We start from the raw sequence: 131988 nt of genomic DNA on the forward strand, positions 1-131988 counted from the left end.
CCCGTAGTAGCTAGTAAACGAAAATGCTTGCTTGAATGTTGACTTGTACACTAAACAAATATGGATACCTCATTAGCAAATGGAATTCTGACATCTGATGAAGCTTTGAAAATAAAATATAAGTGTAATGCACAATAACACGTTAACTTTGAACATTGATATTGTTAGTACTTTTTTTACATTGTTTAAATATTGTTATAGCCTATGTCAGGGTCTTGTCTTTTACGTATTTCGATTTTTGATAGCAAAACTCAATTTTCATATGTATCTTTTCAACATACTGCATTTCTACATCTTTCTACGTTTTTTTTTTTTTTCTAGGGTCTGAGGAAATTACTATTCAGTTCATAAACCTGGAAATCAAGTTTCATGAACTGCTCACTGGGAAACTGTTCATAATCGCAAAACTAAAATTTCCAAACAATAACAGCTGATAATTCGTGATGAAACTGCATTAGGACACTGTCTTCTTAATTTAGTGCTATATCGCAATCTCATGGTTTTTAGAAAAATAGTCAATCAAGAAAGCCATTATTCCAGCATACATGTCCAAAGCTCGCTAGTGTGTAGTTTACAAGTCAGTTAGTTGCTAGTCACTAGCATTTAGTATAAACTTGAGCTTTGGGACACGGTCTTAGACTAGGCTAAACTCAAACTTACAACTCGTGGACTACATATCGCAATCCCAGTAAAATACTGTCGTATGTCGAAAATCACATGTTACATCCGTAAATTTACAACGCTGATTTACTAGTTGGAAGTATGAAATTATAATAAGGAAATAGTAAATTATCAAAGATTTTTGTACCTACTTATTAAAATATTTTTACAGCAGTATTTTACAGGAAGTAAGGAATAACAATTTTCCAGTTACGACACTATTTTACTGGGAGTGCGATATCATAAAATGTACCTATCTATTTCAGTGTGTAATACGTGTAGCAGAAAAATCCATATATCTCTTTCCATTATATATTTCACTAAATTAATTGTTGGGGATGTATAATTTCAGTAGAGCTATAGCTAACAACTAAAATCAGTTGTATCACGGTTGATAACTGGACCAAACAAATAATTCCAGCATAGTTCAGCTGTGATACATACTCGAACTAGGAAGACTATTATTCGAGTCAGTAGTACAGTTTTTACAAGTAAATTTGGTATGGCATATACTAAAGCACTCCGCATTTTGCTCTATCTGTAATAGGAATTTATATTTGCTTTATGTTAATATCTCTTTATAATCTTTCTTCACGTTATAAAGTTTCATGATAAAGTTATTTGTATGGAAATTCTCACCTATCATTAAAACTCTACAAAGGATAAATAACTGATTAGAAGCAACAGTAACATTTGTGTAATATATATGTGACGTTCAAAACAACAAGATATCAAACATTTTCTTTCGAAAGAAAATTTCACTTCGTACGGTGTATTCTGCATTTGCTTTAAACATAGCATTGTACTATAAAAATAACAACAGAGAAATATACGGCACTGGTAAGTGCAGATAGTTCATTACAAGGTACAATATATTAATATATAGGATAGTAATATATATTAAAATAAATAATTTGGATAGTCATGACCAATGTGTCTAACTACAATAATGTAATAATTTCTGTATTTTTTTTCACATCTCATGTATTTAAACGTACATCTCTAATGGTCCCATTGCACAGTTTATTTTCACCTGAGGGTTGTGGGCAAAATTCACATACAGATATCTATTTTTTCCAAGCAGTTCAAATAAAATTACTTAAGAAATTGAAAATGTATCCTATACTGTCTCTACAAATGTGTACGCATTCAGTAAGTTAATACAAAATGTTACTGTATGTGTGAGTTTTGGGGGGGGGGGAGATATAATATAACAGACAGGAATATAGTTTGTAAATGTAAATACAAAACAGTAATGTCATACTATTATAACTCTTATGGCAAAATATGTCCAAATTTTTACAGTTCTATTGAAGAGAATGTTTCATTCTTCACTTTTAGAAGTGAGATACCTAACGAAAGCAATTACTTCTGTTTTACAATAAAGTAGAAAAAAATCTTGTCATTGCGAATGGGCATTAAACGTCCCATAAATCAAGCATTCCTAAAAGAAAGAACCTACAATGAAAGTTTTTCCTAAATTGTTACACCTATTCGTTTCATTTTAAAACTTCATATGGACACAAACTACGTGTATACAGTAACTGAGTAGTTCGAAACTAAATTTTCATATAGGGTATATATTTACAAAAAAAAAAAATTCCAAAGCATGGAAAATCTAAATGTGTTGTTACTCAAATAATAATAATTTCAGATACTACACATATCCTAGCCAACATTAAGAAACGCATATGTGCATGCGGTGTAATGTAAATGTACGATACTTATTTCACTTATCCATTATGGGAACCAGTAATATCGATAATGTTTACAAAAGTTCTAATATTAAGTTTTCATGTCGGAAACAGACTACAAAATTACAGCAACTGCTGTTATTCTCTATTAAAAGAAAGTATTCTGATAGGCCCCTAAATAAATGTCAAGTAGTTGTTTAGTATCCGGTATTTAAAAAAAAATAGGAAAACAGTCACAAAAACGTGCATGGAATATTCGATTCTGAGTTATAGTTAATGTTATTACATGATTTCACTTATAGTAGGTGAATGAAATTCTTGAAATTATACATCTGTCTTATCCATGAATTCATTAGGTAAGCGCTCTTATGAAGACAGAAATATTTCATAAAAAAGAAACATATATTAGTAAGATATTTCACACTTACATAAACCAAATTATTCTTCTTTAAACTTGAAGGAACTTTAGTTCACTTCCCAAAAACCACATATCCCATCACACACAAGCACGAACAGCACCAATCCTTGGCACACTGACTATTTCCAAGAAATCAAGTTCGGGATAATACAGTCAACGTCACACGGTCAAGATGTACAGTTTCCGCTGTGTGAAGAATTCAGAGTGAATGAAAGTGTAAAATATCACAGAACATTCACAACACATTTGTTATTACGACTATCTCTTAACAAAAAGAAAACATCGCGTCAAAAACGGAACACATAAAAAAACAAACCCATACCCCATCGCTTCATAAGTAGTTCACAATTTATTACCCACCAGGTGGCATCACTGCACATGAAACAAAACCATACCTCATTGCGACAAATAAATTCGCGGTAAACTCAATATGCTTTAAGCTTCAGTGAGGCAAATTCCTTATGTTCATGTATATATAAAATAAATAAAAATCAACACATATGCTACAAATGATCCCATAAATATCTTCCAGAGCTGGCTTTGTTGACTGACGAAATAAAGTGGTGTTTCTCAACAACATAGGTTTTCTTATTTTTCCCAATTTCAGAATCGGATGTTATCCCGGTTCGAAACCAAGGTAATTAAAATGCTGAGCCCATCTTTTCTTTGGCCGTTAACTTTCCATGTTCCTGTGCTTGCCATGATAAACGATCGGGTAACATCATGTGGATATGATTATTTGATAGGCCTAATATCATTGCTTCTGATATGCACCAACATAGTTTAAACAATGAATCCCTAGGGAATCAACTCCCTCGTGGGAAGGTTCGTAATATAAAAGCAAAGTAACTCTTTCTTTTACAGAATAAAATGTTTACTATTTAAATAATCTAAGTGAAATGCTGCCACTACTTATTAGATAACCTAAAAAAAGTCTTATAATTTATCATGTCTCTCTTCACGAACTTCAAAATCTTAGCATTACGAATGCTGTAGTCCCTCTATTTTTTTCTGTCACTACTTTAATATCAAATATAAAGTACCGGCAAGTTCACTATAATAATAATAATAATAATAATAATAATAATAATAATAATAATAAATAAAATTATACCAAGTCACCTTCGAATGAAAATTATTTAAACAAATATTTGGCTGTAAATTGCCATTTAGAATGGGTAGTAGTAATAGTAGTAGTAGTAGTAGTAGTAGTCCTTATTTGCCAATAATTTGATATTATTATTATTATTATTATTATTATTATTATTATTATTATTATTATTACTTACTTACTTACTTACTTACTTACAAATGGCTTTTAAGGAACCCGAAGGTTCATTGCCGCCCTCACATAAGCCCGCCATCGGTCCCTATCCTGTGCAAGATTAATCCAGTCTCTGTCATCACACCCCACCTCCCTCAAATCCATTTTAATATTATCCTCCCATCTACGCCTCGGCCTCCCTATTATTATTATTATTATTATTATTATTATTATTATTATTATTATTATTATTATTATCACTGCTATTGCTGCTGCTGTTGATGAAGATCAGTGCTGTTGCTAGGGTAAAATGGAAAGTACGCGTCTCACAGACAATTGACTTTCAGGCAGATACAGTGGAAATGGAAAAAATATCATTCGAACCACTTTCATACACGTATCTTTTCTTCATAGAATTTTATTTAGTACAAGAATCCTAGTCCAATTATTATTCTCAAGTCTCATGAATATAGAAACGGAAAACTGTTAATCCAAGGTCCACCAACCATATAACGTCACGGGACGAGGGGAATTTGATCTGTAACTAAATAATTCTCAGAATTTGATTGCGAAAAGAAATTACCAGTATCGAGAATCGACGTTTAAACAGAATCCCATCAAGTAAATAGTTGAACAATGATGTCATAAGGACACTCAAGTTGGTAGAAAACATTGCAGCACTATCTAGTAACAAGCAAAGGAATTACATTTTCTTCTCCAACTTCGTGCCATATAACTGCTCTTTCGCGCTTGCGTGGTTAAATCTTATTCCACAATTTGAAGGCACAGAATTGTGCTCCCATGTGGTCTAGTGGCTAGGATACCTGGCTTTCACCCAGGAGGCCCGGGTTCGATTCCCGGCATGGGAATTTTTTTTTATTATTATTCTCCATTGCCTACTTCAAAACTGAATCACTTAATTTAATAATTATCTCTAAATTTCAGGCGTCATTTATATTTATGTGCAATACAGTATACTTACACAACCTGTCATATTAAAAAAAAAGTATATATTTAGGAATATTGTTCTCTAGTCTTTAGAATAAGAAAACAACAAAATAATTGTTGGAAATTTTAATTTTCTTCACATGACCAGCAAAATAAAAGAAGTATTTCACATAATTTTTTTTATCCAATTTCATTATTTCTTTCAGTTATGGCAATAATTAATATTTGAATGTACAACAAACTTCTAACCGAGTCTACCATCCCAATCAAATTTTGAGGTGTCATCTTGAAATTCGCTTGGAGGGACTGAGTAAAACCACGAACATCCTCGGGATGATCACCTCGTAGCTCGAGATCCAAGCTTCAGAATAGTACGAGACCATCAGTTCAGTATTTTGGTATGAAATGTAAAATGTAGTTCGATCAAAATCTGAAAATCCCTAACTTATGATATGGATTAGGGATTGAGGATGTCCACTGCTGTGGAGTAACGCTTAGCACGTCTGACCGTGAAACGAGCTGGCCCAGTTTGAAATCCTGGTTGGGACGAGTTACCTGGTTGGGGTTTTTTCCAGGGTTTTCCCTCAATCAATTGAAGCAGAATTGCTGGGTACCGGGAACTTTCGGTATTGGACATCGAACATTTCGCAATCATTAATTTACACATCATCATAATCATCATCATCATAATAGCCCAGGTTAAGTTCATGGTGCGGCATGCTGTACTTGTACAAGAGTGCAGCCGTTTGGCTACCCAATCATTCACAGAATAAGAGTGGTAAGCACAGTAAACCTCAAGTACATTGTAAGCAGTGGCGGTTCGTGAACTTGTGGATTGGGAGAGCTGCAGTAGATTTTGGTACATACAAATTTCACTTCTTGATACATATTACTAATAAGTATAGGACAAAAATAAATGCACTACTTATCGAAAAACCAAAACTTTCTGACTTAGTTGGGAGATGTCTGTGGCATCATTTGCTAATCGCTAAAAAAACTAATACCATCGATTTCAGTCTGAATTTCTGATCGGCAGACACTCTAACTTGCATTCTACCAGTTCATTCTGAATTGTCTTAGAATTACCTTTAAACAGTGGCATGTTCCAAATGATTTTTGAGAGGCTCGTTTAGATTACTCACGGACTGTAGCAACCCACGAAATACACCAGGGTCCTTCGAATCATTTTTTCATCATGTCCCCTAAGGAGAAGTTCATATTGGCCACAAAATTTAATACAATCAATATTTTTTAAAATAATGTCACGATTTTTTCTCACTTCTTGATTATGTTTGAGAATTTTTGTTCTGTTCGTTTCACTTAATTGTGCAGCAATATTAGTTTTGCCTAACATAGCCAATGAAACAACGTTTTTCAGGTGAGATTGCGAAGATTGGTGCTTTTTAATTTTTAGGGGCAAATGTCCTAAATCTGTCACACCACTCCTAATCTATGCAGTATAACCTCCGAAGAGGAGGAAACCACAAATGCTCAGCGTAAATTTCATTATATGCACTATTTCGGCTGGATGAAGCTTGAGTAAGATTTAAGTCAGGTACGAACAACCCTTTAACTGCAATTCATTACATCAATTTTCTCCGCAAGGGAAAGTTGAGAAAAATAAAATTAATATTCTGTAATTCACACACACTCATGCTTGCACATTTGCATTGGTTAAGTTACGGTACTAAAACGTCACACCAAAGCACCACTCAGATATACTGATGGTTAACAATTTTCTAAAACTGGAAAAGAAGTCTCTTTCGTATTTTACGTGCTATATGAAAAGGATTCTACTCATGCAATCATTTTGAGTTAAGGCAAATATTAGGTTCTGCTGTAGGCTGGATATATACGTAATAATAAGGCAAAAGAGAACATTAATTTCGTTATATTAACACGATAAGATTCTACAACAATAAGTATGTGAAGAGAAAATAAAAATTTTGTCATTAAGTTTCAAGGGAATAGAGAATCCATTTGACGTAGCATTACAATAGCAGTGTGGAAGGGGAGGAAAGATCTTGGCTCTGCAAGCCACTGCAGCGAAATATGGGTTTTAAACAGCGGCAGTTTCTCTCTGCTTCCCTTCACCTCTCTACCCCCTGACCATGCAAGACACACTTTCTATGATCTGTCCCACCCTGCAGATCCCAGGACGACTTTGAATGCAGTGTCAATTCCAGTACAGTCGACGCGCAAAAAGATAATGCATAACTTATTCCCGGCCAGATGAAATATAAAGCAATTTACCAATAAAAGCTGTAACAATTCTTCTACAAATTAAAATAAATATTATTTTTATTTTCCTGTCAAAGCAGGGAGTGCTGCAGCTCCGCAGCTCTTATGGACGAGCCGCCCCTGATTGTAAGCCTTCAGATCTCTACTCAGTACAAGAGAGAGAGAGGGATTCAATATGGGGCAAGACCACGCGACCTTAGGCTAATGATATTGACCCCTTTCAATGTAGGCGAGAAATGGCTGGCATTTATTTTTTTTGGAGCCCTTTATCAGGAACCAGTGGCGTAGTCAAGAATTTAAGAAGGGAGGAGCAAGTTTCTGAAACCTTACTTGGCAAATTTGCCCATAACTTACAAGCAACAAAACAATATTATTATTGTTTAATACTACGAAATTTAAAATCAATTTATACTCCCAAAAACTTGAAATAAAGCAAAACCCATTCTCCATAATTGCAGAATGAATCAACAGATGCCGACACTAAATAAATTATATACTTAATCTAGTTACTGTGTTGAGAATGGTAGCTTCATAATTTATTTGGAAATCAATGGTCAATTTAAAATAAATTCTCAGGAGAAATATAAACGATTTGTTATTCTAAATATTGGTAATTTTCGGTAGAAAGTCAAACAATATTTTTCTTTCAGTGTCGCACTCGCAGTACCACTGGTGGATTGTTTTCATCCTCTAAATGTAATATAATTTTAAAATATATCATGAAAAATGATGAAATTTCAGTCCGGTGAGGCCCCCTTCTTCCCTATATCGCCACTGTCAGGAACACAAAGTTCTATTCCATTAAGTGCCATAAAAGTTTATGACACGGGAAACTTTCAGATATTAAAATGAAAACTAAATGGTAAATTACCTAGTTGACTAGATTTGACTTCATGTCAGTCATCTTCAGAACTTGTGAGGTCCTTGCTTCTTCTGGTTTCTTCAGTTGTTTTCTTGGGGGTGCGTTTGTGTTTGGTAGTGTGGAGTCAAATAGGATGTTTTCTGAAATTTAGTTGTATATTGAAGTTGTGTTGTGGGTGTGTTTTAGTGTGTCTCCATATTTCTTACTGCTCTATTGTATTTCATCTCTGATTTTTCGATTCGATATGTACAATTTCCATATCTGTTTCTATGTTCCTGTAGCCGTGGTCGGTGTTTGTAATGTGTTCTACATATGTGGAGATATTTTGTGATTTGGTTATTGCTGTGATGTGTTCTTTATTTCTTGTTTGAAACGATCTCTCAGTTTGATGTAGAAGTTGTTACAAGTATGGCATGTTAATTTGTATACTCCTGTTGTTTCCCTTATTTGTGTGTTGAGATGTTTCTGTAGAGTGTTTTGTGTTCTGTATGCCATAATGTAAATTAATTTCCTGAATGAAGATGCGATTTTGTGTTATTTCTTTTTTCTTATGTTTAAGTCTTGAAGATATTCGTCACTCAAAGCTCGATCTCAATTTTCATTTTTGAGAATGTTTGCTCACATCTACATGCCGATGAAAACATGAGATTATATGCAAAGCTTGGATTTTCATAACTGGATATTTTTAATCTATTAATTTATAGAATATTGTCAGACTTTGGGACTTAAGACTCCTTTCACTACTACATCGGTCTGCAATTCTAAAAGCACTTGTTTTTTTTTTTAGTAGGTTATTTTACGACGCTTCATCAACATCTTAGGTTATTTAGCGTCTGAATGAGATGAAGGTGATAATGCCAGTGAAATGATTCCGGGGTCCAACACCGAAAGTTACCCAGCATTTGCTCATATTGGGTTGAGGGAAAACCCCGGAAAAACTAAACCAGGTAACTTGCCCAGACCGGGAATTGAACCCGGGCCACCTGGTTTTGCGGCTAGATGTGCTAACCGTTACTCCACAGGTGTGGACAAGCACTTGTTCTGGTGTACTTCAACACCACAGGCAAATGAGACGAAAAGAAAGTAATTTCAGAATCAATTTTTACAAAATCTAAGATATTTTAAAATAAATGTTTCTGCAATGTCCTCAATAACTTCCATAATAGAATGACTTCTGAAAAATATTTCATAGTATTGATCTGTAGATCATTAACTGTAGGAAATTGTCCCCAATTTTGCACAGAAAATTTTCTCTCAAATAACTTCAACTTAAACTGAAATAATTTGAATGAACTGTATGCATAATTCATTAGTTTACCTTTGCCTTGTAATACGAAGTTCAAATCATTAAAATGTTTCATTAAATCAACAAAAAATGCTAAGCAATATAACCAATCAAGGTCACTTAACAATTAGCACAGCCAAACTTTTTCTTTAAGAAATTTGTGAATTTTTCTTACAGAGAAAAAAAGTTGACAATGTGTGGCTCAGCCATCTTACTTCTCATGGCAAATTACAGCACCACATTCACTAATATGAACTGATCTTCCCTCACGGAACTGGCCCAGGTTTCATACCATTGCCTCATATATATATATATATACATACATATATATAAAGGCAAGAATTGACTGTTAAGTATCAAGTCAAAACTTGAAAGTAATGAAAGTGGGCTATTCAAAAAATCTTTCGACATTTGCACAAAGGAATTCAGACCACAGAAACCTCTGAAATGAATATGGAACCAGCACCAACATCTCAGAACGAGAGAATTTTTGGCCAACATCATAAAACTTGTGGAAGACAGAATAGGATAGGTAGGTGGAGAGAAATTAAAAGAAAATTTCTTCTTCATTATCTTGATTCTTTATATCAGTCTTTTATTTTTCATATATATTATATACTTAGTTTCATAATATTACACTAATGAACTCTGCAGATGAATTATGTAATCTAGATAAAAATCCATTAACACAATTTTTACCACATTTCAGTTAAATCTGATTAAACCTTGAAACGGACAGTTTTAACTGGTCAATTGAATGGGAAAATAATTTAACCAGTGTTTTGTACAGGTACAGAAATCATCATCAATTACCTTTTGTTATTTACATTATATACATTTTTATATACAAATGAAACAAAATCATTTCTTCTATAAAACTGAGCATGGCAGGAAGGTATATACTGTGAGTCAGAGGCTACGATATGTAATGAAAATATGACTAAAAATACTAAATAAAGAGAACGAACCAGAAATAAAAAAGGGAATCTAAACAAAGGTCACCATGATTGTTATAAGGACATGTCTGCCTGGTGTTCTTTTATGTGCCTTTTCCTCATAGAGAAAATTGTGAGAAATCATTTACGTTTAGCATGTAACTGCTAAGCAATGTAAAAAGGATGAAAAATGACTCTAACAAGATGAATAATTATTGAACAAGTAGCTGAAGGTAAGAATATATTATTCAAACAAAATATTAAACATCACATAAGGACATACATATATTTCACATTTTAATGCACAAGGGGCACTAATGGTATTCCTGGAATGCATCAAAAATAAAATTAAGGAAGAACATCAATGGAATGCATACAAAATATACAGAAGGGAATGATATTATTCAACAAATCACATTGGGAAAGACTAGATCCAAAGTACGTAGTGAAAATGTATTCTTAGCATTTTCTTGCTATATTTATAATAATTGATTCAATCCATTTTCTCCTGTTCTCAGCTCACAACTAGTGAAAATATGAGCAAAATAGTATTACCTATACATGATTGGGTTACAAAAAGCTTCTTGAAACCTGCTTCTATAAATTTAATCACTATTGCAAATATGAAAGCTGCCAATGGAATAGATATTTATAAAATAATGTACCTTGTGCATAATCAACTATATACAGCAGCCTCTTGCTACAAAGGCATTTACAATATTAAAGTTATCAGTAAATTTAGAAACTATAAATTAGTATTTCAACGTATTTTAAAACTTTCACAACCACTTGACTATTAGAATCATTTCTTTTGTTCAGAATACAATTGTACAGGTACATAAGCACTTCACTGTTTACGAAACACAGTGTGGCACAGTTACTTATTTTTCAGACTGCCTCTTATTCCACTGGAGCCTATCAAAGATAAGTGTTGCCAGTAGTGCTACATAGTACCTCGATAATACTAATCATGTGCAGAATTGTGCATTCACTATACAATTGCCAGTGGAAATCTCTAGAAATAAGACTACGTATTGTTATAAGGTGACTGTGTATTGGTATGTACTGACAGTGACATGTGAAATATATAATGGGCAGACCAAGACTGATCAATGTAGCAAAAACAAACAACTACTAACGAGCAAATTGGTGTCCTAAGCAGTGTAGGGAAAAGGACATATCGTAAAGATTTTATCACTTACTCCTGTTTCTTACTCATTAGTCAAACAATGGATGACAACAACAAATCACCTCTCTTAAGACACAATGGTATGGTGAATGCGCAATATACAAAGTGCACATGAATATCTAAGACCATAAAATTTGTATGCGAAGTAGCTATTAGAATTTAAATAACAAATAAGAATAATATTTTCGTCATTTTCGAATACGTTGCAAAGAATAAAAATTTGTAATACTAGAAAACAGAATTTAAGTTATCTAAAAGATTTTTAGTGACTGAGCACAATATTGTGCCAGTATATAAATCGCAAATAGGCATAGAAACAAGTTTTCTTCTTCAAAAAATGACAATTTAAGATGCTTTTTATGACCACTTTACTTCATGGAGAGTGAAACTTCCCATTCTTTTGATGAGAGCTTAAATTAGAGCCAGGTGACTTCTGGAAGTTGCCAAGAATTCCCCTGAGAAGTGAATTCCAATCATCAAGTCTGTAGCTTTTAACATTAAATTCTCAGTAAAAATGGCTCAATGAAACTAATTTAAGATTGAAAATTTGTTCAATATTTATATACAATAATTTCTGAATTATTATATTTCTATGTCCCATGAAAGTGATGGTAAATATACATTTCTGGTGTGCATGAAGACAATGAAAACACAAGACAGGCTTCGATATGGGATTCTGCATATTATTAGAGATATATACAACGTAAGAATATGAGATTCTAAATCAACTTACCATCACGAATTTTTTTAAAGGTTTTAAATTCCACGGTTTTTTTTTATTTAAATCAAACAGTATCAAGGAGATACTACAAATTAATAAGAAAATAAATGATTGATTTACACATAGCATAATGATACACTTAGGTCAGAAATTAACGTCCTTTGGTGAATTATATTTAAACAAATAGAAAAAGCAAAAAAATAAAATAAACAATTATTGCTCAACTTGGAATTTTCTAATGCAAAAGAAAACAACATTAGAATTATTCAAATGAGATATTGTAATAACATGCATCATTTCACTCAGATTAAATTTAACAATAATATTAAGTGACAAAAATTAACCAAGCTTACTTTTGACTCATATGTTCATTAACAATAGGAAATTACCAAAGAACCATTAGACTGTCAAGATAATTTAGAAAAACTGGTGGCAGCGAGTAGTTTACAGACAGCCCTGGGCACTAATACCTCATTCAGTCACTGCTGATTAACCTTTAACTCCCCATCCCACCTTCCCTGGCTGAGACAATAATGTTTTCATTCGATATGAGTAGACGGTAAGGTAACCATTTCTCAGCGACGGATTGTATAAGGCAGGCTCATCATTTAATGTCGATTGCACTACAATTTCTGTAAGACATAAGAACTGGAACAATTTTTGCATTCAGAAAAGAAACCGTAACGTCAGATATGCAACATACAAATCTATAACTAAATCTGTAATACATTTAAATGTAAGGGAGCATTTTAGGCTGCCTGTATGAATATTCTACAATAGTAATTATGATCATGATTTTGTATAGGAAAGACTTTATTAATGAATAAAGAAATTGCAATTAAAAATAATTAATAATAAGAAGAATTTACAAAAACAAATAGATCTTTATCTTTTTTTTTTAGTTAAAAATAAAATAAATGTAATAATTAATGAAAAACCAGTAATGAGTGAGTAAATCTTTGATAAGAAAGATTGATAGTCATAAGATATAATAAGAAATCATTATACAAATATGTTTCATATAATATGAATGATTATGCTTGTTCTGTTTTATAGATATAGTATTGAAAGAACTGTATAAATATTTTTGTTGTGAAAGAGGAATGGAAGAAAATAGCATAATGATTGATTTATATATACTGGCTGCACATTGTACAGTTAAACGAGAAATAGAACTTAAGCGAGTAAATAAATATTAAGGTTTATAATAAACTAGAGTAGTTGAATATTGCACTATAACTAGACGTAAGTGCAGGATAAGACAACATAAATTAAATATTTAAATTATAGAAATTGCGTTATAAAGCTGTATATTTATTGTGTGAAATTACTAATTGTGTATAGATTAATTTTAATTATTCAGTGTATGTACTATATTTGTGAACTATTAATAAATTATAAATTGTATATGAAAGACACTAATGACAATGCTAGAAGAGCTGAAACACAGAAGTTACAATAAGCTTCTCAATGTAAATATTGAAAACATTGTAATAGTTATCGAATTTCACAGCAAATTCTAACAAATATGAAGCTCTAATGTGAGCAGTGAGTTTGTTAAAAAGTGCACCAATGTAGCAGCCAATGAAATATACTCAGAGAAACTCAATTTATTTAAATTTCAAGTCTTTCTGGACACAGAATGACAAATATAATAAGAAATGGGATTTGATATTGAATCTCAAATAGAAATTCAGATAGAAATTTTCTTCGTGGTTTTTGTTTGCATTAGATGACAGCACTGATCTTAGCAACACTCCACGATTAATCGTATTTACTAGGGGAGTTGATTATAATTTTAACATTGGAACTTATGACACTCGTTCAAGCCTGACAAATTTCCATCTAGTTTGGATGCTCAAACTTTCACTGACATCTTATGAACCAAGCAGACAAACTGTTAACAAGTAGAAAATGGCGTTCATTTTCATGTGAGATTGAGTGACATTGAATAATACTACATTTAAATAAGGCTGAACAAGTAAGTACTTTCAGTTTCAGTGCTCCCGAGTTGCCAATTGTTGTTTAAGAGAATCATTTTATTTCTTTTGTTTAACTTTCATTAAAATGGGATAAAATCCTCCCAGTTAAAGAAAACTTAAAAAAACATTTATTTTGTAGTTATGGTTTTCTTCCATGAAACGGATGTTGTTATGCAAAAATGAGTTAACTTAAAAAAAAAAAAAAAAGAAAAAAGAAAAAGAAAGAGTTATTCACATAGCAGGATTGGTAAAATTAAACTCTATAATAGGGAAACATTTTTAAGCCACATTCGTTATTTTATGCCATCCAGGCAAAGATATGTCAACCCACTTTTTACAGATTGCTCACTCAGATTTAAGCAAAAACCAGTCAACCCACGTTCATGCAATCTTGCAGGAAAATGCAGAATCTACTGCAAGCAAATTGGTAACTGGCAATAATGGAAAAACCAGTCAACCTATGCCTGTGAATTTGTGACAGAGTACTTATTATTAATTACTGTTTATACAAACACGAGATGAAACTGTAAAATGTATATTTTATAATGAAACTATGTTTAAATCTTTACTGGGTTATACCCATTTTTGCATAATTTAATTATCCAAGTATCTTACATTCCAGTCTATGTTGTGAATGAATTTTTTACCACAGTCCTAAAATCAAACTATACTTACAGGTCATTGTTTTTCCTACATGAAATCGTCTTTTAATAAGATAAGTTACATTTTCAGGATTGCTTTCTGACTTTGTCGAAAATAATTTATTATTCAATTAGCCATTTTAAACAGGCACTTGTTTCATTTTAAAATTTCGTCATCAAAGGTAAAGTATGGTGCACCTAGCATTAAGCTTCTGGGCTTTTAGCCACAGAAATTGAGAATGATACATTGAGAACTTATCATGCTGAAACAATATTCAATATCAGATGTACACGGACAATAGATTGATAAGGAAGATAATCAAGGCAATATAGATGAACTAAGTAAGGTAATGGAGATTAATAATAAACAGAATGTGGTAAATGTAGTATCTGCAGAGAAGAACAATGAAAATAAGCATGGGATACAATGTAATAAGTGTCAGAGAAATTCAAAGTGGATCGCTTACCAAAATGGAAACAGGAAACATAATGATGAAAGATATTACAGAACACATTGAAAGCATTCCTGATGAAGCAAAAGGAGAAAATTCTAAACATCATTAGAAAATTACGATGATTTAATTTCTGGTAGAGAAGTTGAGTTTTCTGGCTTTGAGTTTATAATGCACAAATCAAATAGCAGTATCACAGATACAGAATCCCGGGGATCAGTAGGTTGACTGAACAGAGATGGCATAGTATTCAGTACATAATATGGAAGCTGTCATCAGTAATCGTAAAGGTGATGTAAATAAATAGAAATTAAGTTGGCTTTCAAACCATGAAATTCATATAAAGAAACGAGAACCAACTATACTGCACAGCACAGGAACCACAAGAAGTGGATATCAAGAGGAATAGGAAAGGGTGAAGATCATCATTGTAGGATGTTGTATTCAATCATTTGTGACCAAATGGAAAGGAATTGTCCAAAGAAAAAGTCAAAGGTTTAGAAGATGTACTGAAGTAAGTTCCAAAAGTTGGATAGCCATTTTATAAATGGCTGAAGAATGTAAGACAAGGAAAATTTTACTGATGACACTTAAGATTACGCTAATGTGAGCATTCATTCTGAATATGAAGAAAATAATACTGTGGTTATATCTGCTGAGTGAATTTGATTCTGATTATGAAAAACATACTAAAATGTTCCTATTCTTTTGTTGACTGTAATAATTCTGCCTTCGCGTATTTTCCTGTTTTGATTAGGAATTACATAATTTTACTCTTAAACCAGTCATTCATTGAAATATAACATTTAGTTATAATGTGTTAAACATTCCAACTGCCTTGTTGAATTTTGTGATTTGTACTTCTACAGCCATGTTCATCATTGTTACAAAACATATGTAATACTATTAGCACTTACTAAATATAGTCCTGAATTATTTTCAAATATGTTGGTATCTGTAGAGGTATAATCCTAGGTTATTATGTTTCAGTGTTCACAATACATCTAAAACAGTGTACATCTAAATATTTTCTTACATGGAAAATCATTACAATGTTGTTATGCAAAAGCAGCTAATCTTCATTTTATACTGTTTTCTTGTGCGAAATATTCACATCTTAGGTTGAAATGTACCACAGACATTTTGTAATTTTAATTATGATTTATTTAACGATGCTTGCAACTGCAGAGGTTATATCAGTGTCGCCGGTGTGCTGGAATTTTGTCCCGCAGAAGTTTTTTTACATGCCAGTAAATCTACTGACATTAGCCTGTCACATTCAAGAACACTTAAATGCCATCAACCTCGGCCGGGATCAAACACGCATCCTCGAGCACAGAAGGCCAGTCCTATACCACCTGTGCTACTGAGGCCAATGACATTGTGTATACTCCATACTTTCAGATAGCGCATTTGACATTGTGTATACTCCATACTTTCAGATAGCGCATTTGAAAATATACAGTCATGTGTTACTGATATTTCACAATGTGTTAAATTTTAAACTTAATTTATCTGGTGGGTTGACTCATTTTTGCATAACACCACTCAAATATGGACAGAAATTGTGATTTATTAAAGATACGAGTTCCGCCATTGAATACGTGACAGTGATGTAACTAGTTTTGCTCATAAAAAAGAGAGAATAAAGTAAGGAACCTTACTTCCCTTCTCAGCATTTTAGTCCCCAGGGCTGTTCAAGAGAGTGATCTATGCCAGAAATGCATAAAATAAAGAACTTTTAAGCTATGTGTGTGTGTGTTAGTACAGGGCTGTTCAAGAGAGTGATCTATGCCAGAAATGCATAAAATAAAGAACTTTTAAGCTATGTGTGTGTGTTAGTACAAAACAGATATGGAAATAATTATTATATCAAGTGTAATTGCATGATGATACTATTATCATAGCTTTTAAGAAATTTCAGCTCTCATTGGCTGCCTGAAATTCACCACTGACTCAGACAAGTGCCTTCCTGTGCATTTGTTTGTAATGCAGTGTAAGGAAAGGAGGACATGGGCAGGGGTTTCTCAGTTTCCCTGCCCTAACCCTTTGTGCACAGGGCTGTTCACAGCCATTACCAAATAAAACATTTAAAAAAATACGGTATAATTACAATCCCAGAGTAAAAGTACAAATCCCAGTAAGTTTTAAACTTATTTTATTTTACAGATCATTAAAACAGAATGATTGATTGCAAGGTGTGAAATCAAATTTCCTTCTCAGTGCTCCAGAAGCATATACAATTAAAATAATAAATGCAACAAATTTCATCTATACACACTGCTATACATTGACAATATAAAAAGCAAGCACTGGACATGCATTTTCTTTCAGATCTCTGTTTTACAAGAAAAAAAAATTAAATATGTTTATATTTAAGAACTCCTTACAGGAATGAAGAAAAATGCACTGTATATTTTAATTAATTAATAACCTACAATTTCCACCAATTACTTGAATGAGCATGGATATCAATATTTCAGTATCTAACACAATAAACTAATTCTAAATGTTGATTTGAACATAAGACTGTTGTGAGAGGTTATTATAATATGATGAACAGAAAAGCATTAAAGGAAGCAATTGAAGCCTCTATATGATCACACATCAGCAATTGCCTAGAAAGACAATAGAAAATCATGAACATTTCCGGTCAGCCTTGAAGACTGAACTCTGCAACTAACAAACAATTACTAATTCTGTAAGCTTATGTATAGCTAGACTGTTTGGTGCTAGTCTACTGGTTAAAATTTTTAACAGAAGAAATATATTGCTTCAGGTGCTCATAGAGAGAATAAATTGTGATACTGTTTTTTAAATTCTAAGTTGTGTTATTTGTGTTATGAAATCATATTGGTACCTCATTACAGATATAATTATTTCTTGTGAAAATGTGCCACGAGGATCAAAGTGATACTGCAAAGAAGTGTACACAGCATGCATCAAAGTAGGTTGATTTCACTGTAGAACACATCAGAGAACACACACGCACACACACGAGTACAAATATAACATATACATATGTTCTAGTGGGGAAAGTGTATATAAATTTCTATTTATGGTTAATCTATATACTTATACTGGTATATAACACAATTTTTGCTCTCCAATTCTTATTACAATTTCAAAACTTCGTACAGAAGTCCACTACATACACTCTTTGCATATATGCTATGGAAAAGGTTGGAAAATTTTGAGAGAGACAGACTGTATACTTCGAATTTTTTTCTTCATATTACATGTTGAATGCAATATTAATTTGAGCACGAAGTGGATAAAATTCGTTACTGAATTTTTGTCTTCCTTTGGGTGTCTAATTGTTACATTTTCTTTATGTAGTTTCTCAATCACAGAAAACCTGACAAAAACTACACTGCTTCCAGGTATTGTGGGCTAGAAGAAGAGACTCTACAGAACATAATCTAGAACCTGGTAACATAGGCAGAGTGGACCTCTTCCAAATGGGACTTTGAGTACGGTAAACTTGTTGAATTGATTCAATTTTCAGGGTTCCTTAATTAACTACGCCTATGGACATTGAAATTGTAGGCACAATGGACCATTGATATTAAAATGTCGAGTGGTAAACTAACACGATTTTAATTCTAGTCTATTCTAAAGTTTCTAAGAAGTGGAATGAGCGAAATTTGTGTGAAGAAATTATCTATTTTAAAGAAAATTCAAATTTAAAAACTTTTAGTCTACTTTACTTTGAAATGATCAATAATCAGTCACGAATTTGAAGTTTTCGTTGGTATAGTTTATGAAATTTCATAAGAAATATCGGGTATTAAACAATTTACACTTTACATTTATGTCTCTTCTGTCTGAATGCTATTAAAATGTGTATTCAGAGATGCTTACTTCAACAAATGTGACCTAACTCGCTTTTGTATTATAACTATGGCCAAAATTTTAGAGGTGTTTATGTAGAGTTGTATTTCCGTGGTTTATTGAGATCCTTTCATGAACTCATTCTCCATATCATAAGTTTTGTGAATATAATTTTATTTATTTATTTTTTAAGTTTATTAAATGACTGAAATATTTTTATTTCCAAAGTATTAAAAGAAAGGCAAGGTTTGAGACTGAAAATTTGCGAACCAATGACTAATTAATGAAATTCATATAATGTTCTGGTAGTAGCATAGGACACAAATAAAAGTTAAAATAAATGTTTCAAATATTTCATGTGAAAAATACTTGAAATTCTAAATTCGAATACTGATTTCCATTAATTATAAGAATAAAGTCACCAGTTTCATTTTCCATGATTTCACTAAATACGTTTAAGTGAATATATTAAATCAGTGACTGGTAATTCATTAAACCTAAGAAAATTAGTGTGACTGTGGTGTTCAGTATAAAATTGACCACAATTTTGTGTTCCGAATAATTTTACACTTTGAAAGAAATTTTCTGCATGCATGCATATTTGAAACAGAAAAAGAAAGGAGTACTTAGTCCAAAGATAATTAATTACATTTAAATGCAATGTAAATAAAATTAACCCAACTGCAGTATCCAATTCAGGATTAAATCAAATCCATTAAATAAATGTTAACAAAATATTACAAAAAGAGCAGATATGAACACATATCCGAAAGTACTACGTGTTTTTAACACTATTACATACTTCATAAAAGTGTTTTACCAGTATACATTATTTAATGATATTCTCAAACATTTTTGTAAGTTTTAAACTCTCATGGATAAGATAACCATAAGTATAGTTGATCCAAAGAATAAGTGAGCAATGTCGTGAAATTAACAATAATACCTATGCCGTAACTTATTTTGACCCAAATCTGAAATAACATGGAAGCACTGAATTTTGTTTCTAAACTTTATGAATAATGCACATTACTGATTAAAGAGAACGGATACAGTATGTAAATGAAAAGAAGAATTTTCCATTTTAAAGTAATAATAACAGAGATGAATGATATAAATGTTACGCTAAACTGGAGAATTTGCTACAGTAGCTTTGAACTGTGCCATTATGGTTACAACCAAATTTAACTATATACACAATGTCGCCAACATAAGGACATGACTTGGTCTATGGCATTGTTAGAAGGAGAAATTTGTTTCTTTTTTCTCTCTCTCTACCTCCTTCGTCCTGAACATTACTGAGAGATTGCACTACTGTTGGCAATAAGATGTTTTTGCGTAAATATTGCGAGTAGATTACGTGGCTTAGATGAGGGGCTAGCAACAGGAACAGTTTTGCTGTGGCACATGCATGGACCTCTCATGCAGTGGTAGCATGATCCTTACTTGAATTTATTTTCGTGTGTACATTCCAGATCATATCAAGAAGATCCCTTCTTGCTCCGGTTACACATTTTGCATATTATACGAAGGTTAGGTTTGGTTAGTTTAGGGTTTTACTAACCAAGTCCGTGCATGCACAGACAGCCAAGATGATCCTGTCGGTCATGGCCCTTATGATAGTTTTTGTTCTGTAATATTGATAAACAATAATATGATGAAAACGGTAAATAATTTCATGGCCGCTAAAAGATGTCTTTGTAGAAGACGAGGTATTTTCTCTAGACCACAAATAAAATGCCAATGCGGTCATAATTATCTACTTAACGCTTTGGTGAACATTAACCGGAAATTTACTTTTCTTCATTCGAATGATATTCCCTAAAAAACTTTTCCCTCCCTTTATTTCGTTGTCATAATTTACTTTCAGATCTTACTACATCTGCATTTATTTCGGTGCATTCAAAACACCACAGTTGTACAGCATAAACCTTGCACTTGACTAATGGAGTGAATTATTTAATATAGTCGCGAATTTTACTATCACAATTTTGATTGTCTTTTGTTTGGCACGGCTCAGTACAGCCCGGTGACTACTGGCTAGTGAGCAATGTCGACTACCGACATTGGTCTACAGTGTGCATTATTCAGTTGTTCCAAATTTCACAATGGCTGTGTATAACCCCAATATTATTTTAGTACCTCCTCCGTTATTTTACTCAAAATAAAGAGACATTTTTAAAGCTCACCCTTCCACTTGTCAACCATACAGGGAAAAATACAAGTGATATAATGAATTGTAAACCATAAGTTGCAAATTCTTTCATTAAAAAAAGTGCAACTTCAACCTGTCAATGCAGGTTTATATAACATATCATTAATACTACAATAATTTACATTAAACTATCACACTTGTAAATCATTTTATAGTTCTTCAAAGTGTTCACTTTTTAAAATGTGTTTAATGCTGACAGCTATAATATAACTTAAATAGTATGAGATCCATTTTCTGAACGATATGGAAATGAATGTTTGTTACTGCCTGTTCCTCACAAACACTTTCATTTACAAACAATACGAAATTAACCTAACTATTAATTGTTCATTACTGTTCAAAAAATGTACACCTGAAATAATCTTTTACAGGAAGACAAATACATACAAAGTTAAAAATATTAGAAGAGAACACAATTAAAGTACGAAAATAAATGCTTACATTTTGGAAATGTCGTAAGTCGACTGAAAAAAATTAAAAAAGGAAAAAGATATATTTGTTTTTTTTTAACTATTTCAGTTTTTGGTAAAAAAAACAGCAAGTGTAATTGCACAATTTACGTACAAATAATGATTATTACATATCAAAGTGTTTTCTCTCATGATATTTCTTTTATTTCTTACACAGAAATTCAATGTCAAATGATTTCTTTCATCATTCTTGAATCACACACTTCTAACCCTTGTATATCACTAATAATAATACGTTAAAACTCCTTCAATTAACAACTTTTAATAATGTACTACTGAAACTTAAAAAAATACTCTACATTCTAGAATATTTAATAGTGGCAGAAGCGATGCTGAAACTAGTCACAAAGTATAGTACCTTCTTAAGTTTCAATAGTTAACATAGTACAATATTATTAAAAGTTCTTAATTTTATAAGTTTTAACGTATTATCAGTGATTTCATTCTACTAACTAATGTATATGAAGTTTAATGTGAAGTTGGATGAACTTCAGCATACCACCAAACACTCATTCAGTTCCCATCAATCTTTACAATACAAAAACATAATGAAATAACATGGCGTAAGTGGGAATGTTATTATTTAATATACTTGTGCAACTATGTGGAGAGACCATTTTTGGTATTGGCTTAGAATTAATGTACAATAAGGAATATCTACAGAATTAACAAAATGAAAATCATAGCAATAACAATACTTATATACTATGCAGCTTTCATTTCATAAACAAGTCGAAAGGCTGATGTACCTCAAGACAATACATATAGGAATCACAGATATAGAGCTCCATGCATTCTTAATCCTGAGTGATAGAGGTCAGTGATTATCAGTTTGCTCCAGTACCCAATCACTTCACTCCAAACAAAAGAATTTCTGGTAACTATTTGATAGGTAGCTTGGTGTTCTGTCAGCAGAAAAGTCTACATGTTCCTATTACGTATTGCGGAGCAAATAAGTGAATGTATTTGATCTGAAATGTTGTCAGTTCTCAATGGATTTGTTTTAAGGATATGTATAATGTATGCAAGGTTAATTTAATCTCATATTGCACATTTCAATAACTGGAAATAAAAAGGACGTGATACAAAACTGCAGTTCTGGGTACCTGCTATGATAAATTACTTACAAGAACTACACAATTCCTATTACAATTTTATAATATTAAAAATGTTACCTACATTCTGTTGTCATTCATAAAAGTTCTACTCCAACCACACCACCTTATTAAACGCCTTTCTGTGTGCTTACTACACGAATTTATACAATGAACACTCTCCAAAGAAGTTAAATGGACATACTTTCCAAATGTCTACAGAATAACCTCATGTTATGTATATATATTCTGAGTTACCCTGACTGCAGATTATTTAATTAGGCTAAAACTACAGAGGAATTAAATAAACAATGTCTTTTATACTACAATAACATGAATATCTTATAAAATGCCAATGTCTTTCTTGTCAGTAATGATTTCTCTTGTGTGTTCACAAGTTCAAGTTTCGAAATAATCACAATTTGCCATATAATACTTTATGCTTCACTTCTCTGTGGAGGTATCGGTTTCCTCTGATTGAGAATGGGAATCTTCTTTTGAAGGTTCTGGAGGATGTAGGACATTATCTTCCCCATCTTTGATGGCAGATGTCTCTGCAGAAACATTAGCATTTATGACATTCACGTCATCATCAGTCTGGGGCAACACAATATTTTCTGAGGTACCTTTTTCTGCACCTAACACATTTGTGTCCTGATTAGGTGGAAGGGCACTTGTCTCCACATCATCATTGCTATTTAGTCTTTTGCTACTAGAAGGAAGGTCATCCCTAAGTAAACTGCTCCTCACAACTTTTTCTGTTGCCACTGGAGACGTCTTCAGTGAGAGTTTACCAAAAGCTTCTGTAGTATCACCCAAAGTATCGTAAATACCACGCAGAGCTTCACTTTCCTGTTTCCATTTAATGTACTCTTCTTTATATGGCGTTAGTGGAATAACAAAGACAGAAATGTCATCAATTGTAGCAGGCTTCCCATCAGCAGTCTTCCAATTCTTTTCATATAATTTCCCACGAGAGTGCATAACAAGGTCTTGGGCAGCAGAGGTATACCTTGCAGAAGTACGAGATAAGTTATTAGCTATAAGAATGCATAAAACTTTAAATTTATGAAAAAATTATCATTAAACAAAAACTGGTATAAAAGATATTTGAAAGTAAATATTTAGCTCTTCTCACTCAAAAATAATCCTGTAAATTTTACCATTAAATCAACTCCAACATATTTAAATATAAATCTACTTGCAATGTGACAAATTTCATGGTGTATTTCACAACACTAGGAAGTGAAACGTAAATACAGTAAAATGCCTTTTTTTTAACGAATTCCTAGGGGGCTATGTTTTTTTGATTTAATATGAGCAAGTTTTTCACTTAATATGAGCAAGAAAGAGCAGAGAGTAGAAATTAAAACACACTTAGGCCATTTAACTACACTATATTTACATATACTTAACACCCATAAGATTTACTATTAGCAAACATACATGAACTATAAGTCTTCGAAAACATAATATATTTTCCCAAATCACAATTACTTAACATATTTTTAAGTAGTATAATTAAATTTACAGTCTGACATTATCAATCAAGGTAATAATGCATACTACCCATCGAAATTTAGAATAGGTATAATGTATTGTCCTACCTTGTACATAAATCAATCACAAACATTTGAAGCGGGTTTGAAATTTCACTAAAATGGGCTCCATATTCGCAAATCTATTCAAATATTTTCCTTAAAGTAGGGTTCCAAAAAGTGGAAATTTCATGAAAACAGAAATATTAAAACGAGGTTCTACCAGTGGTCATATTCCGGAGAGAGGGATACATTAATGAATTTAAATACTATTATAGTCACAATCATGCCATGGTATGAAAGAAAAATTTCATAACCTCGAGCGGGATTCGAACCTGCGAATTCCTGTACTCCGGTCAGGCGCTCTACCACTGAGCTATCGAGATCGTCTCACGCCAAAGTCTTGGAATTATCCTTTCATACGGCGACTCTGTTATAGAGTACTGTCCATAGCGTCTGATCTAGTCAGCACTGCTTATGGGTGTGAAGAAACTTTACAAATGTAATCTTCATCTTTACGATGTTGGTGACGTATAAACGTCCGTTGATGTGACATATTAATGAATTTAAATACTATTATAGTCACAATCATGCCATGGTAAGAAAGAAAAATTTCATAACTCGAGCGGGATTCGAACCTGCGACTTCCTGTACTCTGGTCAGGCGCTCTACCACTGAGCTATCAAGATCATCTCACGCCAAAGGCTTGGAATTATCCTTTCATACTGGCGACTCTGTTATAGAGTACTGTCCATAGCGTCTGATCTAGTCAGCACTGCTTATGGGTGTGAAGAAACTTTACAAATTTATTTAAATTCATTAATATGTCACATCAACGGACGTTTATACGTCACCAACATCGTAAAGATGAAGATTACATTTGTAAAGTTTCTTCACACCCATAAGCAGTGCTGACTAGATCAGATGCTATGGACAGTAAGTTACTCTATAACAGAGTCGCCAGTATGAAAGGATAATTCCAAGCCTTTGGCGTGAGATGATCTCGATAGCTCAGTGGTAGAGCGCCTGACCGGAGTACAGGAATTCGCAGGTTCGAATCCCGCTCGAGGTTATGAAATTTTTCTTTCATACCATGGCATGATTGTGACTATAATAATATTTAAATTCATTAATATGTCACATCTGCGGACGTTTATACGTCACCAACATTGTAAAGATGAAGATACATTAATTTCTTTTATTCCCTTGTTTAAATATTCAATACTATTATATGCATGTCATTCTATATTAATGTCGCTCCCCTTAAAGGCAAGAGATTGTGCCAAAAGAAGGACAAGGGGACAATATCATACTCTGCCCCTTAGTGAATTAATAGTTCTCTACTCATCTCCAGAATTATATGGAAAATACGTTTATAAACTCCTTAGTTTTATAAGCAAAAATCTCTATTTTGGATTCAGTAAATTATACAAACTTTTTAAGCTGGTATTAACTATCCCTTGTACTATAAGCTTCGTTGAATATTCCTGTTCTGCCCTGAGGACGATCATCATATATTATGGCTTCGAGTTAAGTGACTTCAATTTGTTGTCAATTGAAAACGAAGTGTTGGTCAACTTACAATATAAACAGTCATTTCATTATAACGTCATTTAGAAGGTCATGATGCAGGAAAAAAGTGTGGAGATAATGATCAAGTATGATGTTAAAGTAAAAGCAGTTAAATTACACATGTAAATGTAATGCATCTAGTATGTCATATAATTATTATTCATTGTATCAAAATAAAATTCATTTTTGATTACACTTCATTTCTACATTTTGCACAAGAGATATATTGACATAACACAATATTATTCCTTTATTAAATAACGCTCGCAAATCACTTTTAAGGCATGATTAAATCACGTCTTTTCAGGACAGCACACCATTTAAGTTTACCAGATGTCACTGGGTTCTACTGCAATATAAAAATTAAATAATTCATACATGAATAAAATAGATAGAAATAATTCCAAATACAATATTTAAGAACATCATAAATGATGATATAAAACACTGTTAAATGTTATATAAGATTGTCTTTTATTGCTGTATGAGAATGATGTGATGGAACACAACACCAGGAGATCATACTATCCAGTCCACCTTTGTGGAGTAATGGTTAGCTGTCTGACCGTGAAATAAGCGCATCTGGGTTCAAATCCTGGTTGGGACAAGTAACCTGGCTGAGATTTTTTCCGGGGTTTTCCCTCAACCCATTAAGAACAAATGCTGAGTAACTTTCGAAGCTGAACCCTGCACTCATTTTGCTGACATATCACCTTCATTTCACTCAGAGGCTAGATAACCATCACAGTTGATACAGCATTGTAAAATAATGCCAGTAAAAATTATGCCATTTCATTCTTGCTGGAAACTTGAAATAATTTTATCAGTGACAATATATATTTATTGCAAATAATAAAATTCTCTTCAGTATGACTACTTAATCCCTGTAACTAAAATATGAAGAATTTTGTAATACTAACAGTGGAAGATTTGAAAGACTGTAAAGAGAGCAGCTGTTGCTAAAATTGTATAAACCACTGGCACTTCTGGAAATCACAATGAGGAAGCTCCTGGAAAATAAACCCCGTGCATCTATATACAATAAATTTCTCTCATCATTATTAATAGAGATCCGATGTACATATGATGAAGTACTTGAAAGTAAAGTACATTAATGTTTCTATGGACAATTAAAGTTTAATGAAATATCAACGAACCACAGGAGGAAATTTATGCTGGAAAATTATAATTATGATAATTATCAGAGTGGGGAAAACGGTCTCCATCAGCACTATATAGCTGCTGCTTACACCTAAATGAAATTTTGGAAAAGCAACAAAATATCATTAGCATTGAGCTTTCTGCATAAGATATACTACGTTTTGTAACTTTGCACTCCAAATAATCTCAGCGTATGTCAAAGAGATTGAGGCTAAAATTTAATGAGAAATTCTCTTACCTCATGAAGACTCCAACTAGAGCTCATTTCATATTGCTAGTCTAAGACATGATGCTTAGTACAGATTAACAGGACTACTACTTACTGCTGCTACTTCTATTACACACTTCAACACAAAAAGTACAACAGGATCTCTTACATTCATAATCAGAACAAAGTACGAGATAACCACATTTTTTCCAAGTGTTCATTTTCTTCAGCTGTCCCAGAGTAAAGATGCTAACAATACAATGCAGAATGCTGTGTTAATGGCTTTTATCATCATAGGACTGCGATTGACCTAAATTTTATTTTACTAGCATTTCATACTTCGACTTCAGATATATTGTGCTTCTCAACTTTATTGTTAAAACATAACAAGAAGAAAATTAAAAGTAACCAAATTATTTATGAAAGCATAATCGACAGATTTAGGATGTATTTGTGTAAATAATGTAAATAAATTGAGAAACGTTTCTGTTTTACAACATATTTTGATTATATATTATCTTCACACAGTGTATTACAGTGACTATTACACTTTTACTAAGTCATACTACTTTTGACCAATAAAGCTGTACGAAAAGACGTGTTTCAACCAATCATAGCTGTTTATCACTACAACTTTATCAGTTTCCTAGCATTTGTCTTTATCACTTCCCCAGCATTTGTTTGTTTCCCAACATTTCAAACAGCAAATTCTTTACAGTTCTATAAAACATGCTTTGAGATCATCATTTGTTTCATGCATAGATAGTCAACTGAAAATGGCGGCTCTGTTCAAATGTTTTGGTGAAGCTAACATTATTGAAATAGAACTTAAGTTAATATTTTATTGTATTAGTGCACTTAATTTTTTTCTAATCATGTAATAGTCAATTAAATCCCACTCGAGTTTTAATTTTCTCTACATAAATCATGTAGCCATCACTGATTGCTTTATTGAAGAAATATCAAAAGACTCTACTGTGAAGTATTTATTATGAAAATCAGTTATGATATGGATTATATCTCTTTTCTTTGATTAACCATTTAAAATGGCCCCTTCATTAAGCAGATAATTGGAGTTAAGACTGTATTAAAAATACACAAATCTAAATTGTATAATAATCCTGTGCCATAACATCATGGTCTAAGGAATCATGTCTGGACTAGTGTTATGGAATGAGAGTTGATTCAAGTTCTCATGGGGGAAAAAATTGTCTCATTTAATCTCGGTCAGTGTATAGGACTGATGTCCATTCACCATAGTGATCAATTAGGGTAGCTATGATGGTGAAATCCAGTTTCGAAAACCAGTTATAACAGCTGGTTCCTAACCACACGTTACTGCTGTATTGGTTGGATGACTGTTTACTCTGCTGTGGCATGTGGACATGAGATCAGATGCCAGTTGGTTGGCCTTGGTCCTTTCTTGGCTGTCGCACCATGGATTATTGTTATTAGTATTATTATGAACATTATTAATTTGTACCATACATCATGATGCCTATCAGAGAAAGTGTCCAGGTTAAAGTTGTATGATTTGCGAGCAAAAATTCCTGTATGACATAACACACATAAATCATGAAACTTTTATCTCGTATAATAAATTTTCTGATATCTAAACTTACATTCTGTCTGCCACCATGCAAGCAATTCTAGTTTCTTACCTGTATTTCAAACGACCTTTGTCATTTGCAGGAAAATGATCCAAACTTTTCTGAACAATTTCTACTGCCTTCTCATTACTGGTGACATCCCATAACCCATCAGTTCCCATTATTATAACATCAGATTCCTTTATCTTCTCTTCTTTAAGATCCAATATTTGGACCTGGAATTAATCATTAAATACATCAACATTGGTATAACCCCACAGTTCATTACAGAATGATATACAGTAGCTATCCATTATAATAGAATCATTCATTTAATTTTTCACCATGTCAAGTCATAGATGCAGAAACGTTCGAAGTGTCATGGCTACATACTGCCTCCATCAACAGGAAAAACTATGAACTTCTATCTTTGCTAGAGGATGTGCCAACAGGAGAAAGATTAATTACGTGGTTTCAACATGACAAAACTTCACTGCACAGGTCGTTGGCCTCCTGCAACTCTCTAAATGTTACACATCCTGGCAAACAGATAGGAAGGGGAGATAGGGATAGGGATGGGGATTTTTGAGAATTCTACTCTCACACATCAGCCTCTTACTCTATTTGTGTTACCCATTAACCCATTTTATGAGTTCTAACTCTGTATTCTTGGAGTTCTAGAATCTTTACTCCTATGTGGGGTCATTCACACTTGGTGACAGGGCTCCAAAGAGTTGAAGTATTCTCCTCTCTAAGATCTCATATTCAAGCAGTACTATGTGAGACAACACCTCACTTGAAAAAGGGGAGAAAAAAATAGAATAAAAATATTTCTGCCCAGTATGGGAATTTGCCTCCTCATGATATTGCTACTCTGTTATGACAGAATCTTACTATACCAGCTGCAGATTACATTCTATGCAATAGTTTTTGAATGGTCGCAATGCACAGGCATGGAAATAAAAAATTTTACAGACACTGATATTCAAATAGCCTGACAGGCCGTACTGTTGCAAAGTAAATTTCACACATTTTTTTGAGTACTCTTACAACTTTCGTTTCTGCATTGTGACATATATATATATATATATATATAGAGTGAAATATTTCGTAACCAGTGATTAGGAAGCAGTCCCTTTAATTATTAATAATTAAGGTGAGTAATATGACAGATTACTTTCGAAGTTCACACCATCAAGCAGAGATAGAGATACTTTTCAACGTGCTGAAATGGCTCACTTCGTTAACAGTGGGTGGGCTGGGGATATGATCTCTGTCGTGAGGAGGTTTGAGTCACAGAGAAGCAGATTTTTTTTATATTTTGCAATTCATTTCCTGTTTATAGATATATTTTTTCAACATCGTATCAGTTACATATTTATTCTCTATTGTTTACCAGATGTTCTCAACGTTCAAGTAGTCCTGAAAAGGGCTGTTTAACTGGTCGCCATATTGGACTACCATTCAATATCGTGTGCAGTATCCTTCATCCTCTACAATCATCCTCATCTTCTCAGGCAGGAATCTGACAAAATAGCTGCATAGTGTTCGCACTAGGCCACCTCTTCCCAGGCATGTAATACAACATACCACAGGGTGTTTTTAGATGCTGGGTATGAATAAAGTCAGTTTTCAGCCATGATGCGTTTCATCTCTGCCCATACATTTTCATGAGGCTGAGATTGGTCTACAAGGACAATCTTCGTTTCTGTCAGCCAGCCAATGTTGGACTATCTCTACCCTATGGACTGGTGACTAATCCTGCTGGAAAAGAATAACCTCATCGTGATACATTTGTCACAGTGAATGGACCATGGTACAGCCTACCATATATCCTATGAAGATATCTGATTTCGCAGGAGTACATCCATCCCCACACAGACACAGAAACACAACGAGAGCATGCATTCTTTCAAGTGTTTTGTATTGCTTTTATCATATTATCTTGAAAAATGGGAACTGGTAGTCTGTGATCCTCAGAAAGCCACTCCTTTACAGGTGAACTTATAAAGTGCGTCTTCGCCATCATACCCGCGATGATTGATCGGCAGCATGCCCGGTGGGAGGCCTCGCTTCTGCCGCTGAGATGGCAAGTGTGCACACGCAACTTAACTCGTTAAAACCTACAATGGGACTCCATGCACAATATCTGGTTCTCTGATGATCAACATCTGTCATTCTGTGATGCTGCATGGCCATGCAGATGAAATCAAGCCTCATCATAAAAAAAAAATCGATTGGGGATCAATCTCTTCATTATTTACTTTTTCTAACACTTAATTACAAAAATTAAGCCTGCGATTGTTTGTAATCTTGGAGCTGTAATTCATGACATGATGGAATTCTGTATAGTTTTAGTTCCAATAACTTAATTTTGTTACCACTCCTGCAGGTTTAGAAATCCCTGTCTGTTGTGCTAAACGTCTCGGAGGCTTGTGTGGGCTATGTTCTAATGCCACACTAATTTCATCCAGTTTTCCATCTCCAAGAACATGACGCTTTTGTTGTATTCTTCTGTCATTTACAGAACCTGTATCACTGAATCTATTAAACAACCTTAATATTGTTTTTCTAGATGGTACTGGCCTGTCAGGAAATTTATGTCTGAATTTTCGCTTCATTAAAGCACACGATTTTCTATTCTTCATGTACGTGTTGTGAATGTAAATACGTTCCCTTAATGAATATCTGTTTACCATGATGAAACGATCTGTTCTCCCATCTCAGCTAAACAAATACTGCCAGAGGTCAACTTACACATAAACTGCTTTATTTATAGATGTAGTAGTGTTGATATGAATGGGAATGGTCATGACTAGCTGCATCGGCATAGATGTCGTCTTAGCGGCAAAAGCGCGGCCTCCCACTGAGCACACGACCGGTCAATCATAGCGGACATGAAGGCGAAGACACACTGTATAACTGAGGTTAGCATCATTCAGTAGTTTCTTCACAGCTTTTGAACACTCAGGAAAATTATTGATGCATTGCAGTTGGGTGGAACTGAGGAATGAAGTTTTACGACCTAGGTTCACCAGCACTGCATGTTCCATTGGGGACAAATCCAGTAAATGTTGTGACCAAAGCATTGAACCACTTATTTCTGTATACAGATACAGAAACATTTAATTGAAAGCCTGCATGATGTCAACAAAGTGACAAGAAGCACCACATTGTTAAAACACTGTATTTTCCAGAGGTCATAAACTGTTTCTGTAGTATTTCCAAATAATAAAATTATCACCATTAACAGCTGATTCATCAAAAAAGAATGTCCCAATCATTCATGCCTTCCTTGATGCACACACAGTAGTGATTTTAACACACAAAACTTCTTTAAAATTAACCTTTCCATTTGTTTTGCAGGTTTATTTTATCTACACAAGAAAATCATGTGTAACAATGAAACTGCACAAGTTTATAATCAGCAGTGGCGTAGCATGAAATTTTGAGTAGGGGAAGCTAATTCAAGTTGTCTTTCATGCAATATGAGAAAACGTATTACAAAAATACAGTCTTAAAATAAATAGTAGTCAATTTCAAGTCAGCAGTCGAAGATTGGTTGGAACATCGTAAGTAACACCAATAAGGCATGACCTCAAATGATACATAATAAAATATGATTTCACAGTTTACACATATCTCTTAACAAATAGACACGTATACGTATAACATTAGCTCACTCCCTGTCATACTTAGAGAAATCACAATATTAGTATCATTACGTAAGTATGTGTCTGTCTTTTGGTTGTGTCCTTCATTGACAGCAAGGGAGTCGGTCATTTGTTTTTTAAATCACACTTTTGTTTGTAAGTCAGTTTTGATAATACAATTGTCCTAAAAAAAATTCAAGTAAATTAGTGTCAGGAACTATTATTTCGCTAATTATTTATTATATCAGCCACAGTGGACACTAACACTTCAACTAAAAACAACTGACGAAAAGGGATAACTCGGAAACTACTTATTTTAAATGTTAAAGCTAGCTTCTTTGCGAGCCTTGCGACTAGGGTAGCTTACTGTAGTTAGAAAGGGATGGAAAATCTGCGGGGTGGATTACACAGAAGAAACCGGTCTGCTTGGAAGCTGGTGTGTGCAGGCTTCTTGTTTACTGCTGCATCACAAATCATCCTGAGCTGCCGCATCACAATATTTAACGTGTAAATATAAATTCTATTAAAATTAATAAATAATTTTCTCCATAAACTGCAGGTTTATTATGAAATTATTATTAACTGGGGAAGTTAAGCTTTTTAGCTTACATTGACGCTACGCCACTGATAATCAGCTTCCAATAACAAAACACTTCAAGCAATCAACAATATTTTCCAGTTGTCACATTGCTACATTTCACTGTCATACAATTAGAACTAATGTCTTACCAATTATCATTACATACTAGAATCAGTATGAAAAGAAACTTGATATGCGCCATTAGTTTCAAATTCCAATAACATTAGGACCTACACAAAGTTCACAATTGTTATACAGGTAGATACAAAAATAAAATCAGTTTTCCTTTCCAATTTACTTGGTGTCAATTAAAGAAATAAATATAAAATATTTACTAGTGCACTCACCTCAGGTTGAGAAAGCAAAAAGGGTTTTATTGCAATATTTGTGCTCAGAGCCTTCAAGTCATGATCTCCAAAGCCACGTGTGACTCCTATAGTTGCGAGAACTCTACTCTGAAATAAAATACACGAAGACAGTGCAAATGCTGTTGTATGCTCTTTCCAATATTTCTTGATATGATCATCTAAGAACAACAAAAAAAAAATGGAAAAAGGACGCTCTCTCTCCAACACATACAAAAGAATATTTTGTCAACGAACTACATACTAGTACATTATGCAATGAGCCTATATGATAATAATTAAGACGCAAGTATGATTGTTTATGAAACGAGCGCAAGCGAGTTTCATAATTTTCATACGAGCGTCTTAATTACCATAATAGGCAAGTTTCATACGACTTTTTATGCTCGACCATATTTCTAACTTGAAATTATTCAGAAGTATACATTTTATTTGTATCTGACAGAAGATCGGAAGTGACCTTGTTCATAGCTATTGAATTGTGAGATGTGCGCAGATGCAAAAGTATTGATTTTTTCTGAGGAACAATAATGTCATTGACCTTGATGTAATGCAGAGAATTTATAACCTGGAAATTGATTTAGAATTGAAAAACGAGATGACAAATTGAATTTATTTGAATATTATTGACAATTAACGCTAATTATTATAGTAACAGAACATAACCTTCTGCGACAGTATTGGATTTCCAGCCTCCGTGACGTTTCCCTCGTATTTCGATTGCATATCTGAGAATAATCGAAAACCTGAACTTTAATGAATAAATGTACTTTAATGACATGCATTAAAGGACTGCTACCAGGTGTATAATTACTACATTTCGGCATGGTCGAGCATAAAGTACATTAAAGGACAGAAAATTATCAGTAGGAATGTTTCACCACTTATTCTCCTGACCTAACCACTTGAGATTTTTTTCTCTGGAGAACTCTAATTTTCAATGGGAGGTGCAGCAAGGGATGCATTACTTCATGAACAGATGTGACAAATGTTCGGAGCAAGGAAGCAGACAGTTTCAGCATCTCCTTTCTTAATTTTTGTGAATAAATGGTGTTTAACTGTTTACATTAATCATATTTACATGAATAGTTGTGGTGTCTCGAGTTACTGACAGTGTACTCTATATCACCAATACAAAGCTCTCTGCATAACTGGAGTCTGCATATGGCTTGGCCAAGAGCTGTGTAGCTGAATTACAGTTCCTCTATAATCTATTCACCCAGCAGTACAACAAAACATTAATCCAGTAACAAAATTATTACTTTTCTTTTTCAAATTATGGGCAAGTTAGGTTTTTTAATTGGTTATTTTACGACGCTTTTTCAATTTCTATGGTTATATAGCATCTGAATGAGATGAAGTTAGGTATTAGAATCACACACACGTATAAATAGTCACTACACACATCATGCAGAAAGTAAGTTCGAATTATGTATTATATAAAGTGTAAATGACCTAGATACGAAATTTTTTAATAAATGGTAGATATCATTATTCTAAACGAAAAAGTCTCAATAAAGTTTGTTCGAAGCTCAGCAGTTCCCCTGCAATTGACGATAATTTCTGGGCCTAATACTTTCAGGAAAGATAATAGTTTAAATCAGAATGACAAAAGATAATTGAATTGATATTTAGAAAAACAAAGAGCAATCTGATGTTATTGTTGGCTGATAGCGTCATAAATGAATTAGTAGCCTATTAATTATAAAATATTGTATTTATTTCTGATCTAAGAGCCTATTTAATGATTTATTTATGAGTTAAGAGATAATTTTAATTAAGGTTATTATTAAATTATATGATTTCAATTTTCAGCTACTGGTATCAATTAATTGTGCTAAATTATCTTTTAAAATAATTGGAATGTTATAGCCAGTTTAGTGTATGGTTAAAAAAATTTAACTCTAAGCAACAATAAGTTTCTGAAGAATTCTACATTTTATTACCACTTTAAAAAACACGTTATATATATATATATATATATATATGTGAAGTTTAGACTTGAGAATTTTGAAAAATGTTATTAGACTTTCTTGCTCAGGAACACTACTAAAATTTTCGGTATCTACACTGTTTACACCCTGTACGTAAAATATTATAGGATAAGAATTTTGAGTTACCAGAAAGGGAATGGGAAGCATTACACTACAGATTACTGACAGAAATGGTGTCATGTTTGAAAAGTTGATACAACAGTGTAGTGTGTGTGCACACATTAGATTTTTTTGGGCAAAGAAGCATGAGCCAGTGAAAATCAATTTACAGCTCTTGAAAGTTTATTGCCTAGATGTTTTCAGTGGTTTTAACATGTTGATATGGTGACTCAAATTTAGAACATGACGAACTTCATTGTCAGTCAGTGAACTATCACAGCAGATAACACAGAAGATAACAACATGACGTGTGTTGACAGCCTTATCAGGGAGGAGATGTTTTTGATCAATCCTGGGATTGTTTATTTTGTGAACATGTCCACTGGCAGGGGCTAACACTATTCATATCAGCTTTCAACATTACAGGATTTTTTATGTGTGGGTAACACGTGAATTTATTTCCAGATAACAAAACGTGCATGAAACTTGGCACATTCAGAACATTATCCGAGGAAAGACAAGTGTGCTTCTCAGTCTGCTGAGAAGAGAATTGTATTTGATTCACTAACCTCACAATTATTAATAGTCTAGCACTTTATCCAACAAGCTATAGAACTCCATGGTCCTGTGGCTCCTTACATTACGACTTATGAGATGTAGAAGAAAATTCGAAATCTAAACATCTCGAAAATTAACTCCCACTGAACAGGGTTTTTGGACTAGGCATTACTTCTCCATATATCTAAATTGACTACATGAAATTTCAATAAAAATCAGTGTCTGGAAAACTGTGCATTCCCCTTGTAAGTAATTCTTCTTTACAGCAAAAATATTTATTCTTGACTCAGTAAAGATTTGATGATGATGATGATGATGATGATAATAATAATAATAATAATAATAATAATAATAATAATAATAATTCCACACCTGTGGAGTAACGGCTAGCGTGTCTGGCCGTGAAACCAGGTGGTCCAGGTTCGATTCCCGGTCAGGGCAAGTTGCCTGGTTGAGGTTTTTGCCGGGGTTTTCCCTCAACCCAATATGAGCAAATGCTGGGTGGGTAACTTTCCGGACTTATTTCACCGGCATTATCACCTTCATCTCATTTAGACGTCAAATAACCTAAGATGTTGACACAGCATCGTAAAATAACCTACTAAAATAATAATAATAATAATAATAATAATAATAATAATAATAATAATAATAATAATCGAAATTTACATTCTGATCATTTCATGTTTAGAACAGTCATTATTCTTACCCTTTTTCCTTCACCATAAACAACAGGAATCTTCAGATCTTCAGATGTCACAGTCTTATAAGCCCAACCGGTCATATGAGCATCTCTGTACAGTATCCTTTTCCCCAAATCTCTCTGGCTTGGCCGTCTATTGAAGTCTAAGTGGGTAAACTCTCCACCCAGAAGTTCTGGTTGAAGAGCAGCCTGAAGAGTGACAGATATATTAACAATGTGACAAAAATTAAAGTTCATTAAGTGGCAGCAAATACCTCGCAAAAAAAAAAAACGCACACAGACACACGCACACAGAGAGAGAGAGAGAGAGAGAGAGAGAGAGGGGGAGAGAGAGAGAGAGATGGGTTGAGAATGCAAGTGGTATAAGTCAAGATTTTGCTGATTAGTACTTAGTCACAAAGTAACTAAAAATTATCATCCCTGTTTAGGAATGAACTCGTGTAAGTAGAAGTTATCAAAATAGCCTATTGATGACTGCACTTCTTGGACACTCTAACAAAACAAAAGTATCATCACAAATCAAGTGATGCAAGTCAGACTTACACCATTTCAATTATAACAGTTTTGAAAATAGGTTGTGTGATTTAAGGTTATGTTTCTGCAGTCGAGTGTTTCGCTAAAAAATGGACAGTTTAAAAAGTTATGGCTATGAAAGTGAAATGCAGTAGGCCTACGTGTCTGACTGAGGTAATAAGGATTATGAACCTGACAATAATGAAGAAAAGGAAATTAATCTTTATTTTTTTTTTATTTTTTTACTTTTTTGAAAATGTTAATGCAAAGCAAAATGCTTTCCCATGTGATCTGTTTCACCAAATCAAAGTACAACAAAGGAGGCCTCGAAACCAAACAAGGCCTGGTAAAATGTTTACTTATTTATACAATTTGCAGAAAGCCAATGAAACTGTTCATATTTGAAAACAATTTTTCTTGCGAACATTTTGTGTGTCTGATGTCAGGGTCTGCAGAGCATTAAAACAAGTACAGAAAGGTAAATCATCTGAGGAAAACTTACGAGGAAAGCAACAAAATGCACGTAAAATATTAGATTTTCAAATAGAAGAACTAAGGGAACACACAATAAGTTTTCTTGCCTTTCAATTTTACTATACAGTAAAACCTTGGATTACAAATAAATTGATTTGCGAGTGTTTTTCAAAATGAGCGAACAATGAAGAAACATGTTTGATAAATGAGTGATGTCTTGCAATATGAACAGCATGATTTGTACATAACTTGTTTCACTTGCGAGCAACAACAAGAGGCAATGGAGGGGATCTCATCTGAGAAGGAATAGAAGAAAAAAACGGACGAATTCCTCGCTTCAAATGAGATTAAAGAGGTGTGTAAAAAGTGGGAAACAGTACAAAATTTTGTTCAAATTCACCACCCTGATAAGGTTGTAGCAGTGCGTGTGATAAATCTGTTTACGACAATGCAATGTGACATTTCCACAAAATCCCCAAAATGAGACAAAAGCAGGAGTCATTGGATAGGTTCTTAGTCAAAGCAAAAGATTCCAGTCAGTTAAGCAGTCAGAAGTGATTCCATTAGTGATAGTGAAAATATTTTCTTTAAATGTTCAAGAAGTTTACTAAGCAGTAAAACAGGTGAAAGATACTCAAAAACAAAATACAGTAAAGTAATTTGCGTTGCACTATTGCATTGAATTTTACCTAAATTATACTGTATTTTATATGAATAAAAGGTTGTGAAATGAATTAATCTGAGTTTGCATTGCTTTTTTATGGAGAAAGTCATTTTGATATGCGAGTGTTTTGGATTAAGAGCACGTCTTCGAAACGAATTATGCTCGTAATCCAAGGTTTTACTGTACAAGGAAAGACAATTCGCAAGGAAAATACCATACCTTGACTTTGGACATGAGGGAAATGTACGATTTGTACAACATTTATTGTGAACAAAAACAATTAACACCTGTCAAAGAGCATACATCAAGGTACTATTTTTAACAACAGTTTTAATTTACATTTCCACACACCATGTAAGGACACATGCAAAAATTGTGACCTCTACGAAAATAAAATATCAGTAGAGGAAGATCCACAGACGAAATTGGAATTGGAAACTCTACATGAACTATATTTGAAGAATGCTAAAAAAGCTAGGGAAAGCTTGAAAAGTGACAAGAAAAGAGCTGAAGAATCTCCAGAGACAACATACACTTGTACCATGGATTTGCAGAAAGCATTACCATTTCCTGTATTAATAGTGTCAGAGGCATATTGTCATAGAAATACTCGTATATGCTATTATAATTTGGAGTTCATGATGTAGTAATCTGTCCTCCATGTATGGGATGAATAGGTTGTCTTCAGGTGTTCACAAGAAATTTCTTCCTGTCTTCTTAAACATTTCAAAAACAATGCAGCAGACAAAAAACACATCGACTTATATAGTGATGCGTGTCAGGTCCCTGAAGAATATTTAAGACTCCACGTGGTTACTAGCTGGTTTATGAACGATTTTCAACTTTGTATTGAAAGTACGTATATAATTTTATCTTACCATAACAATTATTGTAAATGTTAATTAATGTTTATGGTCTCTTCTTTAAAATACAATAATAACCTCGTGACATACATAATCCTATGTCTTGTAAATTATAAAATTAATCCGGTGAAGAATTTGATTAGATAATTAAAAATAATTTATATCAAACATATATGTAGGCAATAAACGCATAAGACTTGTGTTTATATTTTCTTTTGTAGTGCTAGTATATTTTTATTGTTTTAGTAAATGTTCTAACTTTTCAATAAACTTTTTTTGTGACTTCATATGAAATAAAATTTCATGTATTTTCTTATTGTATGTTCAAATGTTACCTTGAATTTGTAGGGAAATACAGAGAATTGAAATTAATAGAAAACACATATGTGGTGTAACTTTGTACCACCATTAAATATCAAATTTCACCTATTTAAAATATGATTTTTGGTGTTTATTATGTCTCAACCCATAAAATAAGTAGTTTTCTTAAATAATTTACTTTTAAACATCAATTTCAATAGACAATATTTTAGGTAAGTATAAAAATATGATAGAAGTGGTACAAAGTTATACAAAGTTACCCCAAATTACTGTATCTCATGTGTTCTTGAGTAAAAATCGCCCAACTCTGTGGGCCACGTGTGGACAACTTCATTGTTCGATGCCGCATATAGTGAGCTTCCACAAGCTGGCACTAGCAAAATAAATGCACTCTGTGTGTGTGTGTGTATGTGCACACGCGTGTGGACACATGTCGTAAGTTAACAATCAGGTAAGTTTTCTTTTTTAATTACCATATAAATAGATTAAACATTTACTAACATTTTACAAGTATATAGTAGAACCCTCATAAGCAGTTAACTTGCTTCAAAATCAGTTTTAATTTTAAAACATCTGGAAAAATATCTCAATTTTTTTATCGATGAATTCTGAATTTGCAATCTTTTGAAGACATTCATTATTACAATTTCAATAACTTCTTCATGCAGTAACCAAGATTTCAAATATAACCCCACTAATTCCATCATGTACTGTTAGAGTGCTTTGATTTATCTACTGCATTACATGCATAATGTGTGAAAGTCCTTATTACTAATGCAGATTACGTAAGAAAATTTACCACATTGAATTTCGTACTTTGCTTTATGTCTTCCACTATCACCAGAGAAAATATGTACTTTAGTTTTATAATTCAAATAAATTTACATCAAAACAAATCAGTCACTTGTGTAATATTTACTTATTTTACACAATGAAATGGAAATATGTCTTTAAGCAGAAGGGCTGTAACCCAAACAAAGAGAAAACAATGAATATGATATAAAGAAATGAAAAGATTAACTAAATAATGATCAATTTCTGTGTTTAAAAGAAAATCTTACCAGCTGCCGAACTCTCTGTCGTTCTGTTTCAGGTGTAAAATCATTGGACATTGGAATTGGAGTCCTGCTTTTGCACAGCACTGCCCGGGAATCACCTGCATTGGCAATGTACAACTTCCCTAAAATGAACAATGCAACTAATGCTGTGCAGCCACCTTTAATTTTGTACTTTTGCTTGTCTTCTCCAATCAAATGGTCCTGCAAAATATGAAAGAGAATTACAGCTGAATGTGAAATATCAATAGTATCTAATAAATTTAGATCCTCGAGTCTGTAAATTCAGATTCTTAGAAAGTGCAATGTTATGGAGTGTTGCATTTACATTTTCGCATCTCATTATTAGACAGCTTAATCTATGGTCAACCACCAGTTCTAAACTTTTGTCAGAACCAGAAAAAAATACTGTAAACATAGGGAAACTGAATATATATATATCAATGAAATTGTGGAAACTACATTTAATAATAAGCAGGAGTTTCTGTAATCAGTCTCAATGGTTTATCGAATCAAATTATTTAATTATACTGTATATTCATATATGTACATACACATACACGCACAACAGTAAGTACATTAACATATTTTAAAGCTTTTAATAGAAAAAGGAGCATCTTCTGCGGACCTCTGGAAAAAGAACTAAAGAAGAAACTAGTGAAGTGCTTTGTATGGATTGTGGCATTGTATGGGGCAGAAACATAGACATTACGATGAAGCGAATAGAAGCATTTGAAATGTGGATATGGAGAAGAATGGAACGTGTGAAGTGGACAAACAGAATAAGAAATGAAGCTGTGTTGGAAAGAGTGGGTGAAGAAAGAATGATGCTGAAACTGATCAGGAAGAGGAAAAGGAATATGTTGGGTCACTGGCTGAGAAGAAATTGCCTTCTGAAGGATACACTGGAAGGAATGGTGAATGGGAGAAGAGTTCGGGGCAGAAGAAGCTATCAGATGATAGACGACATTAAGATATACGGATCATATGAGGAGACAAAGTGGAAGGCAGAAAATAGAAAAGACCTGTCCTTGGGCAGAACACTAAATGAATGAATGAAATTACAAATAATTGTTTCCTACACTAAAAGGAAAGTGATTCTTCCAACATCACAACTCGGAATCCAATTGACAGGACAATCAAACTATTTTTCTTTGCACATGCTTCACAGACAAAGAATGTTCATTAAGAGCATTTATGAAGTGCATCTTTCCATTTATACTCCAGACGACATTTACAATGTTTGCACATCAGAACTGAACCCATCACAATAAAGATTTCTTGTTTAAATTCATTCACTCTATCTATAATTGAAACCCCATGTTTCTTCGGCATTTTTCTTTGTTTTCATACTTGGACCTACCAGATACATCTGTTACCATCAATGATGAAAACACAAAGAAAAAAAAATTCTCCGTGTGTCTACAGAAAGCCAGGAGCAGCAATTTGCACATATTAGTAATACACAGAGAGAGCATCAGAGGGGTTGGTAGCACATGTTACAGGATGATTTGGTGTAGTGTCATTTTCGTTTTATTATTAATTTTCTTTGTCTTGCTAATAAATTCATAAATGGATTTATTAAAAAATAAATACATATAAACAGAATTGACGTTATTTCGCAAAATGAGGTAAAGTTCGCTTTATCTTAAAAATTCGCGTTATTTCGCGATTTAAAAATGAGTCTTACAATGACCTTATACAAACCTAGGAACAAAATTTGGGCCACTTGAATTTTCCAAGTTCCAGTTATAACATACTGCACATGCTCAGTAAGCACTGAACATGCGCAGTATGTTTCTGGGTCTGAACAATAATGTATTAATGGATTTTTGATGAGAGCAATAGAAACTGTTTTGGTTTTGTCATGGATTGCGAAAAACAAACTCCTCTAGTTAAAGACAAATTAAATGTCAATGTCAGTGACACTACCAATATACAAAACGTATCAGTTGATTATCGCAGTCTAAAGTGAAGAGTGGTTGCTTTTTAAATTCTGTAATGCTGAATAGGCCAACATGGTATTTATTCGTCTATGATTTTACAAAGGAAATTCGGCTGCTTCTGTCAGTGAATACCAACGTTTCTAGAGCAGGAGAGTTCCAGATTGGAGAGTACTGTATTTACCAGGGAATGTATTCATGCCACATACAATGTGTTCAGCACCTCGAACCTGGAGATCCTGCCCAATGTGTGGATGTTTGTAAGTAGCTAAATGGTGATCAGTTTGTCTTAGCCAAGTTTTTCGAGCACTGGTCCAAGTATGGATCACTTACAATGGCCCATTCTGAACCCTATATGTGCGATAATTCTGGAAGCCCAACAGGTGGCCTGGATGGCATTCGTGAATCCGATACTGACAGATGATCAACCTGTCTCAGCCTGAAAGAGCCAGGTCCCATTCCCAGACTAGTATCTGATAAGCCCAGGACCCAGAGTCCCAACTCTACAAATGTGAACTTAAAACAAGATTACTGCTTTCACCTCACAGAGGACTGATTTAAAGCATACATTATAAAGTGAAGTCAGCTCCAAGGTCAAGGTGGGAGACCAGGCATATGCACTTTAAATCATCTCAACTAACGAGTTTATCGAGACATGTCAACCGGCTGTTGCAAGTGCTGTCACAGTACCTATCGGCTGCCACTGGGCACCTGTACAGAATGCGAGGGAATGCTTTGTACATTAAATATGCGTATGCCTTTACCTCATTTGATGAAATGGGCAATAAGACATTACTTCAATATAAGGCTTACAAGACCAAGTTTCTCTTCTTAAATCTCATACTAGAACAACTATAATTTGCGTTTTCTCTTTATTTTGTCGTACAGTGTCCTTAAACTACACCGATCACATTTGTTCCATTATTTCTAAAAATGTTTGTTGTTAGCTCGTAATTTCTACGAGTACAGATGATATACTCATAAAGTGGTTTAGATTATCAACAAAAGGTAAGTATACATAATAGAAATTCTGAAAATATTACAATATGGAAGTGACAATGAAAGTACCACTCATAGTAGAAGGATCCTATTACATTTTAACATTTCTCACAATACACTTGTCTCAGAAATAGAAAGATTATACATCTTTAAAATGCTTATGTCACAGATAAAGTCTGTAGTATAAAACGACTTTTCTTTAAAAGAGAGAGAAATCAATTATAAGCGTGGAAACAGAGTTGTTTAGAAGATAGTCATAATTCTAGGAATGAAAGCAATATTTAAAAAAAATGTACCAGAAGCTACTGTATATTTTAAACATATCTGACAATATTTGATACTGACCAGAAAGCTCAGTGATGACATTGCAGTATTGACAGTATTTCTCTCTCATTCTTACTAGACATTTACAGAAAAGAGTGGAGTCTTACCATATCCCAGAAGGCAGATTCTAATGCACCCATTATTAGTGAATCATTAGTCACTTCCTTCTCGACATACAAAGTTGTTCCACGTCTGTTTATTACATCGCCATCAACTGGCGGCAGAAGATGATCAATTACATCGACAAGCTTTTCCTGTATGGAAAAACAATAATTATTATAGGTATTTACTAAATACTAAATGCCACACAAAACAAAAATAAAATAGCTAATTAATAAATGAAAGTCTATCTCTGCAGCATTACTATTGGCACACAAAGTAAAATAGTAACCAGGTTAAGAATAAAGAAGTGGCTAGGCTTTAGACCTGTTGTGCAATGCTGTTAATGGGAAGTTAGAAAAATTAATATATTTGCAATGAGTATGGACTATAATTTTATGCAACAAAAAAACTATATAAATACAGATACAAACTCATGGCAAAGATATGTAAACATGTGATACCACTGTAACATGTGATTTTAAAATCTAATGGTTTTCATAACAGTATAAGAGTACAAAACTATTAATGTTTTTTTTTTTTTCTAAAATCACCGACATAAAGTAATGCAGTAATACAAGTATATTGTCTAGCAAGTCTGTGCACCAGAGTTCATGCAACACACCCACATATGAGACCTGCGGATATTAGGGGCAAACTCAACAAAGAATCTCGAAACTTGTGTTTTGCAAGTTCGCCCCTAATATTCAGAACAAATCATACGCAAAAAGTAATTAAAATGCAATTATAATGATGTAAAAATCTTGAAGGGTGTAGTATATCTCAATAATTGTGTGATTAGGTGTATATAAAACATTCATATTTCAGTATCTTTCAGTCCTGCTGAAATGAAATTTGCCAAAGTTACAATTAATTTCTTCTGCTTTATTCTGCATGTTTAATATTTTCATAGAACTGTTTTTTTAATTAAAAGTGATTCATTTTCAATTGTGGATGAAAACTGTGTAGTTAGTAGGGCATTTCCTTGATCTCTTTCATAAATCTGTAAATTTTTAAATGATTCTTATTTATAATATTTATAATAACTAAACGGACAACACGATTTAAAATATTTTACTTTCCTTTTGGAATTTTTTACTTTTATAAAATCCAGTTTATGCAAAATTTAATTAAAATATCGGTATCTTTATGAGCTCTCAGGGAAGACAAATGTAAATTTAAAGTTTTGGTAAATCACACAAGAAAGATAAAAGTGTAATCTATATAGGCTAAAGAAAAAAACTAAATTGAAAAATGTGCATAAAGGTATACCTCTCCACCCAAATCGCAAATATATTTCATATCAATCTGCATGTATAGGTATAGAAGTAGCAATAATATATTTATGTCAAGTCTCGTTATAAATATAAAAAAATAACAGAAGAAAAAGTCTTACTTGAATATGAACAATATTTGGATAAAAAGCTAAAGACTTGTAGCTTAAATATCCCATCATATTAAAGCATGTACACATTTCTTAAGTATGACTGAACTTCATCCTATTTTGCAAATTATGCATTTCATTAAATTGCTATACAGGGAAATAGATTGAAAGTGTTCATTGTCTAAGCTAAATATAAATGAACATAGAATGAGATACCTCTGATTCAGGTTATGGTTCATATGTAAATCTATTTTCAGGCAGTCCATCTCACTTGATGTGTGTCAGAGGAAGAACAATTATTGTTTGTATACATCTGAAGTCTGATTAGTGTAATGTTACTAGTCAGCAATGTATGCAATGGAGGAGGAAAGAAACTGCTCATCCTAACCCATTATCTCCTGGCTTAGTTGCCTCATGTGATGCCTTATTGGTGTCACTTATGAAGTTCAAATCTGTCTTTGGACAGTTGACTAAACAATATGGATGAGACATATTTATATTAGAAAACTACACTTATTTCTTATCAATTGCATCTCATATTTTTGTCTGTAGTATTTAAGAATTATTGGTCTGTTTCACAATAAAACTGTAAATAAGTAGGAGAATTTTGCACGTCATCAATTCTAAAGACTCAATTCGCACATACACATTCAAATACTAATTTATAATGCCTATACTAATTCGTCACATAAATGCCAACTTATTTGATAAAGTTCAATTAGGTACCAACAATGAGATCTTATTGACAACTTCACTATTTTCTTTTGAACATGAGTGAAAATGATATCAGAAGTTCTTTAGATTATTTGAGAAAATTTAATATGAGTCAATCAACAGAGAATGCCCGAAATCTTAAAATGTAACACGTAACCTACATTATTAGATCACTGTTAACTATGCTCACGTGGAGAATGTGATGAAGTTGGTTGGCAGCAGCTCCTGCTGCTCCTATACCTGCATGGCCGTCGAAAAGGGCAAAGTATGTATAAGGTAAACAGCATGCTGGGTTGATGCGTTCTGATGAGATGTCATACTGCTGTCTGAAATCTCTTGTGCTTCGCTCTTTGAATTCTGGACGCTCTAAATATGCCCTTCTTATGCATGCCTGATCTTCATTCCACACAGATTTGCCAGCATTTACTGCTCTGCAAGTACAAAGAACAAACTCTTAACATGGGAATAATGAATAATAATAATAATAATATTGATAACAATAAAAACAGTAAATACGTTGTACATTATTATAACTGTGAACATGCACACTCTCACTAGGCCTCTCTCAATTTTAAATGAAACCAGATTTGGGGAGTCTTTCCAAGTTCTAAACTTCTGAATTTCGTAGTTAGAAATTGATGAAAATCAATATCTTATATAAATATAGGGTAGGGTCAAATACATTTTAATGTTAATTTCTTAAAAAAAATATCTTAATCTATTGTAGGGTGCAACTGAATTCTAGATTTTCTACAAAACTTTTCAGACTAAAATGCTAGGTGCTAAAATACGAAGAAGAAAAAAAAGTTGCAGAGGTTAACCATGGATACAGATTCCACAGATAAGGTAGGTTACTTTACATCAGTGATTTGTTCTAACTTAATTGTGTACCAGTATTATTGTTATCATTGTCACCGTTTATCATTAAAGTGTGCATGCAGTATTTTGCTGCTCACAATATAGTGAAACAATGGAGAATTTAAAACTAGTTTGAAGATTGATTTGCTCCATTAAGGGTGAGAAATGTCTTCTATTCAATTGATAAATGAGTTCTATTCAGTCAATACTTAACATAAAAACACAATAAAATATGTTATAACAACATTTAAACAGATTTAAAAACAAACGTTTTCGCCAATTTTGATTGGCATCTTCAGGTCGTGTAGGTCGAATAGAACATGTTATAATAAGTGAACACTTGGTATATAAAGTTAAAAACAGAAGTTAAAACTATAATACACTTAAAACAGAGAATATAACTTAGAAAAATAATAATAATATGCTTAAAACCGAGAATATAACTTAGCAAAGTAATAATAATAATAATAATAATAATAATAATAATATTTCCATAATTGGCCACACGACCGACCTGTATGTAGCATCGCCAAATCTGCCTTGAAAACTGTACCTGCAATGACGGAAGTGTTTGCCATTCCCTTGGGTCACACACACCTCTTTCAACATAGTGCCTCTACATACATCGTGGTGGCTTTTGCTAAGTTATATTCTCTGTTTTAAGTATATTATAGTTTCAACTTCTGTTTTTAACTTTATATACCAAGTGTTCACTTATTATAACATGTTCTATTTGACCTACACGACCTGAAGATGCCAATCAAAATTGGCGAAAACGTTTGTTTTTAAATCTGTTTAAGTGTTGTTATAACATGTTTTATTGTGTTTTTATGTTAAGTATTGACTGAATAGAACTCATTTATCAATTAACATTGAACTTAACGGAACCAATATGCCTTTAAAATCTTCTATTCAAGTTAGCCATGCTAGTCACCAAGTTTTATCAGATTTCACAGCACATGCTCCACTAAAATACCAAGATCGTAAGCAGATAATACATATGAACCTGTTGTCATATTGAGAATGTAGAATCACTCTACAAAAATATTTTTTTGAACAGAACAGCTGTATTAGGAAATCTCATTATAGCAGGGGGAAAAATTGCTGAAAAAAAAAATGCGTTTTCCCCCAAAGCCATAAAACTTCACATGAAGAAAGTACGTGAAGACATAAGGCAACTAGGCCAGGAGATAATGGGGTAAAGTGGTCAGTTCCTTTCTCCCTCCATTGCACACATTGCTGACTAGTTACATATTATACTAAGCAGACTTCAGATGTATACAAACAATTGTTTTTCCTTTGAAACATATCGTCAAGTGATATGTACTGCCTGATAATGGATGTACATATCAGCCAGAACCTCAATCAGAGGTAATTCCCAGATTAGAGAGCTGAAAATAAAGTCACTGATTTCGAGGAATTCCTAATTACGAAAGAAAAGTGTGCATGGCAGGATTTCTGATGTAATACAGACTGATTTCTTGGGAGAATTCAGATGACTGTAAATTATTATAGATAAGATGTTGAAAGCATTCAGAATTTTAAGATGAAATATGTCTTTTAAACTTCATTTTGTGCATTCATGTCCTGATTTTTTCCCTTCCAAGCTACAGCAATGCCCCTGATAAACACGGAAAGTTTCGCAATATATGACCACTGAAAAACAATATGAAGGGAAATAAATGCCTAAAATGTTAGCCATTTACAGGTAGAAAGGAAAATTAAAAATTTAAGTCTAACTGTTCAACTATCTCTGATTGAGGTTCTGGCTGATGTGTACAGACACAGAAACAAAATTTTGGCCTACTGAGTTTTCCAAGTCTCAGAAAGTTTTCAGTTATGACTTGGAACTTGGAAAATTCAGGTGATCCAAATTTTGTTTCTGGGTCTGTATATTTCACTTGACAGTATGTGTCAGAGGAAGAACAATTGAAGATCTAACATTCTAAATGTGCTAAGTGCCAATTTATCAAATTTCATTTTATTCAATCTAAGGGAGGAACATCCATATGAGAATATCATGTTAAATTGTCATTGTCGTAGCTCAACTGTGACTCATTCGTGAGCCAAAAGATGGTATCTCAACATGCATTTCACAGTGTATTTTCATCAATATCTCAGAAAGTTGTTTTTAGCACTGAGCACATTAGAATGTTAGGTCCTCAATTGTTTGTATACATCTGAAGTCTGATTAGTGTAATATGTTGCTTGTCAGCGATGTACGCCGTGGAGGGGGAAAGGAACTGACCACCCTACTCCATTATCTCCTCAGTTCCCTTACGTAAAATAGATTCTTATATTCTTGAGCAGCAAGGCTGCACTTAAAGCTCTTAGTAAGCACAAGATTACATCACAGCTGGTTATTTTTTTTTTTATTTTAGTAGGTTATTTTACGATGCTTTATCAACATCTTAGGTTATTTAGCGTGTGAATGAGATGAAGGTGATAATCCTGGTGAAATGTGTCTGGGGTCCAGCACCGAAAGTTGTCCAGCATTTGCTCATATTGGGTTGAGGGAAAATCCCGGAAAAAACTTCAACCAGGTAATTTGCTCCGACCGGGACTCGAAGCCAGGCCACCTGGTTTTGCGGCCAGACGCGCTAACCGTTACTCCACAGGTGTGGACACACACACAGCTGGTTATATATTGTCCAAGGAAGACAGAATGAGGTTAAACCAAACATATTCAGCACAGAGAATTCTAGCCTTTAAACGAAGTGCAATAGTGACATAGGATCTCAGAATCACATACAGACACATGCTTAAAAGTTATTCTACGTCATATTGTACCTTGTTTAAAGGCTAGAAATGTCTGCAATGAACATGACTGGGTTAAACTCATTTGGGTACCAGTTCATGTGGGATCTAAAGAAATGGAACATAGTTTTTTTCCAATTTCCCACAAATTTACTTTTCCTGACTTATGCCGTTTAAAAAAGAAACCGATTCATTTGTTCATGTGAGACTTCGACTTGCAGAGAACACTGTATCTTTGAAAATTAAATTTGGTATCACAGAATCTTGAACAACCCTAACTAACGGGTCTGTATTTCCGGGTTAGAAACACAGAGTTGATGAGCTGATACAACTCTGGTAAGCACAATAAATCAATATACTACAGTGTATCTGAAATATAACATATGGGCCTGTAGAGTAATACTTAAAAGAAATGTTCAGTCTACTGCGACAAAATTTTTCGTTAGATATTTCAAGAAAGAAGGTCTCTGGGGTGACCTATAAAAGTTGGACAAGCCACTATGCTTATTATTTAAAGTGGAGATTATAGTTTTAAGTAACACAAACAAATCAATTCTCAATCACATCATCAAGACTGTATTTTAAGCCCCTGACCAGTGACGAAAACTTTCCACTTATTAAGTAGGTCTACTGTAGTCTCGACAATGAGAGCAAAAAAAAGAGAGAAAAAGAAACGTTAAAAGGCGGAATTCACTGAATTAATTTAGTTATGTTCTAAAAATGATGGACATTTATGTACTTTGGACAGTTTAGTTTAAAATGCTCTTCATTCTTTCTTACTGCTTCTAGGAATTTCAGCCTAGTTCTGATTGTTTGTAGTTCCTTTGTACTATGTGAATTTTAAATTTTGTCTCCCTTCCTGAATAATTCGAGTTTTAAATAATCCGAGGTAGATTCAGTCCTATCAAACTCAAATTATCGAGAGACTATTGTAATTTTTTTAGCTTACTAACTTGGCCAAGTTTCATTATTTATAATTGTACTGATATAACTCTAACTCACTTCTTATCCTGATCGGCAGATGAACTACATATTTGCTGTTCAAATGGCTAATGTATACACAACACATATTTGTTGTAACACACAAAAATACGAAAAACTGTGCACATGCATTTCAAAATGGATCAGGATTGAAAAATAAATGTTATCTGGAAATTAACTATTCAAAACACTTTTATCAATTACTAGTATAGACCACACAGAATACAACATAGAACTTCGCTCTTGCTATGGGTGACTGAAACTGACTGAGCTGTGAATGCATAGCAGAAATAAAAGGGAGAATCCACAGATATAGACTATCAAAGCTGAGGAATCACGAATCACACACTAAATTAATGATTCTCTCATCTAATAATGACTACCCTAATTACTTTAAAATGATAAGCAAATAGGAGCTCCAAGTGAAGCAAATATTGTGTGGCAATTTGATTAGATCAGTAAAGTTCTTAGAAAATAATATCAGCACCGTTTAATCAGAACCAATGTTAAGGTAAACAAACGTGGAAATGGGCCTTGTTTTGAAGTCTATTGACACAGCCTTAAAAATTTAGTCGACTTAAGTTTGGTAAGCTGATTGCTAATGAGTGAGCAATACACGTGCAGCTCACGAGGCTGTAAGCAAGGCAGCAAAGAAAGCAACAACTTAATCAGACAGAAAATTTTCAGGAAAAACATAGTAGAAAATGCTTCTTTTCACATCACTGCTACTGACACTGCCTGCATTCCTTGCCTACAAACTTCAGTGAGATATTACACTCCTGTCAGATTAAATAAACGGACGCACTTGATGATTATTTGATATTATTTATTCTGAATTGTTTTAGTTTGGTTCGTAATGGTCCAATGCTGCTTGAAGTTATTATATATCATTATTTCTTCTTTAATTTCGAAGGCGTGTCGTGCCGTAAGATAACCTACATTTCTATTGTTACAAGTTTCTTTCAGTATACTATGATTACTATTGAGATTTTGTTAATAGTTAGTCATTTTTCGAGTAAGTGTTAAACTGAAAAAAAAAAAAAAAAAAAAAAAAAACGGATGACCAAAAGTTCATCCCTTAGCCTTAAAAAAAAGAGAGAAAGGGGGGAAAGGAAATGAAAATCTCCTTCATAGTGCTAAGTCCGAGAAAGTATTGTACTTACCCATGAAAAGGTCCAATTTATATTCAAGTTCCTATTTGTGTGGTATGAGTTTGGGGCAGGGACACACTAAAAGATCTTAATATATTACGATCATATTTACTTGTCTATTTTGCATACGGACGCACGTTTCCTGTAATTTGGATAGTTTTATGTTGTTTGATTTCTATATTTAATGCACCAAAATTTCGCGTTGCGTCATAAAACGTCTTTACACCTATTAAAATACTAAAACTAAGCTCCATGACCAAATATATATTACCAAATTTGCTGAAAAACTGTAATTTAAAACTGTTCTGTAAGAGCTCACAGTGCATTTAAACATACTGCATAAACATTTAAATTCATTAGTTGGTTTCCAGAGCTGGCAACACTGCTATCAAACCACATTCTATAGTAATGACTGTCAAGAAGTGACTTATCCATTTAATAACCATTTAACTATTGAACTGAGAAAATGAAAATGAACTGTGTGGTTTAAGTCGCTCTTTATACTTGCCATTTTTGTCATTCAATACTTTCATTAGTTAGCACTAAGGGTCTTTAATCCTCTTAAACACCACTTACAAAAAAGCGGGGGTTTAAAAGCTGCATTGTCTAGTCCTTGTGACTTTCTTGCATTTCGAGTCTTGTCAACCAGGCTTAAAACCTTCTTAAGTGGCAACACATCGACTCAACTACACTCAGCCTCATTCTTAACTCTTACTACATATAAATTCTAGCTCTATACATAAGTATTAATTTACAGAAACCATGGCTCAATCAACAGTCTGGTATGGAACAGAGACATGGGTACCCTCTCCTGCAGATAAAATAATCTTAGCACCTGGAGGAGAAAAATCCATGGACCAGTACACTCCCCATTTCAAAAAGCTACTGACAAAGAAGTCACTTAAACCTACTTATTCAGATCGAAAACTTCATCTTCATTCCTTAACAATTTATTGCAAGGATCTACAGTGTCTGTGGAGCTAACAAGAAAAAGTGCGCGTCCTTTTGTAACTTTGAATTGTTCAAGACCACACTTTGAAATACAGACGTAACCCATAAAGTACAAGACAGATTTTCATCTTATTCATGTGTAGAAATAACGGACAAATAATAAAACAAATGTAAATACATCACATCCTGTTCCATAACCATTATTCCACAATTATCTTTCCTCAAAAAATTATTTTTTGTACTGTACTTCATGGAAAAATAAGTGCCTGTAATGATTTCCCACTTAACTGGTTTGGCAAAGGCTAGCATTCTTTCAAATGTTAATGAGTAGAAGAGATTATTCCAATTTTATCTTTCCTCAACACACTTATTCAGATCGAAAACTTCATCTTCATTCCTTAACAATTTATTGCAAGGATCTACAGTGTCTGTGCAGCTAACAAGAAAAAGTGCGGGTCCTTTTGTAACTTTTAATTGTTCAAGACCACACTCTGAAATACAGAACTAACCCATAAAGTACAAGAGAGATTTTCATCTTATTCATGTGCAGAAATAACGCACAAATAATAAAACAAATGTAAATAGGTTACATCACATCCTGTCCCATAACCATTATTCCACAATTATCTTTCCTCAAAAAACTATTTTTTGTACTGTACTTCATGGATAAATAAGTGCCTGTAATGATTTCCCACTTAACTGGTTTGGCAAAGGCTACCATTCTTTCAACTGTTAATGAGTAGAAGAGATTATTCCAATTTTATCTTTCCTCCACACAAGGTTCTTTGAAGGTCTTGAACTTGCATTGTATATACGAAGTCTTTGGTCCTTAGATTCTTTACACATGTAGTGGTAATCACCAATTTTATCTATGATAGAGTACACATTTACATCTTTGCTTGTATCAGTTTTCGAGTCAGTCTTTCTTGCGCAATGTTATTCTTTAAAAAAAGAAAAAAAAATTAATAATAATAATAATAATAATAATAATAATAATAATAATAATAATAATAATAATAATACTTCTGAAGAATTGATTCTGCACAATGAATCTTTTGCATCCAGTTCTTACTGCCATTCAATAAGATTTGAGTTTGTCATCTATTACATAGGCCCACCTTTACTTTTGTATTCCTTTTAGTTTCATTGTTCAATATTTTTATGCAATGCCACAATTTTTGTCTAAAATGCATTTAATTTCTCTTCTATTTCACCCTGCGATCGATCGTACCTTATGTCACAATCTAAATATTCGCAATGATTATCTCTTAATATAAAATTATGTGTAATCTTTATCCCTGTGAATGTTTTCCTTCACAAACAATGAATTTAGTCTTTTTTTTTTCCCCAATATTTCCCAATTTATTGTGAAATTTGAATACACAATTTTATTTACAAACAATTACTCTTCAATTTGTCTTTAAGGCCAGTGCACACCCCACGCTATACTATATAGCCCTATGTTTTTGTGCGATATTATAGCATATATATAATATGAGTTTTATAGTTTGAAACAAACTGTAAAGAACATTCCTCATTCCACTGAAGACTTCACCTCACACATCGGAAGTAATGTAAAATGCTTGACAACAGCTTAATTTAAGTGAGGACTTTGACTGCTACTGTTCTTTTGTCAGTTTGTCTTTAGAATTTGTTTGTTTGGAAAGGGAGAAACTTTCACTGTGTCCTGGACAGTACGTTGTGTCTCCATGGAAGGGAAGGGACAGTATTTTTAACGCAAAGATTGTAGGAATGCAAGCTGCAACCACAATTTGTTTTGTCATTCACACTCCCCCATCTGGAAAATTTGGTAACAAATGTGAAGAACGGAAGGAGACGGAGAATGAAAGCACTGACATGGATAACCACGATTCAAAAACATTGTAAACCCTCATTAAAATCTGTAGTTTTCCCTTAAAACCTCCATTTTTTTTTGCATGCCCTTTTCCTTTATCTTAGGCAAATTCCAGGAAGTTGTCTCCTCTCTCCGAGATTTGCTGGGCAGTCATTGAAACAAGGTTACTAATTTTTAAGAAGTTGTGGTGCGAGTACTTTGAATAATATTTAAATGTCATTTTATTTTAATTTTTTATGTCATTTTTTTATTAGTTTAAGGGCATTTTAATGATCATTTTAAGTAGATTTTTAGGTCATCAACATCTGCCCCCTAGTCATAACAGGCTAAGAACATTGAATGAACATTCGGGCAATCATTTGTTTACAAAATAAATAAATAATAAGGCGAACATGGGGAAAGAAATTTCTTATATCCAGCCAACACAAATAACAACTGTCAAGTGCAAGGTTACAACGATCTGTTACGGTGTTTAAAATAGCAGGCCTACTATTGGAATTAACAGCCTGGAAATCTATAAGAACTGCACACCAAGTTTTTATTAATCAACCCTAGGGAAGCAGGTTAAGAGGCAGATCGAAATCCAGATGGTGAGATTGTGTAAATAAAAATATAAGGAAATGCAGAATTGTTAACTGGGAGGCAAGATCGAAAGATAGGAAAGACTGGAAGCGGGCAGTGAATTTCCATATAGGAATATAGAGCCATTTAAGAAAAAATATCGGTATTTGAAAATTTTCTTCATATTGCGCAGGTCGCTAGTGATGACAATGCAGTTTCGACAGTACACTGTAAGTAGGTTTTTCAACTTTCAAAATATTTAATACTAGCGACCTTTGCTGTTAATGTTCGACAATATTTTTTTATGACAGGCCTAAATGGACGAACAGGTATATACCACCACGTTAATGTTTAATATTTAAAATAAAGTTGCATCATATAACTATTACAAACTTTAAAATGGGTTAAACAGTACAAATTTACATAACCGAATCTGTGAGAGAGACATTCTACACAAAAGTAAAACATGCGCTGTATGTATACAGCCAACATAACCTAGACAACAAGACACTTGGTTTGTAACTGATGAATATTATTTTACAAATGTACCTACTTAATTTCTTGCCTGTTTAAAGTTTGGGTAATAAAAATATATTCCATAAACATTCCTATGCATTGTCTAGTCGTGGGTTTTCTCTGTAACTACGAGCTGTCAAAAGTTCAACTACCCCTGCCAAGGTACAACATTACAGAACAAATAATAGTAACTTACTCGGCATATCCTGTGTTCCATGGCAGTTTCGATATATCCCTTGGAACTATAATTGGTCGGATGTGGTGGTCTGCTGAAACCTGGATCTCTTCCTCCGTGTGGAATTGGAGAAAATGCGGCCTGGTATACGGAAATTTTGGGCCTAAGGCCCTGTCTTCTGCGCTGCTTTCCGATTCCTTTAAAACAGGCAAAGGTTCAAGGCCTCCGACGACATTAAACAAGGCATTCCTAAAGCGGCTGAACATGGCAAGGTGGAACTGCAGAAACTCTGTCAATATATTTCTTACATACGATGTAAACAGTTCCATACGATTCCATAAATTAACAGGAAGTTTCCATGCTCCTCGACGTCGTGGCACTAGTCAAGTGACATTGTAAGACACATAATGGAGTATGTGTAATAATTAATAAGATATAACTCTTTTACAGATTTATAAACAATTTATAAGAATATACTAATATACATTTAAAGAATATATATATGCAAAATGTATATTTTTATAAGTCAGTTGACTCCCATCAATAATTGAAACAGAATAACCAACACAAAAGAACTATATACAGCCTTCTTCATCCAACATCACAATAGATCACCTTTAGATTTTTTTGTACCACACTGTTGTGCTGTTGGCAACCCTGTTAAAGGCAAAGGAGCGGTTGATAGAAATGGAATTTGAAGCATACATTAACGTGTCGAATATTATTTATTTTTAATGATGCTTAAGTGATATTTAATCCATAAATTTATGAAGAAATTAACTGTGTAATTCTTAATCGTATTATATTTTGTAGTATTTTAAGTGATAGTTATGCTGTAAGCATATTATACAAGTAAGTACGAAATTCTAATAATGGGAGTTAAAAATCTATGGCCAATTTTGTCTCCTATACATGAACGAAAATCGTTATGGGAATTACATGATAAAATACTGGCCATAGACCTGAGCTGTTGGGTGTGTGACAGTCAACACATTGAGCTACATAATCAACCAAGAATGTATCTCAGGTAAGTACATACATATTATAGTTACTTAATGAAACCGCATTTATTTACTTTATCGATACCGGTCCTAGCTACTTCTTCCTGTGTGACTACCATCTAGCTATGGTTTGGACTACTCTCTCACTCTCCGGAATTGTATGTGTAGCTGATATGCCCATTTCGGGCGCGCTTCCGTACAGGGGTAGTCTAAAGCATAGTTGGATGGAAATCACAGAGGAAGAAGTGTAGAAATAGTGGATACAAACGGTATCATTAAAGTAAATAATTACGAAAAAAATTGAGTGCCCACACCCATTTCACACCGAAAATAAGGGTCGAAAGTTACTTTGAAAATGGAAGCTAGCATTGAGGTGCGGGAATCTGCGACAGGTTAGATTAGTTTAGGCTTTTCGTATGTCTTGCATGTAACTATGACAGGTTAGGTTAGTTTAGGCTTTTGGGATGCCTTGCATATACGAATCGGTGATAGGTTAGGTTAGTATAGGTTTTTGGCATGTCTTGCATATACTCTTAATTGTCTAAGAATGTCGCCTTTCTTGCCTCCCTTGGTAACGCTATTGTAAAGATTTATCATTTAGGTTAGATTGGGTTAGTTTAGGTTAGGTTAAAAGTGGCGATGTCATGTTAGTTACTTGTATGTTAAACAACGCCATGTCACAAACGCAATGCACTCAGGGTTGCCAGATGTTCCGATTTTCATATGAAAATCCCGAGTCCCGCTTTGATTCAAAATGGGATGCAAAATATTCCTCCTTTAGGAAATTAACATTACTTGTATAATTTTATTTATTTATTTATTCTGGTGTAGTTAAGGCCATCGTCTCTAGTAACAATTTTCTTCCAGGCCTAAATAATTTCATTAAATTTAAATTAATTTCCTTAACAATTTAGGTTTGAACATTGGAAAGAACGAATATCTTGGTAAGTTATTTGTGACAGCGAATTCAGTGGTGAATATGGCATTTTTAAACATTTAAAAAGAGACATTCAACAGAAATGCATGGCACAGGGAATGGAAGAAAAGCTTATTCAAAATGCTAAAGTCCAGTGTTAAATATGTATATAAACTCTGAAAATGTATACTGTATGTTGAATAATGGGTTTAGAGCAATAATATGCTAAGTCACAAAATAAATATGAATTTAGGATCAGTAAATTTTATGTCATTATAATCAATTAATAAACATTGCAATTTGAATATTTTGTACATGTGATGCCATCTTTTGGAATTTGTGCTTTACAATTAATAATAAACAGCTGGAGAAATCTGTGAAACACAACTACTATTAAGTCATTAAGTTAATAATTTGGCATAACATATTATTGCCACATGTCCTTCACAAAGATGTCAGAGAAACGCGATGTCATTTACAGCCAGATAAATATTGTTTTGTACTTGGAAGCCTGTATCTACAATATTTTTTTTCATTATAATTGAAATTTTGAGATTCATATTAATTCCTTCAACTGCATATAATGGGATAGGCCTAATTTTATATTTTTCTCTCTCTCTTTTTTTTGGTACATTTATGAAAATGTCAACTCTGCTCATATTCATATCTCTCCTTCTTTAAGGCAAAATGTAGGCCTACTGTATATGATGGAAAAAGGATGTCCCTCCTTGGTAGATCTAAAATCTGGCAACCCTGAATGCACTTTGTGAATGACGCAACATCTGCACGTCAACAACTACGGTATTGCTAAAGTAAATAATTACCATTGAAACTTTGGTATCATGCCGAGCACAACACTGCAACTGATGTCCTTTATTTCATGATCAAATCAAACTGAGAGATGGACTAACTTTACAAATGTACACGCGGCATGCGGCAACACAAATTAGTAGGCTATATATATCACGTTTCATACACCACATTTTCACAGTGCAGATTAGGTTTTGATTGTTTAAGCTGTGCCTTGCATATAGTCCTACCCTTTTTGATAGATTTGTGCTGGACTATAGCAAAGAAAGAAGTAATATATCATTGTGGTAGTACTGCAGTACGTCATCATTGTGTGTGAAAATATCTGGCCAGAGGGTACACAAGGGGGATTACCGGGTTTGAACCCCCCTTTTGAACTTCTTGAAAAAAATGACATATTTAGATTTGAGTATTTTTTTTATCCATAATCGTTTTCCCTTCTTTAATTTTTCACTGTCACTGTAACAAAATCTACATCAACATAAGGCATAATCATCCTCCTACCTCTCCTTCAGTATAATCCCTATGCTTGGTGCTGCAGGACATTCGAATTATAACAATACTATCTTTGTTATAGAGAGACCTACTGCCTAGTACCGACCATGTAATAAAATGTAGCTGACACAATATCAAATTTAACTTGAAAATATTGTTTTGACAGTTCTGCAGTGCAGATATTAAATATTGTGTATTACTTACTTACTGGCTTTTAAGGAACCCAGAGGTTCATTGCAGCCCTCACACAAGCCCGCCATTGGTCCCTAACCTGAGCAAGATTAATCCAGTCTCTATCACCATATCCCATCTCCCTCAAATCCATTTTAATATTATCTTCCCATCTATGTCTCGGCCTCCCCAAAGGTCTTTTTCCCTCTGGCCTCCCAACTAACACTCTGTATCCATTTCTGGATTCGCCCATACGTGCTACATGCCCTGCCCATCTCAAACGTCTGGATTTAATGTTCCTAATTATGTCAGGTGAAGAATACAATGCATGCAGTTCTGTGTTGTGTAACTTTCTCCATTCTCCTGTAACTTCTTCCTTCTTAGCCCCAAATATTTTCCTAAGCACCTTATTCTCAAACACCCTTAACCTATGTTCCTCTCTCAAAATGGGAGTCCAAGTTTCACAACCATAAAGAACAACCGGTAATATAACTGTTTTACGAATTCTAACTTTCAGATTTTTGACAACAGACTAGATGATAAAAGCTTCTCAACCGAATAATAACAGGCATTTCCCATATTTATTCTGTGTTTAATTTCCTCCCGGTATCATTTATATAAATATTGTGTATTGTCGATTTTAAACTCATTTTAAGAGTGGCATTTACCTGCTAGTTAATTTGAGTTCTGACTTTATTGTGAAACATTCGTTTAACTTTTTGTTCATTTGACAGTTCATATTTTTAATGTAAACTTCACATTATCATTCCAGGTTCTTTGATATGTCCAATTAATGCTCAATTTTACAATTTTTTAGCAAAAAGTCGCATAGTGATAGTCGGAGGTTAGTGAAAATTTCACATTAGCAAATGTTTCTTCATGGCCGCAACATGACGATGTTGTTACGAATGTTCTTCCTTGAACTATTTTCATATCTCCCTGTGAAAACTCAGCTAATAATAATAATAATAATAATAATAATAATAATAATAATAATGATATTTTAATATACACCAAATTTAAAATACCAATAATGTAAAATGTAAACAAATTTAATAATGATCCTCCTCTATTGACAGAATTCTGCATATGCCAATATATTTGACAATCATCAGTTTTTGTATAAAAGAAAGGATGGTATTTAGAGCAGGTTGCTTGAGTTTATAGCTGTCATATATCTAGAGTAGTTTTCTACAATTTAGAGGTTGTTTTCAATGATTTAAGTAAATTTTCTTTTCCTATGTGTAATGCAGCAAAGAATCGAACTTTCGCCTATTTACTTACATCAACAATTACATATTAACGGGAAGGAGGAACTGAATTTGATGATCTGTTGGGTGAGCCAGTTATTCGGCAGAGATAAATATATTTAGGTCATGCTAAATGTAAAACGAATCTGATTTGTGTTAATATTCAGTATGCACGATAATGTAAGTTACAGTGGTTTATATTCCATAAGCAGCCATTCTTTTATAACAGACACTAAAAAAAAAAAAAAAAAAAAAAAAAAAAAAAAAAAAAAAAAAAAAAAGTAAAATAAAATTATTTATCCTGGTATGAAAATAAGGTAATAATATGTTGTAAAATATCTGAATATCTCCTATGTTCACCGAATTTTTGTAAAGCATTAATTTTCGATGTAAAATAAAATAAGAACATATTTTCAAATGCTTTCCAAATCAATGTCACATCCGTTACAGAAAATAATTTTTTTTTAAATTAAAATAAATGGTCATGGAACTTATTAACACAGATAGTTAATGTCAATCTTTACGTACCAGGAAAGAATTTTTAAAATAGAATTATTCAAAATGATTAATAGGCTTTAAACTAACATAAAATGAAGTGTTGAGGTGGGTGATATTTTTGTCACATCCGTTACAGTGCAAAAAATGACGATGAAATGAAAATTTTGAGAGCAATAATGACGAAAATTCACATGAATCTAAGGAAAGACTGCAGGGTGGCGAGGTGAGAATTGAATTTCCAAAAAAATCTATTTACGTTTTTAAAAATTAACTTCTAAAACTGTGTTCCTTTCACATCCGTTACAAAAGAAAGGCTGCTGTAATAGTTTCCTTTAGTATAGTGACTGAAAATGTTGTTTTATATATAGACATCAGATACACTGATTGCAATTCTATTTGCAGGAACCTCTTCTTTCGCACGTCATGCCTATTGCTGCTAGGGGTGAAGCCTATATTTGTTCTCGAGGGAAAAGCCCCTGAGCTGAAACATTTTGTAATGTCACAGAGAGTACAACACAGAAACCGGAACAAGAAACAAAACAGCTCTTCTGAAGAAGAAAGTATCAAAGGCCTTGAAGTCGGTAAAAAAGGGAGAAACAAAGGCAGTCGCTCCCATTTCAACTCCATATTGAAACAGGTTTGGAGGATGTTTATATACATGTAGTGATCGAAAGTTACAAGTATTATAGGCTATTATTAAATTTTGGTTGATAGAGAAGCTTGAGTTACTGTAGTAGATTTGCACGTTTTACAGTATAATTATTTACTTTATGTCCCATAGCCAACAGCTTTTGTGTAGTCAGTAGACAGAGCTAGAGTCCTGAAAACACTGATTGTATGGGTTTCGTAAGACATAGGATGCAACATCAACATCTATATATTGTAGTAAAAGTACAGAATCTGAGGCGATACATATATCAGTCACTTATTTATTTATTTATTTATTTTTTTTTTGCACAAGGGAAAACACTTTTTTTTAGGGAAAATACTCGTCTTTATTCTCTGATTTTTTTTATTTTGCATGATTTTCATGTCTTGTTTCCATTGTTATTTTAGAGAAAATTTGACATATAATGCCTCAGATTCTACATTTCAACCATAGTGGATAAAAAAAATATGAAGTTTATGGAATCAAAATGTAATACCAGGGAAAAGTTATGGGCTGATATCATAAAGAACAGTGCAAAATATTTTTTCTCTAACTTAATATTTAGAGGTGCCCCAAGAGCACCCACCATATTTTGAAATTTTCACAAAATTTGGAGGTTCAGATTTTTTAATGAGAGAACATCTTCACGTGATTTAATCTGAACAGGATATCAGGAAAATGTTTAAAGAACACATGTTAAAAGACTCCGTATATTTTTGGTCCCTTGTTATTTCATCTTGAAGTGTCACAGAAACCTCTGTTATTTAATAAAATGTCTTAAAATTATTTGGAATGCCCCCTGAGCACTAGTATGTAACTTTTTCTGGGGTGATAGAGTGATTATTGTTATAAAAAAACAATATGTATCTTTGTTCTAGCAATAAAGTATTATTCTTATTATTATTATTATTATTATTATTATTATTATTATTATTATTATTTACGCAGTACACTGAAGACCATAATACATGAATAGTTTTTTTTTTTTATCTGAGAATAACAGAGAGTAGATGAGGATTTGGTTTATGTATTGTACTAAGTTAAATATAGATGTTCTGTTTAGTACAAAAATATCTTTATCTTTAACACAAAATGCCGTCAGGAAAGAATGTACTTACACGGCAAGGTCAAGATTTCTAATGTAAAATCTTTTTATGCACCCCTGTCATTATTTCCTAGCGAATCTTTGTTTGTATATGATATAATTATTTCTCTCTGCATGAAATGACTTTTACATCATATTTAAAAAGAATAATTGCTCCTTACTTCAATGCTTTTGGACACATTCATGTGAATCACATATCTAGACAACCTTCAAAGATATGCAAGTCAATCAGCTGAACACAGAAAGCTCTCACTGTGCCTTGACATATCTGGTCAAGCTGTGTGTTACATTTGATAATACTGCGCATGTGCAAACAGTGACATATTTCTCTGAATGCAAAATTAACTATGTAGCTATTTGGATTCAGACCAGTGCTCATATTAAATCTTTTTATTAAAAATTACTTTAAGAGTAAGCTCTGTAAATGTGCATTTAACACTTCTTAAATCATCTAATATAATGTACGGTATGTAATTATTTTTTTATGTAACTGAGAATAAGGACATTCAAGACACTTATATATTGCATTTTTGATTCAGTGCCAGGAACTGCTGAGGATTATGGGAGTAGCTTGTGTGCAGAGTCTCGGTGAAGCTGAAGCCCTGTGTGCTCAGCTAGATGAAGCTGAGGTATGCTAACTTTTTTAACTGCTGTTTATTAATTGCGTGTTACTTTTCCTGAAGAACAATCACCTCTGAAGCAGAACTTGTGAAATATAAATTATATCTCATACCCATAAAAAGAAGTTACTAACCCATAATATAATTTATTTTAAACACAATAAGAAAGAAACTTGTACCACTTAATAATTTTTTGGTGGTGAGTGTTCAGATGGATTTCTGGATCTATTCTGAAGTTAACAATATGCACATTAAAGAATCTTCAATTGAAATTGCCTCTACACCATAACTATTGCAGAAGGTCTACTAAAAAGAATGATAAAACCTCATAAACTCTTACTCTTCAAAACATATAAGGTGAAATGGCATAAGATTATATCCAGTACAACTGTACAATAAAATTGTTGAATATTTCTTTTTTTATTTCACTATTTTATTTTCCTCGATGATGCAGGCCTTTGTACGCCTAGACCATGCGCTTATTCATCTTGTAAACTGTTCACTGTGATGTCTAAACATCCACAATCACACAAAACGCTATAAAATTGTAATACTAACTTGAGTTTTTGCATGAACAGTGAAAACAGAAACAAAGTAATCACTCTTAAAAGTCACGGATATGACAGTAGTCCACATAACCTTGACATCAACTTACCAAATTTGGAGTATAACACTAGTTGCAGCCAACATCTGCCAAGAAAGATAACTTTTCGTGGATTGACCAATTTCTTACTCTTGCACCTGAACTTGTCAGGTTATTCCCCTGTACAGTCATATTTCAAATATCTGTATCTTCTGACTTGTCATCTTTTTCCTCAGTTCAGTTATGCCACCTAAAAGTATTCACATTCAGCCACCAGATGGCACCATAATCCTAAAATTAACAAAGATGGACTTACCATATTTTTCCTCTGTGGTCTTCATTTTGAAACACTAAAATGAAGTAGTTTGTGGTACTACTGGGCCCGTGTAAAAACTTGCTATTATGTGTCAGCGAAGCATATTCAAGAAAGAATTTTAGTTAGCTTGCAATATAAAATATATCGCCAGTTTTAATGCCATCTTTAGGATATTCATTTGTGCATTAAAGTAATTTATCAGTCATTTATTTTGCTTCCAGTTAGTTGACGGTTGCATATCACAGGATGGGGACTGCTTCTTATATGGTGCGCGAACTGTGTACCGCAACTTCACGATTAGTTCACATGGAACATCTGGTTACAGCGTAGATGAATATAAGATGACTGCTGTGGAAGAGAAGTTGGCTCTCAGTCGTCGAAAGCTGATTGCTCTGTCACTGCTTTGTGGATGTGATTATAATGACAAAGGTGTACTTGGGATTGGGAAGGAGACTGCCATGAAATTTCTGGAAAGTTTGAAAGATGATGAAGTTCTAAACAGGTAATTAAGCAAGTTGCAGAACTGCACACATTGTATTCTTCACCTGACATAATGTTTGAGATGGGCAGGGCATGTAGCACATATGGGCGAATCCAGAAATGCATATAGAGTTAGTTGGGAGGACAGAGAGAAAAAGACCTTTGGGAAGCTGAAACATAGATGGGAGGATAATATTAAAATGGATTTGACGAAGGTGGGATATGATAGTAGGGACTGCATTAATCTTTTTTCAGGATAGGGAGTGATGGCGGGCTTAAGTGAGGGCGGCAATGAATCTTCCGGTTCTATAAAAGCCAATATAAAAAATGGATAAAAATAATTTTTTTTATACATAATTCATTTCCTATAAACAAAAATGCCAATTCTCATATACATACAAGTTTAGCTCAATTTTAATTATCCTTCGTTTATTGCCAGTATAATTGCTAATTTGCAGAATTAAAAAAATGTATTTCACACCCCAGGCCAGTAAAATGTAGCTTTAGAAAGTAAAAAAAAAAAGTAGATAAATAAATAAAACATTAATATATATGTATGAAACTTATAATTAGAAATCAAATTTGTTTTGCTTAGATAATAAATATATATATATATATATATATATATATATATATATATATATATATATATATATATATTTAGTAGGTTATTTTACGATGCTTTATCAACAACTTAGGTTATTTAGAGTCTGAATGAGATGAAAGCGATAATGCTGGTGAAATGAGTCCGGGGTCCAACAGCATTTGCTCATATTGGGTTGAGGAAAAACCCTGGAAAAAACCTCGACCAGGTAACTTGCCCCGACTGGGAATCAAACCCGGGCCACCTGGTTTAGCTGCTAGACGCGCTAACCGTTACTCCACAGGTGTGGACCGATAATATATATTAAATCATCAGTGTTCCAAATTATATTTAGTTATTTAGAAAGCTGTCGTAGAATTTTTAAATACCACATTATATTTTATGAGACATCCTCCCATAAGTGTACAATATTTAGTTTGTAGGTATAAAAAATAGTAGAACTTTAAAGTTGTTAAAACTGTTCTGTAATTATCATGTAAGAACACTGGTTAAAGAAAATCAAAGATATCTTGAGAATTAGGAATGGAGAATTGAAGACGAAGTGGGGAAAAATGCTTCATGTCCACTTTCGGTGGAAAAGGAAGTGCTGCTGCCACATAGTAGCTTAGCATGAATACTATTACTTGCCTGAAGTACAAAATGGAAAAATGATCCCAGTTGTATGAAAAGCTGCTTTGAAAGTTGGCCAACAGGGAAAAGAATGCTTCATGTCCACTTAATACCGAGGATTGTCTCAACACCACGGACATGCGACATGAAGCATTCTTCCTGCTTTGTCTTAAATTATGAATTTTTTTTTTTTTTTTTTGTAAATACTTATTTTTGACAACTTCTTCACTGAATTCATATGTGTGGTGTTTCTAATTGATTTAATAAATTTAACTTTGTGAACATAATGGGAACATCCTGTGTTATAAATAATAATTGTTAGCCTTTTCTATTTATTTACTATCCTTTCTTTTTCTACATACTGTACATATTATATTGTGTTGTATTTGGTACAGAACAGGAAATAATACACTAATCATCACTTCTACCTAGGCTGAAGAAATGGCGAGTAGATCCTATTTACATGTCTTTGGAAAATGAATATCAATCACTGGACAATATATGCAGTAAATGTACTCATCCAGGAAAACTGCAGAAACATGCCAAAAGGGGTTGTGACTTATGTGACACTCAGAGTGATTGCACTGAAACTACTGATGAACACCTCATTCGAAAGGATCCGTAAGTAGAATACTGTTTTATTTTCAGTGTATTTCTTGTGTAATTTTGTTTGTATTTCACGATTGTGTTAGCATATGGATGATTACATTAAAGAAAATATAACACACAGCATTACTGAAAGGTCAGGACACATTTGTAACTTTGTTAAATACGATTTTTATACGAAAAAGGCAACACAATTCACAAAGGAATGTAAATACGCAACTGTTTTGATAAAGTCATAAAATTAGAAAGACTACTTCCAGTATACAGTTATGTACTTATATGAAATTGACAACAAACATATGATTCTCTTCCACTGGCAGAACCAACAGAAAGTTAGTACCTGAAATTTTCTGACGCTGACATACATCCATATAGTATATAGTATAAAAAAAATTATACATTCTTTTTGTTTCCTGTAAAAATACTCTATAAGAGAAATTTTTCTCCTGCATAATTCTGTAAATTGTCCAATAATCATCCTACCAAATTATCAGGGTAAGAAAGAGTGGAAGCTCACTATACTGGTGTCTTATTTAAAGATTGTCATTATGAAGATCAAAGCACCTCATCTCAAAGAGTAAATATCTAAAGATGGAGTGTTATTGATTGAATGTTGAAAGAGCTTCAGACTATGCATGATGGGAATTGGATCTAAGAGTTCAAAACTAATACACGAATGATGTTACCTGGAAATTTATAACCATATTAATTTAATTATGGTTTATTTAACGATGCTCGCAACTACAGAGGTTATATCAGTGTTGCTATGACCATATTTAAATTGTACTTTTTTTTTCTTCTTCTGTTATAAGTGTATTGTATTATGACAGAATTAATTTAGACAATCCTTTTGTTAACTACCTACATTATTTCAGTGAAGAGAAGAAAATTATCATTGCTGAACTGACAATGAGGAGGAAGGCACTGAAGGATGAAACTTTTCCTTCACAAGATATGATTGATGAGTTCTTGCACAAACAGCCACTGCCAGATCTTGATATTACTTGGAAACAACCCGACATATCGAGCTTCCTGGTAAGTTGTTTCTATACATGAATTGGTTTGGTAATGTGAATACCTGTTTCCAGTATCTCTATTTTTCATTTTACCAATTCAAAACAATAATTTTCGTGATGTGGCTTCTATGTGGTGCAATTAAAAGATAGTGTCGTTCTTCATTCTCATGGTTTGTGAATGAAAACTTATTCAAATTATGGATTTTTGATTTCTCGGCTTCTGCCACTTCGTCTTGGTTGCTGGAGCTAACATTTCGAGTATCTTGCTGTGGCCGTCCTCAGAGCTGTGGATCCACAGCAAGATGGTCGAAATATTAGCTCCAGCAACCAAGACGACATGGCAGAAGCACAGCAACCAACAACCCATGGACACTGGCCGTGGAAGCCTATGCCAACCATTGAAGCGCCGGCTGAAGCAACGTTATGTTACATTTGGTAAAATTTACAGGAGCTGCAAAAATGTGTACACGTACAACGTTGTTCTTATAGGGTAGCATACTTTTGAGTGGACAAATTTCACGTACTGAATTGATGGACAGTTGCAAGCCAAAGAGTATAGCAAGGTAACATGACATACAACATTATTACACGGAAACACGCCCAATGAAAATTTTGTAACTTACAATGTTGTTCCAGCCGACGCTTCAATTATTGAAATTATGTTTGCAAGTTCGTAGTTTTGTGACATAACTATTCTGTCCTTCACATAGGTGACATGTAGCCTATTCTAAATCATCTTGTATTTAACAGGTTCTCAACTTTCTCTCGTCTCTCAAGGAGAGAGACTAAATTTGATGAAAAGCAAATAATGTTTACTGCATTCCAGTTATTTTTTGTGGAAAGAAAATATTACTGAATCAATTTCACAATGAAATGGTAGTATAATATCACTATGATTGAAAAAATTCCCAAATTGAATCCACCTCTGCTAAATGAGTGTGTATAAAAGGAATCTGACGATTGGAGAAGAAGATTTTTCCCTACACAAATAACCCAAGGGAACTTTTCTTATAACACCTTATTGCAAGGTTGCATCTGATGTTGTAAGGATGTGTTAATGTGATGTGGCAGATATTTAAGTGTTAAACAGATGCGAAGCAGAACAATGATGTGTGTGCATTAAATTTTGCATAAAAATTAGAGAGTCTATTACAGAGAATTTTGATGTTTTAACGAAGTCTTTTGGGGACAAATATTTGGGAGAATCCACAGTTTTCACCTCGTATGACAGATTTAAAGAGGGTAGAGAATCTGATCTGTTAAACATGAACATTCTTCCTGGTGCCTTTTGACTTTAAATACTGAGGATAAGTTTATAAACTTATGCAATGAGACTGTCAACTGTCTTAGGGAGGTGGCTACCGAACTAAATTTCAGTATTTATTAATACAGAAAATTTTAACAGACATTCTCAATATTCGGCATGTGTCTGCAGAATTTACCCCAAAGCAATTGCGTGTTTAAGTGTGCCAGGAACTTCGTAAGAGAAAGAAATTGAACCAAATTTAATGAGTTTAATCATTACTGGAGACGAATCATGGATTTATGGCTACATTTCTGAAGTCAAGGCGCAGTAATCTAGATGGAAGAGCATAGGTTCACCACAACAGTAAGAACCAGGCAAAGTAGGTTTATTGTGAAGAGAGTCTTATTGATTTTCTTCGATTTTTTTTAGGCATTATTCTCCTGAGTTGGCTTCCAAAGGCTCATTCAATTAACCAACACTATTACAAAATTATTTAGAATCTTTATGAAAACAGGTGGCAAAGAAACATCCGACACTGTTGCATCAAGTTGTGGATTCTGTACCATGACAATGCATCAGGTTACCGTGTCCTTAATGCTATAAATTTATAGTAAAATTACCGATAAATATTCTGTAATCTCTCAACCTCCCCTATTCTCCTGAGTTGACTTCATCAGATTTTTTATCTCTTAATCTGTTAACCAGTTTCCTCTGAAAGGAAAACGAACTGATTGGTAGAAACAATTTTAAACAAAACGAAGAAAGTTCTGAAGAGAAGAAAGAGATAAATGATTCCAAATGTGAAAAGCTTGCTGGAATCATTGTGTTGAGTGCCAAAGGGGACTATTTTGGAGGAGAAAACTTGCAATATCAAGCAGTTACTACCCTTTTGCATTTTTAACAGTATGGGAACTTTACCATTGCAGTGGTAAAATAAAACTTGGAATTATGAAAATTATGTTCCTTACATAAAAAGTAGGCCTAGCATCACTGTGGAGTATAGTATGGTACTCTAACACAAAGGTGAAAGTATTTAATTGGTATTATTATTCGTTTTCAATTTTTTTTTTTTCTTTCAGAAATATTCTGTCAAATTACTTAGTTGGACAGAAGAGTATGCTGTCGAGAAGTTCGTGCCAGTGGTAACAAGGTGGCAAATACATCATCTTCAGAGTGTTACAGAGAATACAGAAAAGCAGATGTTGCCACTTATACCACTTTTAATTGTAAAGACAAGAGTTTTAAAAGGAATCAAAAGTTTTGAAGTTCGGTGGGAGGACAGCCATGGCCTTCTGCAAAGTGTCGGACAAATAGAAGACATGTTGGTTACTGTTGAGCCTCAAGAATTGTTTAGATCTGCATACCCTGCTATTGTAGAAGAATTTGTAAAAGAGAAGGAAGCCAAGACCAAAAAAGGTATTGTTATAGCAGAGAGAGAGAGAGAGAGAGAGTGAGTGAGTGAGTGAGTGTTTTTTTTTTTTTTCTTCACTTTGCTTAAAATTTTTACACTTGTGTATACAAGGTGTGTAAATAATGTAATGAGGAGACTGGCCATGTAATGTTCGATCGGGCAATACTGGTGATGCGGGACTTGGAGGGGAGGCAGGTGAACATGTGATACAGCATCAGTGCCAGTTGGACCTCGCTAGAGTCACGTTGGTTGTCCATAGAGCGTGTTTCAGTGAAGCAGGTTTTGCTCGTGCATTCTGACAATGAGTGACATGAATTTCGAGCAACAGTGTGTGATCAGGTTTTGCTTCAGACTTGGACACAGTGCAACAGAAACGTTTGAAAAATTTCGGCAGGCCTACGGAGACAGTGTTTTATCAAGGGCACAGGTGGTTCAGTATTTTAAAGCATTTGCAGAAGGAAGAGAGTCAATTGAAGATCTACCTCGCAGCGGAAGGACTTTGTTTGCAAGAACTGATACAAATGCTGACAGAGTCCGGGATCTTGTGCGTGCAGATCATCAGTTGACAGTCATAATGATTGGGGCAGAGTTGAATTTGAGTCATCAGATCTTGACCAATAAATTGGGGATAAGAAAAACCTGCTCAAAACTGGTTCCGAGAAACCTCACGCAGGACCAAAAGTAAACGAGGAAGGGACAGATGTGTTGACTTTTTTAAATCGATTGAAAATGATCCCCATTTTCTGGAATGTGTCATTACCGGTGACGAGACTTGGATGTTTGAGTACAACCCAGAAACCAAGCGCCAGTGTATGGAATGGCACACTCCAAACTCTCCAAGGCCAAGAAAAAAGCACAAATGAGCAAATCAAAGATCAAAAGCTTGCTGATGTGCTTTTTTGATAGCCAAGGAATCGTTCACAAAGAATTTGTGCCTCCACGCCAAGAGGTTAATCAAAACTTTTACCGAGAGGTTCTTGAAAGACTTCGCAAAAGTGTCATGCGTGTGAGACCAAACATCAAAAACAACTGGGTGTTGCATCATGACAATGCGCCTTGTCACACAGCAATTTCAGTAAACCATTTTTGGCCAGTAAGAACATTCCTGTGGCTCCTCAGCTTCCCTATTCCCTTGACCTGAGTCCTTGTGACTTTTTCTTCTTCCCGAGATTGAAAACACACTTCAAGGGACGTCGTTTTGGGGCCCTGGACAACATTCAAATGGCTGTAACCGACCAGCTGAAGGCTATTCCAGTATCCGAATTTCAGCATAGCTATGAGGAGTGGAAGAATTGTCTCCAGCGCTGTGTGGCTTCCCAAGGCAATTACTTTGAAGGGGACAATGTTCAATTGTAATGTTGTTGGAATAAATCAGTCTCGTTACTTTATTTACACACTTCGTATTAAGAGATGTTTAATTTGCAGACAATGATTGACGTTGGAGCTAGTTATGGTAAGGTGGATACAGATTCTATTATTCCACATTCAACGACTATCACGAAATATCAAGGATGGAACAAACAAAATTCGAGCTGAAGTTGTTTCAAAATTTAAAAAAATTAATGGAAAAATCGCCATTTGGTTTTAAAATGAATTATTTTTGTTCATTCTTATCTAGAATTTCCTCTTTGGTTTCTTTAATGTATTTACTTTTGTCCTATGACATAACAAATACAACTGTTACAAAATATGATAGCTGTTCTGTTCAACTAGAGGATAAATACGAATTTATCATTTTTAACTTTTTCAGTGCTGCTTAAACTTTCTATTTATATTGTTATAGACTACATAGTTTGCTAACATTTTATTTTATTGATTTATTAACTTATTAGTATTTTAATATTTTATTGTAATTTTTACTCAATCTGATAGCCTATATTACCTTCTAGATTCACTAACCAGGTGATAGGGCATCAGGCAGTTTAGTAATTTCCATAGTGCATATTGTAAACACAGTGTTCAGTCTATGATTCCCTTTAAATGACTGAGACTGACTGGTCAACCGTGATACTTCATCGAGTGTTTCACTTTCTGTGGAGTCTGTACATTCAGCAGCCAGCCTGCTCAGCGACTGATTGACTGCGTGTATATCATGACTCTCGGTGGGTTGTTTGTATTTGAATGCAGACTCTATTTTGGAGACATACAGTGTAGTATAATATTTAATTTGTTGCTTTCGTCTTGTGCAAGGAAATAATTAAACAAGTCCTTTTTTCCCAGTCTTGAGTACACTAGCATTTTTTTCCAAATAAAAACTTACTGTTATTAATTTTTAATAACAATTATTAGACTTCACATACATTATTCTCAGATGAATTAAGATTATACTGATTATAAATAAACAGGCAGACGGATGGCGTACCAATAATCACTTGCATTGTTAAGAGATGTTGGAAAGTTATTTCCATGAAGATGTCAAAATCGATTGTCTGCAGTATCATAATATTTTCTTCTTTATCTTTATGTAGTGATAAAATAAAAATGTGTGAAAATTTCTGTTATAATTTAAATCTAATACATAAATTTTATATCGTTATTTTATTTTAAATTTAATATAAATTAGTTAGTCCACACCTGTGGAGTAACAGTCAGTGCCTCTGGCCGCGAAACCAGGTGGCCTGGGTTCGAATCCTGGTCGGAGCAAGTTACTTGGTTGAGGTTTTTTCCGGGGTTTTCCCTCAACCCAACACGAGCAAATGCTGGGTAACTTTCGGTGCTAGACCCTGGACTCATTTCACCGGCATTATCACCTTCATTTCATTCAGACACTAAATAACCTAGATGTTGATACAGCGTCGTAAAATAACCCAATAAAAAAAATGTATATAAATTAGTGATAAATATGATTTGTGTATTTGAAAAAAATAAGTCCATTAATAATTCCTTATTTGACAACGTTACTAATTTCCATAATACATAGAAGGAATTTATTCTAATATTACTATTTCGGTTGTTTAAAGGTAAAGGAGCCAGGAAACCCAAAACAAAAGGAAAGTCATCAGAGAAATGTCTGTGCAGATGTGAGGAGAATGGAGAAAATAATACCCAGTCAACACAACAAGGACATCTTTGTACATTCGTGAAATCTGGAGGCAAATCCAGTAATGTGTCTGATATTCAAGATATATTAAGAGATTTGAATGTAAATTCTGAAGTTGGAAAAGCAAAACAGAAACCTTTACTTGCCACAGACAAGCATAATGAGCAGCCATATGTTAAACGAAGGGAGAAACAGGCTAAGTTAACGTTCAGTTACTTTTCTCATAAGATAGCTGAGAATACAGTACATAGTGAAAACCGTGGAAAAGAGAACACAGAAAAAAACTTACAAATGAATAAAGAAAACATTTATAATTTACATGATGAATATGAAACCAAACAACAAAACAGTGTCAGCAGCAACAAGGAGGTACACTCGAAAGATGATATTTCATTAAAGAAATATGTTGAACATGAACTTCATAATTTTTCATTAAATGAACCTGCAATAAATGACATTTGTGAGCAGTTTGAATGCTTAGATGTCGATGATGAAATAACAGACTTGTCAAGTATTATATGTGGTATTGTTGGTGAAAACTCAAACGAGAATTCTTGTGAGGATTAACGTTTTGTAAGTCTTTGTTGCTGTTTTTTATATTGAATGAAACAATGTTATTTATCTTACTATCACCGCAGTGACATATAGGCCTACTGTACTGCAATTGTTAACGTAATTTACATTACTGAAAAGACTTATGTTAATTGAATACTGATGTAACTCAATAGCGAAATAATGTAACTTAGACCCTTATTCTGGGGTTGTATTGAATTAATGTGTGGTTTGTATGTATGAAACAAGATTATTCGAGTACCCATAACTTTCATTTTCATGTAAAACATAACTGAAATATCGATGGTGTTTGGGTAAAGGTAGACAAGTATTGCAAATAATTTTCTACAAATAAAACATCAAATGCTGTTATTAATTTGTTTTTTGCACACCCACTTGTAGAAGTTGAACTTGTGAATTCACTGTATTCACCTGGGGAAAAAAAACTCAATTTGTACCAAAAATTACTTAAACCCCTTTACCTAAACACCATCGATATGTCATTCAATTTGTTATGTCATTTGAGAGTATTGGAATGATTGAATTGAAATGTTATATTATATATTTAAACATTTCCCAGTGTTAACATTGGTGCAGTTTTGATATACTACAGTAGAACCTCATTTATCCATAATAATGTGGGGAAAGGGAGGAACAGTTAATCAGAAAAGATGGATAATACATTCTGCTTGTTCTTACCTTATTTGTATGTTCCTTTAAAGACGTCTATCACTTTTTTCTGAACTTCACTATCTTGTATTGAAATGCAAGTGATGAGTGGGGACATGAGGAGTAGCTGTTTATGCTTCAGTTTTGAAGTCCTGCATACAGCTAATGTGTTTACCATAATGCAGTAGCCTCATATAGGGTCTCATGATAGACACTTTCTCTTTATGAGTGTAGATCGAATTTTATCTCGTTTTCGTGATTAACTAGCGAGGGAAAAGCAGGAAGACTGTCGGAATGATCAGTTAATCAAGGTATGAATAATCGAGGTTCTGCTGTATCAGCATGTACAGGGATCAGTTAATTCAATGTCGTAAAGGTGTTCATTTTGTTATTGTCTATAATGTGCTCTATTCTTGTGTCATATTAATTCATTATGTAGAAAGTGATGATAAACAAAATTGTAATTCTAAAGAAGATTTTTTTTTTAAGTTACTTCCTCCTCTCTCTGATCCCTTGCATCAATTGTAACAGAATAATTTTATATATGTGAGTCATTCCACGTCAAATCGCACAGCAATAAAACACGACCTTCTCGGAAATGGTCGAATTTTTTTTCATGAATTCCAGACATCAAATAAGGAGACCCGTATTTTTTTATTTTCACAATTATTAATTATTTGTGTAGTTATGAATATTTGAAGTTATGCAAATTATGCGCGCACTGTTACATAAACTCGCTTGGAACTTTGTGTCTACATATAATTGAAATTTGCAGTTTGGCGCATTTGAAAGACGAAATACAACACTTTTTATTACTTTAGGCCTATCACAAATAAATTTAAAATTTGGCCTATTTTTTTAATCATTTCGTTTTCAAAGCAAAATTACTATACTAAATAGCCAAGTTAAAAATCTGAAAAAAATATAGACTTGTTTGCTGATGTATTATCTGTAAACTACTGCATTTATAAATATGGGATCGGCACCCATACATTTGTAACAATTTATTTTCCAGAGGCATGCACGCGCTCGCGATGCCCAACTAATGAACTGCTTGCAGCCATAGGCTAGAAGGCTGCCCGTGGAAATTTCCCGTTGCATCTGATGTCACCATACTAATCATCAAATGATTAATACCTTAAGGAACAGTAAATATCTTGTCTAAAATTATTTTATTATTGTCAGCTCAGGGGGAAGCCCTTCACAGTTTATACTGTAATATAGCCAAGTATTTGATGATAGCAAGACTGGGTAAGACAGTAAATAGATGGCATGAGAGAAAAATAATCAGTTTGGGTTTGAATTTCGCGCAGTGACGTGACTTCTATACAACATGAGTGATGGTAAAGATCGCGTAATATATAACAAGTGTTTAAATCCATTTACCTTCCTAATCACCCTTTTAAAAAGAAAAGTACACTAAGACGCGTAAGTCGCGACTTATTGATAAAGCTCAATTTAAAGGAGTCTTTGAGTGTGCAAATATGTGATTTGTTCCGTAAAAATCAATCAATTTCCGCATAGGTCAGGTGAAATTATATGTGAAGCCGGTAGTTCTTGTGATATTAATAAACATGAATCAAATGAAAGTGCGGACAGAGAAACTGATTATCCTAGTATTTCTTCTAGCAATTCTATGGATACAGTGCTAGAAATCAGTAATATTGAGGAATTAAACAAGAGTTTGATGTCAATAGAATCCCCTATCAAGAAAAGAAAGATACAACAAAACGATACCCCAGTGAAAATTTTCAAAAGTAAAAGGCTCCCTAGCATGTTAAGTTTTTCATGTAGAAGATGCATCATCATTCATTCAAAAGTCAGCCATATTTTATTTTTGACGGAATGCAAAGAAAGTACAACCTGAAAATTACATAGTTATTGCAGACTTTTCTGAAAATTATTCATTTATAATACAGGATTCAATACAAGGTGTGCATTGGAACATATGCCAAGCCACAATACAGTAAAATTTTAATTTTACTTCCTACTTTATTTTATTTTATATTCTCTTATAGGCCTATTAATATTATATCTGAACTGTGACCGAACACGAGCGCTGCTCATTCGGTCTCAAATTTTGTTAATACTACTGCATCTCCTTTTTTTATATTGATTGTATTATTTTATTTCTATTTCTCTTATTTGTAATTATATTCTTTATTCTGTATATTTAAATAAATAAATTCTTTCGTAGTATATTTCAAAGGAGATACAGAAATTCGTTACAAAAGTAATGTCATCTCAGAAACCATGAAACATGACACCGATCCCTTTCACTTTTTTCAGTCCGAAGCAATCAATTTCTTAAAGCAAGAATTCAACGATATAAAAAAATCATCTACTTTTCCAATGGATCAAGTTCACAAAAAAAATTTAAAAATAATTGCTTACATGAAGACGATTATGGAATTAGTGCTGAATGACACTTCTTTGCAATGTTGCATGGTAAAGGTCCATGTGTTGGCATTGGAGATACTGTTAAAAGACTTGCCATGAGAGTTAGCCTATACAAGATCCTATAACAACACAAAAAAAACTGTTTGATTAGTCACAAAAAACATTTCGAACGTGTCATTTATATTTTGTCCATTCAATAAGCACAAAAACCACACTGAAAATTTGCAGGCCAGATACCATAATCTAAAACCAATAACTGGTACATTAAAATTATATTCTTTCATTCCGTTGTCAAAAACTGAAGATTTAGTAAAACAATTTTCTTTCAAGAAAGAAGGTAGGCGAATGAAAATTTAAAATGTGAATGAAAAGAAACATTTGAAAAGCATAATGTACAATTATTTGAAGATATCATAATAAGTAAATTAGCAGTGTTTCCTCGAGTAACTTGATCCGTACTGGGTGTAATGTTGTAACGTTCAGTCAATTAACCAGTGCCAATAAACCTCTTAGCGCGCTTTAACACTTCCCGTCCACTGCTGCTGCGCCGACCGCTACACATTCTGTCATAAGTAATTAAATTTCCATTAAACTATTGGAGATCCCATTCTGATTTTTTCTGGAATTATTAAGAATACTTCAGTGCACCTAGTAGGAATTTTTTTTTAGATTTTTAATAGGGCTATTTCACATTGATGTATATGTTTTAAAAATTGAATTATAAAAAAATATTTGAAATAATTATATTAAAATTAGTTAGTAAATATTTAATAAAAGACAGTACTTTAAGCTTTTAAATGCATTTTTCAAAAAAATGTTAACATCAATATCGTCAGAAATATGACGCTTTAAATGTTGCATTGTGCGACATTTTTAACGAATTTTAACATGTAATATTTAAAAAACATGTGGACTTAGGAGGAAATAAAAATACACTTGTTGGTTTATGAGACCCATAGAGTTGGTAAAAAAAATATAAACGCAATCAGAAATATGAAGGTCAAAATTTGTATAATTTTGTGCGATTTGACGTGGAATGACTCATGTATGTCACGGTTTTCAATGTTTGTGAACTAAATGTGTCTTAACATAAACTCTTCCTGGCAAATTACGCAAAGTTGACTGTTATATCTTTGTTTTGATTCTGCTGTGAGTGGCCTTTTTTTTTTATTGTTTTTCAACATACTTTCTCGTGTGTGTGCGTGCGTGCGCGCGCGTGCGCACGTGCTTTTAATTCATTGTTTTAACTGCATGTCCCATAATATTTGTTGTAATATTACATGCTTAAATCTTTCTTAAAACAATATTATTTAGAATGAATACAATGAGCTATATAATACAATATTTTTAAACAAGAATCCACGTAAGTGCATTAATTATATTAAAACATTATTCCTTATGGATTACTAAAATTTGTACTTTCATCAAACAATAGTACTTAAGATTAATTCAATGTGTTACACAATCATATTTGTAGAACACGAAGACACGTAAGTGCATTAATTATAGTACGTCTAAAACAGTGTGTGTGTATATTGTATTGTATTGTATTGTATTTATTAACATTCCATGGTATCCATACATGCTTACAGCTAGAATATGGAACAAGTCAAAAAACTTAATACTATTATAAAATCTCAATTTATAGTCACAGTCTAGATGAAATATACAGACGAGATTTACAATATAGTCTACTAGTACAACACAAAGTTTTAGTATCAATTTCATGAAGTGTTATTGAATGTCATGAATTCACCTACAGAATAGAAGGCGTGAGAAATTAGGTACTTCTTTAATTTGGCCCTAAATAATTTTATGTTTTGAGTTTCATTTTTTATATCGATAGGGAGGCTATTAAAAATTTTTACTGCCATATAACGCACTCCTTTTTGATAGCACGATAGACTTGCCGATGGAGTATGAAAGTCATTTTTTTGACGTGTATTTATGCTATGAACTGTTGAATTAGTTACAAAGTTTTCATGATTACATACGAGGAAGATTATTAATGAAAAGATATACTGACAAGCCATGGGCATTATTTGTACTTTTTTGAAAATAGCCCTACACGATTCCCTAGATTTGGCACCTACTATTATTCTAATTACTCTTTTTTGTAATAGAAATATATTGTTACTATCTGTGGAACTTCCCCAGAATATTATTCCAAAACTCATTACCGAGTGGAAGTATGCAAAGTATATTGTTTTTAAGGTATTGATATTTACTATCTTTTGCATAGATCTAATAGCAAAACAAGCTGAATTTAGTTTGGGGGTAATTTCTTTAATATGATTTTTCCAATTTAACACATTATCGATTTTTGTGTGTGTGGGTGCATGCGTGTGTGTTGAAATAACCTTGGAGATTTTTAGAGCAAATATCTCATGTATGTAAAAAAAAAACTGTAATATTATATCTTTGTTTTTTTTTTCCGGAAAAAAATGTTTTTTTCCCAAATGTTTAAAAACCTTCTTATTCGGTAACTATTGCGAGTATGATCGTGATTTTCGTCCATATTGGTAGGAAATCAAATAAAGAATCATTTATCCCTCTGGCATATTTCAATAGCATGAACGTTTTTTCATATAAATTTAATTTAAATATCACTAATTTCAAGCCACTGCACGATTCGAGCAATTTGCAACGTTGTAGGCAGGGAATAGCTCACTTAGTGAGAAAAACCGAGTTCGCTGACCTCTTATATCTGTATTACGAGAAAAGCATGTTAGCAGTGATGTTGCCAGTCTGCTGAAACTTCCATTCCACACAGTCCATCTCACTCCATTCTGTATATAATGTGCCTTATGATTTTTCATGCTGTTCATCTCGTTCCATTCTTTAATGATTATAATACACTACATAAGCTTAGCGAAATTTTAACTTAACATTAATTTAATCAAAAATCATTATTCATACACAAAACTGGAAAGTGTAAAGACAGAAGGTCACAAGAACAATTACGAGCAGCATAAACATTTCACGCAATTATAGGGATTCAGTGAATCCTCTGTCACTTTTTATTTAGTTCTTAAATATATTCATAATATTTTAATTCATACTTACACAGTTCAAGTTTTATGAATTAAAAAATAAAGTGAAGTGTTAGGAACTTGAAATAGGCCTAATGCACACACTAAAACCTTAGAACTTCAAAGCAAACTCACACATAAATTAGCTTACATTTATAAATTATGAAAGAAATATAATTAATTTTAAAATCTCTTTTGGGCACTTATTGATGGTTCTGCTTATTTAGATGTTTGTACATAAACGAAAGATCAGATATTTTATTGTCTTGTCTTGAAAGCAGTTTGTGAATATGATATCTAACGTGATGAATTTACTGTATATTGTACGTCAGTTTTAATAAATAATAGCAAATTTTTTTGTGTGTTGAAGTTTTATCTATCTATTATCCCTGATATATTGTGGCCTTTCCTTGATTGACTAGTAGTTGCTCTGCTACCAATTCGTGGGTTTAAACCCACTTGAATGGGTGACGGATTTTTTAAAGGTGAAAAAAATTTTAGCATGGCTTCTTTCAGAATTGAAGTAAATCTAGTAGGCTTGAATCATAGATTTACGGCACATAAAATAATCCTCTCTTTGATTGAGAGAGCTTCTGGAAAAAAATTACTGGTCATTTCTCGCCCACATCAAAATTCAATCTCTGTATGCGGCATGAGTGGCGTAAGTGCACATGTGTTTATCCCATCTCATCCCAGCCTATCTGTCCATCCATACACCCTATGACTCGTACAATAAACATTTCTAATTACAAATACAATGAACCTGGGTTCAAGTCCCGTGAGGAAGTGGAAAATTATTTCCATCTTGTTGGAAATGAGTGCATGTCCCTAATCTGAGTCATGCTAACCACATGACCAGTTAGTCCGACGGCTATTTATATTCCTGACAAAATTGAGAGCAGAGCAGTACAGAGTGCCTTATCCTCAATGTTTCTTTTTAATGAGTTATTTTAAAATGCTGCATCAACTGCGCAATTATCTAGCATTGATAGAATTGGTAATAATGAGATTATATTTTGGCGAGGATTCACATTGGGATTACCTGATATTCTCTTAATCCACGCGAAAACTCCGGGAAAGAAACCAAGTAATCTCTTCAGGCAGAGTTCAAACCCTATTCAGGAGCAGCTTCGGAGCACAAGTCCACATGCATGTAATTAATTGAAGTATTATTCAAATACTGTGACAGAAAGTTCGAATTTTTAGTTGAAGTTCAAGAAAATCAGTACTGTGACATTGGTGTAAATTCTAGAATGTTCGTATCAGATTACTGGTTATTGTTGTTGTTCAGTCAACTGTCGGAAGACAGATCTGAATCTCATAAATGATACCAACAAGACACCACTTATGAGGGAACTAAGGAGATAATGGGGTAGGATGGCCAATTCCTTTCCCCCTCCATTACATCGCTGATTAGCTACATCTTACACTAATCAGACTTCAGATGTCATGTAACATCCCCGCTGTTCGTGCCGTATCGGATAGAAGTTTCAGCACAACCCGCTGTCATTTTCCAGAATGCAGCAAGATTGAAACACTTGGACATGTGCTGGGATCATGCCCAAAATGCAAACTTCTCATTAATGCAAAACATTACAAAGTTAGAACCACATTGGCCTCTACCTTAAAATCCTTAGGATGGCAAGTTCATGAAGAAATCCACTCTCTCTCTAATGACGGTTCACATTGTAGAACCGATATAATTGCAATAAACAGATGTACACAAAAAGCAATCATTATCGATCCGACTATCAGATTTGAGAGATTTACAACAGGCTGATGAAGTGGATAAAGAGAAGAAGTCAATCTATGAGCCCTGCATCCCATATCTGGCATTGAAGTATAATCTTTCAGAAGACAATTGGTCAGTTATTGGCTTATTAATTGATTGTAGAGGAGGAATTTCTAAATTATCATAGACATTTCAAAAAATCTTGTATTTCCTCTCAACTGGTTGTGTGAAACTTCCATTTCAGTAATTAAGGACTCATTAAAGATTCTTCACCAGCATTTATATTTCAACCAACCTAACAATAATTGAATTATTAATAATTCTCTTTTCTTTCAGACTTTATAACCCAGTGAAAATTATTTCGTACAAATCCATATTTAATTCTATGTTATTTGTTTAATTTTTTTTAAATCACTTACTTTGTAAATAGTTTTCTGTGATTCAGGATCCCTGTGATCATCAATATTCTTCAGCTGATGTCATTGTGATTAAATATATAACAATTGTTCTTTCTCTGACACATATCGTCAAGTGAGATGTACTGCCTGATGTACTTATCAGCCAGAACTCAATCAGAGAAACTACTGATTATAAGAATTCGAAAACTGAATTGTTATGATTAGGGAACAGATTTCTAGTTCCATACCTATTTTGTTTACTATATCCTAGACATGTTATTCAGATATCTCTACGTTTCTCGTATACAGTATTCCCCTATTAAAATTCTATAGGACCTAAAATGCCTAAATAAACCATAATCTCCTATAAATGCCTAAAACCTATGTTTGTGCCTGAAAAGCGCCTTTTTAATATTTTGCGAGTATTTAAAATAAAAATGCTAAGATAACTATAAAAATGCTATTAAAAATCTTAGACAAACACTGCTCTGGTAAGTTCGTTCCATATTGGTCTTAGAAGGGGAGAGAAGACGATTTTATCTAATTTCCTGGTACTGAAGTTGGTTTGGAAATGTCTATCTAGCATAAAATGGGTGGTAGGTTGTTCATGTTAGGCGAGAGCTTACAAATTAGTTTTCACGTCAATGCACCCCTGTTATGCGAAATGAAACTGATCAATCAGTAATAAGCAGTGGCGTAGCGTCAATGTAAGCTAAAAAGCTAAGCTTCCCCAGTTAATAATAATTTCATAATAAACCAGCAGTTTATGAACAAAATTATTTATTAATTCTAATAGAATTTATATTTATGCGTTAAATATTGTGATGCGGCAGGTTAAGATGATTCATGGTGCAGCAGTAAACAAGAAGCCTGCACACACCAGCTTCCAAGCAGATTGGTTTCTTTCACTCATTCTTCTGTGTAACCCACACCGCAGATTTTCCATCCTTTGCTAACTAAACTATCCTGGTCGCAAGGCTCGCAAGAAGCTAGCTTTTACATAGAAAATAATTTAGTTTCCGAGTTATCCCTCTCGTGAGTTATGTTCAGTTGAAGTGTTAGTGTGAACTGTGGCTGATATAATAAATAATGAGTGAAATAACAGTTCCTGACACCAGTTTACTTGAATTTTTGGGACAATTCTATTATCAAGACTGACTTACGAAAAAAAGTGCGATTTAAAAAACAAATGACCGTGTCTATTTGTTAGAGATATGAAATCATATTTTACTACGTACCATTTGAGGTCATGCCTTATTGGTGTTACTTACGAGGTTCCAACCAATCTTCGACTGCTGACTTGACATTGACTACTATTTAATTTAAGACTATATTTTTGTAATACGTTTTCTCATATGTACAAGAAAAACAACTTGAGTTAGCTTCCCCTGCTCAAAATTTCATGCTACGCCACTGGTAATAAGTCTCTTTCACTGATATAATTTCAGTTCAGTAGCACTCGTCAGCACTAATTCTTTATACAAATTCTACCTAAAATGGAATATTTACTAAAATTGAAAATATTAATTGTTAATTTTATATAAACTCCTAAAAGTCCTAGATTGGATTTTATAAAGTCCTAAAGCTGTCTTTTTTAGCACCTAGAAATCCGTTTCCTGGTTATAACTGACAAGCAAACATTCTGATGGGGGCAGATAAAATAGTTAAATTTTTTTCTTCCATCATGTTAATAATGTCAAAAAAAAGTGCTTATACAAATTTTAGCCACTTGACCGCAATTACGAGGCCGTCCAGAAAGTGATTTTCCTTGGGGCCGTTTATAGAAAAAAACACAATTGCATAGAAATATTTATTGAAACAGATACAGCAAGTGTTGCGTTATTTGTCAACATATCCCCCACTGGAATTGAGACATTTGTCATACCATATGATCAATTTTTGTGTCGTAGAAGTCAGCCTCCTCAGATCGGAACCAGCGTTTGACTGTGTCTGCACTTCTCTCTGTCAATCCCATGATATGAGAAATGTCTCAATTCCGTTGCAAAACATGTTGGAAAATAGCTCAACAATTGCTGTGTCCGTTCCAATAAATATGTCTAATGAAATTGTGTTTTTTTTTTTCTGTTAGCGGTCCCTGGCGAACTTATTTTTTTACGGCCCTCGTAATTGCAGTCGAGTGGCCAAAATTTGCATAAGCACTTCTTTTGACATTATTAACATGGTAGAAGAAAAAAATTTAACTTTTTTATCTGCCCCCATCAGAACGTTTGCTTGTGAGTTTCGTGCACCTATGACACTTCCATTAGCACTCTACTTTTCCATTTGTTATAAGGCTTCACTACAACTTTGTAGATTGATGTGAACATCTACAATTTATCCACCCCACACCACTCTAAGTATCTCTGATTGAGGTTCTGGCTGATATGTATATCTATTATCAGGCAGTACATCTCACTTGACGATATATGTCAGAGGAAGAACAATTGTTTGTATGCATAGGAAGTCTGATTAGTGGAATATGTAGCTAATCAGCTATGTATGCATTGGAGGGGGGGAAGGACCTGGCCACCCTACCCCATTATCTCCTGGCCTAATTGCCTCATGAGTGATGCCTTATTGGTCTTACTTATGAGGTTCAAACCTGTCTTCGGACAATTGACGAAACAACAACAACGATCACTCTAAGTAATAAATTTACAGTTTATAAAATAAGTTTTTCCATGATTTTGTACTATCCTTCTCCTGGAATTTTCTATTCTTATTAGTTATATATTCAGTATATTCCAGGAGAAGGATAGTACAAAATCATGGAAAAACTTATTTTATATATATATATGAATTACAATATGATAGCAACACCATGTGCCACGAGTCTAGTAATCCTTGTTTCTTGAGGTCACAAGTTAAGTTGCTGTTTGTCATATTCCATTATCGATTTGTCGTTTCACCACAGACCAGTTGTTTGGAACTTCTCTAGCTGAGAGTTTAAAAGTCATCATTTGATGTCATCATATTTCGAAAGTGAATGTGAATTTCCACGAAGTACAGTCATGTTATGTGCAGAAGGGAACTTATGCCTTCATGCGTATTTATTGTATGTGATACAGATGAGCAGTAAAATTAACGGTTCAATTGATTTTAGCTTTATGAAATTACATTTTTTTTTCACGTTATCATTCTTACACATTACATCATTAAGCTATTAGGACATTAAAACAGACTAATTTTTTTTTCTCTAACCTTTAACCCAGAGATCAAATGATATCATGACCTTCCTTATCTAACAAGTTATTAGCCATTACAAGTGGAACAAGAACACTTCTGAGATATTGTCCGCATACGTATGTGGAACGTGATGATATCTACTCTCAAGATGTGATGAGACGAATTTTCACATATCTATTTGAAATCAAAAGTCATTCTGAAAATTAAGGTGAGTATAACAATTGCTAAAAAGATAATTGTTACCCAATAAAATATCATTACTATCTTATGCAAAAGTTCTGAAGATTTTATGAAGAATCTGTATTTTGTGAATGAGATCAACTGATGGGAGAATTGTAAATGTTGAGTTTCGCAACATAAATACTTTTTGGGCCACATAGACTGTTTTAAAAATGCATATAAATATGTAATATTTGCACACTTAAAATGTCTAAATTTTTTATCTTATCAATGTATAATTACCGTAATATCCAGAAACCAGGAAAATATAACTTAACCCATATCAGATTCAATGCAAAGGTTAATGCACTTATATAACTGTGATATCTGTCGAGTTTCTAAGGGAAATTGATCAAATTTTGTTATCTGTTTTTTTTTTTAATTTAAATACAATGGTCTTTATGTTATCCATTACAACTCGATGACTATGAAATATTTTGAAACAGGCTGTTCTTACATTTTCTTCAGTATTTTAGAATGCAGTGCCTATTGATATAGAATCAGATAAAATTACAAGACAGTACTTGCGATTGTCAACAGAAAAATAAATATATTATTTTTTTTTGCAATTCATTTTTTTAAGATATATTATTTTTAGTTAACTTTAGACCCTTTTTTAAATATACTCATTGTCGGACCAGTTATACTTTCAGACAATTAATGCAACAGTGAAAGTATCTGAGTGTGAATTTAGAAACATTCAAATATTCCTGGCATATCTAATGCATTGACACTGTGCTCTCGAAGTTTGTTAACATTATCGAAAGGGCTAGAATACACAAAACATTTAAAATATTCTCAAACAAAAAATCCAGAGGATTTAAGTCGGGGGACTTGGGAGGCCATGATGTTGGTAAGCCACAGCCGATAAACGTGTTGTGGAAGATTGTATGTAAGAACTCTCTAACGTGAAGAATGAACAACGGTTGTAAATGTACAAGCTGTATTCAGTTGGTGGCCACAATGATGACACATCTCAGAGATGGTTCTCGGACATAATATATTTACGGTATTAGGACTTTTACTTTGTTTCATTTTCCTCTAGTCACTCCTGCAGTTTGTACCTATAATTGCGAAACACCCGATAACCCTATAACTACAGCAAGACAAAACATTTTATTCCTAAATTTATAGTCATAAAGTTAAGATCAGCAAAGTAACAATCAATTGGTTCAAGAAGAGGACTGAGATCATATTTAAAATGTGGCATCCAAATTTTTTCTCACTGTGGAATTTTTATGTTGAAATGCTTATTGATTTGCTATGGGTGTGTTTAATGAATAGAAATAGATTAACGCGTAACTTTTGAATTGCTCCAACTGTCTGTAATTCTCTTTTCTTTTCATAAAATCGTATGTCCCAAATACTATTTAATCTCCTCAATATGTTTCTTGTATATGATATATATGATATATATATATATATATATATATATATATATATATATTGATTACATAACTGGAATGGAGAATGTGCGCAAATTTGTCATTCTATATGCAAATCACTTGGCATTTTACTGAATACATAAAAAAATGTGTGTCACAGTTTAATTTCTTCATTTTTCCACTTTTTATGACCATAATAATAATAATAATAATAATAATAATAATAATAAAATAGTTTCATGAGTTGAGATGCAAGAATGGCATTCTTGTTTGGCTTGTTCTGAGAAAAGAAATATCAAATCATGTTATTATTTAATATGAAAGAAAAAAAATTATTGTTTCAAAATGAGGACTGTATCAACTGCATGTACTTATATTTCAATTATACAAATGTGTATAGAACAAGCAAAAATATAAATGAAAAAGTCCATGCATTCATGTTCAATAGCCTAATGAGTATATATTTTAGGGAATATCAATATGCAACGAATTGTGGTGGCCTCCATGATGCCGAGGAAAAATTGCACGTACATTTTCAACACGAGGGCCAAACATGTGAGTATTATCTAGATCTTTTCTAATTATAAGTTCTGTGAGCGAAAATGTAGCCTATTGAAAATTCCGTAAAATATAAATTGCATGTCTATACTGAAAGCATGTATTCCAAATTTTTAAATTGAAAGTAATTTAACTATTAATCCAATGGACAGTGAATCAGTTTCCCGTAACAGTGGATTAATAATGGCCAGTCCAGTTGATCTGAGATGGTGTGCACGATTTTCACTAGCATTTATTCTGCCATAATTGTACTATTTTTCCTTCCTTCACTACCATTTATAAATTTTCTTTAATTATATTCCAGGGTGAAATAGTGATTTTGAAAGAAATCACATGTAGGATCCAGATAAGGTCTTTCAAGATTCTCATATTACTATAACAGAAATTTGGGGTTTTCAACTTTGTTCTGAAATTTAAATATCTTCTATGTTTTGGACAGCATACAGATCTGGGAGACAATCTTGATAATGTAACCGGAAAGTAATTCCGAAATGTTATAAGTATTAAATCGTAACACGTAGTTGAATACTCCCAAATTCTTTTTCACAATTTAATCACTGTGAGTGCCTGACACTTCATATGATTGAGACTTAATTTTAATAATAGTCTATTAGGGTGCTATTCATAGACATTTCGCTAGCCCACACTACGAGCGTACTAAACAGGATTCATATCATATCATATTGCTAACACTGGTTTATGAATACGAAAAACGTTAGTTCGCTGATCATCCACCGAAAGCCCGTGCTAAGAATGTCTATGAATAAGGCCCTTAAAGTCGAATGTGTAGGCCTACAACTTTCAGCCAATTTTTTTTTGTTGTGGAAGCCTGACAAAGAATCTCGCAGAGTGAGAGTGTTTGTGGCGTACTGATGGAATGATGATAATAACAGTGAGGGGAAAACGGGAAAATGGGAAAATCCCTCACGCCCCTTTTGTCTACCAAAAATTCCTTTGTAACCTAGACATGGATCAAACCCAGGTTACCATGGTGGAAGGCAGAGAGGTTAAGCACTTGGCCACTGGCGAATTTTGAGACTTTATTATGAGGATTGTTATATAGATAAATTATAAAAGTTAATAATGATTAATTAACAGGAGTTTCACCGTCATTGAGATTGCAAAAGGCAAAGTTGTCAGTTGATTCAAGACTGAAGATTACATTGTGAAATGAAATCTTGCACTTTTCAGACAGCCGTGCAGGGCAAGGTAATAGCAATTAGGCGAGAAGATCAATCTGTATGGGAGAGAAGGGCACCACTGGCGCCATCTAATGTGCGCCGTCTAACACGTTCTGGAGTTAAGGTCATTGTACAGCCCTCGAATAGGAGAGCCTATCCTATGCAAGTAAGTGCAAAAAACAACTCAAGTTTGGAAGTTTGAAGAGCTAAATCGTTTTTTTAATTTAATTTGAATTTTCTGATGAAGCTATCAGTATTTATTTATTTTACTTTTTTTTTTTTCTGTAATTTCAAGTTTAAAATGGAATTTATTATTGTAGACATATCAATTCAATGGTATACAGTTGAATACAAAAAGACAATGTAAACTGTGACACAGAATGTATAAGTATGAATGTACCAGTTAAATATTCTTATACAAGTTTAGTAGCATATAATGTAGAATATACAAATAGTAAAGCAGCATTAACATTTCCCTAAAATAAAGAATTTTCTGGAATTTAACAATTAGTTTTGTGTATCATATTTTATGAGCCTACGAACACAGGTATCAGTATGATAAAATAAGTTCTCTGTATATCCATACCGGTATTTATATATTTTCTGTGTATTTTGCACAAGTGGCCATTTAGTGTTAGAAACGCACCTTTATATTGCAATTTTCCAATCATTTTGATATGTAATTACAATAAACTTAATTTATAGATAAAAAGCCGGTACATGCAGATAGGAAAAGGAAATATTTTGTTTTTGCCCTTTTCCCACTTGCACTCTATTCTTCAGCATTAAAATGTTCTATATGAGCTCGACAAGTTTAAGTCTGAGCTGAGCTCGAGCCAGGAATGAGGATGGTTTAAAGTCTGCAGCTCATATCTTTAAAATTTTCTAGTGAAAATATCAGTGGCGGCTGGTGGTTGAAAACTGATCGTTTACTTTTATAAAATCAGTATGTTATATTATAGATCCTGTCCGGTCAGAATTATATAGTTACTGCATGAATGTCACAGGCACAACATAACATAGAACGTTTGGAAGTAAAAATATAATTTTATTAGAGTAATACCCAAGCTAAATCAAACCATTCTTAAAACGAGAAAATATTTAAAAGAATGTAACAGACCAATATTGCAACCTACTTTTATAAATCATAATAATCCACTTATTTGTAGAGAAAATCTTTACGTCTCTCCTTGTTCCTTGTGAACAACAAACAAAACAAAGATTTGCCTTTTTTTCGCCTCTCACATCCGCACAATCACTGAAAATTGTCATATATTATATTGTACGTCTAGATTAAAATTTCCATTAAAAGACCTAGTCTTTGTTCTAACATATTCTGAAATTCCAGGGAATGGAATTGGTCTGCCAAGTCAATTCAACTAAGATCTTTATTCCAAAGTGTGCGCTGAAAACTTCTGCTCTAATAAACAAATTTGCGCTATTCATCTTTGTTAACTAAAATACGAAAGCCACCTTCAAGCATTATCTCGCATAACACAACAGTTAGCACTAGGCTAATTAAATACTGACACTTGCTAGTTGTAAGTCAATATACTCAAGCAAATGAACCTGAAAGCAGTTAAAATGTCATTAGGAAAGTCCAGGAAAACAGAGAGGGTTTGGAATTGAAGGGTTAAATCAGCTGTTTGTTTATGTGGATGATATGAATATGTTAGGAGAAAATCCAGAAACTATTAGGGAAAACTCGGGAATTTTACTTGAAGCAAGTAATGACATAGGTCTGGAAGTAAATCTCGAAAAGACAAAGTATATGATTATGTCTCGTGACCAGAACACAGTACGAAAGGGAAATATAAAAGTAGGAAATTAATTTTTTGAAGAGGTGGACAACAGTAACAAATATAAATGACACTTGAGAGAAAATTAAACGCAGAATAAATATGGGAAATGCCTGTTATTATTCAGTTGAGAAGCTTTTGTCATCTAGTCTGCTTTCAAAAAGGCTGACTCATTCTTGTCGAAATGAAAACAATCAAAAGAAGGCATCTCCTAAAAATTTACCTTTGTTTCAATTCAGGCATATGCTGCAGCTGGGGCTGTGATCCAGGAGGACATTTCTGAAGCATCTGTGATATTTGGAGTAAAACAGGCCCCAGTGGATTTGCTTATTCCGAATAAGACATACTGTCTTTTCTCTCACACAATCAAAGCACAGGAAGCCAACATGCCACTTCTGGATGCCATATTAGAAAAGGTATGACAGCATCTTTCAAAATGGAAAACGATTTTACATTTACTCCGACCAAATTTAATGTAAATAAAGACTGACTTAATTTCTCTGTTATATTCATCTCACTGGCCAGTCTATAAGATCCTACTACTATTAAAATAGTATGAAATAATGTCAAATTATGTGCAGTGACACAAAAAACATGTGTACAAATATTTACTCAAAGAATAAGACTCCATTCAGCTTCAATAAAAAGTGATTATGTTAACAGAACATAAGACTGATTGATTATGAGAAGCTGATGGATGAGCATGGGCAGCGTGTTGTTGCATTTGGGAAATACGCTGGTCTGGCAGGCATGGTCAACATTCTTCATGGTCTTGGATTACGTCTCTTGGCCCTTGGACATCACACACCATTCATGGTTAGTTTTGATTTTTTCATCTGTATTTATGACTCACATTGCATGAAATAGTGACAATAGATTAACATGTAACATTGTACAGTGTATCTCAGTCTAACGAAGCCCACTTGCGCAGTACCTTTTGTATGCATAACAATGGTACATTTATTGGCCACGTGGTGTGCTGAGTTTATGCTTGTATTATTTAACCAAAAACATGCTGAAACTTCCCACCATCCTATTGACACTTCTGGCACCTGCTTAACATGTTCTACAGCAATTGTATAATTTTCCATCGAGAAATAGAGGTACCGTAAAGTGGGGTGACTTTGAACGCCAAGGTGACTTTGAACAGTAATTTAGCGCCTTTCTAAATTAAATGCTGTACCCAATTGCGAAAAAACTGAACTAATTTATTGACAACTTAAACAGTTTTTTCGCAATTGGGTACAACATTTAATTTAGAAAGGCGCTAAATTACTGTTCAAAGTCACCCCACTTTACGGTAATGTTCTGAAAGATACTATACCGGTACTTGAGCTCATCTGAGGTGATTGAGTTTGTTCTATACACTTTATCTTTTAACGAACTCCAAAGATGAGATCAAGTGGGTCACAGTTTAACACTAATGACTAAAGCTCGGACATGTAACCACTTAAAATGTTAAAAATAGGCATGCAAAATGACATTAAAAGCATCCAAAATAGGCACTTAAAATAAGTAGATAGTAAAAATGCGAACTACAGTAATATTAAGAATGTACCAGTATATAATGGATATGAGTAGTTTAATATCAAAGACGGACATCTGTCGTCTCCATAGTTTTGATCTAAAGGCAGTTTTTTGTTTCACAGTGTTCTTTGTAATATTTAATACAATTTATTTTATAGAAGTAGTGCTTAGAGTTTGCATATGGTTTCCCTATAACTGGAAAAAGTATGAAAAATTGTATAAAAATCCACAGCTATCTAAATTTCCATCTGAGATCAGATGTCCGCCTTTGATATTAAGCTATTCATAAATAATAAATATTTTTAATCATTTTGCTATGCTGCATTTTTAACACGAGCAGCTATGTTATATGGTGCTTTAAATGCCACTTCTTTCCACATTTTACCTCTGAAATATTTAGGTCAATCTATCTATCCACCAGTAATCTAATTCTTAATAAAATTAAATGAATCATTAAATCGATTTTCTTAAAGGAAATCACGCAACCAATAAAAGAGTTAAATTTTACTTAACTGAATTTTTAAGTGACCCAAAGTAAAATTTATAGCTCAGTTTTTTCAGCTTAATATTATGTGAAAAACGAGAAAGAATTCAAACTTGAATTTATTTTTAAATTTCGAGGGGAAAAAATTTGCATTAATAAAATGTGTCCACATGATTCATGCATGCATGAACCAGTGATTTCGTTATTTCATGCTTAAAAAATTGTCAAAATTAGGCTATATAAACACAGAAATGTGTAGTACAGCCTACCTCTATCAGGCTCCTATATCTAAAAGAGACTCTTATTCCTATTATGAGCATTTAATGGTACTATACAATTTGGACAGGCACTTTTAAATGTACTAACATGGATATTGAATTAAGTTCCCCATCTCATGTACATAGGAATGAAATAGCCAAAAAGGGCACTGTACAAGCTTTATAATGACACTCTCCTGGAATACTTGACTGATTTCTTATAGAGAAATTTTCACTGTTACGAACTGTGGAAGATTTCTGTTGGAGGAATTTATAATTTCGTTCCATCTTGATCAATTCGGTAAAAAGCACATAAAATCAGATTCTCTGGATTCATGTAATTATAGTAGCTACTGTACCTTAGGCCTACATAAATTTAAAGCAATAGTGTAACTCTGTACCATATGTGATTTAATGGCACTTCTTGTTAACAGCACATTGGACCAGCACATAACTATAGGAATTCATCAATGGCTAGACAAGCCATAAGAGATGCAGGTTATGAGATAGCTCTGGGTATGATGCCAAAGTCTATTGGTCCTCTAACGTTTGTGTTTACCGGCAGTGGAAATGTATCCCAAGGTGGTCAGGAAGTGTTTCAAGAATTGCCACATGAGTACGTTCCCCCTGAAATGTTGAGGAAAGTGGCAGAGCATGGATGTAAGTATGACATTTGCAAATCTGCTGTAGCAGATACGGTATAAATTAATATTATATTGTAATTAGTATCAAGTTCACTTATGTTTACATTTTTTATATAGTGTGGAATAGTTAATGGAGATAAGGTGTGCCACCAGCATAAGCTATAACGAATCATGTAGCAAGGTCGGTCTGAAACGTTGCTTGGCTCAATTACTGCGAGATCTCATCTTACGGCTAAAAAACTTATAAGAAATATGGGACTGACATTTTTTTTCTGATAGGGATGTAGCCTATATGTTGATGGTGACAGCCCAAGACCCACATGTTTATCTCAAGTGAGTGCCAAGTTGTCTGCTGTCTCGTTTTGGCAGTTTATTATGCACCAAGTAATGACAGCATTTAAGGCTTGTCATAAACATAACATAATTATACATCACAACACACCTCCATATGTGCTTTCGTCCACGCCTGTGGAGTAACGGTTAGCACGTCTAGCCGCGAAACCAGGTGGCCCGGGTTCGATTCCCGGTCGGGATAAGTTACCTGGTTGAAGTTTTTTCCGGGGTTTTCCTCAACCCAATATGAGCAAATGCTGGGTAACTTACGGTGTTGGACCCCGGACTCATTTCACCGGCATTATCACCTTCATCTCATTCAGACGCTAAATAACCAAAGCTGTTGATAAAGCGTCGTAAAATAACCTACTAAAATAAAAAAATAAATAAATAAATAAAATAAAAAACATACCAGTATGTGCTTTCAGTAATATGCCTATTCAGCTTTTAGAACATTTCTAGAGATCAGAAGTAAAGTTGAACATCATGATTAAAAATAAAATGTTTTGTTAATTGTGTAGCAGAACTTTGTTCTTCACAGATTTCGCCAACCTTCTAGTGAATATGTACGTGTGATTTTAGTGTTATTAAAATAGGGATAATATTCATATAAGTTAGTGTAACAACTTAAAACCATTATTTAAATTGTGTTTGTTTTCAAACATGTCACTACATGGCTATAAGCTTGAATAAGTAGTGAGGGAAAGCTTTAAATCCTAACCTTACTTTGATTCTAGCTGTGTTTAATGCTGAATTTTACTCTTTCATAAGTTTAGAGTGCAATAGTGCCCATAGTGCGATAGGCCATGAAGAGCCAAGGCTCACAAGTCGGCTGTTGGCAGCACATCTACATGCCTCAGCAAGGTGAATGATCACCATATGAGAATGGAGGTAACGACTGTGGTCAGCACAATGATCCACACAGTCATTATAGCTGGTTTCTGTAACCAGATTTTGCTCCTTAGCATAGCTCCCCAAATTCATCACATTGCAATATTATAGCATATTATAATAAAAATTTGCATTAAAATTGTCATAAATAGAAATCTACCTTGTTCATAATAAAAAAAACTGAATTACAGGTACTGGTATGTAGTTAGACTTTTGTAAAAACCTTTACTTACCTGTACCATGTATGTACTGATAGCATAAATGATCCATTTATATAGTAATAATAATAGTAATAATAATAATAACAATAATAATAATAATAATAATAATAATAATAATAATAATAAATAATATAAATCTTCGCCAAAGCTGTAAATAATTATAGCCTTTTGGCATTGTATTTTTGGTCCAGGGAAAGTAACTCGTTTAAGAAAATATTCGCAGCAGCCATAATTATTTATCGCTTTGGCAATGTTTACCATAGTAGCAGTATTAATAGTAATAGTAATAATAATAATAATAATAATAATAATAATAATATTAATAATGAAAGAAAAGAATAATGCACCAATACAGTACACCCTGTACATTTAATAGGCAACTTGTTGAACGTGGTGATTGACTACACTTCATCTTCATTTAAATATTTCGCACTATATGGTAATTTACAGTCTGTATGAGAGCGAATTCTTCTGGTTCAGATAGCTATTTCTTGAAAAAATGCTTTTGGTATCATTCTCTCAGAATGAGAGACAACATTTTTAACATATTATAAACATTAAGGTAGATTATAGAGACACAGCTTTCATTCCTCATGACAGAGTTGTTTAAATTACGTAAGAGAAACAGGGAAGTGTTTGGGAAGTGTAAGGTAACTTGAATTCTAGTCACAGTTTAACATGTGATTTGTATAATAATAGAAACATAATAAACATTGAACTTATTCTAAAATTCCTCGTGTTGGCAGCTCATACCAAGATTTATGGATGTGAAGTCCGGAGGCGACATCATTTGGAACGTAAAGATGGTGGAGGGTTTGACCGAGATGAATATGAGAAGTTCCCATCCCGGTACATCTCAACATTCAGTAAGAAGGTTGGACCAACTCCTGAAAATTGATGTAATTGAGACTGTAGTTCAGTAGTATAATAGTTCTGAACTCATAAAATTCTTTGTAACTATTTCTTCCATGTAAATTCTTTTATTGGATTGAACTGGACTGTGTTTGTCTCTTACTTCACTTTTATCTCATAAAATTTATACCTCTATAATAAATTCTTAAGTCTTCGTTAATGGAATCACATAATTTTATGTCAGCTATTGGATGGCCTTTTTTTTTTTGGCATGCTATCAATAGATAGATATTCTGCAGCCATTGCGAATGCTCTTATTATTCGTGATTAACAAAAAGTTAGGACATCTCTGGAATTGCTGAAACTGCATTAAAAATAAGATTCACTTAATGTAGTTGAGGAAGAATATTATGTAAAAAGTTGTTAATGTAAAATTCAAATATGATCGTCATTTCTTTCTTCAATCATTAATAGACAGATTACAGAGCCCACACCTCAAGGCAATAGACTCATAGACTTTTCTAAAGCTTTGGAAATTCTTTAGTGCATTTGTGATGACATGAATAAGAAAATTCGGCGCTGCAGAGTAAAGATAATTATTTCAGGGAACAAATGAAAGAAAAACGAAATAATCCAGATGTGTCATTGCTCTTGGGATCACCATGCTCTTTAGCTGCCCACCCTCCACAGCAGTCAATTGGAAATATCTTTGTAGATCAATAAAGTATCCCAGCGAACAACAATTTTAAATTGAAATGTTAAGAATTTGAGTATTTACGTTTTATTATTTATTTCCTATTAGAAAGTATTACAAAGGGACAAACACTGGCATAGTTTAAAGATAATGAGATGGATTCATACTTATACTCTCAGCTCAGTGTAGGTTGTAATCCTGCTGGAGTTGATTAGCAAGTTGATTTTTCCCCAGATTTTCCCCAACTGTTCGGCTGATGTAGGTAATCCTATGGCCAATCCTCGAACATATCTTCTAAAATGCCATCTCTCTGTCATAAATTTCACTGACCATACATAACCGTGCAGATGATATAGTGTAGTTAAATATCCTATAACAAAATTATATAGCTTTTTCTTTTAAGAGAAGTTTCTTACTGGAATTTATCTGACAGAATACTCATCAGGTTTCCTATACAGCAGGATATTGCCATTGTAATCAATAGAGAGACATTGGCTCACACCTCACCTAAATCACAAGTAGCCTACCTATTTCGTTTCCAATTTCCTCACTTTTGTAAAAGCTTACAGCTGAGCAGATTATTGTACATTCTTTTTGATATGAGAGTGTTCTATTGCCCGTTTTCACACTCAGTGGTCATAAAGGAACTGGTACAGTAATTAATAAAGTAATAGAAATAGAGACCATTAGGTTCTGTAATCGATACTGTGTATAACAGAGATATGTCTCAAGAATATTTCATTGAATGCTTCGAAACATCAAATGAGAACAAATGTATCATATTTTAAAGTGAATATTGCAAGTATAGGTCTAGAATTTTTATATAAAGCAAGTAATTTTAAATTATATGTCTCTCGTAGATTGCACCATATGCGTCCGTCATCATCAACGGCATCTACTGGGCTATTGACTCTCCAAAACTCCTTACTATTCCGGACGCAAAAACTTTACTGAGGCCTGCCAACACTCCATGGCTTCCATCATCAGTTGGGTCCCCAGCATTGCCTCACAGAATGTTAGCAATTTGTGACATTTCTGCTGATCCTGGTGGTTCGGTGGAGTTCATGAATGAATGTACAACTATTGACACACCTTTTTGTTTGTATGATGCTGACCGAAACAAGGATACAAAGAGGTAATGCTATCATTACAATTGCCAGTTAAAGAAAATTAAGGTAATTCTCGAGAAGGTCTACACCAAAGTGGGCACATCTCCCCCTCCACGACGGATTATTGTGGAAATGGTATTGCGTCCTGGATCTCTTGTGTGCTGTATTGGTAACAAGTCGGGGTGGAAAAGAGATATGTCTTAATTTGGTGTTGCTTTTCTGGATAATGGCCGAAATAAAATATTTTCTGTTCCTACTGGTACATACTGTTTTTATCTGTAGCATGTATAATATAAAGCAGTGATTCCCAAACTATGTTTCACGAACCCCTAGAGGATTCATGAAATCTTCCAAGTGGTTCGCCAAATTATTTCTATAATGGCGGATTTTTAGATTATTATTACCAGTAGCAGAGCAAAGTGGGCTCTTATTTCTTTTTAATAAATCATTACTTCACACTGTCACCACATTATGCACATTATTCTTATGAGAATGTCCAAATTCATCATGATGGTTTGGCATTGGAAAAGAGTTACGTGTCCACACCTGTGGAGTAATGGTCAGTGCGTCTGGCCACAAAACCAGGTGGCCCGGGTTCGAATCCCTGTCGGGGCAAGTTACCTGGTTGAGGTTTTTGCTGGGGTTTTCCCTCAACCCAATATGAGCAAATGCTGGGTAACTTTCGGTGCTGGACCCCGGATTCATTTCACCGGTATTATCACCTTCATTTCATTCAGACGCTAAATGTTGATATAGCGTCGTAAAATAATTCAATAAATAAAATAAGAGTTACAGACAACTACTTCGTGTAATAACTGGTTTATCATTGGTATGAAATAAGTTCCGTCTACTGTATAGTATAGGTCAACCTATGTGTAAAATGAGTAAGAATTTTGTAGCGTCAATGATGTGTGACTTCATGTTGCAGCTTCAAAGGTCCTGGTGTGCTTGTATGCTCCATAGACAATATGCCGACTCAACTTCCTAGAGAGTCGACAGACTTTTTTGGGGATTTGCTATATCCTTATGCATTTGATATTCTCCAGTCCGATGCCACACAGCCTCTTGAGAAACATAATTTCTCACCATCTGTAACAGGCGTGAGTACATGAAAAATACATTCAAGTATAAAAGTTATATTATATTATATTAGTATATTTTGGCCACCATTAGCCGAAGAGCTATACTAGTAACCCAGATTCGAAACCCGGTGTGTTCAAGTGAAATTGTGGTGGACAAAGACAGTGTTTGGTGGTAGGTTTTCGAGGTACTCCCATTTCCCCTACCAGCATTTCACCATTATTCCATTAACCATCATCATGATCATGATCATCATCATCATCATAATACGGTGTTACATAGTTAGCCTCTTATGGTGCAACAAGAACAACACTGCTGAAGTACTTGTGTACCCCATAACTAGAAATCGACCCTGGAGTTCTCATTCAGTAACAACCTTGATGATATGACGATACTGCTGGGTTTGATTTCCTGAATATCCTCAGAAGAGAGCATGTGTTGCTCCAGGTATAGGCCTACTGTACATGCCTGATTTGGCCGAAACCTGAAAAATCCAGCAAAATATGAGACGTTGATGCAGGAACCATCCCACATTTCCTACAAATCGGGTCCTTTGTCAGGCCCATTAAGTGCCACTTATTTGTAAGGTTAAAAATCTGGCGCAGTGTATTTGGAATTGAATTCATGCTCATATAAACCTTTCGTTCAAAATTATCTTAAGAACAAACTCTGCAAGTACCAGTATAATTTCATCAATAACTCTGTATAATGATACAACATAACATGCATTATCTTTGTTAAATAGAGTAAAGAAATATTTAAATAAACCCGTAAGTAACTAAGCATATACCGGTAATGTATAAATTATTTGTCATTATAGATCATTGAGAAATTGGAGTGACGATAAAATGCTTGAAAAACAAAAAGTCACCTGGGTGTGATAGTATCCCAGCAGAAATGTTTAAGTATGGTGGGCAAGGAGTTATAGAAAGCCTACATGAGTTGATTTCTGAAGTGTGGGAAAAAGAAGAAATGCCACGTGAGTGGTCTAAAGCTATTCTGTGCCCAATATACAAAAAGGGGGATAAGTTTGACTGTTCCAACTACAGGGGGATTGCACTGCTCCCAGTAGCTTATAAAATTCTGTCAATAGAGATCTATGATAGATTAATGAAATGGGCTGAAAAGATTATTGGAGAATACCAAAGTGGATTTAGACCTGGTAAATCAACAATTGACCACATCTTTTATCTTGGAATGGTTTTGGAGAAATTTTATGAAAATGATATAGACCTGCATCATCTATATATTGATTTTAGACAAGCATATGATACCATAATAAGAGAAGAAGTCTTGGAAGCAATGCACTGGCTGGGAATACCTAAAAAGTTAATACGGTTAATAAAAATGACCTGGAAGAGTACTACATGTCAAGTGAAAATAGGGAGAGATTTATCGGAAGAGTTTTATGTGCATAATGGTTTACGATAAGGTGAACCACTCTCCCCAGTCATATTTAACTTGGCTCTCGAAAAAGCAATTAGAGCCATCAAAACAAACCCTGGAAATGAAAATATGCTAGCAGTTTGGGAAAGAAAAGTACTGAGAAAGATATATGGTCCCCATTTTGAAAATGGTCAGTTTAGAAGTAGAACAAATAAAGAACTAATGGAACTGTATGGAGAACCGAGTATAGTTTCCTTCATTAAGAAAGGCAGACTTAGATGGTTGGGACATCTTGAACGTATGCCAGAAGGCCGACTACCTAAACGGGCATTATATGGACTCCCAGGAGGATTAAGGAAGAGAGGAAGACCAAGGCTGAGGTGGCTTCAGGATGTGGAGGATGATCTGCGGAGAGTTGGATGCAAGAGATGGAGACAACGGGCTCAAGATAGAGATGAATGGTTTCTACTGATTAAGGAAGCCCAGGCCCTTCATGGGCTGTAGTGCTAATAATGAATGAATGAATAGATCATTGCCTTATAATACTAGTTTCCTATTAAAGGAGTTCTAGGGATCGTTTCTGTGGACATAAAGGATAGCTGTTTGCATGATGCTGAGAACTCTCATCACTCCAACATCGACATTAAAGAGACAATGAATAGATACTCAACCTCAAAGCTTACTTACAATTATGAAGTATAAACTGGGAAAGTGAAGTACATAAGGCTTCAAATTTATTGAATTAATAAGTTTTTTTTATTTTGCAGGCCATTATTGCCAGCAATGGGAAACTGACACCAAATTTTGAATATATAACCGAGCTAAGATTAGCCAACAGGTAAGTAACATTTTTTTAGCTCCCTTCTTCCTCCTGCAATATTTTCTTCGAAAGGGAGAAAGAGGGAAACTTGAGTTTGTGCAATAGTAGCATCTCTCAGAAATACAATCCATTAAGTGACGAATCATATGGCTATGATTGATCAATACAGGGTTTCTGTTGGTCCACCAGCAGCAGGACCCCCACACTACCATCACTGCTTGCATCGGCGAACTGAAGGTGCTTTGCCAGATTAAGACTTAGGGGAGACTGTTGTACCTTTAAACACTTTTCACGTTTCATTTTTTTTAATTTTGGGAAATGAAATTTTTTAAATGAAAAAATGCTTGAAATAATTATTGAAGATTTGTTTACAACTTCCTGTATGTATTTTCCTGTTTTACAGATCTATTAAGGATGGAAAAAATAAAATGAAAGAATATGTAATGTGTTCAAAGGTACAACAGGTTCGTGTACCTTGGAACATACCCTCTTGTAAGTTGGAACACATGTGATATAGGTGGGAATATAGCTGTAAAAACTGACAATCATATTTAAAATGTATTTGCCATCATAAACCAGAGCAGGCTTCTCTGATTGAGATTTTATTTCCTGGAGGAGCAATAACTGCTTCAACAGCTTTCTTCAAGGCATCTGGATCAATTTCGGGCCTTTTAACTCCAGACTTACTTCGTGGCATGATCTTAAAATGAAAGAAAAACAAAAACCGATAGTATCATGTACTTTGGAACATGTTCCATGGTACAAGATGTTTTGTGTTTAAAGGTACAAGAGGATGCACTTTTAAACAAATATGACTCCCAAAACTAGAGATTCGAATAAATTATGGAAATTAAAGTATGTTATTACTCATCAGATGATAGGGGACACACTGTACTTGATAGATAGTAACAAATACAATCTGGTTTTGTGTTAGAAAACATATATCAATGAACGAAATGTTTACTTTTGGTACTAAAAGAAGAACTTCTGTCCACAGAACTCACACTTTGCAATAAATCAAACCGAAACTACGATCAGAGCTACTTAGTGGCTTTCTCTACAGTCTACTTCAGTTTGAGTCCTCTAGGTAGCAGCAAAAATTAAAAAACAAAAAATGTTCGAAGGTACACTATGCTAAAGGTACAACAGTCTCCCCTATGTACTGTGTTACAGTATATTAAAACTTCTAACATTAAATTCCTCCAGTGTGTGACTAAATTTAGTACCGGTATTATTTTTCTACAAGGACTTGGGAAGCCAGGAAATTTACGTCCAAAGTTTTCTTTTGTTCTGCCACATGATTTCTTTTTCTGCATGTACGTTTTCAAAATGCGTACACGTTCTCACACTGAATATGTAACTATTGCAAAACACAACACAATGTAAAAGAATAAACTATGCTTATTTTTAGCTGACTCTCTGAGTGCCTTTACTGCTAGCTGTCAAAGCTAACATTATGGAGCAAAACATAGTACGTCGGTTTCAATCTGGCAAAGTGCTGTGAGTTTGCGGATGCAAACAGCAGTAGTAGCAGAGGAGACCTGCAGTTGCTCGGCTGACAAAAATATTGGGATCATTCGCTAAGACTTCTTATACTAAGCATCAATGCTGCATTAACTTGAGAGATTCTGTGCACTGTACACTGTACACCGACAAGAGAGTAGTGATCAGAAGGTTTTTGTGTTTGTTGTTTCACTGTTTGCTTTGAAACACTTGGCTGGCATCAGGACTGATGGGAGTGTGAATGCTATATACAAGCGTAATACCTTAGATAGAGTATTTTGTCAAGCTCATCATTAGCCACAGGCAAAGCTCAAACAGTAGCGAGTTGGACTCAATGTCTGAGGCTACTAAGGTTGTCAACCCTCCCGTATTTCCTAGTATCTCCCGTATTTGCCTCTAATTTTTAACAGTCTCCCAGCTCTCGCATTTTCTAATCTTCGAGCATTTTGCTCCCTTATTTTTGCATAATATAAAAATCTTTGTTCTAAACATTTTATTTTGCTGTCCATGATGATGATTTATATGATGAATTAATTTTGTTGTTCACAAGACGCAATACAATTTGCAGACTTTGTAGAAGATAATGCTTGCCAAAAATGGTTTTACTTCTCACCCGTTTAAAATCAAACTATGTTAATGTTATAAATTTGGAAAAAAAAAGCGACTTTTGTTCTTAGCATACCAAGTACTAATGCTCATATAAAGGGATGTTTCTTCTGTTGAACAGTAATTAAACAGATGTTCGAAACAGGAACACGACACATCTAATCAAATCAGAACTGCAAACTGCAGTTGATTACAAATATAACGTGAGACAAGATCTGTCTCAAAATATTGTAATTAAAGTCTAGCTGCCAAAGTATAAAGTTATTTTTAGTAACCGAACGGAATTATTTGTCAATTTTCTATGTGAAATTTTGTCGAATCCTTAGTCTCCCATATTTTCTTAAAAAAAAGTTGACAACCCTAAAGTCTACACTCGGGCATTTCTTCAAGTCTTAATTGGACGGGCTACCTGTTTGTGTTTTTTCCAAGGTTTTCCCCAACTGTAAGTTGAATATCCAGTAGGCCCTAATCCCTTGAATAATCTTCGGACTCACCTTTCAAAATATCAATACCTTCTCATTATTACCAATTTGCACTGACAAGCACAACAAGCCTTCATAATACAGTGCATCCGGGAGAAAAAAAGTCCGTCATTACATTCTAGATTTCTGCATTAAAAGCCATCAAATCTGATACATTTTAACGCGTTTTTTATGCTGGTATTAATGTACTACTATCTTGCAATGTAAGAGAATTATATTCCTAAATAAAACTTAAATAGGGAAACTTTGCTTGCATTTCTCGCCCATATTAATATTTACCATTCCAACCTGTCATTAACACTAAAATTTCCTGCTGAAAGTGTTTCAGCTCAGGACATATGTCTTGAGAAAATTCAGATTATGTTAGAGTTGTGCTCATGGGTACCCACAGCAGGAAGTCAAGGGGGGTCACTTGACCCTCCCTGTCCTTCTCGCTCTCTCTCTCTCGCTCTCTTTTTGCAAAGATAACATAAAATGTACTCGTATATGCTAGAAAACGTAATAAGTACTGGTAGAGGGAATTTACAATTTAAAAAATATCGAAGAGAGCATCATAATTAAATAACTGTTACATGAAATAAGAATTTTTAATTTTGCACACCATTCACATGCTGTTATTCCAAAACCTCGTAAATCTAATGACCATTGAAATAGAGTTTTCGGGCTTAATAGTTGCAAAATATCGATCCTCTATGGCTTATGAACGCTTATAGAAAAATGAACAGTATATTTTTCACAAATGACAAAATACAAAACCACGTACATTGGAATGATAACAGAATAAAGAACCAAAACCTCGTATTTCCAAACATTAACTATACAAGGTTTTGTATTAACAGATATGTTAACAAAAAATCTGGTAAATGGCCAATGAGAAGTTTTGGTAATTTTATTTTGTGAAAGCACTTACTCATGTTTCATTAATGTTTTTGTTCTTAATGGAAAACATTCTTGTCTGGAGTTGTATATAGATTCTGATTGAAGAAGTGATGATTACAGTTTTTATTTTCAAAGAATCCTCGTCTCTGGAAGTGTAATTTTTCAGCCTCCTATATAATATATTCAAGCTATTTTATGTATCTTAATTAAAGGTTTTTGTCATTTACAAAGTCACGGATGTTTCTTCTTACATCATTATTCTTTGCAGTATTATTTTCTAACTAGAATTGAAGAATTAAACTACTGGTTATTGTTGCAGAGGGAGCAGACATAAGGTTCCTGGTCCAGATGGTGAATTAGACGCACACAAAGTTATAGTTCTGGGCGCTGGAATGGTGAGTGCGCCACTTGTGGAATATCTGCACAGAGGGAACAACATGTGTATTACTGTTGGTGAGTCATTCTGTTGAAGAATTTTGAACACAATAAATTATGAAGAATTGATATGATATCCTCGTAATTAACAACATACAGAGTGATCAGAAACTGATGGAAGAGCTGAATATGTATAAAAATAAGCATTGTGACCAACTTTCCTTTTTTTTCTACTGTGGTAGGGCGATCTACAATTTCTTTGCAAGCAACTGTGTCTTTAAATTTGTCCATTGTGCGGCAAATTTACAGGTACCAGTATTATACTAGGTGAATAAATTATAGAGAAATCGCAATGCGGCGACCTGGCTCTTAGCCGAGCTGCTTCCAAACTCCAGTTATGCAGACAGCTTGCTATCTCTGATACGCAGTACTATATTACTAATTCAACACAGCGCAATCCAGTAATGTAAAATATTACTAAATATAAGGAATTGAAACATGGTTTATTCACCCAAATTAAAAGATAATACAATACTAAAATTGACCTTTAACTGAGATTCTGTCTGATATGTACATCTATTATCAGACAGTACATCTCACTGACGATATGTTTCGGAGGAAGAACAATTGTTTTTATACATCTGAAGTCTGATTAGTGTAACATGTAGCTAATCGGCAATGTATGCAAGGGAGGGGGAAAGGAACTGGCCACCCTATCTCATTATCTCCTAGCCTAGTTGCCTCATAAGTGGTGCCTTATTGGTATCACTTGTGAGATTCAGACCTTCTTTGGACAGCTGACTAAACAACATGCTAAAATTGTCTGCCTTCTTGTTACAAACATTTGTTACGCCTGTTTAAGATGTGATACAACATTTGCTGCAGTTTCTATTGAGAAATGGAGGCAATGTTTTCTGCTTGCTATTTTTCAGTTCTCTCAAGGTACCGGTATATGGATTATTTGATGATGAATGTAAACGCATCCTTTTAAGGAAGTTAGGGACTGAGAAAAATTGAATATGTGAGTCCAAGCCTGTTGGCCACTTGTCTCACTCCTGGTTTTGCCATTTCACTAAAGGAATGTTAGAGGTTTTTGAAGGGGAAAGCCGAAAATGGATGTAACCTAATAGCTATCACATAAAGATGGGGAGAGAAGCATGGCAGAACAGCATCAGAGCAGGAATGCCGAAAGATGCAGAAAGAGTAACTCTTCGAGGGCGCAACAAGTCGGAACATACATCACATATTCATTTTGTATGAGGTCTCGCCCACCTCATTGAATATTACACGGCTACTATGAAGTAGCCAATATGTATTATTACTATTTAATACGAGAAAAATTCGTACCGGCACCGGGAATCGAGCCCAGGACCTCTCAGATCTGCGCACTGTGCGCTCTTTCCAAATGAGCTATGCTGGTACGAATTTTTCTCGTATTAAATAGTAATAATACATATTGGCTACTTCATAGTAGCCGTGTAATATTCAATGAGGTGGGCGAGACCTCATACAAAATGAATATGTGATGTATTAACTGTTAGCAGTTGTCACAAACTGATGTTGAATATGGCCACAAAGTCATTTAAATATGCGCTCCTGCATATATGACTTGTATCGTCTCAAATGCAGGTAGTAAGGCCGTAAAAAAGCATTACGAGAGGGGTTCGGCCGGCGCCGTGGATCATGTCCTGGCATAGCTCAGTTGGAAAGAGCGCTGAGCGTGCAGAGCTGAGAGGTCCTGGGTTCGATTCCCGGTGCTGGTACGAATTTTTCTCGTATTAAATAGTAATAAGTCGGAACATTTTTTAACCGAGGAAATTAGATAGGAATATTACATCTACTCATTTATGACCAAGAGTTAAACGAACACTTTCAGAACACGACATTTTTCTGAGGAACTTCATCTGCTATTCAGATTTACTTAACTGAAGCTGTTAAAATAAAAATAGTTATGATAGACTGCAAAAGAAAAGAACTTGCTTCTGCTAATTTTGTGGCTATTGTTCTAGATGAGTGCTCAGACATACTAGAGTTAACAAATCACAACTATCTACCATTTTGCGCTATGAGGACAAATCTGGGGAAATTCGAGAACGGTTCATGGATTTCACACACATCAATCCAGATAGATCTGCCGAAAAACTATACAACTATGTCTTTATAACAATCAGTGATTTTAAAGTAGGTGACAAACTTGTTGCTCAGACATATGGTGGTGCGGCCATAATGTCTGTTAATTTAGATAGGTTTCAGTTTAAAGTAAAGAATCATTTCTACAGGCATTATTAAACTGCTACTGTCACATCCTAAATTTAGTACTGCAATAGGCAGCAATGTGTATTGTTAGCGCAGTATTTTTTTCTCAAACTGTGTCACATCTCTCTAACTTCTTTTCAAATTCCACGAAAAGGACTGAAACTGTGTGTTCTTTTATGGAGAAAAATTTACCAGGAGTAGCTTTAGCACGCTCGAATATCAACTCACGACTTGCGAACACTATGGAAAATCAAAAAGACAATCTAATTCTGTTCTTTGAAGACATCACAGATCTAGAAAATAGTGGTGATTGGAAACTGGTATAATATGAAAGCAAATTGTTTTCACTATCTTGTGAGAGAACTGGATATGGTACTGTCTTCCTCCTTAAAACGCTTTCATTGATCTTCGATCATACTGATTTTCGTCTTCAGCATACTCCAAAACAAGTCAATGGAGATTACATGCTGCCACTCTAGAGTAAATTAAACTGAGGAAATTTTAGACAATCTCAGAAGAGGATTTCAAAATATTTGGCAAAGCAATTAGTACTTTCACTGAAGTGATATATGACCATGTACAAACGAAAAGAAAGAATAACAAATCAAGTGAAGACATGCTTAGAAGAACATTCATCAAATACAAAATAAGCTTTCTGATTTCGAAATCATTAATTCTTGTTTTTTTTCTTTTTCCCTTTTTTTATTCTTAAAAATTAATGTATTACAAAATGTCTTTCCCAGATATTTTTTGCTCAAAACATTTGAAAACCTATGGCTCAAATTTTGACCCAATTCACCTGAGGAAATTAATTGAGTGTTGTGTACAATTCACGAGATCAATATTTTCTAGAAAAACCTGTGAGACACCTAAAAATCATGAATGAAAGAGATTTGGTGTCGGCCATGCCTGAAATTTAAAAATGAGTCTTATTTTAACTGCACCTACAACTAAGTTCCTGTTGAACTCTCTTTTCCAGCTTTAAAAAGAGTTAAATGCAAGTACAGCTCTATAATGGATCTCTGTCAATGCTATCGATTGGAAAACAGTTAGTTTGTTCTCTTCAAATGGATATCCATGGGAATATTTGCAAACCATTCCTCAAGAAATCTCGCGAATGGAACTGACATTCTAGTAAACTATTAAGTAATCAGAATTATCCACAACTAATTACAAACGTAATGTGTCTATTAAAGTTTTGGGCAAAATGATGACAAAGAGAACTTCTGTAAGAAGCGGTATACCTATAGTATTGATCAGTATTCGCCACTGTGTATGAGATACAATCACTGAATGATATACATTTTTCCAGGCTATTAACTGTAGAATTCCTTAACCTCAGAACTACCTACTAACCACATATATATTTTTTTCAGCATCAGCACTAAAGGACGAGGCAGACGCTGTGGCTGGCCGCTACCCAGGAGTTGAATCGGTGCTCCTTGATGTGGTAGAACGACCTGATTTACTGCAGGAACTGGTGAGCTCAGCCCACCTTGTTGTTTCGCTGCTTCCCAACACTCTGCACTATCTTGTTGCGGAAGCTTGCATCAATGCTGGTGTCCACCTCGTCACAGCATCATACTGCACCGATGAACTCAAGGAGATGCACGATCGGTACAGTCTTTAATAGCTTTTATGAAGGAAAATCCAGAAAAAATGGGTAATTTGCTAGGAGACGTCGTTGCATATAGACCACTTTCACACTAAACCTAACCTTAGTGTATACCAGCGTTTCTCAAATTGTGGTCCGCGGGCCACCTGTGGTCCTCGAGGTCTCCCCTTGTGGTCCTTCAAAAAAGACAGAAGAAAAAATAAAATTCAAACGAATTGCGTATCACACTATAGCTTAAAATCTCAGAGTTTGGAAATGACACATGGCAATCGAATTTCACTTTTTCTCCCAGTACTGCATTTTATGAAATTTATTACCCTACCCTCTATCGACTTCCCATTCTACTCTCAGCAGCAAAAGAGGGGTTTAAAGCACTATATACGTGGTGTTTCCAACATCTTTTCCCTGCACATCTGGCGCCACGCCTGTAATCCAGCCAGGGATCACCCAAATTCATAACAGAGGACCAAAGTACCGAATCTTAATTCAATTTTAAAATATAAATATACTGGCATTAAAATATGCTACGAAAATGATAAATTTGCTTTCGAAGGGAACAAGAGTAAAGTGGTCCGCAGAACTGTTCTGACTTTAAAAAGTGGTCTCCACTTCAAAAAAGTTTGAGAAACGCCGGTGTATACAATGGATACTAAGACGCTAACCTAACCTAACGTAACCTGTCACAGATTAAGGAAAAGGTTAGGTTAGGTTAGTTTAGAATTTTAGTATGTCTTGCAAAAACAAATTTTAGGTTTAGTGTAAAAGTGGTCTATATGCAACGACGTCTCCTACAAATTACCAAAAAATGATAGAGTGAAAGGGAAGTGAATGCATTACTTTTAACCAAAACGAATTGACAATCACACTAAATGGCTAGCTTGAACATAACTTAGTCGATTGACAGTGTCTCACCAAAGGGACTCAAGTTCATTTCTTTGAGAATTGTGAACAAGGAGGCAGTAAAATTAGTTTTATCCAAGTACACCAGTTAATCTTGCCATTTCTTTCCATCATTTCCACATTATTATTCTATCATTCCAACAAAATTAGCCTCTGTAGTTTAAAAAGGCCTTGCAGAATGATCAATTTCAACTGAAGTATTTTATAACACTTTCATTGTTCTCAATATTTGTAGGATATTCTGCATTCTTTTAAGAATCGACGTGCCTATACTTGTATCATGGGAAAGACTCAAAATTAAATTATTGTATTCTTCTCTCAGCAGAAAATTCCTTCTCTTGCCCTCAATAGCTTTTTAGATTCGTAATGAAGGACTATTCAATGTGATGCTTCATATCTTTTACATATCTCATCTGTGGGGCAATTTCCTCTCGAAAAAAAAAAAATATATATATATATATATATATATATATATATATATATATATATATATATATATATATATATAGTGTGCCACACACTCGTCAGATCACGTAAAGATCTTCTGCTCACAGCAACAGTAAATGTATACAAACTGTGAGAAAATTAAGGGAATATGACTGTTGTGGCATGAGCAATATTGTCACATGTGTTTTATTAGTCAGTGATTTCTTTAAATTGGTTATTTTACGACGCTTTTTCAACTGCTATGGTTATATAGCGTCTGAATGAGATGGTGATAATATCAGCGAAATGATTCCAGGGTCCAACGTCAAATGTTACCAGCATTTGCTATTAATAGGTTGAGGGAAAACCCCGGAAAAACCTCAACTAGGTAACTTGTTCCAACCAGAATTTGAACCCGGGCGTGCTCGTTTCATGGCTAAGCATGCTAACTGTCATCCCACAGCGGTGGAAATTAGTCAGTGATAAGTGTGGTGAAGTATATATGTGGAAAACTGAATACCCAGTATGCTAAATTAGCAAAATTTATGGAAAAATTATTGAAGTTCCTTAGGTATGCGTAGTATTATATACTTCTCTTATTGTTTACAATGATTATCTACAGTTGGGCAATTTTCCAATAGCCAGCTTTCGTCTTGTCAGCAAGCATACTTCCACTCCCTGATTACAGGGACAATCCAGTGGCTATAATACAAACGAATCAGCAGAGAGTTTGTGCCATAATTTACTTAAAAATAGACATTCAGATAGTTTTGTATTCACCAAATTAACCGAAGAGATTACAACTTTGTTTTCCAAACATTTTAGCATCTTTATAAGAAATTACATAACCGTCTTATTAGAAACTATCTTTACATTTTCAAAATAATAATTTAGAATTTTCTGAATGCCTGATTTGTTCAATGTAGTTAAGAGCTTTACAAGAGTAGGAGCAAAGAGTAAAAGAAATAGTAGTCCTGTTGTAGTTTGAAGTTTCAGTTTACTTTCGTGTGGAATGTTTCTTAGGGACTTCATTCATTTCTTTGCTCCCCCATATTCTGTTCACACCAGTAACATGTAATGGTCTATGACATTGGGTCAAGAGGGCTAGAATATCCACTCCTCTTGCATTGGGTGTACTATCCAAATTAAAATTATTTCCATAACGAAAGAAAACACATAAATACAAGTGAAGCAGTGCTCAGCATTTAAAAGTCTGGAGGATATGTTTCATTAAACAAAATTCTTGTATATTTTAAAATTCTACTTTCTGCCCTTTCTAAACAATTTGCTACCAAGCGGTAAGGGTGGAAGCTGTTCTACTATAGAAGTGTTTGCTGCAACTTGCAGTGTCTAGTTATTTCCCTAAAGAGATAGTCGAAAATAATGAAAAAAGTTAATTTAAACAAATTTATTTTTGCAATTCTACTGGGTACTGTACCCAACACTCACTTAGCATATCCCGAATGCATGCTTGTAGTTTACATTATACTGGTACTTTCGGAACTATTCATATGTAGAAAATACAAATAAATACTGGTATAGTTAAGACTTTTCTTCCTACAACTAATGTCTAACAAGCCTAACCAATTAATTCCATTTACTTCCGTTGGAATTTCGAATTTACTCAGATATTACATTTGTGAAGTTGAAGGAAGACCATTTTCTTCAAGTATTTCACCAATTACTATCAATTTTATCGTTTTTTATTTCAATTTCTTTAACTATAAAATAAGACGTTCAATTCTCAGGCATAGAGCCTTGGCTGTCATATAACTTCATGGGCTGTTTAAATCACTGTGGTTCGACTCCCAGCTTACACTCACACAGATCCGAGTTCGATTCTCAGGACTAATGGAGATTGTCATGTTTATCCTGGTGTTCCGTGTCTTCCGCCTTCAACTTCTCCATTATATTAACATAATAGGTGATGTCCCTTTTCAGCCTTTTCCCAAACACTGACGTACGGAGTGAGGCAAATGACCGATTTGGAGCCTACATCATTTCCTATTCATTTCCTCATGACACCTTGTAAATACGTGTTTATTTTATAATTTCTCTCTCATCCTATTGATTTCTTATTCTTAATTTTATCTTGTTCACTAATTTAAGTTGTTCTGCTTCTAATAGTGCTGTAGAAAAGGGTATCACCATCTTGAATGAGGTGGGCCTTGACCCAGGAATAGATCACCTGCTTGCAATGGAGTGTTTCGACGAGGTGCACCAGGCAGGTGGCAAGGTTGAGTCCTTCATATCATACTGCGGTGGTAAGTGGTGTTTCATTTCTTACACACAACATGAAATGAAGCAAATATATTTCATTACAATAAAAATTTAAAATTCTAGGCTTTTGTTCAAGACTCAGAGATTTGGCAATAAAGCCAAATGCCATCTTGCAATCTGGTAATATTAATATTTTTGGGAAGGCCTTCAGATTTCACAGGGTGATTCCCAACCATTGAAAGATCCTTCTTCGATAAAATGTTTGATGTAGCAGTCATGTTGTATATGTCTGGAGTTTACTCAGTGGCGGCTCCTGCATATTTCTTAAGAGGAGGAAAGATGTTAACAGCGCAAAATGACACCTTCTTGAGAGAAGCATGCTACAAATTAGCCTACATGCATACATGTAAGACCAGGTAATGTTAAGGTTGGCCTTCCCTTTTGTATAGTAATAATCTGTTTTTGTAAACTGAGTTTCCTAAATTGTCCAAAATATAATATGTTTTCACTTCCATTCATTATTGAATAATTGCACAAATTAACAATTACAAGGAAATTCACAACCTCGCAGCATTTTTCGCGCACACTACAGCATCACACGTGTTGGAAGAGACCAGCTACTAACACGTAACCGGAACCGTTTTACGAAAATGGGAATGAGAAATAATATGTTAGGAAAGCGAGAACACTGCACCCACCCACGTGGTCTTTGTTGCCACATGTACATTTTACAAGTTCAGTATCACATGCTTTTGAAGAATGTCAGTTCTGGTAAAGCCGTACCGTACTACCATTACTGTTCAAAGCTGCCGGTGGCCGATTAATTTTTTTATGTTAAAAATAATATAGTTTGCAGTACTTTCAATTTCAAATATATTTGTACAAAACTGACAACTTGGCTGTTGTCCTGTCTAGTAGACAATGAATGGAATTGAATTTCGGATCTGCTATACTAACGTAGAACTACTTCCTCTTTGTTTTATATAAATCCAACTTCAACTTTCAGATATCCTCGAAAGTTTCAAACCATGAATAGTAGCTTATATAAAATGCAATGAATAATATATTTTGATTTATAATTTTTAAAAAGTTTATATGGTGTCTTTCATAGCTTTGCGTTAAAACTGTTTTTATTGTCTCTCCTCCTAGATGTGTTATAGTCTGGTTGAATGAAGCATCGTTAGATGGCAGCGGTACCGAGCTTGCTGCAAGACCAGTCAGTTTCTATTTCCCGCCCATGCACTGATTCAGAGGAGGATCTCCTCCCTATCCGTTCATTTACTTGGTTTAAAACCCTGCTTCTTTCTCTGGTCGCTAGTGTGCTGTTGTCTATGTGTGTTAACTGCAGTAAAGGAGGAATGGATTGACTTTCCTCCACACAAACAATCTCGCATCCTTTTCACAGTTTTCTAGCAGCACATGAGTGCGCATCGTTTAAAACTCGATCAACCGAGGTTTTCTTATAGCTGTGAACTTAAAAATTATCGAATCTTCCTCGAATTTCAAGGCATATATTTCATTTGGTATTTACTTTCAAAAGAAGAAAAATGTGAGGAAGACGTTCCTCCCTTCCCTCCCCCAAGGAACCGCCACTGAGTTTACTATTACTACTTAAGAGGAACTGCACAAATAAAGGCAATATTTGAAATTTTATGTATGAAATACTGGGAATGTATTAGATACCAGCATGTGTTATATTGTGTTGCAGGCTTGCCAGCTCCTGAATGCTCAGATAATGCTTTGCGATACAAATTCAGCTGGAATCCTCGTGGGGTACTGCTCAATACTTTGGGCACAGCAACTTACATCCAAGATGGGCAGGTTGTGCAGATTCCTGGCTCAGAACTCATGAGAGAGACACAGTCACTCAACTTCTTGCCGGGATTTGCTCTGGAAGGCTTCCCCAACAGAGATTCCACGAAATATGCTAAACTTTATGGTATCGAGAATGAGTCCCGCACTGTTCTTCGTGGTACTCTACGCTTCCAAGGTTGGTATCACATAATAAGTTTTTGTTTTTTAGATCCAGTGAAGTGCACGTTAGTCAGAAATGCATGTAGCTACTTGAACTTAGTAGCCCTATATATCTTGGATTATGTCAATCATATGCATTTGTTATTGTACAACAAAATGGCATTCTTAAGTTGTTTAACGTAAATATATTAAAAAAACAAAATGTGCCATATAATGTGCACATACTTCCCCTTTATTTATTTAAGCAATATCAAGTAAGCACATATGTTACAGAAAAATCTATCAAATTGCGTTAAGAGTGGTGGGCAAACTAGTTATGAAGTGTAGTCACTATCATGTACCTACTTTTGCTAGTTCCTGCATAGACAATACACGCCAAAGAAATAAGTAAATAAAAGAAAAGGAAAAATAAAACGAAATAAGATAAGAAAAAACTCGAAAATCTCTAAAGTTTAACTTTAATATGATTTTTATCACAAGTAATTCATAAAATTTTTAGGTCTTAATCTTTCCTCAAATCAGTTATGTACAATTATTGTGAGGCATATATATTTTTTAATTTAATAATCAATGCTCTTACTGAGATATTTTTGGAAACATATCATTCATACTCATATATTCAAAAGTAACGAAATGATAAATAAGAAATTTAATAGACCCATTTAAGGAGGATCAATTGGTCATTTTGTGACACTTTTTCTGAAGGGTTTCAAATGAAATACCAGTACTGTTATTTTTCAGAGAAAGTCAAGGTGTTTAATGTCTCTCATTGATAAGATACATTTTAAATATTAATACAAAACTGCTCAGTTATTTGACTTTCGAAGGGATGCATGAGCATATATCTACCGGTACAGTACTACTTTTTTCTCATTGCTCTATCCATTCCTGAACAAAATTCTTTTATACAAGGTTTTATGAGTTTTCCAAAGGATGTACTATTTTTAATAATTATGAATTTATTCTTCCGAATTCGTTGCTGTATTAAATTTGACACGTGACTGGTAGTTTGACAACAGTAGATACTATTTTCATTCAAGTTTTGAGTAATTAAATATCATTTCTTCGCATAATATTGCCACACTTGCTTCTTTTACTTTCAAAATATTCACTAAATTTTCACCAAGCTCTACAACTTCAAATTGACTGACAAATTGAAATGATATTCCGTGTATTCTTCTTATCTTATTATTTAACCTTCTCTTTTTATACCGACTTGCAATCCAGTGTAGTGTATTGAGAGTTGTTTTTGGTCCAACACTAAATTTTCTCACATTGCGAATCTCACTGACATTGTGGTCAGCATGATTCAGAGCCACCATGGAGATGTCACAGTACAGGTACAAGACAAGGGACAAACTCCAGTGCTGTGAGATGAAGATAAATCTCCACCAATGCCGCAAATCGAACCAAGACCCACTTGGCTGGAAGCACACACACTATTCATTAAGCCACAGCAATGCAACTGTGTATTCAAGAAGTATTATTTGATGAATGGAAGAGAGGATATGAATATCACGTGATCAGTGAAAATGATACCAATAGTGTCTTTAATGGAAAAAAGTACTGAAAGAATATTTTCAACAGAGAATCTGAAAAATATTTCCTCCCTCCAAATTGCAGGGCCCTTAATTTTGCTATTATTCGCTGCAACACATAAATATGTCGCTAGTGCTGAAAAGTATAGATCATCTAGTCTATCAGAGACTATCCTTATTACACCAAGGCAGTGAATATACATTTATCTATAATGAATTAATAAAGTAGAAGAAGAAGATGGAGATGATGATGATGATGATGATAGTGAAAAATTAATTGTTGGAATGTCACAAAGGAACCGGAGTACCCAGAGAAAACCCCCTGTGTTGTTTGGACCACGGGGGCTTGTCTAACACAAGTTATAAATTCATGGTAGATTGGCCAGGATTTTAATCCAAACTACCTGGCATATCAGCCCAACGTTCTAGCACTGAGCCACCTTGGTGGTTTCTGAAAAAAGATACTTCAGATGAGGAATCGAAAGACATACCGTACAAACAGATGTAGTAATTGGCATAATATAAAATATTCAGAGATAAAAAACCAGAAAGATGAACACTGTGGAAATGCTTAGAGGTCTGGAAAGTAGTGTAAAGAACGTAAAGGCTAAAATGGCAGCATTTTGAATTAACTGATCTCACAATACATATTAACCCTTACTGCATAGGACAGTTTTGCACACACTGGTTTAATATTCAAATAACTTAAGTAGTTCTCTCTTTCTCAACTGATGTCACATACGGTCAAATCCAGTTATTGACAGTGTGCCATATCTGTCCCAGTATGCAGTTTGAAATATTATATGCTTATACGTATTATAAGTTATATGAATATAAAACCAGTATGTGCCATATCTGTTAGTATGCAGAAAGGGTTAAGTTTGTAAGTAGTAGTTGTGGTTAAAATATTTATTTTCAAATTGGCTCTACAATTAAATGAAGTAATATTAATAGAATTTTAACGAAACTGTTTCTTTTCTTCAGTTGTAACATACACTTGGGCAATTATGTATCCTTATGTAGCAATTTACAGGAAACAATATACTGTAAAAAATACATGTACTCAGAGCCATAAAAAACTTAAAGATTAAGAGAGTAAGCAATTTAAAAATATTGATTCATCAGACATATAAAATGTAAGAATCTTTCGCAGCTTGAAACCAGAAAATTCTTACATACAGTAATATCAACTTTACAAGAAAGGCGATCAAAAGTTCGGTTCCGGAGATTTTTTTTAACCATTTACTTAAGGACATTTTATCAACTAGACAGTTATTTGGTTGGCTTCAATGGAATTGATGGTAGCAAGTTAGCATTTTGACAAGAAGAATCCATGCTTTTTCCATTAGATTACCTGACATGCGATTTACTGTTAGGTAAAACTATGTAAAAATTCTTAACTAGTCAATCAGCCCAAGTGGGATACAAATCCACAATCAAGCACAACCTCGGAGCACAAGTGCTTGCTATACATAGAGTACGCCAGGGTCTTATATGTTAACAAGTCAGAGATACAATGCTGTGAAGTGACAATAATTTATGCAGAGATTGTGTCTTCTAAAAGTTAAGGCAGTAGAAACAACTATGGACATCTGGGAAACATGTAACATTTCTTCAGAAATTTCAAGATAATCTTTTTTTCTTCTTAAGTCACAATTTGTACATGTTATTATAAAGAATTCTGCTAAGCTGTCTTTCAAAACAAGAATTATTCTTTAATTACAGTCAGATCCATCTAATTCGAATTTTATTTCAATTATTAGGGTTTTCTGACACAGTCCAAGGTTTACAGCTCTTGGGCCTAATGGATCCAAATCCTCATCCTGCTCTGCACCCCAAAGGACCAGACATAACTTGGGTAAGTTGTTTCAATATGCTGCTGATAACTTTGTTTTATCCAACGACAGATAATTTACTTTTGTGTCTTTCACCTAATATCCCCACATCTAGGAATGATGTGGCAAAGCTATAATTCTGTCTGCCACTCTATGTGTTGCTCTTAGTGCATCGTGTGAGGCGAACTACATAGCACAACATGATGATGATTAATGGATCGATGATGGAATATCTGTAGGGGAAACTAAGAATCTACCACCTAGCACCATCTTTGTCCACATGGGTCTGCCGGGATTCGAAACCAGGTTACCGGTGTAGAAAACTGATGTTTGACTACTGCTGCGCCTACTAATAACTGTATGGATATAATTTACAGCAGGGCCGTTAATAGAGTAATAGTTCATAGAAAATGGGCTGAGGAACTTAGTTCTGGCAGTTTGTTAAAAATATTCACTCTTAAAATCAAGGGGAAATATTTAAAAAAGCGACACTTGCTTATGAAAAATGGTGCTTAAGGTTATGTATAATACTTTTTTAGTGGGTTATTTAACGGTGCTGTATCAACTACTAGGTTATTTAGAATTGATGAGACTTAGAACTGAGGACCTGACATTCGCCTTACAGTTGGGGAAAACCTCGGAAAAAACCCAACTACACATAGTCAACCCAAGTGGGAATCGAACCCATTCCAAAGCACAACTACGGATCAGCAGCAAGCGCTTCAGCTGACTTGGCTATGCCAGTTATTATCAGTTAGCACTACAACCCAGGGTGGGTTTTGGCCTCCTTAACAACAGCCTTCTATCTTACTCTGTCCTTCACCATGTTAGTCCATCCTCTCACTCCCATAATTTCAAGATCTTGGGATACCCCATCCATCCACCTCAGCTTATGTATAATATTGGTAACATACTTATGACTACTTTTGAAATTGTCATTGGTATTTGACTTGAAAGAAATTTAGAGGTAGTTTCAAACCATGAATACAACAATTATCATACATTTAGGAATATTTCGGGGTTGAGTAGAGAAAATTTTGTTTTGACTGAAATTTTCTTTTGTTTCTCTGTACGATCCAGTGCCGCCACTGACATACAGTGACATGTACTGTTTGTTTACAGCGACAACTGTTGTGCAATTTGCTAGGGGTGGTGGACTCCTCAATCTTCTACGAGAATCTCAAGACGCAACTGGCTCAGTGTGTGGGCTCTGCACGTGTGGATGCCATAGAAAGCCTGGGACTTCTAGAAGAGGATCCTGTCCTCAAACTCGGCACTCCCTTAGACAGTCTTAGTCACTTCCTCTCTAGGAAACTCTCTCTAGGTATAAAGTGTGAAGGAAATTGAGTGCATTTATTTTAATTAATAAGACATGTCCATTGAACTAGTAAAAGAGCTTGTGAGGATTTTATGATTTTCACAGTATATTGAGATTTGATTTCTCCTATGTATGATCTGTGTTATATTTTTCAGAAAATGGAGAACGTGACCTGGTGGTCTTGAGGCATGAGATAGCAATACTGTGGCCTGATGGGAGGCGAGAAATACGTGGTATTAATTTAGTGGAATATGGCGAAAGTGATGGACATTCTGCTATGGCAAAAGCTGTTGGTTTTCCTGCAGCTATTGCATCAAAGATGATATTAGATGGTAAGATATATATCAGGGCTACTTTTGTATGTGTATCCAGTTATTATTATTATTATTATTATTATTATTATTATTAACGGATTACTCAATATTCATAGATCTGTTAGGTTGTGTGTCTCGAAACATCTATGACAGGCATTGCTGAAATTTTTCATTGTATCTACTTGTAAATACCATAGTCAACAGCACCATGTGGAATTGAAATTAGGAACTGTAGGCTATTGAAATAAACCAGTAGGGCTTACTGGTTGAAACAGTGAAAATGTTTATCGGATTTGAGGCACTGCTATTGCTCGGTTATATGGAGTCATTGAACTCTATGCTTCACAACTGGAATGGACTCTACCAGTCTTACATACAGCAGGGGCTGAAGCAGACAAGGAAGGAGATACTGAAGTATCACTGTCTTTGTCTGCAGCATGTTGTCCCATGGAATTTGCCTGTGTGGTCTTGTGAGAACTTAAATTTACATTCTACGATTTATTTTTTCTGCTATATGAAGCTAACAAATACTTAAAATTGAAGAATGGTGACTTCGTGCATAGCATTTGGCTGCAACGATTTGCAAGATAAATGAATTAAACGACAATTTCACATGCAAGTATACACCCAACGAAAACTTACTGATGAGTTCATTCCAATACTTAACATCTATAGGCCTACGTATTATTTATAATATCGAATTTAATATATTGGGACTTTGATGTGACATTATGTGTAAAATAAATCACTAATTGCATAGCAAAATATTTTTGTTTGTGTAGTCAACTGTTTGAAGACAGGTCTGAACCTCACAAGTGATACCAACAAGGCATCACTCTTAAGGCAACTAGGCCAGGAGATAATGGGTTAGGGTGGCCAGTTTCTGTCCCCCCTATAGCAAATATACACAAGCTTATTTTGAGACAGATAAATATTTATTAGTCCTACGCAGTAGAATTCCTGCATGGAAATATCATATTACTTTAGTACATTATAATAATATGATATGTGTAAGTAATCACTTAGTGATTCAAGACGGCACTAATCCTGTCAGATCCCGGCCACTTAATCACTAGTAATGAGTGCACCTCTGTACATAGTGCATTGGATATTGTGCCACTGTCACATATTCTGTGACACAATACATGAGGGAAGGCCACCAAAGGGAAAACTGAGAGGTATAACTTAAACTGAGGGGATTCGATTGGACATTGGAACTGGAATCCGTTGTGGCTTTGTGGATAAAGCGTCAGTACATAGAGCTGAAAACCCAGTTCGAATCCCGGTGCCGGAAAGAATTTTTCTCTGTTCTATCCATCCTTCATCATATGGTAACACAGAATTTCTGATGTAAATATATGTACTTCGGTACATCATAATAATATTAAATTTAGAAGTTGTGATTTTAACTGTAATATGATGATAATAATAATAATAATAATAATAATAATAATAATAATAACTGGATACACATACAAAAGTAAACAAAATAAATATCACGAAAACAGCAATCTGTAATGAAATTAAATAAATTCCAATAATCTGTTAACTGTACTGTATGTTCTATTTTGCAGGAGAAATACAACAAAAAGGATGCATTTTGCCATTCACTCCTGATATCTACAGACCAATATTATCACGTCTGAGAGCAGAGGGACTCAAAGCCACGGAACGATCATACTGGAAATAAATTTCATATTTGCAGTCCATATAATACACTTAAAAACTACTGGAAATAAATCTCATACTTCCAGTCCATATAATACACTTAAAAAAACTGTGACAGATTTGGTTCATAAGGTAAATTGAGAGAAATATAAATTTATACTATAGTAATATGTACGCATCATATTATGAAGAATGAACCATCATACTTCGGTCTTTGGAAACCTACAAGCTAATTGTCGAAATGAAATTACCCAGTTATAAGGATCATTCATAAATATCCAAACATTCCCTCTCACGTACCCTGTTCTCTTATTATAATATCATTTCAACAAGTTGTGTTGTCTTTGTTATCACAATTATAATTAATACACAGCTTCGACAAATCACTCTCCTAATTTAAGATTAATTAATTACGCACATCTATGTTTGTGTTACGAGTTCACCAATATGAAAACTTCTGTTACTGTCCACACAAAAAAATTCAGAGTAATTTATTATAAAAAGAAATCTGTTCAGTTGTTCATTTCCAGACACCTGTTGGAACAAAATGATTTAAGACATCTCACATAAACTGCAATTTATAATCTCAGAATAAAACAGACACTGTGATTGTGAACCAGAATAAAACAAGCACTGTGATGGTGAACCAGAATAATACAGACACTGTGATGGTGAATATCACAGAATGGAAGAGAGAAAAAAAAACACGCACACACACACACACACACACATTTTTCACTACATAAAATCATAATCTGACAAATAGAAGGTGAATGTTTGAAACACAATATCTAACTTTCCTACTTGGAATAGTATGTCACATGGATGTGCAAGATGCAGGTTTCAGGGAACACTTAAGATAGACTGTTTTCATGAACTTTCTTTATATGAATAGACCTTGTGAGATAAGTTGCAATGCTTTTCAGTAAAGATCATATTAATATGAACAATCAGTATTAATGTCTATACACTGCAGAAACACATGGAGAAATTACTGTATTGTAATAATGAAAAATGTAAATGTTTCAATAAAAAGCAACATTAAGTGGTACTGGTATTCTTAATATTCAATTAACAGGTTGATGCATAAGTTTGTAGCGTCTTTGTAAGCCATTTATATGTCGCATTGTTGTGTTATTAAATACGTCTTGAATTGTTCAATTTTTAAGAAAGTGTGTGTTAATTGAAGTGTACAGCAGGGAAAAACTATCATTGCTGATATATTCACTTGAGTTTAACTGGAGAGTAGAGATATTGAAGGCCAGCAGAATTATATGTGCTGTTTACAGGGGAGAATGCCACAGGGAAAAGTATGGCACGAAAATGATTTTCTCATTTCAAATAGGATCATTTTGACATGAATGATTCTCCACATTCAGGAAGATCATCCAACTTCGATTACGACTATTTAAACACTTTAATTCACCATGATTTACGTCAATCTATTCAACTGTGACCAATCAAACGTCATACGACATTTGCATTTGATGGGCAAAGTTAAAAAGATTGGGTGTATGAGTACCATAAGTTTTAAGCGAAAACACAAATTCAGTGTGTTATCATTTGTGTTCATTGCTTGCTTGTCATCGTATAGATCATCAACAACATCGACTATTTTTATCCCAGATTGTTACTGGTGACGAAATTTACATCAACATCAACAGAGAGGAATGGCTGAGCCCTAACAGAAAAGCAACTCTCTGTACGAAAGATTGTGTCAATCCACATAAGCTAATGTTGTGCATTTGGTGTGACAAAGAAGGCGTCAACTACAGTGAATTGCTTCCGAGGAATGTAGCCATTACTGCTGAGATTTATTGCTAACTACTCCAACAACTCAGTTGTTTTGTGGCTGTAGTTCAAGAAAATCGACTGGGAAGATTGTATCAAGTGATTTTGCAGCATGATAATTCCTCTCCGCATACAGTTAACATTACAAATGTGGTTATCCAAGAGATCATTTTTATGGTTATCCCTCATCCATCATATTCTCCTGAACCTGTTCCATCAGATTTCCATCCTTTCCACTCTTTTTCCAATAATCTTCAGGAAATATTCTTTAAAAACGAAGCTGTTCTTCAAAATGGGCTTGACGATTTTTAACCCAAAACCACCTAATTTCTTCAGGCTTGAAATCGAAGAACTGTGAAAACATTGGGAGTCAATCATAAACAATGCAGGAGACTATACTATTGTGGATTATTTTATGTAAAATAATTTCAGATTTAATGAACATGCTATGAATTTATGCATCAACCTATTACATTTTGGTATAATGAATGATTCAAAGGAACATTCTGAAATAGATCATTTACACATCCTTATTAATCCTCATTCAACATAATGTGTCTCAACATACATTCAATATTTAATACAAAAAGTATGTAATCAAAGGGAGGAAAAACTATGACTCATACCGGAGTTAAGAATATCATAACTAGGACTTGTTTCAAACTCACTGAAGAAAGAAGGTAAAAGAAAGTATCTCTTGAACTTAATGATACCATAACAAGGGAACAAACAAAAAACAACACTCCTTTAAGTCACTTTTATTCTTCGGACCTAAGTTTCCATGGTCTGGATCCAGTCATCGCATTATTGGAAGATAGCATACATAAGCCTACTTCCACTCAAAGATCACAAAAGTGACTGTGATGAAACCACATCAAGCGCCTCTGTATGTGTTCCACCATACTGCAAGGGAATCACTGGTAAATGTCGCTCACTCCAACTAGGTGATGTGTGTTGTAGGTATTTTTAAATAACATATATTACTATTGAGTACCAAGGTAATGAATCTGTCTTAGTTGATTATAAAGATGAGTATCGTTTCTCTATTCTTTGTTCCCTCCCAGAACCACCACCTTTTCCAAGTTCAATTAATAAGGAATGGGAGGGAAAATTTACTTTAAAAAATTAAAAGATTTGGTAGGATATGAGAATAATTAGGAAAAGATTATTAAACAAGACACAGATTCCAAAATAAAAGAACATAACTGGTTGATCGCTACAAGCTATCCATAGAAAGCATTTTACGTAACAATTTAAAAGAGTTATAATTTGATTGTACAAGAGATGGACACCAGCATTTCCAAGACAAAGGAAAAGATGGTGTAATAACATGTTCCAGACATTGCAGCCCCAATGTTGGCTGCGGCCATAGAAGACAGCAAAGTGATCCATCTGCATGAACCTACACAAGAAGCAACACGTGTTAACTCTCCTTTGGAGGCTTGACAATTATTATTCTAGTATGAGACACTGGACAGACTAAACAGCGAAGTATACCATCATCTGGACTGCAAGAGCGACAGAGGTATGAGGAAACAAGAATTGCTGTGGATACTAGCAGAGTTGAGATGAAGACAATTTTAAGCATTCTTTATTTAATGGATGTTATGAAACACGGGATAAGTTATTTGAGAGACATATGGGCGTGAGGTGGAAGTGGTGTAGAACATAGGAACTTATCAGAAACATTGGCATAAAAAAATTTCAATAGGTTTGTTCCAGCAGGGATCAGAATCGATTCTAAACTGCCTGCTCATGCATAGTAGCTCAATGTGAATTCCAACAAGACTAGAACTGATTCCGAATTGGTACTCAACTCCCATTCCCCTGTTCCAATGTGCTTTAGAACGGAATGAGTACAATTGGCTCTCGATTAAGAGCAGGAACTGGAAATTCTGAACTGCTGATCCATGCGCAGACAGTTTAATCTGAATTATGGTTAAAATGCTTCGAGACTTGGCAGGTTAAAATAAAAAGAAAAATATAGTCCATCATGAGTGATTTGGAAGGTGATAGCGATATATTATACGAAGAATTAAGTTCGGAATATGAATATAATTTAATATGAGAAGAAACTCCGAAGGTACTGAAAGAAGAGTTCAAGAAACATTCCAACAATATAAAATCCCGAACTAGTTCTGACACCATACACAACTGGAGCATGTGTACTGAATTGCTTGCTGGAGCCATTCAAAATCACATCAACAACAGACAGGAAGAATATCCCTTGATATTCTTGCTCAACACACAATATTTTCAAGACTTCAATAATAATAATAATAATAATAATAATAATAATAATAATAATAATAATAATGTATGTATGTATTTATTTACACTGCAAGTGGGCAAGCACCCCGTGGCAGTGGTATATACAATATTAACAATACACAATAAAATGATAACCAATACACAATACAATTTTACAACACATATACAATTTTACACACAATACAATAATAATACACAATACAATTTAGCACAATAATAATAAAACATAAAATAAAATACCTAATTTTACAATACAACCTACATAATTATCTATAGGTCCTACATAAGTTTCAATAGTCTTTCACTTTACTCTCATCTCATTCCCTGTAGTGGCAATATGACGCATTTCACTGACACTTTAGCACACATTTCACTGACACTCTGTAACACATTTCACTGACACTATAGAACACATTTCATTGACGCTATAAATTATCACTGATCGGAACTGTTCACTGCACTGTAAAACCATAACTTCACTGACTCACCTCGCTTCACTGATACAACAGTTCAAATAAGTCAAATAATTACATCCTTATGCATACTTATAAACAGAACTACATTTAAACTAAACAATTCTAGTCTAAGGCCCTCTTACACGCTAGTTTTAAATAATTTACAATTCAAACCAAGGAAGTAAACTCGTCAGCCTAGATAAATACATGTCACCTTAAAAAAAAAATTAAATAATAATAATAATAATAATAATAATAATAATAATAATAATAATAATAGTAATAATATTATCAATAATTAAAAAAATATATAACTAATAGCAGCAGTGGTGGCTCGTGCCTTTCTTGGATGGGTGTTCAAAAAAAAAAAAAATGAGTAATGAACACACTGATATATTCTCGTATAGCTGAGTCATACGTCAGAGATAAACCAGTTCTAATATGCATGTACCAAATCTACGCATATAAACCAAAATTAAAACCATTAAACAAGAGTAGAGTAAAATTAATTCATAGGACTCACCTTCACTGCTGTTGTAGATGCTGCTGAAGATCTAGATTTATTTTGAGAGAAACTCCATGCGCCTAGTTTTGAGAGATGCAAATTTATCAATAACTTTATTATTGAAGTCTCTAATGTCGTTAAAAAGTTTTTTTTCCACTGCCAACATAGCCAATGTACTTAATCAGTCTTTTGTCATGGTGCGGAGGAATGTTTTAATCCTCTTTTAATTTAACACACAATTTCACACATGTCCGTCTCCAAACTTCAAGTGTTACTGTTTCAATTTTCAATACTCACCATTGCAGCTTGTATTTTCCTTACTTTGCTGAACAAAAGCCAACAGAATCAGCTCCCGTGCATAACGGTATTTTGAAAAGAAAGGGTAAAGCGAGAAAACGAGGAAAGAGGGAGAAAGGAACAGGATGACAGACCCAAGGGAGATGGAGCATCTCTGTTTCTCTGTCACTAGCACATTAAGACCTGTGCGAGCAGAGCTATTGTAACCATTGTAACAAACCAGAAAATATTCTCACCTCAGGCTGTTTCACTCTGCTAGAGAAAAATTATGCGAGCTGCTGTCAACCTGTCCCATGGAAATTTAAAGACACATGACACTCGAACAGGACATTCTCTCAAGACGAAAAATGTAGGAACGTCATTGCACATTGGAAAGTAATAGATGTAATAATATAAATACAATAATATGTATGATTATTGTTGGTTTTTAAGGTGTTCATGTGCTCCTGTGCTCATAGAGGAACCGCTGCTGAATAGCAGGTACTTGGCTATTCATCATTCATTCATATGAAGCCAGTTGTGTAGGTCAATTTACCACCAGAGTCGTCCAGAATATGTCACAGAAGGCTGGTCTATGCTACAACTGTGATGAGATGATTTGTTGGGATGCTAGAGGGGAACTGGAATGCCCAGAGAAAATCCCTGTGTTATCTGGACCATAGGCTTGCCCGACACAAGTTATAAATCAGGGGTATGCCAGGGATCAAACCCAGGTCCACAGGATTATAAGTCCAGCACTCAAGCCACTAGACCACTGTGGCAGCTATAATAATAGTAATAATAATAATAATAATAATAATTTATTTAACTATACCTGAACAAAATAATACAGTAGACGAGATGCTAGTGGTATTCAAAGGAAAATTTCAATTCTGAAAATATACTGAAACACCTGCAAAATACGAAACAAAAATTTTCTCCACAACACTCAAGAATATTCTATATTTGTAACATTGAAATTACTCTGGAACTCAGCCTGCAGGAATGCTAAACATGCTCCCTAGAGCACAAACATTACCATTCCTACTTCTTCCTCTCTCTGTCTGCGACTCTGTTTTCATTCTATTCAGCTGCAGAATATAAACATTCAGTAGTGAACAGCTTACAGAATAACTGCTGAAGCTTTCCTGGCGACGTGATAATTCGAAATTTTCTCGGGCTTCCAGCCAGGTCATGAGTTGGTGATCCACCACCTCATGACCTGGCTGGAAGCCCGAGAAAATTTCGAATTGAGCTTACAGAATATTTGAAAATGGCACTGTCTAAATTACCAAGATACAGCTTCAATAAGGAATGAGAATATGATTATTTTGTTGTTGAAGGAGATAATAAAGTTAATTGCCTGTGACGTTCAGTTCAGTTCCATTATATATGGCATTATAAAATAAGATGTCATTTCAATGCTGTCCATGGTAAAGATTAGGGGGAGAAAAGCAAACTTACAGGTACTGTACGTAATTATGTACAATTGCTATTGTATAGTTTATTTTATAGAATTTTATTTTTATTTCGTATTTTTTAATTTTGTAAATAACAAAATGGTTAAACGATTATTGTATCCTTTATTGTATGAAATTTTGTTTTCACTTTGGATTTTTTTAATTTCATAAATGACAAAATGGTCAAACGATTTATTGCCAACAGTTTCATAAAAACATCATGGAAAAGTGTTCGAGATTTATATCAGTTATTGCCAATAGAAATGGATCCTAACATGAAAAATGAGTAGGTCGTATAATTGCAATGTTTGGATTGACATACTGTTGTGAACAGTTTTTTTTAAGAATATAAATCAATTGCACACTCAAGGTTAAATGATTATCATCTTGTCTCTTCTGTGCATCCATGTACTAACACAATCCAGCCGAATATTGATACATTAGTGAAAAAAAAAAAGAGGTGTCACCGATCAGTTAATCACTAAATAGAGTACAGTTCAATTTTTGTGTGTGTGTGTGTGTGTGTGTTTTTATCCTAATTTATGTTTAGAGTGTTGATTGTTTCTAAACATGAGTTTATGTATTAATCACCACTGAAGGAATTTTGAGATTCAGAACAATGCATGAACGTCAATCGTCTGTAAAAGATTTGAAGTGAGGTTGACCTCATACTTTGCCCTTCAACTGAGTTTGACATGACTGATTTAATGTACGCAACAGTGCATAAAGTGTTGAAATGTTGTTGAGAATATGGTGTAGCCAATTTCCAATAGAGGGAGAAACGTCACTATTGGTTTATTTCTTCTTATTTTTTTAAGTAGGTTATTTTACGACACTTTATCAACATCTTCGGTTATTTAGCGTCTGAATGAGATGAAGGTGATAATGCCGGTGAAATGAATCCTGGGTCCAGCACCGAAAGTTACCCAGCATTTGCTCAGGTTTATTTCTTATCTCCTGCTTAGAGTCTGCTGAGAAATCATAGATTAGTTGTGGTTGGTACACTTAAGAGGGGTGGAGAAAGGAAATTTCGCCTCATTTTATTGAAATAAAAACGAGGCCAGTAAATAGCAGCATATTTGGGTTTGGACAACCAGGTGTCTTGATATCATACACACAAAAAAGTGGCAAGTTCGTGTTGGTACTCTCCACAGTCCATGAAGTTGATGAAATTGAACCTTCAATAGAGATTTTAATAAACCGAACTCGTCACTTAAATTTACCAAAGTTGGAGTGGATGTAATGGATGAATTATTATAAAAGGAAGCTATTCTGTCTCGTGTGTGGTGGTCATTGACAGATTGCTATTCACTCCTAAACACAGCGGGGATAAATTGTTATGTGATTACCCAAAGCAAATTGAATGGAATGAACCACAGAAACTTTCTGAATAACTTTCAAATGTTTTGCGCTGAGAGTACATGAAATATCATGCTACTCTTGCTTTATTTCCCTGTCTAAAACTTGTCGAAATTCTTAATGAAAAGAGATTTGCTGAAACAGAACCTGATTAGCAATTACATAGGAAGATACAGCCACTGTGACAGAAAGAACAAAAGACAAAAATAAATGTATCCACTCTTCACATTACATCCGCCAGGTATTTACATGTGTGGATTATGCTAATGGATATCATGATGCTGATGAGGATGTTGAGTGAAGAAGTGAAAACAAATCTGGACAAAAAGTTAAATAAGAGTACACACAGATAATTCTAAAAGTTTTATTATTTTAAGTATCATAACCATGTCTGCTTTAAAAATATTGTAAAAATCATGCTTGTTTTTATACTACATTTTTACAAAAATAAAAACTTAATAGCAGAACAAACGAACAGAAAATACACAGCAGTTAGTAGTGTTTGGAGCCAACAGAGCACAACTCCTTACTCTGAGAGTTCAGACTTAAGACACTGAGAAGCATCAGTCACGTCAGTCAGTTTGGTTTAGAATTTATTAGTGAGATGACATGTTACCCGTACTCAGTTCTGTTATAAAATTATTATCATTATGCATAATTTACATACACTCTTCATTTTTAGTTATGTCATAACATATAGTACAAAACAAATGGTTTTATGTATATGTATGTACAAACGGACTCTTGCAGGACAATGGTAAGGCAATTCACAAGAAAATATCCTGACAATCCTGTTCTATACTAGAATGGTACCTCATTCCACAACAAAAGCACGTGGTCGCTTCTGATATACTGTAATTATTGTTGGTTGATTCGTGCGTAACATTTTTGGGTGTGGTAACACACAGGTCAGTACAAGAAGTCATTGTTGAAAATGGACGTGCATTTAAAAGTAATATAATAAACAGCTTATGTGGCAAAAGAAAAAATTATAAATAGGACTAGGCCTACATATATATATATATATATATATATATATATATACAATAAATATAAATAAAGGTATAAATTATGTATTAATCATAATTATTATCATCTTTCATTAAGTTTTACTATTAGACCATTCATTACGTTAGTGCACTTTATTAATATACTATATTCTGGATGTGATGATGGCAGGTTAAGATGAGATTACGCAGTGCTCAGGTCAATGAGGTCGTATACACATTCTATGTCGCATTATTACTCAAGATGACATCATCCAAAATGCAGACATTCTTTATCAGGAAGGTGTTTCAATATTAAATGTTGTGTTAGGCCTATCTACTGTATACTATGTATACTTTAATCTGACTACTGTGTACACATTTTCTCTGTTTTGTATTAATGTATTCTACTTCTTAATTGCAATGAAATTAGTCGTACATTTTGTCCTAATAATATGAATTAGCAGCTAAGTTTTCGTTTAATACTTGCAAATCGCAATATTGCATATTTTTTTAAATCAAGAAACCATTTATAAAGAGAAACTATTTTTCTAATTGCGCAATGCTGTACTTCGGTGTACAACCAATTGCGAGATCCTTGCCCACGTGCATTTGTTGATACGAGGTACCATTCTAAGAGCGTGCCAAGTTTAGTTACAAAAACTGTTGGTCATCAACTTGTTAAAAAGTTACGGCAAACAGGATATCTTAATGACAAAACCTGTTACCGTATGTAGAATTCTTATGTAAGAAAAATTAGAGGAATAAGTGAATAACTGGGAAATGCACTAAACAATTTCCCCACCGGCTTGCTGAAGAGAGAGACATTTAAAAATCCTCATTGAGAATTGCCACTGAAATGCTTAAATTACATCCCTATAAAATTACAGTGGTCCATGAATTGCTACCAGCAATCACGCAAGTAGAGTCCAATATTGTAACTGGATGCTAGAGAGTGTTGCTGAATTAATTACGTTTTCCTTTGAAGCATAGTTCGAATTACATGGGGCCACGTTATTTCACAAACAACAAGTTCCGTACTGGAGCACAGAAAACCACCAGCTTGTGCATGAAGTTCCAAAACATGATGAAAAGATTGGTGTGTGTTGTTGTGGTTTGAATGTACTCAGAATATGGAGTCAATTTTTAATGAAGACATTATCAATAATACAAGATATCAAGCAGACATGTTAAGACCCCTTTTTTTTTTTTCAAGCAACTAACAGATATTGAATGCGAGCAATCATTCTTTGAACAGGATTTTCCTACTGTGCACATTGCTTATGAACCACTAGATATTATTTCGAAGACTTTTGGGGACAAAGTTATCAGTACTGGGTTGTGGTCCCTTGTAACCTCGATCTCACTCCATGTAATTTTTATTTGGGGGGGGGGGGGGGAATTGAAAGACAAAATTCATAAAAAAATAACCCTCACACATTAGAGGAACTAAAAGAAAATATGAGTCGAAAAGTTGCTTTAATCACACCTGAGAAACTTATGCAAGTTAACGGCAACTTTCTATGTAGATGTCGAGAATGTGTTGCTATTGAGGGACGCAGTTTTCAACAATTCTTGCAACACAAGTTAGTGCTCATTTCTATGTTTTAAAAATCAAATTGATTCCAGTAAAAATAGTTACATTGCATGCTATTAATAGTAGTGATGTTAGCTCCCTTTTCTGGTTACAACGTAGGTTTCGTGCAGGCATTGAATGGAATCTGATGATCCCAAATGCTACTAACCACTATAAGAATACAAAGAAGGAAAAAAGTAACTCCAACTGGCTTAAAAATATTCATCCACACACATATTAAATGCTGCACATTCTCATGTACAATGGTACAGCACACATTCTTCTGGGTTAAAAATAAGTTTTCAGAATTTCGTGAATTATTGATAATTAAGGTTTTCTAATACATCAGTGTTCGTATGCTACATCTTTATGTGATTCTGAATAACTTAAATTTGGGTGATGAATCCAAATGTTTCTTGGCAGGAAATGCCAATTTGAAGTTCAGTTTTGAGCTGATGCCAAAGTACGAAAAGTAATCTTGT

At 34.0% G+C, this 131988-nt stretch overlaps 5 protein-coding genes and 1 non-coding gene across 14 annotated transcripts in view; 3 read left to right on the forward strand and 3 right to left on the reverse strand.

Annotated features, from left to right (window-relative positions):
- The window catches only part of dome (cytokine receptor domeless), an 888032-nt gene extending 884925 nt beyond the window's left edge, over positions 1-3107 (reverse strand). For 5 of the 6 annotated variants that reach the window (XM_069837294.1, XM_069837295.1, XM_069837297.1 and 2 more), the window contains exon 1: positions 2783-3107. The gene's annotated coding sequence lies outside the window, so the exon portion shown is untranslated. The remainder of the gene's footprint in view (positions 1-2782) is intronic. The other variant, XM_069837302.1, reaches the window with a different exon arrangement.
- Positions 3108-4833: 1726 nt separating this feature from the next.
- Positions 4834-4905, forward strand: TRNAE-UUC (transfer RNA glutamic acid (anticodon UUC)). The gene has a single exon. It is a non-coding gene; the product is annotated as a tRNA-Glu (tRNA).
- A 16374-nt stretch (positions 4906-21279) lies between these two features.
- LOC138707631 (protein phosphatase 1H) lies at positions 21280-56471 on the reverse strand. The gene is made up of 8 exons (XM_069837303.1): positions 56105-56471; positions 46469-46709; positions 44189-44335; positions 40822-41019; positions 36932-37114; positions 33554-33661; positions 29046-29209; positions 21280-23917 (listed from the first exon to the last, which is right to left on the reverse strand). The coding sequence occupies exons 1-8, from the start codon at positions 56410-56412 to the stop codon at positions 23350-23352; spliced, it is 1917 nt and encodes a 638-aa protein (XP_069693404.1). The 5' UTR covers positions 56413-56471; the 3' UTR covers positions 21280-23349.
- Positions 56472-56763: 292 nt separating this feature from the next.
- Gen (XPG-like endonuclease) lies at positions 56764-74392 on the forward strand. 2 transcript variants are annotated; one of them, XM_069837304.1, is made up of 8 exons: positions 56764-57110; positions 61627-61861; positions 63518-63607; positions 64719-64999; positions 66623-66811; positions 67672-67831; positions 70138-70474; positions 73430-74392. In XM_069837304.1, exons 1-8 carry the CDS (start codon positions 56956-56958, stop codon positions 74074-74076), a joined length of 2094 nt encoding a protein of 697 aa, XP_069693405.1. In that variant the 5' UTR covers positions 56764-56955; the 3' UTR covers positions 74077-74392. The 2 variants fall into 2 exon arrangements, with proteins under 2 accessions (XP_069693405.1, XP_069693406.1); XM_069837305.1 differs by lacking the exon at positions 70138-70474 and having other exon boundaries at positions 73430-73688.
- An 11165-nt stretch (positions 74393-85557) lies between these two features.
- On the forward strand, positions 85558-121001 carry LKRSDH (lysine ketoglutarate reductase/saccharopine dehydrogenase). Its single transcript, XM_069837306.1, has 18 exons — positions 85558-85686; positions 87552-87637; positions 88832-88987; positions 90860-91036; positions 91284-91436; positions 93323-93548; positions 95724-95851; positions 97384-97658; positions 98561-98732; positions 100866-100936; positions 104708-104841; positions 108396-108636; positions 112088-112224; positions 113889-114170; positions 117456-117550; positions 118650-118851; positions 119001-119177; positions 120734-121001. Exons 2-18 carry the CDS (start codon positions 87563-87565, stop codon positions 120847-120849), a joined length of 2817 nt encoding a protein of 938 aa, XP_069693407.1. The 5' UTR covers positions 85558-85686; positions 87552-87562; the 3' UTR covers positions 120850-121001.
- A 10317-nt stretch (positions 121002-131318) lies between these two features.
- Dus4 (Dihydrouridine synthase 4) overlaps positions 131319-131988 on the reverse strand; it is a 20346-nt gene continuing 19676 nt past the window's right edge. For all 3 annotated transcript variants that reach the window (XM_069837309.1, XM_069837308.1, XM_069837307.1), the window contains one exon: positions 131319-131988. This exon is cut by the window's right edge and continues 440 nt beyond it. The gene's annotated coding sequence lies outside the window, so the exon portion shown is untranslated.

Source organism: Periplaneta americana, chromosome 10 (genome assembly GCF_040183065.1).
Source record: "Periplaneta americana isolate PAMFEO1 chromosome 10, P.americana_PAMFEO1_priV1, whole genome shotgun sequence".
Classification (NCBI taxonomy): Eukaryota; Metazoa; Arthropoda; class Insecta; order Blattodea; family Blattidae; genus Periplaneta; species Periplaneta americana.

Bases quoted from the DNA above. Each gene is read 5' to 3' on its own strand.
- LOC138707631 (XM_069837303.1), bottom strand. From the start codon at position 56,412: ATGGAACTGTTTACATCGTATGTAAGAAATATATTGACAGAGTTTCTG. The intron at 46,710-56,104 runs GTAAGTTACTAT...TTGTACTTGCAG, and splicing joins TGGAACACAGGATATGCCGA to AGCAGTAAATGCTGGCAAAT. The intron at 37,115-40,821 runs GTAAGATTTTCT...GTCACTCTTCAG, and splicing joins GACAGAGAGTTCGGCAGCTG to GCTGCTCTTCAACCAGAACT.
- Gen (XM_069837304.1), top strand. From the start codon at position 56,956: ATGGGAGTTAAAAATCTATGGCCAATTTTGTCTCCTATACATGAACGA. The intron at 63,608-64,718 runs GTATGCTAACTT...TTTTGCTTCCAG, and splicing joins CTCAGCTAGATGAAGCTGAG to TTAGTTGACGGTTGCATATC. The intron at 65,000-66,622 runs GTAATTAAGCAA...ACTTCTACCTAG, and splicing joins GATGATGAAGTTCTAAACAG to GCTGAAGAAATGGCGAGTAG.
- LKRSDH (XM_069837306.1), top strand. From the start codon at position 87,563: ATGCAACGAATTGTGGTGGCCTCCATGATGCCGAGGAAAAATTGCACG. The intron at 87,638-88,831 runs GTGAGTATTATC...TGCACTTTTCAG, and splicing joins TCAACACGAGGGCCAAACAT to ACAGCCGTGCAGGGCAAGGT. The intron at 91,037-91,283 runs GTATGACAGCAT...TTATGTTAACAG, and splicing joins TGGATGCCATATTAGAAAAG to AACATAAGACTGATTGATTA.